At 48.2% G+C, this 143,659-nt stretch overlaps 2 protein-coding genes and 1 non-coding gene across 13 annotated transcripts; 1 reads left to right on the top strand and 2 right to left on the bottom strand.

Moving 5' to 3' along the window:
• Positions 1 to 34,445: 34,445 nt before the first annotated feature.
• LOC139017845 (galanin peptides-like) lies at positions 34,446 to 38,556 on the bottom strand. The gene is made up of 6 exons (XM_070426466.1): positions 38,403 to 38,556; positions 38,099 to 38,170; positions 37,547 to 37,601; positions 35,855 to 35,941; positions 35,492 to 35,572; positions 34,446 to 34,688 (listed from the first exon to the last, which is right to left on the bottom strand). The coding sequence occupies exons 2-6, from the start codon at positions 38,168 to 38,170 to the stop codon at positions 34,576 to 34,578; spliced, it is 408 nt and encodes a 135-aa protein (XP_070282567.1). The 5' UTR covers positions 38,403 to 38,556; the 3' UTR covers positions 34,446 to 34,575.
• A 22,896-nt stretch (positions 38,557 to 61,452) lies between these two features.
• Positions 61,453 to 140,230, bottom strand: PPP6R3 (protein phosphatase 6 regulatory subunit 3). 11 transcript variants are annotated; one of them, XM_070427690.1, is made up of 24 exons: positions 140,129 to 140,230; positions 124,858 to 125,090; positions 119,462 to 119,648; positions 115,816 to 115,953; positions 113,005 to 113,070; positions 110,694 to 110,806; positions 105,988 to 106,101; positions 104,157 to 104,286; positions 101,426 to 101,578; positions 99,263 to 99,412; positions 97,908 to 97,972; positions 96,675 to 96,790; positions 94,835 to 94,920; positions 87,476 to 87,562; positions 82,459 to 82,556; positions 80,604 to 80,658; positions 79,440 to 79,570; positions 75,414 to 75,535; positions 72,946 to 73,099; positions 71,347 to 71,453; positions 69,537 to 69,687; positions 66,576 to 66,593; positions 66,197 to 66,316; positions 61,453 to 62,951 (listed from the first exon to the last, which is right to left on the bottom strand). In XM_070427690.1, the coding sequence occupies exons 2-24, from the start codon at positions 125,082 to 125,084 to the stop codon at positions 62,900 to 62,902; spliced, it is 2,640 nt and encodes an 879-aa protein (XP_070283791.1). In that variant the 5' UTR covers positions 125,085 to 125,090; positions 140,129 to 140,230; the 3' UTR covers positions 61,453 to 62,899. The 11 variants fall into 11 exon arrangements, with proteins under 11 accessions (XP_070283791.1, XP_070283794.1, XP_070283796.1 ...); XM_070427693.1 differs by having other exon boundaries at positions 82,459 to 82,538; XM_070427695.1 differs by having other exon boundaries at positions 82,459 to 82,505.
• Positions 140,231 to 140,736: 506 nt separating this feature from the next.
• Positions 140,737 to 140,809, top strand: TRNAA-AGC (transfer RNA alanine (anticodon AGC)). Its single transcript has one exon. It is a non-coding gene; the product is annotated as a tRNA-Ala (tRNA).
• The last annotated feature ends 2,850 nt before the right edge of the window (positions 140,810 to 143,659 follow it).

The raw sequence follows: 143,659 nt of genomic DNA, 5'->3' as shown, positions 1-143,659 counted from the left end.
CTGAAGCCCACGGGGATTCCGAGGGCACATTTTCCCTGGGAGACAGCTGAGAGCGGGAGAGCAGAGTTTTCTGTGACTCATCACAGGAGTGATGGTGACACCCTGTCATGCCCTGTGCCCTAGTATGTAGGCCGTGTTGGGGAGTGGTGCCCCAGCCTCTGAGAACTGCTGGTTTCTGTGTGTGTGTGTGTGGGGGGGGGGGGGGGTCCTGCCATCGCTCTGAGCAGTCCCTCTTCTGAGAACACAAGTGCCCCGTGCACAGTGCATCTGGGCCAGCGCCACCCTCTCCTGTGGCCCAGGTTCGATAGGTGCCTCTTGCTGCCGCCGAGAGCCTGAGGACCCTCTGCTCTTGACTCACTTGGTCAAGGAGCCTCTCGGTCTGAAGAAGCAGAGATTCTCAGCTGAAAAGTTGGGCCCAGAACTCCCGGCCCCGGAGCCAGCATTCAGGTCTCACGTGGGGAGGACGCCCGGCCACCTGGTCGAGTGATGCACGCAGGTGGGCGTCAGCATTGTGTCCGAAAAGCCCAGCCCTTCCTGGAAGCAGGACTGCCGGGATCCAGTCCATCCTTGCTGCTTGACACAGTCGCTGCAGGAAAGAAACATCTGCACAGCATATGTTTCAAGGGACCTGGCATATATAGCATATTGTTCTTAATATGTTTGCTCCCTTTAGCGCCATGTGTTTTAACCAAGGTCACCTCTCCGAGAAAGGTTGTTTCCCCAGGTGGGGATCTTTCCCTGAGGTTAGGGAGGGGATACAACCCCTTAATTAAGTGTCAGGCGGGTAGTTAAGCTACATAATCTTTACTCCCTGGAATGGAGATAAGAAACGCCCTAACCTTTGTAATAGAAATTGACAGGATTAAAATCGGCTGGTATAAATACGGATGTAACAAGACAATAAACATCAGAACCTCATCAGTTCCTAACCAGAGCTCCGACCAGAACTTTGGCTGGAAATCCTGGCTATAGGTCCTGACTAGGCTGCTGATCAACTGAAGGCTGTCTTCGTGTCATTCCTTGGCCGACTCCGTCCACACCTTTGGGGACCCCTGGACCCGCTGGGATTGGACCCCAGCAACTGGCGCCCAACGTGGGGCATCTAGGTAAGTCCCCCCGTACTTGGGACGTACTTGGGATGGATAGGACTGCACCGTAGGGTGCTGCAGACCCCTCCTATAGAGGATAAGTAGGGTAAGCAGGTAGTTAGTACAAAACTTAGATTGACAAGATGGGTCACACTGAGTCTAAAGAAAAAAGACTCTGTATTAATCTTTTAATGCATCTGCTTGCTAGCAGAGGAGTTAAGGTTACTCCCAGTCAGATAGAAAGTTTTATAGAATATGCATGTCAATGGGTTCCTGAGGATGGAACTGTTAATTTAACAACTTGGACTAAAATAGGAGAGCAAGTTATGTATTATGATACCTCCCATCCGGAGGACCAGAAGGTCCCGGAAAATACCTTTTCCCTCTGGAATTCAATTCGTGGCATCTTGGCACCAGAGACAGAAATTATTGAAATTTCTCAAACTTTAAATAGTCCCTCGGATCCACCTAGAGAGGATACATCATTATTGTCTCCAGCTCAATCTAAGAGCAATTTAGCTATGCCTACTGATCGGAAGGAGAATAAATATCATAAACATGATCATTGTTCCTTTCCAGTCAGGAATGGGAGGCCCTCCCATTCAAAACAGGCTCCCTAAATTAGAAAGGAAGCCTAAACCAGGTCCTGCGGCTCCTAGGAGCTCCATGTCTAAATTTCAAAGGGCGATAAGAGAAGCTGAAGCTAATGGAGATCTTGAGTTCTCACTCTGCTTCCCAGTTGCATGAGAATGAGTTTGATGAGGACGAAAGCCCCACCTGGGAGGCTATACCTTACAAAATACTTAAAGAATTAAAATTGGTCTGCTCTGAATATGGACCTCTAGCTCCTTACACACTAACCTTGGTAGAAACCCTAGCCAATAAATGGATGACTCCTTATGATTGGTCACAGGTTTGTAAATCCTGTCTCTCAGGAGGCAATTACTTATTATGGAAAACTGAATATGACGATCTTGCTAAGAAAGCTGTAGCCACTAGCAAAAAATCCAGAGGAGGAGTAACCCTAGACATGATATTAGGAGAAGGTGATTTTAACACGGCTCAGGAGCAAATGTATATGCCCAAAGAGGCACTTATTAAAGTAAACAGTTGTGCAGTAAATGCCTGGAAATCCCTACCTTATACAGCAGGAAAAACAACCTCCCTTACAGAGATTAAACAGAAGTTCGAGGAACCATATCAGGATTTCCTTTCTCGCCTCATACAGGCAGTCAAGAGAGTAATCAATAATGAAGAGGCTGCCAATATCCTAATCAAACAACTGGCTTTTGAAAATGCTAATAATACCTGTCAGGCTTTATTAAGGCCGATTCGCAGAATGGGAACTATAAATGATTTTATAAAACAGTGTGCTGATGTAAGTCCAGCATTTATACAGGGTGTAGCTATAGCTGCAGCTCTCAAAGGGGAGACATACCCTCAATATGTACAGGGCATAGGACAAGCCAGCAATAATACAGGTAATAAAAGAAATATGAACTGCTACTCTTGTGGCTTATCTGGGCACTTTAGCAGAGAATGCCCAAATAGAAATAATAATACTCAAGCCAGATGGCAAGCTCCTCGACAGCCTGGAAATACATCAGGGAATAATATTAATCCTCCAAAAACCGTTTGTCCCCGATGTCAGAACGGATTCCATTGGGCAAAGGAATGTAGATCGAAATACCATAAAAATGGTCAGCCTTTAAATTCTACAAATCGCTCCCAAGGAGGTTATATGCCATCACCTCAATTGGGAAACTTGAGAAGGGGCCGGCCCCAGGCCCCTGCAATAATAGGGGCATCGACCCTCAACCCCTCTGCTGCAAATTTCAATCCGTCAGTGACCTCTTCAGAGCAACCCCAGGCAGTGCAGGATTGGACCTCCATTCAACCACCCACACAATACTAACCCCAGACTCGCCAGTAGCAGCCATTCCTACAGGAGTGTCTGGGCCGCTGCCTGAGGGAACTGTAGGATTAATATTAGGGCGGAGCTCCACCTCGTTACAGGGGATCTTAGTCATCCCAGGAGTTGTTGATGCAGACTACACAGGAGAAATACAGATTTTACTTTCCCCACCCACCACAACTATACAGATTCAGCCCAACCAGAGAATTGCCCAATTACTCCTGTTACCAATACATAAAATAGGGACAGCTGTTACCCAGGAAGCTAGAGGGGCCGGAGGCTTTGGATCTAGTGATGCAGCATTTTGGATACAAGAAATCCATGCTACTAGACCTACAAAAATTTTACAAATTCAGGGAAAACCAATTGAAGGTATATTGGATACAGGAGCAGATGTTTCCTGCATAGCAGGGAAGGATTGGCCCTCTTCATGGCCCACGCATACCACCTCCACTTCCCTAGTAGGACTAGGCAAGGCATCTAATGTAAAAAAGAGTTCTCAGATTTTAACTTGGGCTAATGAAGATCAACATTCAGGAACATTCTGTCCCTATGTAATTACGACTATCCCCTCTACATTATGGGGAAGAGATATCTTGTCTCAAATGGGAGTTCTATTATATAGCCCCAGTGATAGAGTAACATCACAGATGCTGCACATGGGATTTAATCCAGAAAAGGGATTAGGAAAAGAGAGTAATACCTCACACTCCTCGACAGGATTTATAATTGGGGCCATTGCCCATAGGACTGCTGATCCCATAGTCTGGAAATCATCACAACCAGTATGGGTCCAGCAATGGCCCTTAACATCTGAGAAAATAACAGCAGCCCGACAATTAATTGATCAGCAATTAGCAGAGGGACATATAGAGCCATCAAATAGTCCCTGGAACACACCCATATTTGTAATAAGAAAGAAATCAGGCAAGTGGAGTGAAAGGGCGAGGGCTAGGCCTTCCACCTTGCCCCAGGGTAAGTGCTCCATCTTACCTAGGCCACGTGCTTGGCAAGGAGCTTCTTCCCGGAAGTCTAAGCCTCTGCTAGCCACACCCAGGAACAAGATACCGACTTGTGCCTGGCCAATCGGCAGAGCACAGTCCTTTCTCCTCCCCTTCCTCCAACTCCCCCTATATAACCCGTCTCCACACAGAGTTATCTCTCTCTCTGCTTCCTGTCGCTGCGTCGGCAAGGTGGGGGAGCGGAGCTAGCTCGAATAAAGACTCTTATGCTTTTGCATCAGACTGGCTGGCTCCCTGATGTGGTTTCTTGGGGATCCTGAAATCTGGGCATAGCATTTGGGGGCTCGTCCGAGATCCCCAAAACCATTGAGGGACCCCCCCCAATCCGTAGAGTCTGACTGGCCGCGGTAAGTGTCTGTGTGTTGTGTATTCTGTTCTGTGTGATATATGTTATCTCTAAGGGACTTTTTCTGTATCTGGAGGAATGGCTTCTAGATGGTACTCACCGTCAAAACTCGGACTGGCTAAGGGTTCGAATCTGGCCTATCTTTTAAAAAAGGTAGAAGAGAAGCATTCCTAGGCAGTTTTCTACTGCCTCTGTTCAGGGACTTGTTCTGTATCTGTTCTGTGTGAGCTCACTTCTGAAATCTGTAATCGCCCGCAATGATCCAAGTGGACGCACAGGGGGATCAAGGGCGGGAGGAGTCGGGGGATGCCTCAACCCTCCATCTGGAGGGGTGTAGTTTTGCTTCCGCGGAGTCGGAAGGTCTGTAGGAACCCCCTCAATCTGAGAATCTGAGACGAGGCGGGTCGCTCCCGCCGGTTTGGCGTAAGGCCATCGTCTAGTTGCTTCCATGGAGTTGGAAGGCTGTTCTTTGGGGCCCTCTGTTTGTCTGTGTCTGTGTTTTTCTGTTTTCTGTGGACTTACTGGACGGATGTTATGGGACGGACTCAGACTGCTCCTTTGGGTATTGTGATTGATCATTTCAAGGAGATTGGGGGAGGCTGTAGAGCTCCCTCAGGAGTTGGGAAGTTGTTATTGTTTAAACTCTGAGTGAATGTCTGGTGAAAGTGTGTGAGTGTGGAGGGAGGGGGCCTGCCCTCTCCCCTCCTTTGTGTGGCTCCACGACTTCAGTCAGGTGGGCATCTGAGTGAGGATCTGTGAAAACAGGTCACCCCCTCCCCAAGTAAATGCGTCTGGGATTTCTGTGCACGTGTAGAGAGAAAAGCTGGCTTAAAACTAATGCGCGCACTGTCCGATTTTGGATAGAGTTTTGAGCTAGAGTCTCTTTGCAGATGTGCAGGATGGAGCCCAAGACTGATCATTTACCCAAAGAAAAAAACGGATGCTAGCTAGATTCTAGACTGATTGAGAAATGCTGAATATTTTGACTTGTCAGCTAAAAGTTTAAGGTTCGGATTGAATTGGGAAAATTTGTGTAATTCTGGTAACTAAATGCTTTTGCTTATTGATCCTGATTTGCAAAAAAAAAAGTGTAGACAGCCACCATTTTGGGCTGCATGACTTGGCAGCCGCCATGTCAGCCACATGACTTGCTGCTCCCCTGGGGCCCGCCATCTTGAAACAGCAAAGGCCCCTCCCTCTGATTTAGTCAAGGGTGGAGCTTTAAGGTGGAGTTTTATGGGGCAGGAAGTGTGCTTGCCTCACGGATTTATTTAATCTAATCTCTTAAATCTAGAAAACCCTGCTTTCCTTAAACTAAGGGCAATTAAAGGTTATATTTTCCCTCCCTAAACAAAAGTTAAATAGCTTATGTCAAAGTCTTAAAAGGGACTGATAGCAGTAATCCAATTTCATACTGGGCTTAGAGGGCACATTTTTCCTTTGCCTGGGAGGGACAGTATAGCTGTCCCAGGATCAGAGGGCTCCAGTTGACTTATCAACTCAGTGTTCTGGAGACCCAGGACTGTAATTTAGATAACATGCCTAAGTTTAACCCAGTTTACCCACGGGCTCTAGATAATATGTTAATCAAACTAGGTTATCTGTGGGTATTTTGTGCTGTAAATGTGGCATGTGCCTGTGTAAAAGTGTTTTTGTTTATTCCTGTTTTGTTTTGTTTTCTCCTGTGGTGATTCAAAGTTTTTAATGGGAAATGTTATCTGTCTTTATTGAAAATTGTTTAGCTAGTGAAATTTCTGTTTGTGTCTTAAAAAAAACAACAACCACAGGCTTGATTTCTTTGAGGCTGAGTGCTCTGACCGATAGCAAAGTACCCTGAGCGGCTGCTGGGATCTTTCCCTAAGGGTGCTTGCTCTCTGTCAGAGGTGGAATCGGCCCGCCTAACTAGTAAACATCTCTGTCTGTTTGTTTGCTGAGAACTTTGATTTGCTATGTGATATTCTGTGCTGGGTTGGGATTTTGAAATTCTGGGGTAGATTTAAAAGGTATTTGTGGATTTTCTAGTCTGATTGGGACATTTAAGGGTGGGGCTCACAGTTCCTCAGGGCAGAGATTTCATGGGCCCTCCCCCTGCCTGTGAAAGGAAAGCAACGGGCCCTAGAATCTGTACGAGACCAGCCCAACCCCAACTCCTCATCAGCACAGACCAGGAGATTGGGTCTACGACAGAAGGCACCGCCAGGAGACCCTCGAACCACGTTGGAAGGGTCCCTACACTGTGGTGCTGATGTCCCCCACCGCTCTCAAGGTAGACGGCGTAGCGACCTGGGTCCATCACACTCATGTCTGGTCAGCGGACCCATCCGTGATCCGGGAAGACTTCGTCACCAAATGGAGCGTCGATCGAGATCAACGCCACCCGCTCAAGCTCAAGCTACAGCGTGCTCGACCTGCCTGATGCTGGTAACATTGCTCGCGATCACTCCTGCTGCCGGGAGCCCCCACAATACTGTGTAATAGACTTAGATGATGCCTGCATCTTCATGGACATGGCTCCAAAGAGACAAGGACAATTTATAGGAAGATCAAGAATAGACTTTAGTAGGATTTGGCTGCCTGAAGCGGCCATGATGCCAATATTATGTTTCATTGTATTGATATGTTATATTGACCTTTGATTCTCTTGCAGGTTTGAATGTATGTTGACTGTCCTGGAAGGGGACTGTGTGGGGTGAACCCCAAGAGTAGAGGGTGTCTGGCTGCCAAGAGGGCAGGTGCCCAACTGGGCAAGGAAGGGTGCCCATCAGGTTTTGGTCTCTGTTGAGAGACAGTTGATGGTTGGCAGCCTGTATATTGTCTTGCAGGCCTGCGTAACCATGCCCATGTCAGGGGTAGTACAAACCTTAACTGTAGAAAGCTGGGAAAGGCCTGTTTGGAATAGAAGGTCTAAGGCATGGTTATGCATAGAAAGAAAGTTTAATGGCAACAGTTACTGTTTTGTTATAACTCCATGAAAAGGAATTGGCAAGGAAAAATCAGAAAATCTTAGAGCAGATCAGTATGTTTTTCTCCTTACATAATTCCTCTGAAATATTGGCAATGCTAAATAAGTCATGGCAATACATTTCTTTGCATAGATTCAATAAGACTGGTTCCTAATAGTGGTTTTATTAACGGAAAACTTTGACTAGAGTATCATGTTTTAAAGAGCCCTTTCTGAGCTCTAAAGACTTGAAGCCAGTAAAAATGCCACGAAGAAAGCCTGGTATCCTGCTTGGAAGCCCTGAAGATGGCTGGCGCTGGAGCGTCAGGCCCATGCCCTACCATCACTGGCGGTTGGTAAGAGTAAAAGGGGAGCAATAAGGATGCCTCTGCATCCCTGCGGAACCCCCACACACTCTGGGCCGCAACAAGTAGGAGGGCTACTGAGATGGGCTTAAAGCCTAGAGCGTGGGCTCAGGTGGAGTTGCTACAGGTGAGGGATTCACCTAACTCAGCAGATACTGCAGGCGGGCCTGATGGCAGCTGGGTGGCGTGGCTTCCTGGCCCTACGGGGCACATTAAGATTCAACCATGAGATTCCAGCAAAGGTAGTCAGTTACCATTCTTGTTGTGTTTATGCAAACATCAGGACAGTAGATAAATTAATCTTGATTTGGCTTTTTGATAGCCATGGAGGAATTTTAAGAAGAAAAATCCTATTTCAATAGAAGTTGTTAAAGCTAGAATGGTTTCTTTCCCTTCCACCAGACCATTTGTTAAGATATGCCCAGTACGGGCTTCTAGCGACGGTGGAATAGAAATGCAGTCCGTCTCATGATTGAGCCGGAAGTTCCAAGACAAAGGGGGGAATGAAAGGGCGAGGGCTAGGCCTTCCACCTTGCCCCAGGGTAAGGGCTAGGCCCTCCACCTTGCCCCAGGGTAAGGGCTACGCCCTCCACCTTGCCCCAGGGTAAGTGCTCCATCTTACCTAGGCCACGTGCTTGGCAAGGAGCTTCTTCCCGGAAGTCTAAGCCTCTGCTAGCCACACCCAGGAACAAGACACTGACTTGTGCCTGGCCAATCGGCAGAGCACAGTCCTTTCTCCTCCCCTTCCTCCAACTCCCCCTATATAACCCGTCTCCACACAGAGTTATCTCTCTCTCTGCTTCCTGTCGCTGCGTCGGCAAGGTGGGTGAGCCGAGCTAGCTCGAATAAAGACTCTTATGCTTTTGCATTGGACTGGCTGGCTCCCTGATGTGGTTTCTTGGGGATCCTGAAATCTGGGCATAACATGGAGACTTTTGCAAGATCTAAGAGCCATAAATGACACTATGGAAGATATGGGCTCCTCACAACCTGGATTGCCCTCCCCTGTGGCAATTCCACAGGAGTATTGTGTTGTTGTTATTGACTTACAGGATTGTTTTTTCACTATACCTCTTCACCCGGCTGATTGTCAAAGATTTGCATTCAGCATACCATCAGAAAACTTTAAACAGCCTTATCAGAGATATCAATGGAAGGTTCTCCCACAAGGGATGAAAAATAGTCCTACATTATGTCAAAAGTTTGTAGATCAGGCATTGCAAGTTATTTGAAAGAAATTTTCAGATCTATATCTTATTCATTATATGGATGATATTTTACTAGCTCATAAAGATCGGGCTACTTTACAGGAAATTCTTACTCAGACCGTCCTTGCTTTAGAAAATTATGGTCTAAAAATAGCCCCAGAAAAGATTCAGACTGAACCTTCTTTTTCCTACTTAGGCAGAATATTACATACCTCTACTATCACCCATCAGCCTTTACAATTAAGAAAAGATCATTTAAACACATTAAATGATTATCAGAAACTATTAGGTGATATCAACTGGGTCAGGTCATATCTAAAAATAACCACTCTTGACTTAAAACCTCTATTTGACATTTTAAAGGGAGATTCTAACCCTAAGTCTCCCCGACAATTAACTGTAGAAGGAGAAAAGGCTATAGCAAAAATAGAACAGGCCATCAATAAACAGCAACTACAGTATCTAGATTATTCCAAATCTTGGGCCTTAATTATTCTAGCCACTAAATATACTCCTACAGGATGTTTATGGCAGGAAGGACCATTAGAATGGATACATTTACCTGTCACTCCTAGGAAGATTGTACCATCCTATCCTTCCCTAGTGGCCACTCTCATTATCAAAGGTAGACGCCGCAGTATCGAACTCTTTGGAAGAGAAGTTACTGAGATAATAATACCTTATAAAAGAGAACAATTAGACACACTATTACAATTTGAAGAAGAGTGGCAAATAGCTATAGGTAACTTCCCAGGACAAATTTTACATCATTTGCCAAGATCACCTATATTGCAATTTCTCTCCCTACATCCGTTTATATTTCCTATTAAATGTTCAAAAGAGCCATTATCACCTCCTGCCTCCTTAGTATTCACAGATGGCTCCTCTAATGGTAAGGCAGTAACAATCATTGACTCAATAACCCATGTTCAACAAACCCTAGAGACGTCAGCCCAGAGAACGGAGCTTTTGGCAATCATTTATGCTTTTGAACAATTGCAACAGGTTCCCTTTAACTTGTACACTGACTCTCAATATATAGTTAAATTATTTCCTCATATTGAGACCGCCTCTCTCCCACAAGGAAGAACAGCCATTTTCTCTTTGTTAACTCAGCTACAAACTTACATTCATAAACGAGAAAAGGCTTTCTATATTGGACATATTAGAGCTCATTCCTGCCTACCAGGACCCTTAAGCGAAGGAAATTATCAGGCGGATCTACTAACTCGCCCAGTAGTTTGTACAGCTCTAGAAGAAGCCCGGCGGTCTCATGCCATTCACCATCAAAATGCTTCTGCTCTCCGTCTATATTATCACATATCTAGAGAAGCTGCTCGAAGTATTGTGCCTGACTGCGGCCATTGTCCTACTCATTTTCCTAGCCCTGCTACTGGAGTTAATCCTAGAGGACTTAGACCCTGTGACTTATGGCAGATGGATATTACTCATGTCCCATCTTTTGGCAAACTTTGCTATGTGCATGTTTGTATTGATACCTTTTCTCATGTTATCCTTGCTTCTGCACGTACAGGAGAAGCCTTTAAAGATGTAAGTCAACATTTATTCCAATGTTTTTCCTACCTAGGAATACCAAGGGCACTTAAAACAGACAATGGGCCTGCCTATACCTCTAGAGCTTTTAAAAACTTATGCTCTTCATTTGGCATCGCACATACTACAGGAATACCTTACAATCCTCAAGGCCAAGCAATAGTAGAAAGGGCTCACCAAACTTTAAAAACACAAATTAAAAAATTACAAGAAAATGAGTTTAAATATTCCTCTCCTCATGTTCTACAACATACTTTATTTGTAATTAATATACTAAATGTAGATTCTGAGGGAAATTCCCCAATGTACAGGCATTGGAACCCTGATCTAACTAAACCTAAAGTCCTCGTCAAATGGAGAGACTTGCTTACAGGAGCCTGGAAGGGACCTGATGTACTTTTAACCCGGGGGAGAGGATATGCTTGTATATTTCCACAGGACGCAGACTCACCTGTGTGGATTCCAGACCGTCTAGTCCGACCTTATGTCTCACCGCCCTCCATCTCCGCCTCAACCTAGCACACCTGACCAGTGCCCGTCTGCAGTAGATGTGCAGCCCTGAGCTGGAACCACCTGTCCATTGGAAGGATCACATGTGCCCCCTTTCTGTCTGTCCTTATGTTCCAGCTTTGCCCCACATCTCCTTTCCTTTTTCCTTTTTTTAAAATCTAACTACTTGTTTGCTGGTTCTTTGGCCTTTCTCCTTCTCTCCTGAACACAGCCTTTTCTAGAATCTCCCTACCCTACTGTTCCAGGAAAGGCACCTCCCTTTTATGCCGTGACTATGGATGTTTGGTATATGCCTCATACGTGGAGTTGTCTTGTGCCAAGAGCCTGACATCCTGGGCTGAGAAAGCCCTGTCCCGGACTCTCCTTTTTCCTGTATTGGCCCCTCTGACCCTTGTGTCAAGAGGGACCCTCTTCTTACAATCCAATTGCCCACAGCTGTTGCCTGAGTTCTCTGTTAATGCTGAGGTCACGGTGACTGGTACCATGGATATGTCTCTCGCCCAATGGAGTGAGCTGGGTTCTCTCTGGAGAAGAAACCTGGGTTCCCCAAGATATGTGATCAATGCCGGGACCCCGCCAGCAGGCGAGGGGATCCAAAGGCAGTTGCTGGGCATGGAGGCCAGAGGGACATAGACTACCAAGGAGACAGAACTGAACCTCACATTACCCTGCTTGGCCCCGGAGCTTGGCTGGTTAGTCAAAGACGGGTAAGATTCCTCAGGGAGGAACAACCTAAGACAGGCACAGTCACAGAGGGGCCAGTAGGAGAGAACTTGGGGTTCAACAGAGGTGGGGCACAGATCCTCACCCCCCCAATGGTGCAGGGGCTTGAACACTCGCCCCTTCTGAGGAAGGTCTCCTTCCCCCATGGCTGCTTCTCGCTTCCCATGTCCAGCCCAGATAGGGACCCAGATAACGAATAGAGACTTGGCCCAGCTCAGATCGGGAACAGAAAGAGACTTGGTCCAGCTGAGATCAGTACCTAGATAAGAGACCTGGCTGACAGCAGCTTCCCTTTCACTGCAACAGGACTTGTTTCTCATTTCTACCTTGGACTACAGGGAAAGGGGCAGCTGAAAGAAAGGGCTGGAGCAGGATGCTCCCTTCTTCCCTTTCTTCTTCCTCTTTTTTCTGAATGCTTCCATGCCTTGTAGTTCTTTTGCTTTCTTTTCTTTTTCTCTCTACTACCCTCCATCCTCCATAACAGCTGACCCAGAGAACACAGCTTGCTCCTCCTTGGACGCCGACGCCACCATCAAGCACGGCCCTGATGGACCCTTTGATGCAGCCCTTCAACTCGCTGACACGTCGGGAAGCCCGTCGCCAGTGATGCCACCCACTAGCCAGACCAACAAAGACAATCAAACCAACAACTTGAGGACAGCTGAAATCTCTTGACTGAAGAGGCCGGCAACCTCCTAAGGAACGGGGCTCCTTGTGCACTTCATCCACTATGTTTATAGCTATGCTTGTTGTCATTGCTTGCCAGTCTTCTTCCAAGTCTTAAACAGCCCAATCTGAGAGGTGGCCACTGATTTGCATGCGCTATCATTTAAAAAATAAAAAAGGGGGAATTTGCCAGGAGCCGGTCCATCCTTGCTGCTTGACACAGTCACTGCAGGAAAGAAACATCTGCACAGCATATGTTTCAAGGGACCTGGCATATATAGCATATTGTTCTTAATATGTTTGCTCCCTTTAGCGCCATGTGTTTTAACCAAGGTCACCTCTCCGAGAAAGGTTGTTTCCCCAGGTGGGGATCTTTCCCTGAGGTTAGGGAGGGGATACAACCCCTTAATTAAGTGTCAGGCGGGTAGTTAAGCTACATAATCTTTACTCCCTGGAATGGAGATAAGAAACGCCCTAACCTTTGTAATAGAAATTGACAGGATTAAAATCGGCTGGTATAAATACGGATGTAACAAGACAATAAACATCAGAACCTCATCAGTTCCTAACCAGAGCTCCGACCAGAACTTTGGCTGGAAATCCTGGCTATAGGTCCTGACTAGGCTGCTGATCAACTGAAGGCTGTCTTCGTGTCATTCCTTGGCCGACTCCGTCCACACCTTTGGGGACCCCTGGACCCTCTGGGATTGGACCCCAGCACAGGACCCTCCTGAGTGCAGGGCCCGGGGCGGCCCGGGAGCCCGCGAGGGTGCTGGCATGGACCAAGGGGCGTTGGCACGAAGACTAGAGAACAAGAACGTGCCCTCTGGCCACTTTCCCCACGTGTCCCATGGAAAATCACCAGCCATCTTCTCGGGTATCATGAATCCATTTAACAAAAACCACGCTGCCCCCAAGTTCCTAGGTCTCTCCCCAGGACCCCACGTGGGGACACACAGCGCTGCTTCTCCTTGGTCTGGGCGGGGAAGAGTTAGGCGGGTGCGGGAGGACCCAGACCGAGCCAGGCAGGAGCGGAGTTGCAGTGATTTCTGCCGCAGATGCGTCAGACCAGGAGGGCAGCGCACGTCACGTCGGGGCAGCGTCTGCCCCAGCACAGGCTGTGCTGGCACCGCGGCCACGCTCTAATGGGTCCGTGTGCTCAGCGACGACCCAGTGAGTGTCACTGTCACCCTGTCATCCTGAAGACAGGCCAGCGTGTGGCGGACAAAATGGGGCACCATTACAGTAATGGAACTAAGCAGAAAGCATAATTTCATCCTTGCGTCGTGAGCTGGCCCATCTTCCCTTAGAAGTCCTGTTCACCGCCATCAAGAAAACCAACCGGGTCTGCTGAGCAGGAAGAGCAAGGGTGCGGAGAAAGCCGGGCTGTGCCCGCACCGGAGCTCAGCCATGGGCTGGGGAGGCTGCCTCCTCACGCCCCACAATGGGGATCAAGCCTGCAACCCGGGCATGTGCCCCGACCGGGAGTCGAACCACGTGTGACCTCTGGGTTCATAGGTCAATGCTCAACCACTGAGCCATGCCAGCTGGGCTAACGTTGGCTTTTATTTGACCTTGCTGACAGGTGTGTGTCCTTGAGCCTCCCCTTCCATGACTTCTAGCTGCTGACCCCACCCCTACCCAGCCCCGCTCCAGTAACACAGTCCACGGAAATGTCCTGGCGTTGCTTGAACTCTTGGCGTGGGTTTGAGCATTCATTCCTCAGGGTGCGGGAGGCGCTGAAGACTTGCTTGCTTTGTCCAGAGAAGCAGCTGGGGCTGTTACTGGGGGTGCCGGCTGAGGAGGAGGGGGAGGCAGGCGGACAGGAGGGGTTAGTGGTTTGGTGAGGGGATCCCCTCCTCCCGTTAGGCAGTCTTTGGGGAGACCCCTCCGCCCCCTTCTTTGAACATCTTTCTGGTCGGAGACACGTCCAGCTGTAAATGGGGTCTTTGTAATGGACGGGCCTGGCAGCACCCACTGACATCAGGGTCTGGGTCCAGAAGGAGTTCCGTTGGAGGCTGGTGCAGGCCCTTCACGGGCTGCCTCCGGCCGGGCCCCAAGGCTGTTTTCATGGTTGCAGTTTGTAAACTTTGAGATAAGCCGTGAGCACAGTCTGTCCAGACCCGGAGCTTCCCCATCTCTTCCTCCCCAAGGCTGTTTTCATGGTTGCAGTTTGTAAACTTTGAGATAAGCCGTGAGTACAGTCTGTCCAGACCCGGAGCTTCCCCATCTCTTCCTCGTGTGGACGTAAGGGGCCACATGCTGACCTGACAAGCTCAGGAGAGGCCTGCATGGCAGTTCTGCAGACTCGGAGACCTAAAGTAACCACAAAGGATGGTCTGAAATTAAACTTTAACTAAAAGCAGTTATGGTGGGCAGTTATGTCCTAGGCCAGTATCTTCACTGACAAGGTCAACTTTGATCCTTACTGAGCCCATTTGCCTTTTTGCCTCTAAGATAACATACCCTTGAAATGTCTGGGTAACTTGTAACTTCCCTTTTTTCTGGAGCCCCTGGGGCACAACCAAATGTTCTGGGCGCCAGGACAGATACTACAAATTCCTTCATTATCATGTTAATTGATCCTGCACCCACCTAAGTATGTGTCCATCATTTTACTTTTTATCCTATCACAGAGGGTCCCCCCCCCCCCCCCCCCCCCCGCTTCGCTTAATCCCACCTCCTTAAATCTGTCACCAATGAATTTCATGTATAAATACAGATGTAACCCTGCCATTCTCCGGAGCACTATCTCAATTCATTGAGGTTCTGCTTCCCGGCATATGTCGACAGTTTGGCTCAAATAAACTCACAAAAATTCTTTACAGGTTTCAATGGTTTTTTTACGTTAACACTCCCCAAGGCTGTTTTCATGGTTGCAGTTTGTAAACTTTGAGATAAGCCGTGAGTACAGTCTGTCCAGACCCGGAGCTTCCCCATCTCTTCCTCGTGCCACGGCCGCCCTCGAACCACGGCCGCCCTCGCACCACGGTGGGGAGGCTGCCGGCACATCAGGTTCTCCTGGGAGGAGCTGAGTTGAGGCTGCTTGGCCTCTGTGCTTCGTGGGCTGGTTCAGGGCCAAGTGCTGCTGCCCCACCCCCACCCCCTGCCCACAGCGCCCACCTCAGGACAGGTGGCCGAACATGCCCTGCAGAGTGGCTGGCTCGGCCCTGAATGCTGTCACCTCACAGGGAGGTGGGTGAACCAAGCCCAGGTCCCCGGAAGGAGAGTCATCGGCTGTCCTGGGGCCATCAGGCCTCTCCCTGAGCCCACAGCCCCACCCCAACTGCCCCGCGCACACACACTCTGAAAACTCAACTCTCCCAGGAGGTTCTCGGTGAGTGGGGTGGGGGACCTGGCTCTGGATGGTCATCTAACGTGTCCTGGGTCTGGCTGAGCCCTCCTGGCCCCCCCATGTGGAGCCCCTTCCTCCCCCTGCTGCTCCCTCCCTCCCTGGCCCTGGGCTCCACCAGGAAGCCCCCACTTCCCAGCCTGCCCTCCCACCAGCCTCTAGCCCTGCCCCTCCCACCTCCATGCCAATATCCCCCCCCAGTGGTGAGTCCATTCAAACCAGCTTCCCAGGGGGCATTGCTGCTGGTCACAGGCTCTGCTGGGAGCCCCGGAATCCACCTGTGCCGGGTGACTCACCAGGTGGGTTTTCCTGGTGGCTGGGGCTGGAGGAGGGCAGAGCGATGGCCTGCGGCTGGGGTGCTGGGAGCTGGTGACTCAGCTGCAGGCCCTGGGCAGTCGCACCTGTTTCCTGGCCCTGAGTCAGGCCCACGGCAGCCCCCCCACCCCACCCCGGGGCCATGTGGGAGCCCATCTGGCTGACGGGATATGGATGCCGAGGGAGAGGGCAGGTGGCTGGGGATGGGGGTGGGGGCAAAAGGGAGGGCTGTTGTCGGAAGCGAGAGGGCGTTGTGCCTGGGGCCTGGGCTCTGCAGAAAGGCGCCTGCCTCTCAGGGCCCGATACTCAGAGGACTTGGGAGACAACGAGCATTCACAGCTCTTTAGTAGGAGAACCCACATACGAAAAGGTGCACAGTGCGTGCTGGGCCGGCTGCATGGCTGAATGTTGGGTCCTGCGTTTCTCTTTAGTGTCTGCTTCCTCCTCCCAGTTGTCTGAGCCTCCGTGTGGCTTCGGGCTCTGTAGCCACTGACCCCAGGCGCCGGCCTGAGTCAGCCGGCCAGAGCCTGTCAGGGTGACGGTGTCTGGCGTGTGGCCAGCTCGGTGTGGACGGAGTTGAGAGTCACTTAGAAGGCAGTGGGCACAGCAATGGCTATTGGTTCACATCCCTGAGAGCCGGCTGTCCTGTCGGGAAGAGCTCACACCCCGACCTGCTTCATCCACTCCTGTGTCCGCAGGTAGTTTGGGGAGAACAAAGGAAACCTATCGGAGGCTGGGAGAGGTGCCGGGTGGGCGGTGTGGCGGGATCTGTCAGCAGCCCTCCCTGGGCCTCCTGCCCGCACCGTGACTCCCCGCACCGTGCACTCCCCCCACCGTGCACTCCCCGCACCATGCACTCCCCGCACCGTGCACTCCCCGCACCGTGCACTCCCCCCACCGTGCACTCCCCCACCATGCACTCCCCCCACCATGCACTCCCCCCACCGTGCACTCCCCGCACCGTGCACTCCCCCCACCGTGCACTCCCCCCACCGTGCACTCCCCCCACCATGCATTCCCCCACCATGCACTCCCCCACCGTGCACTCCCCCCACCGTGCACTCCCCCACCATGCACTCCCCCCACCGTGCACTCCCCCCACCGTGCACTCCCCCCACCGTGCACTCCCCGCACCGTGCACTCCCGACTCCCCAACTTCCCAGGGTGGGATAGGCCTGCAGGGAGCGGGGGAGGGTGGTGGTGGAGGGGGACCTTGCCAGACCCCTCTCTCTTGAAGGCCCACTGCAGTCTTGGTATTGAGTTACCTTAAGTGCTTATTGTCAAAGCTGTAATATTTGAAAAAGCAAACCAGAACAGCGTAAAACAGAGTAAAATTCACCCATAATCATATCACTTTTTAAGTTTTTAAAATCAGAAATGCAAGCGCTGTACCCCTGCTTCTCGAGGAGCCTCTGCACGTGTGTTCTCCTCCCGGTATTCCCGTGCTCACTGTGGTCATACATGCAATTTAAAAACAAAGCAAAATGGGTGTTGCTGTGTGATGTCTAAGTCGTCGCTTCCATTTGCGCATCTCAGCGGCCTTTCTGGTGGAGGGCCGCCGCGTTCCTTCCCGCTATGGCCAGCACAACTCCACCGCCCGGCGCCTGACCCAGCGGACCTTCCCTCATCGGGACATGTGCCCAGTTCCCAGAGTCCTGGGATGGGAAGGCCTCCTCACGCAGACATCTTCCGGGCGCGGGTGAGATGGAGAGTGAGCCGTGAGGACAGCGGAACCGGGTGTGGCTGTTCCAGCTCCTTCCAACGACAGCCCCTGCAGAGCCCACGTGCCCTTAGCCCCAAAGCCTGGTCGGTGCCAGCAAACCTCCAAGCATTTGCTGGGCTGCTGTTAAAAAGTACCACAAGCCAGGCGGCTTAAACAGCAGACAAGCATCGCCTCGATTCTGGAATCTTCTGAGGGCTGAGGGGCGTCTGTTCTGCTGGCCCAGTCTGGGCATTTCTTGGACTCGCACACGTGTGGCCTCCTGTGTCCGGCTCCCTTCTTGGAGCAGAGAGAGTGTGGTCGAGAGTGTGAGAGCTGCACTCCCTTTTCAGGCCGAAGGACACTGTCTTTGACGAAGGACCATGTGTGCTTGTCCGTTCACCTGTGAGGACACTGCGGGTGTTCCCACCTTTGGCGGTTGTGATAATGCCGCCATGAACATTCGGGTGCACATTTTGTTTGAACACCCTTCGCAGGTCTTTGGGGTGTAGCCCTAGAAGTGCAGGTGCTGGGTCATACACTCATTCCACATGGAACTCTTTGCAGAACTTTATTTATTTATTTATTTATTTATTTATTTTGAAATGTTTTTTTTTTTTTAATAATTTTTATTTCTTAAAGTATTACAAAGAGTATTACATATGTCTCCTTTTTTCCCCCCTTGACATTCCCCCGGCCCCTACCCCCCGCCCCCCCCGCCCCGTGTCTTGTGTCCATTGGTTAATCTTATATGCATGCATATAAGTCCTTCAGTTGGTCTCTTAATCCCCCCCCAACCCTCCCCAGGCTTCCCACTGTAGTTTAACATTCTGTTCAATGTTGCTCTGCTTCTGTATCTACCCCTGTACATCAGTCCATACTGGTCCCCTTTATTTGTCCCAACCTCACTGGAGTAGTCTCAACCTCACCAGGGCCGTCTGAGCCTCACCAGGGCCGTTTCAACCTCACCGGGGCCGTCCCTACCTCACGGGGGCCGTTTCAACCTCACCGGGGTCGTCCCTACCTCACGGGGGCCGTTTCAACCTCACCGGGGTCGTCCCTACCACACCAGGGCCGTTTCAACCTGACCGGGGTTGTCCCTACCAGACCGGGGTCGTCCCTACCTCACGGGGGCCGTTTCAACCTCACCGGGGTCGTCCCTACCTCATGGGGGCCGTTTCAACCTCACCGGGGTCGTCCCTACCACACCAGGGCCGTTTCAACCTGACCGGGGTTGTCCCTACCACACCGGGGCCGTTTCGACCTGACCGGGGTTGTCCCTACCAGACCGGGGTCGTCCCTACCTCACGGGGGCTGTTTCAACCTCACCGGGGTCGTTCCTACCTCACGGGGGCCGTTTCAACCTCACCGGAGCCGTCCCGACTTCACCAGGGCCGATTCAACCTCACCGGGGTTGTCCCTACCACACCGGGGCTGTTTCAACCTGACCGGGGTTGTCCCTACTACACCGGGGCCGTTTCGACCTGACTGGGGTTGTCCCTACCTCACGGGGGCCGTTTCAACCTCACCGGGGTCGTCCCTACCACACCGGGGCCCAGAACTTTATTTAAATGTTTTATATTTCGTTCATCGTGGATGATGTGCATTTATTTTTTAAATATGTTTTTATTGATTTTTTGGAGCGACAGGAAGGGAGAGGGAGAGAGAGAGAGAAGCATCGATGAGAGAGAAGCATGAAAAGGCCAGTGTGGGCTCCGTGTGTTTTCACAGGAGACGCAGAGCTGCTGGGAGAGCAGACGCGATGCCAATTAAGAGGAAACCAGGTGGACAGGTCCTTCGCGGTAAGAGCTTGCTTCCTCCCGCCCCCCGCCTCCCCCAAGCCCATTGACAGCGGAACAAATCCCGCCCCCGGGGAAAAAATTAAATTCTCAAACCCTGTGATTGTATTTGAAGAGGCAGGATGACTTCCCCAAAGGAAGGATCTGCCAATTACCTCCGCCGGCCATCCTTCTCCCGCAGCACAGCTGTCCTGCACGCTGCCCAGACGAGGCCCGCCCCCGCGGCGTCACCAGGGAGACTGCGCCCGGTGGGGAGGGGGGTGCGGTGGAGGCTACTGCTGTGATTTTAGCAGAAACACACAGAAGCAGCTAGTGAAGTGGCCCAGGGTCTCCGGCCGCCGCGCTGGCCCCACCCGAGCCCAGCAAGTGCTTGTCCGGGAGTCCAGGCCCAGTCTCTCCCAGCCTCCCACGTCCAGTGTTTTGGGCTATTTATTGCAGGTAATAAACTGCCCCAAAACTTGGTGGTTTAGCCCAGGCAGTGTTGCTCAGTGGTTTGAGCACCGGCCCGAGCACCAAAGGGTCACAGGTTTGATTCCTGGTTAAGGGCAGGTACCTGGATTGTAGGTTCCATCCCAGCCCTGGCCAGGGTGCATGAGGGAGGCAACCAGCCGATATTTCTCTCTCCCCTTACTCCCTCCCTTCCACTCTCTCTAAAAAAAAAATCAATGGGAAAAATATCCTCAGGTTAGGATTAACCAAAACAAACAACATAGGATCTAGTGGTTAAACAACATGGATTTGCTCTTGGTTTTGCACGGTGGGAGGATTTGGCAGAGAGAGCTCATTTCTGGGGCCGGCCTGGCTCAGCCAGGGCAGGTGGGAACATTTCTGAGCTGTGGATGGCTTGCCATCCTAACAGGTGACAACTCCTACCAGCAAGCCGGTGTGCTGGGGGTGCCTGGTTGAAGCATCAGCCCTCCCAGCTTGAGTGGGGGGTTGGCCCTCAGGTGTGGTATAAACTGTGTGTAAGGGAAACGCCTTCATATAATCCCCAGGAGTTCTGAAATAACTGCATAAAATGCTGATTATCTGACACTCATTTAACTCGGCAACTTCTTCAAACTGGCACAATAGTAATGAGCGACATTCGAGTACATGATTATCCTGTAACGCCTTATGCATGACTAAAGAGACTGAATGGCGTAGCTTTCAGATTGTGCTTGCAGAAGGTAGACAAGAATTCTTCAAAACTGGGCATTTCTATGTGGACTGTATATGTAATTGCATTTCTCCAAATCTTGATTTAACCAGAATATTTCCGTACCAGATTCACTGCCCATAATTTAAATCCACATTAAACCCAGATGTCCTCTCCATGGACCTGCAGAGTCTGGGCAGAGAGAGAGAGAGATTGTGACCCTCTTCCATCCGACAGTCCCTTCATCCAGGGACAGGCAAGGCCTTCGGGACTCTGCCTTGTCTCACTGTGCAGAGCAGGGCGGGGCATGGTCCGCACGGAGACTTTCGGGCTCCGTTCCCTGTAGGTCAGAGCTGTCTCTGGTCCTCACACAGGCAGGGCGTTCTTTCCCACCCCCCCCCACCCCTTTTCTGGCCGTGGCAAGCCCCAGTGCCTGTAGATCCACAGAAGGACTTCCTTCTCATATAAGCCCCATTCCCTTGCCTAGTCCCCTTTGTGATGCTGTAAACATACTAAGTATCAGCGTAAAATAACTGTATCCTGACCTAAGTCTTACGGTAGCATCACTCAGAGGCTGCAGGTGGGTGATTCGGGAGACGAAGGCACGTCTCCTTCCACTGGGACCCACCAAGCCCTTGGTGTCTCAGGAATGGTTGTCACTGTGCCCTTGGGCCCAAGAAACACCTACCAGTTCTGCTCCTGAAGTAGTTTGGGCTAAATAGCCTGATCAGTATTTACATCCTAACAACTAAGAAACCAGTTGGAAAAGAAACACATAAATGGAAAGCACTTCACCTGGTGACCAGCAGATGTCGCTGTGCTTTCTTTGAAAATAAACTTTCCGGCGGCTTCCTGGTGAGTGTGCTGCTTACTCCAGGGTACCTCAGCCAGCAGTTTGGGAACCTGGGTATGCAACATTGTTTAGGATAGACTATCCCTGGAGCTCAAGCTAAGTAGCTTTATGGCAAAGAAAAAGGGTGTAATTAGTAAAAACTTACATTAACTTGAAAGTTTTTATAGGATAAAAAACAAAGAGGACGAAGATAAATTTAAATGACTTTGCACATGATAAATCCATGATACATTTTCATGTTTGAACGTTCTTCCGTGTGCATGTGGAAGGAAAACAATATATGCATCAATTAATTTGAATTGTCTTCCTTACAGATGTCCCTAAACCAGTGACTACTTTAGTAGGAAGATTTTTGCCAGTGCCAGCAAAATTAAATCTCATTACACAACAAGTGAGTCATGTTTTAACAAAAAAACAACAACTGTCTCTTGAAATTTTGATTGTCAAAGTTGGAATTTCTCGGGAAATATAATTATCCTCCCTTTAAAGATCCACAGTGAACCATTTACCAAGTGTTCAGCCCCGTGCCCACAGTGACAGGCCTGGGAGGGGTGGATCCGACCAAGATGCGGCTCTTTGTCCCCCAAAACAAAGCAACATAAGACACATGACTCTAAGCTCCTGCAGGAGACAGACAGCAAACGGACCTAAAAAGGGAGTCACACTGTGCGCCGGGACAGCAAAGGATGGGCACAGGGCATGGGGGTTCGTGGGAGGAAGGCGGGCCCGTTGGCTCCACTGAGAAGGTCTTGAAAGACAGAGGGAGGGAGCCAGGTGGTGCCTCATGGAGGCAGATTCCAGGCAGGGCCCAGCACGGACAGCAGGACAGCGGGGCTGGGGTGAGTGAGCGTGAGCGGGAGGAAGAGGCAGGTGATGGAAGGGCTGTGCCTTCACTGGGCTTAAAGGGGCCGGCCCAGAGGAGGGGCAAGGCCAGTGGTGACCGTGGCCCTAACAATCTCAGGCCGCGGGCATGGAGGTGGCGAGAAGCAGCAGCTCCTCAGGGTGCTTTGAAGGCTGCGCCAGTGTTTGTGAGAGGCTGGATGTGGGAACCGGAACCAGCGGAGCCCAGGATGCCAGGGTCTTCAGCCTGAACATGGGCCAGGGGGAGTGTCCTCGGAGCTGAGAGAGGGGAGTGGGGGCAGCCTGAGTGCCCCTGGGAATGTGGAGTTGTTGGGAGTCGACTCAGAGGGCGGAGTCGGCACACCTGGGATTGACAGCCACCAGACTAGAGATTTCTGAGTCTGGTTTAGAGTTAATATTTGTTGAGTAAATATTTCTCAAATGATACAATAGGCAGGAGGGAAGGGTTGCTAATGAGACATCAAATGTTCATGAGTCTAAGCCGTGGTCCTGTGAGCGCCGTGCACCTCCTCTCTCCCTCCTGGCCGCCCACACCACCCCCCACCCCCACCCCCACCCCTGCCTCGGCTCCAAAAGGCCGCCTCCTCCGAGCTCTCAAAGGAGAAATGCCCTTTAGACCACGCCTCCTCCCGGCTCTCCTTGGCTGTGATGATTCTTGTCCCCATTCTGGCTCCCCTGACTTCTTACCCTGTGGACCTCGGGCAATTCTCCTAGCAATGCATTTGCTGCCTCCCTCGAACCCCTGCTTCCCCTGCTCCTCAAGGTGTGCTTTGAGGACCCGCGCGTGGGCGTCCCCTGGAGCTGCTAGAAACTTGGCTCTCAGCCCCACCCAGAACCCGCATCCCAGCGAGGTGCCAGGGATGTGGGTTCCTGTCTCCACTCCTGGGTGCCAAACGCCGCTGAAGAAGGCTGTGGGTTCCAGCAAAGGTTGCCCTAGGTTTGCTGCCTGCGTGGCCCTTAGGAGACATTCCTTTTTCTCTGCGTTACTTTGGGCCTAAGCAGAGGGGGAAGAAACTGCCCCTGGTTTATGCAAAGAATGGCCTCAGCCCCGTGAGATGCTTTCTCCGAAAGAATCGCAGCTCTTTGGACGGCCGTGGGGACGGGTGTCTGGGACGGAGTCACTCGCGGGCACGCCCCTCCTGTAAACAGAGTCCCCGTGCCAGTGGGAGGCTTTGCACAGAGTGGACCAGGGTGGTTGCTCGGTGTCCTTGAGCCCCAACAGGCAGCAGAGACACACCATTTAAAAAGAGGCGAGAAGGCGGCGAGGAGGAGGATGGGTAGAACGGTGTTTTTCCCAGGCTGTACTGTGTAAGTAAAGCTTATTTTAAAATTTCAAGTTTTCAGTGGAGGGACAGGATAGGGCGTTTAGCTGTGACATAGACAATCTCAAAACCTAAATGTATCCAACCCCTTTCATTTCTTCAAGCTCTGAGAGGGAGAAAATTAGGTCAGCGATGTTGCTAGCTTTTCCTTTCCCTGTGAGCCGCGCTGCTGAGGAACAAAGAAAAATAAGCTGGAACCAGGACAGCCAAGGCCGTGGATAAAGCAGAGATTACGACATTGCTTTTGAATTCGTTAACGTTGACTATGAAATGCTCCTTTTGAATAGATGAAAAAGTAATGGTTGCTAATGAGACATCAAATGTCAAGATCGCTCATGTTACACTAAGGATATAATAATAATGGCCATTTTTAGTTTACAGAGATTGGTAATTGAATTTATTTCACAAAATGAAAAAGATGTCCAATACAGTTCTAGCCAGCGGCTGACCGCTGTGTGTGCTGCCTGCCAGCTGGTCGGTGGCCTGGCCCCAGGTCCCAGACCCCTCCCCTCGGTCCGCAGTCAGGGCCCCTGGCCTCGGCGCCCTGTGGCCAGGCTCCTGGCTGTGGCTGCCACCTGGGCTGGAGCCTTCGGGGCTGATGGCACGGTCCCGCTAACAGACCCAGACTTGTTGGGAGGGATTGCCAGGTAAAACCAGGAGAAGGGTTGTTTTCCTCTGTAGCTAGGGGCTGACTGGAAGGAACGTTTAAAACATCCACTAATTCAAAATATGCTGGCCTTGACTCTGCAGCTGGACCACGGAGCCCAGCCGGCCCCGGCCTCGGGGTCTGCTCTGCCCTCGGGACCGGCCCTCCCCGCACCGCCCCGGATAACGCTGGCTGGGTAAGGACCAACGCCATCAACAGTCACTCCTTCAAGAGTCTAAGAGGCTCTCTCGGGTGCACTGTCATTTTCCTCTAAGTGGAAGCGTTAGCTTTGCTGCAGCCTCACCAGCAATAAAAGAGCTCTTGGAAGGAGCAGCGTGCGACAGTGTCGTGTGCGTGGGGCTGGTGTCGCCGGGATGGCCCCACGCCGCCGGGCTGTTTCAGAGGCTCCGTCTGCTTCACATTGGTTCACGTGAGCTGTTGTATTTCTTTTTTCTTTTTTGCTGTCATCCACGTAAGCAATGGCGTGGCCGTCACTGACTGTGGCTGGTGGTCTTGGCGCACCTTCCACGAGGTCCCTCACGCTCTCCGGCAGCGCCGCCAGGCGGTCTCCGAGGAGACGTGGCTGCACTTCCTGCCTGGGACCTCGATGGCCATTTTCAAGTGGCGGCTGTAATTGTAACTCAGTAAACTCGCCCGGCTGGTTGCAGCTCTGTTCACATTCACGGAGCAGCGGGGGACGGGCAGCCCTTCCCTCGCAGGCAGCCTCTGTCCTGCCCCCAGGAGTGTGGGGCAGGCAGCCTAAGGCAGCGGGCGTGGGTCTGACGGAGGCAGCCCGGGCAGTGGGGGAGGGGCTCCCGCGGGGCTGCCCCGGGCACTGTTTCACCGGGTGGGCGTGGGCAGCGGGAGAGGCCGAGGGAACCCCCCTCCGTTCTGGAGGCTGCGTGGCCGTGAGGAGTGAGCACCGGCAGGGCGGTTGGTGATTTCTGTTCTCCGGCTTCCCCGGGGGGAGCTGCTGTTACTGTGCTGGCCCCTGGTCGTGGCCGGCACAGCCGGGTGGCCCTGCTGGCTGCCTGGCAGGGCGGGTTGTGCAGCCATGAGAGGGTCACGGGCCCGAAGACACTGGTTTCCCCTCCTCGTCCTCGGGAGCTTTGCTGTGTGCTTTGGCGCGGCCAGGACCCCAAGGGGACTGGGCTCCCACAGCCCCGGTCCGGTCCCTCCGGGTGCCGCGCTGCTGGAGGACGTGGGGACAGAGCCTGGTGAGGGATCCTCCCTGCAGCCCATTTCTCCCGGGCCCCTCCCCCTCTCCAGCCTCTACCAGGTTTTCTCACTCAGCACAGTCTCCTTTTTTTGAGGTCCTTATACAGGTCATAACCAATTTTCTGTTATAAATGATGTGCCAGGAACAACATGAGCTTTGTGTTCGCATTTTTTGCTGCGAATAATTACTTGATTTGCTGTCACTGCACGAACCCAGCCGGTGATCTGCATCGGAACGCCCGGTGCTGGGCCTGGGGTCCTGGAGGGCGGTCAGGGGCTGCTGCTCCGTTCTGGCCCGGCCCGGCCCCAGCTCGTACCTCTTAGGCTCTCCACTAGCTTCCTTGTTGATTTCCCCAAGACAAGGCCAGACGGGGTCCGAGTAGGGACGTGTGCGCGGGTCAGCGTGGGCCTGGCCCGCCAGCGAATGGGTGAATTCACTCCCAGTCGCCCTTCAGGCTGGGTGTGAAGTGCTCCCTTACCGACTAGCTGTCCGGCCACCGGTGTTGGCCCAACAATCCAGTCACCAGTATTGGTGTGAATTCTGACGCATCATTGCTGCTGTTATTTCTGGTAACGTAACGACGACTATAATAAGGAATATGAAGTTTCTGCTTTTCTGGAAACTTTAAAAATATGTTTGTATTGGTTCAGAGAGGAAGGGAGAGGGAGAGGGAGGGGGAGAGAGAGGAACCTCAGTGATGAGAGACGGTGAGGGGGTGTCCCGGGGAAGCGGGGCAGGGGCTCTGGAGCTGGAAGTGCCACAGCAGCTGGGAGCTGGCCCAGTGGACCAGCCACATGTCTCCAGAACACGCTGCTCCCAGGAGGGTCTCCGGTGCCGTGGCGGAGGGGCGGGGACAGCTGGTGGGAAGACGGCTCTTTATTCACTGACATGTCCACCCCAACCTGCTGTGTTCCCGGGACAGCAGCAGTGGGGCCAGGGGACGGTGGGCATCAGTGGACATTTCCAGGAAATGGTTTTGTCTCGGCCACGGCCAGTGACAGGCTGTGCGACTGTCCCCACAGGTACTGCGACTGCTTTGCCAGCGGGGACTTCTGCAACAACTGCAGCTGTGATGCCTGCTGCAGCCACTTACGCCACGGACTGGAGCGCTTCAAGGCCATTAAGGTAAGTGCCTCCCATTCAACGAAAGCATCTCGGAAGCACTGAAATGTCTCGCAGGCATAAAGCCACCGCCAGAGTCTGCATTTCAGTTTGGGGAAAGCCCGGGTATTGAAGAATGTACACCGAACGCGACAGGGAGGGAGCTTTGCCCTCCCCTGGGACGCCCCGGGGCTCGGAAGGTCCTGATTCAAGAACATGCACATGTCCACGTTGTCTCGACCTGAGAAACTCGGTCATACACGTAGCAGAGAGGCCCACGTTGGAGCAGCGTGCTCTGCAGACATGTGGCTGGTCCATTGTCCAGGGGAAATGGGGAGGAAGCTCTCAGCCATCACGAATGTCTCGATTGTGCTCCAGGACGTCCAGGTGACGGGGAGAACCTGGGCTCCCATCAAGGCCACCGCCCTGCAGGCCGCTTGCTAACGGCTACCTGCGGGAGCTTGCAGCGCCTCTTCTGTGGACACACAAGGTGCCCAGAGCAGGGAGGACAGTTAGGCTGGGGCCGGGGGCCTAGTTTGCACAGGACAGTGAGGCCATCACCGTGGACCGGAGATCACCATGCGCCATGGCTGGTCAGTTCCTTGTTCCTACAGTAATCTAACTCCCCTCTTGAATTAGAGATAAATTTGTTGAAATTGATGACACACATAACCCAGTATAGTAGCACTTTCTTTAGGGTAAAAGGTACTGTCTGCAGTGTACAACACTTTATTTAAAAAGTGGTGGCATTCCCATGCATTGCTGGTAGGAATAGAAACTGGTACCACCACTTGGGGAGTTGATTGGCACCAACTACTACAGCTAACCCTTGCATGTACTATCACCCCGCAGTCCTATCTTACTTCTAACACACAGCCAATAGACATGTCCACCACAGCCTTTACCAGAATGCCCTCAACAGCTTTACTCATAATAGCCGCAAACCGGACACGACCCGGGTGTCCATCTGTGGTAGGGCGATGAGCCTGTGCGGGCTGGCCGTCAGAGGGGCAGGAAGGAGGAGAGCTGTGTGCAGCTGCGGGAGGATCTCCTGGCGTGCGCTGCGGGAGGAAGCCAGGCGGAAAGGGTACACGCTGCATGATTCCACCTGCGTGAGGTTCCAGCAGAGGCAAAACGAAGCCCCAAAGTCCAAACAGGTTCCCCTGAGGGTGTCGATGGGCAGGCGTCATCGGGAGTCTCTGGGGCTGGGCCGTCTAACTTGACTGGTGGGGCACACGGGGCACAGCCTGCTCAGAGTCCTGACCTCGTCCCGCAGCACGGGGCCCAGGTCCCAGCTGCCAGCCTGCGGACGGGACTGCGCTGTGACTCGTGTCTGTTTAGGAAGAGCACCGAGTCACGTTGTTATTAAGAACATGTGCACATCTGTATGTCTAGAGGGAAGGTAGGTAGATGGATAAGACATGTGAACAAGCTGGATAAAAGGTAGCTGAGTTGCATGAGAACAGCAAGCCCAGCGGCCGAGACCCAGGCTCGGTGGGCCTTGGAGTCAATTCCATCACTTGCCGTCGCTATGCAACCTCCAGCACCCCAGTTTCTGGGTCTGTAAGACCAGGGCAGCAGTCGTGCACACGCCCCACCTGGCTGCATCGGTCCCGCAGGAAGATGCTGGAACACGGCGCGTGGGCAGTAGTGAGCCAACAGCAGAGCCCCGGGTCCCGCTGTCCTAGGAAAAGCAACAAGAAACCCTGGAGGAAACGCATCCACAGACACAGCCACTTCCTCAGCATCTTCACCAACCGTTCGTTTTCTACAGCAAAAACCTAGCAAACATATATGACGCTGAAGCCAGAGGGTGGGAGGGGCAAGCCTGAGAGACTGGCTGCGGAGACGGCAAGCGTGTGAGCGGAGTGAATGGACCGGCGGTGCATTTCTCACTGACGACGGAGCGGTCACTGTGGCTCCTCCAGGGAACAGCGAGAGCAAGTGACAGGCAAAGCTGACCTGGGGCTGGGAGGGAACCCCCAACCCACATACATGACCTTGACAGGGAATCAAACCCACGACCCTTCGGTGCATGGGCTGACGCTCCAAGCACTAAGCACATCGGCCAGGGCTGTGAGCTTCATTTTTAAAAAGTTGTCATAGAAGCTCAGATGCAAGAAAGGCCTCATGATTCTGGAGATAGGCGCTGAAAGGTCCGGCAAGCAGACCTAGCCGCCCATCCCCCCACCTTTACCCCCCCTCCTTTACCCCCGTGCAGATCCTGAAAATACAGTCAAAACTGGTGCAGAGATGGCGAATCCTAACAGTGAGCGCAGCCCCAGGTGCTGTGGCGTCTCTCTGCTCCTCACTGCGCCCTGCTGGCTGTCGGGTGACGCTGTGTCAGCCACGTGCCTCTGCCCAGCCACGGCCACGTGAGGTGCAGGGGACCTGTAGTCCCTGGCATTATAGAGGAACTAGAAATCCCGAGAAACCTCCGAACAAAACACCCAGAGGTGCAGAATAAAGCACACCAGGCACCTTTGAGCCGGAAGGAACAGAGGGAAATGGCAGGGGTTGGGCAGAGAGGACGCTAGAAACCCCAATGTCCCAGGGCCAGCTTGCGGGCCGTGCCCAGGGCCGGCACAAACAAGGGCTTGGGCCCAGGCTTGCTGGACATAGCTGGTACCCCCTTGCTGCCCCCTGGGTACAACACTGCCATGAAACAAGGAATAAAGTCCACCCACTGGGAGGCAGGTAGGCCTGCCCAGAACACCGAGCACAGGCCAGCCGGCAGGTTCAGACTCCTCCACCCCCTTATCTTCTGCCGCAGTGGGAGCCCGAGGTGCCCTCAACTGCGGGCCAAGGTGAACCCGAGCTGGGATTGTGTAACCAGCTACACAGCTGCATTCAAAATCAGCGTTAGCGCCCCCTGGGGACTCCACCCACACTCGCCCAGCCTCCCAAAGCCCCTCCCCACCCCCTTGTCAGCCCCCCACTGTGTCCCCTCTACAGCGGCACCTGGGCACGTGCCCCTCGCGCTCCTCACATCACCGCCACGGGCTCCTCTCACTCCTGCTCTTTTGGTCTGAACATTGCTGGTTCCGTGTACACCATAAAGCTATTGGAGGTCCAAACAGAATTTGTTCTTCTGGGTGATTGTAGGACAATTCTCTATTTCCAGGCCAAAATCATGTGCTCCTCTATCTGCAAATGCATTGGCTGCAAACGTTATGAAGAAAGCCCCGAACAAAAAACGCTCATGGCCGTGCCAAACTCCGCGGAAGCTGGCAGTTTTGAAGGCAGCCATTACGTGTCAGGACTCCCCAAATTCAGGGAGGAGAGGTAGGTGCTCGGAACTGACCTCCTGGTTGGGAACGGGGCTCATGCACACACTGGAAGGTGCGGGCCTGCCTGCAGGGCGGGCGCCAAGGGCTGGACGAGGTGCCGTCCCCCTTCCAGACTCACCCTGGACCCACACTGTCCCCAGAGGCCCCGCTGCTTTGTCCTGTTTGTCCTCCGAGCAGGAGCCACCAGCAGGCCACTGGCCTCAGGCTGCAGGGTGTGGCTTCCAGACAGCAAACCTCTGAGCCGCTCACTGTCACCGTCACCGTCACCGTCACCGGCACCGTGTGGTGGTAGCGCAGAGATGCTCGGGACACAGGCTGGTCCTCCCCAGCAGGATGAGCCCGTGCAGCTGGGTATTTTCCCATCCGTTAGCCTGCGGCCATGCGGTGGTCCTCGTAGCTCAAAGATTGAGTAATAACTTTATATTGGACCAGATTTATCCATTTAAAAACCGTCTCTGCGTTCACATGTCATTAATGTTGAACAGCCACGTTCATGCTTCTTTGCTTAGAGACGTCAGAGGTGGCCTCACTGTGGCCTGCAGAGGGCTGTGCTGTGTTGGTGGACGCTGACCAGGCGTGGCCCAGTCCTCTGGGAAACTGCAGGGACAGTGTGGCCGCCTCCCCCGGGACCGCGTGTCGATGGAGTGTGACGACGACTCCGAGCTGTGGACTATGGTCTCAAAGTGATAGCTCTGCCCTGGGCAGCCCTGTCCTCTCACCTCCAACTCAGTTCTTCCGTTACCTTGGTGGAGAGGTGTTTTTTTAAGTGTGTTACTTTATTAATGTATTTTTATTGATTTCATAGAGAGGAAGGGAGAGGGAGAGAGAATAATTGATTGACTGCCTCCTGCACGCCCCCACTGGGGATTGAACCCACAACCCGACTATGTGCCCTTGACCGGAATCAAACCTGGGGCCCTTCAGTCCGAAGGCCAAGGCTCATCCACTGAGCCAAACTGGCTAGGGCTGTGAGAGGTTTTAACCAGTCCCAGCACCTGTCTCTATTTTCATAACCCAACACTTTTTAATAGAGTTTTCCTAAAATGTTCGGTGTGAGCGGCCTTGAGCTGAGCCATGCTGTCCCGATCTCCTGGGGACATGGCTGCCCCTGCAGGACTCAGCACAGCGTCTTGCAGGTCCTTGTTCAGGGCCCATTGGGCAGTCAGAGCAAGCGCACCCCAGGGGTGACAGACGAGGGAGTCCTCAGAGCCCCTGGGGTTCCCCAGCCCCAGGAGCACCTGTGGGGGAGCGGGCACCCAGGAGGGCGGCGCAGCCCTGCACGGCACTGGGACCCAGGCTGCTTGTCCGCAGGGACTGGTCGTGTCTGAGGTTCCTGCTGCTGCTCCTGCCCAGCCACGGGCTTGACCGGAGCCCAGGCCTCTGGGTTTGTGAGGATCTAATTTTGAGAAACGTAGAATCGACCACGAGAAGGATGTCAAGAAGCTGACACATTTACCTTCCTCCGTATCTCCTTCTAAAAGCAATCCTGATGCTATTCTAGTGAACAGCTTCCATATCAGGAAGACAGCATTTGGTTTTGCCAGTGAGTCTCTGAAATGCATGACAAGCCTGTCCCCTGGAACACGCCGGCCTTGAAGAGCAGCCGGGCCTGTGACCATGGCCTTGACTGGTGTGTCCCTGCAGGCGGTCCTCGTGCATCTCCTGGGAGGTGGTGGAAGCCGCGTGCGCCTGTCTGCTGGCTCAGGGCGAGGAGGCGGAGAAGGGGCGCTGCTCGGAGGGCCTGGCCCAGCAGATGGTCCTGGAGGAGTTCGGGAGGTGCCTGTCCCAGATTCTCCACATCGAGTTTAAGTCCAAAGGGTTGAAGATGGAGTAGAGGAGAAGGCGGGAGGAGAGAGGAGCCGCGGGTCTGCGCTCGGGGTTCCGGGGACCCAGGGAGGAGAGGCTGCTTTAAGGAACACAAGGCCAGTCTGTGTCCACAGCTGCACCATCGAGGTGGGCGCTCCCTCTGCGCCAGGGGACACAGGAGGCTGAGTCTGGGAGGGTTTGGCATCCACAGCCCCTGTTTGAGGAGGGGCGTGACTGACGACATGGCGGGGCCAGGAGGGAGCGTGGGTTCCCGTGAGCCTGGGGACCTCTGCACCCACACCCAGTGCTGGTGGGTGGACACGGGGCGGGAGAGGGAAGAGTCACCCTATTGACCTCATCCCCTCGGGGAGTCTCCTCTGGAGGCTTCTCTGCATAAAAGCCATCAGATTTCCCAGATTCTTAGAAATAACATCTCCGCTGGGCTGCTGAGATGCAGCCTGAGATCTCTAGAGAGCCCTGAACACCCAAGGAACGACTGCAGGCGTGTCCCAGGGCCCAGGGCTTATCAGCCCGGCTGACGCCCGGACACCGAGAGGCAGCGGGCACACAGGCCGCGCTTCCATCCGTAGCATCTTGAGTTGTGGGACGGAAATGTATCTAGTTTCTTAGGTGTTTCTATTTGATTGTGGAAAAGCTCTATTGTCCAATAACTTCTCCATGATTACTGTTAAGCTATTGTTGTTGGTAGAGTATGGTTAAACTGACTAGTTTGCAGAAAGTAGCAGGTAATATTAGCTGTTAAGTTGACTCCTTTGGTTCTATTGTGAAAGCAAAGAATAAAAATTCAGCTGTCTCCTGTGGCTGTAATTAGCTTGGTGACTGAAAATACACTTCGTCATGTTTCTGTGTGGGTGGTACTGGCCCCGCAGACAACCTTCGGAAGCTCATTGCAGGCACAGCAGGGCGGGCAATGTGGCTGGGGCCTCTGGCACATTGGGGAGCAGGAGCTGGAGCAGGCCAGCACAGCGATATTTGGAACAGCCTCCTTCTGATACTTCATTTCTCTGTTTCAACCCCCTTGTCTCCCACCCGGATCCAGACTCTGAGGCGAAAGCCCGAGGTAGAGGCAGAGCTGTGAGTTCTCGGGAGCAGAGCTGGGGCAGAGCGGGGACACTGCGGCCAAGGGTCACCTGCCCCCCCACACCCTCGGGCGGAAGGGGGCCGCAGTGGGGCTCTGTGACTCCTCCTGGGGCTGCCTTCCTTCTCAGCAGGGCAAATGGCAGTATCTGCCGGCCACACAGGTAGTTTTAAAATTTCTAGTCACCACATTTTAAAAAAGTGAAAAGGAACAGGTGAAATTCGATTTAATAATCTTTTTTTAAAACATATTTTTATTGATTTCAAAAAGGAAGGGAGAGGAGAGATAGAAACATAAATGATGAGAGAGAATCATGGATCCGCTGCCTCCTGCACGCCCCACACTGGGGATCGAGCCTGCAACCCTGGCATGTGACCTGACCGGGAATCGAACCGTGACCTCCTGGTTCATAGGTCAATGCTCAACCACTGAGCCACACCAGCCAGGCCAATTTAATGATTTTATTTAACCCAATATATCCAAAACACTATCATTCCTATATGTAACCAAAGTAAAAGTGGTTGTTCCGTTTCACGTTCTTCGTGTACCAATCCTAACATTCAGTGAGTGTTTCGCACTCACCACCATCTTAGTCCACACCAGGCCCAGGGCAAGTGCCAGGAGTCTGAGGGTCAGGTGTGGAGGGGAGGGAACAGGTCCCCAGCCCATTCTGACCTGCAGAGCCCAGAGGCAGCCAGGATCCAGCACAGCAGGGGAGCCCACCTGCACCCTGGGGTGGGGACCAGCGCTGCAGCCAGGTGTGCTGAGCTGAAGCCTAAAAGCCAGGGACAGGCCACTGGAAGCCGTGACCCCTGTGGGTTGCTCAAGGGGGAGGGTTTAGCAAGTCAGCACAGCTTTTAGGAAAGTCAGTGTGAGAAGTACAGCCACATGCAGGTGCGTATAGTCATGTGATGCAGCCAGAGACTTGTTCCCAAGGCCAAGAGGCCCCGCGTCGTCACGTGACCTAAGAGAAGGCTCTCCCCCATCCCCACCCCCTCGCAGCATTCCTCTGGGTCTTCAGGTGTGACTGCCTCCCCCTCGGGATGCACCATCACCACCGGTCCTCAGAGCTTCTGCCAGGGGCTGGCTTTCCCGCACCCAGACAGGGCACACATCTCCTCAGCTAGGAAGCACTTGAAGTTTTTGGGACAATCACCTTTCTAACTGGACCACACGAATTTTAATTCCCTGCCCTGTGGGTCCCCAGCTCACTCCCGGCTCCGCCCCCTGCTGGCCCCAGGATGGCAAGGGCGTCTGTTCCTTCATAATTGTGTCTTGTTCCCGATGTGCACCGATCTAATGCACGTGATTACAATCCAGCGGTATCTTTTTTATCTTTTTAAATCCTCACCGAGGATATGTTTTTTATTGATTTTTTTTAGAGACAGGAAGGGAGAGAGAGAGACATTGATTGGTTGCCTCCCGTAGGCACCCTGACCAGGGACTGAACCTGAAACCTGGGTGTGTGCCCTGACTGGGACTTGAACCCGCCGCCTTTTGGTGTACAGGACGACACTCCAACCACTGGGCCACCCGAACAGGGCTCCAGCTTGTCGTAAAGCACTCTGGTGGTGGTGACAGACAGGCACAAGGAAGGAAGACACGGAAACACTTGCTGGTTTTTATTTTGCCACGAGAATAATTACCAAAGGGGAAATCTTAAATTATAACAACACAGCTTCAAAGGAGAGGAGGGGCTGGCTGACTCGGGGAGTTGGCACAAGCTGACCCATCGTCTCAGAATCTGACCTCCTGGGACGGGAGGGCCTTGCCCGGCTCCCTCTGGGCTGACTGCTCTGTGTCTTCCCAGGACGCCGCCGAGGGGAGCATGGGCACCAGGGCCCCGGCCTCTGCAAAGAGACGACGCTGGGTGATGAGCCCCTGCTGTCCGCACGGAGGACATCACAGCCCCAGCTCGCCTTACAGGGTCCAGACAGAACAGAATCAGCCTGGACTCTCAAACTCACACAAAATCGTGACGTGTGAAACTTGACAACCAGCTGTCTCTTGTGAGCATCACAGCGTCCATCTCCCCGGCCCCCGCCCCCACCTGCACGGTTAACTCTCAGAGCGCAGGCCTCCCGCGGGGCGGCTGGACCTGTGAGCTTATCTGGCAAAGGCCAGACCCTCACTGTTGAATGAATGACAAGCATGAAGCACAGACAGCAAAGCCAGGGTTGAAATGGGCAGGGGGAGCCTCATCGTCGGCAGCGTCTGCAGGAGGTCCAGAGCCGAGGGCCATGCATTTAAACGCAGCCTGCCCCAAACCCAAAGGAAAGCCCACATCTGACGGATGGGCCCCTGTTCAGTTGCAGTGCTGACGAGACCTGGTCTCAGACGCCTGTGAGGAGCCGGGCAGTGGGGCACTGTGGCCGGACAGGGACGTCAATAGTGCACGGAGAGAACGGAACCCTGAGGCGCTCTCTCTCTCTCTCTCTCTCTCTCTGGGAACAGTAGGTCTGATGACCCTTTCCAGGGACGGTGTGGGACTGGCAGCAAGCCCAGCCCTGCTTTAGCTAGTTCCAGTTCCCGGGCTGTACCTCCAACTAGCAGGCGTGGGGATCGGTCGCTGCAGAAGTCTAGAGAACCCTTTCCGTTTTAAGTGCCCAGGGTTCTAGGAGGTGGAAATGTAAATCGGCCACATTTCACTGACCTTTGAGATGCAAGAAAGTCAGAAACTCCATTATCTTGCGCACATCATCATCGCTCCAGGGCAGCGGCCCGTCAGAGTCACCTAGAAACCAAAAGGATCGACATTTACTACTTACACAGGTGCTCCGGGCACCCCGAGGTCATGAACCCCAGCATCTCTGTCACCCATCTCGGGGACCCCTCTCCTGGAGGCCCCAAGTCCGGAGGACTCTCTGCTGTCCCTGTGCCGCCCAGCATCTTACTCCCACTGTCGTTTCTGTTGCTAGCAGTGGACAGATGTGGCCAGGCCCAGCTCGGACCACTGCCCTGTGTGCCCAGAGGTGGACAGTGGAGGGCCTCGGAGCCCTGGGACCCGTCCCCTCACCTGCCCTCGCGCCGTCTTCAGGCTGCAGGTCCCGCTTGCCAGCAAGGCCGTGCTTGTCATGGAATGACCTGTGTTTGTCAACAGCATCTGTTTGCAGAGCAGAGCAGACAGCCCCTGAGTGTCGTTACTGTACCCTCCCCTCCCCCCCCCCCAAAGGACCTGACTACCACGGCAGCCCAGTGTGGGAACCACAGGAGGGAGGACAGCGTGTACCCGGGGCCCAGTCCATCACCAGGTGCTGGGACTCCACAGGACCAGGGCCCAGAGCCCACAGGCCTGGCGCAGCGGGGAGCACAAGGCTCCCAGGGGTGCTGGCAGGCGACCGGGGCTCAGGGCCTATGTTTCTGAAAACAAGGGAGGTACCGAAATATTTCTATTTTTCAAAGACCACTCTGGCAACTGTGTGGGAGATGGATCGGAGCCAGGGAGAGAGGGGGGAGGGGCGGCGGGGAGAGAGACAGACAGACAGACAGACAGACATGCTTGGGGTGGGGTAGGTTGGGTGACTGTGTGTGCATTGGGTGGTGTGCTTCTTGAGAGCTCCCTTAGGAAACTATTGGAAGAAAGCATGAGGGCTCTATACCAAGTGGCCTGGGATGAGGAGAGGGGGCTGGATTTGGGGCGACTTAGGAGATAAAGGAGAAGAGGGGACGAGGGCGAGGACGGCTCAGGGTTTCTGGCTGCTGGGCCTGGTGGGCTGTGTCATCCACAAGCCGGATGAATGAAAATTAACTCATTTTCCCAGGACAGAGCTCCTGGCACGAGATTGAGAAAGGCAGTAAGTGAGCTGATCCAGCGGACGGCTGGGTGCCCGCTGCAAACGCGTTCTTCCGGTGCTGTTTCTACATGGGCGGTGGAGGTCATGCGGGCGGTAGAGGTCAAGGGCAAACCATTAGGCTGTAAGGACTTCCCACAAAGAGTTGTCTGCATGCCAGCTCCTGGGGGTCCAACTCAACAGAGACTTAAAACTTCACAGTGGAAAAGGGTGTTTCCCAACTCAGGGTGAAAAGTCTCCTTGACATGCTGTCAACATTCCAAAGTGACATTTTTGCTAACGGTTCCTCCTGTTTCGGGGGCCAGGAGCACCCAGAGACGAGGTGCTCTCCGAGGGAGAGAGCTCAGGGGTGCGAAGGGTGCAGGGTCCTGCCTGGCCCACCTAGTGTTTGCCATCAGTGCCGGGCTCTCAAGGACCCCCGGGCGATGGATAAACCGTCTGAGCAGGAGAAAGTATGTACTTAAACTCCAGGATTAAGGACTAAGACAGCTCCCGGGCAGTTTAAACGGGTGGAGGCAGCCCTGAGGAATGTGGGCAAAAGGGAGAAGGCAGGAGACGGGGTGCCAAGGGCCACAGGGGGGTCAGGATTCAAGGCAGAGTCAGGCACCTCGAGGCTGGGGGAGGGCAGGTGGGGTCAGGGCAGGGACTGAGTGACTGAGTCCCTCTAGGCCCTACGGGAGGGGAGTGGGGGGTGTGGCTTCAGGGAGGGCGATGTGCCACCTAGAGACGTGGCAAGTGCCATTAACCTAAGGGGACCCCATCCTCCAAGCCTCAGGAAGTGCCCCTGCGCTTCATCTAACACTGGACCAGCCTCAGGTCAGAGTGACGCCCAGCAGCTCAGAAACGGCAGGATTCACACTCATGGCTGCCGCAGCGGCAGGTGCAGCGTCTGCCGGTTCAGGTTCTCGGTCACTTACTTGGACCCAGAAGGTAGCCAGCGCTGTTCAGGGTCCAGCCCCTCTTCTCCTTCACCTGAGACGGGAGAAAGGGGCCGATGGCCAGACCTGCCTGGCCCAGCAGCCTGCGTGGGGCCGCATGGCGGGAGGCTGGACTCCCCACCACGGGCCCAGTCACATAATGAGCCGGCGCAGACCGTTCGGGGAAGAGGCCCAGCTCTCCAGGCAGAACATCGGTCGGATCACACGCACTTGCGAAAGGCCGGACATGGCAGGGCCCGTGCGCGCATCGGACAAGCCAGAGACCAGCCCCATCCGCACCGCTCGCTTCTCGGTGAGCCCGGACCGGCTCCAGTGTGACCGACCCTCTGCGGGAGAAGCTGCGGCTCGGCGTCCAGTCCCCGCTCACTGGCTCCCAGCAGGCTGTCCTCGCACCGCACACACCGGGGAGGAGCGATGGCGGGAGGACCCAAGGGGGGAGCGTCCCCGCCGGCCCCCCGCCCCCCACCCCCGCTCCCGGCACCAGCGCCCACACTCCGCCCCCTCTGCCCGGAGGGGTGACGGCGCACTTACCGGGGACCCGAGGGTGGCCGACAGGGCGGCGAGGAGCAGCGCGGCGAGCAGGAGGGCGCCGCCTCTGGGCATCTGCAAGGGAAGGGGCGGCGGGAGCCGCGCACGTCGGGGCGGAGCTCGGACCCCGACCCGGCCGGACGGAGGGTGAAGGGGACCGAGGACCCAGCGGTTTGCACCCCCGGACAAGGGACAAGGGACGGGGCAGAGGCGCCGCGCCCCTCGGTGCATCCACCGGCCGGCGGGCGCTCGCAGCGGAACTCGGGGAGAGGGGCGCCTCCCCCGGGGCCTCCGACGCACGCGGTACCTTGAGCAGCGGCGGGTCCCGGGGGGTCAGTTTCCGGCGGGGTGTCTGCTGGTCTGGGCGTCCGGTAGGGTCGGGTCGGGTCGGGTCGGGCCGGGGCGCTCACCGCATGGCACGGCCCGGGATGCGAAGGAGGAGCGTGCGGCGACTGGGTTCCCCCGACGTGTCTGTGCCCAGAGCTGCCGCTGCCCCGCTATTTATGCGGCTGGTCCCGAGCCACGTCACGGAGCTCGGGTCCCGCCCCCTCCCCGAATCCCGAGGGGGCGGGAGAGACCGCAACTCGGCTCCTTAGGGGGCTCCACGCTTCGCGGCAGGGCGCGCAGTGGTCTGCATGGGGTGGGGGGGGGGGCGCAGTGGTCTGACTGGGGGAGGAGTGAGGGGACGCGGAGAGACCCCATCACCGTGAATGGAGAGCCCGAGCAGCTCCCACAAACACCCGGGTCCTTGCTGTGAGGGAGAGCCCCACCCCTACCCGGGATCCTGGTCCTGGGGAGAGCGAAGCCCCCTCCCAGCACAGCGCCCCCTACGGGAACGCCGCTGAGCTCCAGACACCCCGGGACCACCCCTCAGTCCCAGCAGGACAGCCCGGGGCACCCTGTCTGCTGACTGGCACCCAGCTCTTCCCCTCTGGGTGCCGGTACTTTGCTAAAAGGGGGCACATCGGCCAGGGCTGTTGGGCTGTGGGCCCCAGGAGTCCATTCCCATCCGGAGCTGTGGGTGCCCCCCACTTCCCATGGGCACTGCTGGCTTAGGGCGGGCCCCTGCCAATGTTCTCCTGCTGACTCCCGGGCTCAGGACACAGCTGCTTTGAGCGGGATCAGGTAGTGGTCAAGCCCTTGGGGACCTGGGGGGCCTGGAGGGGACACCAGCCCAGGCTCCCAGAGGTGGCGGGTGGGCAGGGCACGTGGGCAGGGCAGTAGCAAGAGGCTGTGGCAGGTGGCACAGGAATCGGGCAGGAATGGGCCCTCCTCTCCTTGCTCCAGGAATACCTCCTGAGCTCGGGCCAGGCCCAGTGGGTTCCTCCCTGGCTCACAGACACCGGGCACACGGGCACCTCCAGACTTCTAACGAGGGATGAGGCTGGCAGGCAAAAATTTGCCTGAGCCCCTCCTCCCTGGCCATGGAAGTCAGCAGTGGCGCGCAGAGGCAGCCCCTGCCGGTAGGTGGTGCCGCCGGCCTCCAGCCAGTCACTGGGAGGCGCAGCCCTCGCCCCACCCGCCCAGCTGAATGTCGGATTGACCGATGTCACCGGGGCCTGGAGTGAGCAGGATCCAGGACAAATGGCAGTAACAGTGATGCTAGCCTCCTTCTAGCCTACATCTCAGTTTTATGAACCTTTTGTGCAGACAGCTCCAGGGGAGAGCCATTTTCCTCTGCACGATGACAAAGGACCTGGGCGCTTGAGGACTTGGGTCAAGGCCAGCAGGTGGACAGGAGGCAGCAGGGTCCTCGCCTGGGTGCCAAGCGCTGCCCTGGTTTGCTGGAGGGCGAAGAGGGTGCTGGCAGGGAGAAGAGGCTTGGAGAGGGGTCTCGGGAACAGACTCCCGGCTGTGATGGGGTGACAGGGTTGTTCTCAAGGTCACGGTCTGACTCCCATTACTCCTATTTCTGGCAGCTGGGGTGGGAGGACAGCAAGGGGCAGGGGGCCTGACCAGGACGCACAAACTGGTTTCTGAAGTCCACGGGGATTCCGAGGGCACATTTTCCCTGGGAGACAGCTGAGAGCGGGAGAGCAGAGTTTTCTGTGACTCATCACAGGAGTGATGGTGACACCCTGTCATGCCCTGTGCCTTGTATGTAGGCCGTGTTGGGGAGTGGTGCCCCGGCCTCTGAGAACTGCTGGTTTCTGTGTGTGTGGGGGGGGTGGGGGGGGGGGGTCCTGCCATCGCTCTGAGCACTCCCTCTTCTTCTGAGAACACAAGTGCCCCGTGCACGGTGCATCTGGGCCAGCGCCACCCTCTCCTGTGGCCCAGGTTAGATAGGTGCCTCTTGCCGCTGCCGAGAGCCTGAGGACCCTCTGATCTTGACTCACTTGGTCAAGGAGCCTCTCGGTCTGAAGAAGCAGAGATTCTCAGCTGAAAAGTTGGGCCCAGAACGCCCGGCCCCGGAGCCAGCATTCAGGTCTCACGTGGGGAGGACGCCCGGCCACCTGGTCGAGTGATGCACGCAGGTGGGCGTCAGCATTGTGTCCGAAAAGCCCAGCCCTTTCTGGAAGCAGGACCCTCCTGAGTGCAGGGCCCGGGGTGGCCCGGGAGCCGGCGAGGGTGCTGGCATGGACCGAGGGGCGTTGGCACGCAGACTAGAGAACAAGAACGTGCCCTCTGGCTACTTTCCCCACGTGTCCCATGGAAAATCACCAGCCATCTTCTCGGGTATCATGAATCCATTTAACAAAAACCACACTGCCCCCAAGTTCCTAGGTCTCTCCCCAGGACCCCACGTGGGGACACACAGCAGCTGCTTCTCCTTGGTCTGGGCGGGGAAGAGTTAGGCGGGTGCGGGAGGACCCAGACCGAGCCAGGCAGGAGCGGAGGCGCAGTGATTTCCGCCGCAGATGCGTCAGACCAGGAGGGCAGCGCACGTCACGTCGGGGCAGCGTCTGCCCCGGCACAGGCTGTGCTGGCACCGCGGCCACACTCTAATGGGTCCGTGTGCTCAGCGACGACCCAGTGAGTGTCACTGTCAACCTGTCATCCTGAAGACAGGCCAGCGTGTGGCGGACAAAATGGGGCACCATTACAGTAATGGAACTAAGCAGAAAGCATAATTTCATCCTTGCGTCGTGAGCTGGCCCATCTTCCCTTAGAAGTCCTGTTCACCGCCATCAAGAAAACCAACCGGGTCTGCCGAGCAGGCAGAGCAAGGGTGCGGAGAAACCCGGGCTGTGCCCGCACCGGAGCTCAGCCATGGGCTGGGGAGGCTGCCTCCTCACGCCCCACAATGGGGATCAAGCCTGCAACCCGGGCATGTGCCCCGACCGGGAGTCAAACCACGTGTGACCTCTGGGTTCATAGGTCAATGCTCAACCACTGAGCCATGCCAGCTGGGCTAACGTTGGCTTTTATTTGACCTTGCTGACATGTGTGTGTCCTTGAACCTCCCCTTCCATGACTTCTAGCTGCTAACCCCACCCCTACCCAGCCCCACTCCAGTAACACAGTCCGCGGAAATGTCCTGGCGTTGCTTGAACTCTTGGCGTGGGTTTGAGCATTCACTCCTCAGGGTGCGGGAGGCGCGTGAAGACTTGCTTGCTTTGTCCAGAGAAGCAGCTGGGGCTGTTACTGGGGGTGCCGGCTGAGGAGGAGGGGGAGGCAGGCGGACAGGAGGGGTTAGTGGTTTGGTGAGGGGATCCCCTCCTCCCGTTAGGCAGTCTTTGGGGAGACCCCTCCGCCCACTTCTTTGAACATCTTTCTGGTCAGAGACACGTCCAGCTGTAAATGGGGTCTTTGTAATGGACGGGCCTGGCAGCACCCACTGACATCAGGGTCTGGGTCCAGAAGGAGTTCCGTTGGAGGCTGGTGCAGGCCCTTCGCAGGCTGCCTCCGGCCGGGCCCCAAGGCTGTTTTCATGGTTGCAGTTTGTAAACTTTGAGATAAGCCGTGAGCACAGTCTGTCCAGACCCGGAGCTTCCCCATCTCTTCCTCACACCACGGCCGCCCTCGCACCACGGCCACCCTCGCACCACGGCCAGCCTCGCACCACGGCCACCCTCGAACCACGGCCTCCCTCACACCACGGCCGCCCTCGCACCACGGCCACCCTCGCACCACGGCCACCCTTGCACCACGGCCACCCTCGCACCACGGCCTCCCTCGCACCACGGCCACCCTCGCACCACGGCCACCCTCGCACCACGGCCTCCCTCGCACCACGGCCGCCCTCGCACCACGGCCTCCCTCACACCACGGCCGCCCTTGCACCACGGCCGCCCTCGCACCACGGCCGCCCTCGCACCACGGCCTCCCTCGAACCACGGCCGCCCTCGCACCACGGCCGCCCTCGCACCACGGCCGACCTCCCACCACGGCCGCCCTGCCGGCACATCAGGTTCTCCTGGGAGGAGCTGAGTTGAGGCTGCTTGGCCTCTGTGCTTCGTGGGCCGGTTCAGGGCCAAGTGCTGCTGCCCCACCCCCACCCCCTGCCCACAGCGCCCACCTCAGGACAGGTGGCCGAACGTGCCCTGCAGAGTGGCTGGCTCGGCCCTGAATGCTGTCACCTCACAGGGAGGTGGGTGAACCAAGCCCAGGTCCCCGGAAGGAGAGTCATCGGCTGTCCTGGGGCCATCAGGCCTCTCCTTGAGCCCACAGCCCCACACCAACTGCCCCGCGCGCACACACTCTGAAAACTCAACTCTCCCAGGAGGTTCTCGGTGAGTGGGGTGGGGGACCTGGCTCTGGATGGTCATCTAATGTGTCCTGGGTCTGGCTGAACCCTCCTGGCCCCCCCATGTGGAGCCCCTTCCTCTCCCTGCTGCTCCCTCCCTCCCCGGCCCTGGGCTCCACCAGGAAGCCCCCACTTCCCAGCCTGCCCTCCCACCAGCCTCTAGCCCTGCCCCTCCCACCTCCATGCCAATATCCCCCCCCAGTGGTGAGTCCATTCAAACCAGCTTCCCAGGGGGCATTGCTGCTGGTCACAGGCTCTGCTGGGAGCCCGGGAATCCACCTGTGCCGGGTGACTCACCAGGTGGGTTTTCCTGGTGGCTGGGGCTGGAGGAGGGCAGAGCGATGCCCTGCGGCTGGGGTGCTGGGAGCTGGTGACTCAGCTGCAGGCCCTGGGCAGTCGCACCTGTTTCCTGGCCCTGAGTCAGGCCCACGGCAGCCCCCCCCCCCCCCCCCCGGGGCCATGTGGGAGCCCATCTGGCTAACGGGATGTGGATGCCGAGGGAGAGGGCAGGTGGCTGGGGGTGGGGGGGGCCAAAGGGAGGGCTGTTGTCGGAAGCGAGGGGGCGTTGTGCCTGGGGCCTGGGCTCTGCAGAAAGGCGCCCGCCTCTCAGGGCCGGATACTCAGAGGACTTCGGAGACAACGAGCATTCACAGCTCTTTAGTAGGAGAACCCACATACGAAAAGGTGCACAGTGAGTGCTGGGCCGGCTGCATGGCTGAATGTTGGGTCCTGCGTTTCTCTTTAGTGACTGCTTCCTCCTCCCAGTTGTCTGAGCCTCCATGTGGCTTCGGGCTCTGTAGCCACTGACCCCGGGCGCCGGCCTGAGTCAGCCGGCCAGAGCCTGTCAGGGTGACGGTGTCTGGCGTGTGGCCAGCTCGGTGTGGACGGAGTTGAGAGTCACTTAGAAGGGAGTGGGCACAGCAATGGCTATTGGTTCACATCCCTGAGAGCCGGCTGTCCTGTCGGGAAAAGCTCACACCCCCACCTGCTTCATCCACTCCTGTGTCCGCAGGTAGTTTGGGGAGAACAAAGGAAACCTAGGGGAGGCTGGGAGAGGTGCCGGTGGGCGGGGTGGTGGGATCTGTCAGCAGCCCTCCCTGGGCCTCCTGCCCTCACCGTGCTGTGCACTCCCCCCCCCCCCCCCCCCCCCCGCCCCCGTGCACTCCGGACTTCCCAACTTCCCAGGGTGGGATAGGCCTGCAGGGAGCGGGGGAGGAGGGCCTTGCCAGACCCCTCTCTCTTGAAGGCCCACTGCAGTCTCCGTATTGAGTTACCTTAAGTGCTTATTGTCAAAGCTGTAATATTTGAAAAAGCAAACCAGAACAGCGTGAAACAGAGTAAAATTCACCCATAATCATATCACTTTTTAAGTTTTTAAAATCAGAAATGCAAGCGCTGTACCCCTGCTTCTCGAGGAGCCTCTGCCCCGGGCACGTGTGTTCTCCTCCCGGTATTCCCGTGCTCACTGCGGTCATACATGCAATTTAAAAACAAAGCAAAATGGGTGTTGCTGTGTGATGTCTAACTCGTTGCTTCCATTTGCGCATCTCAGCGGCCTTTCTGGTGGAGGGCCGCCGCGTTCCTTCCCGCTATGGCCAGCACAACTCCACCGCCCGGCGCCTGACCCAGCGGACCTTCCCTCATCGGGACAGGCGCCCGGTTCCCAGGGTCCTGGGATGGGAAGGCCTCCTCACGCAGACATCTTCCGGGCGCGGGTGAGATGGAGAGTGAGCCGTGAGGACAGCGGAACCGGGTGTGGCTGTTCCAGCTCCTTCCAACAACGACAGCCCCTGCAGAGCCCACGTGCCCTTAGCCCCAAACCCTGGTCGGTGCCAGCAAACCTCTAAGCCTTTGCTGGGCTGCTGTTAAAAAGCACCACAAGCCAGGCGGCTTAAACAGCAGACAAGCATCGCCTCGATTCTGGAATCTTCTGAGGGCTGAGGGGCATCTGTTCTGCTGGCCCAGTCTGGGCATTTCTTGGACTCGCACACGTGTGGCCTCCTGTGTCCGGCTCCCTTCTTGGAGCAGAGAGAGTGTGGTCGAGAGTGTGAGAGCTGCATTCCCTTTTCAGGCCGAAGGACACTGTCTTTGACGAAGGACCATGTGTGCTTGTCCGTTCACCTGTGAGGACACTGCGGGTGTTCCCACCTTTGGCGGTTGTTATAATGCCGCCATGAACATTCGGGTGCACATTTTGTTTGAACACCCTTCGCAGGTCTTTGGGGTGTATCCCTAGAAGTGCAGGTGCTGGGTCATACACTCATTCCACATGGAACTCTTTGCAGAACTTTATTTAAATGTTTTATATTTCGTTCATCGTGGATGATGTACATTTATTTTTTAAATATGTTTTTATTGATTTTTTGGAGCGACAGGAAGGGAGAGGGAGAGAGAGAGAGAAGCATCGATGAGAGAGAAGCATGAAAAGGCCAGTGTGGGCTCCGTGTGTTTTCACAGGAGACGCAGAGCTGCTGGGAGAGCAGACGCGATGCCAATTAAGAGGAAACCAGGTGGACAGGTCCTTCGCGGTAAGAGCTTCCTCCCGCCCCCCGCCTCCCCCAAGCCCATTGACAGCGGAACAAATCCCGCCCCCGGGGAAAAAATTAAATTCTCAAACCCTGTGATTGTATTTGAAGAGGCAGGATGACTTCCCCAAGGAAGGATCTGCCAATTACCTCCGCCGGCCATCCTTCTCCCGCAGCACAGCTGTCCTGCACGCTGCCCAGACAAGGCCCGCCCCCGCGGCGTCACCAGGGAGACTGCGCCCGGTGGGGAGGGGGCTGCGGTGGAGGCTACTGCTGTGATTTTAGCAGAAACACACAGAAGCAGCTAGTGAAGTGGCCCAGGGTCTCCGGCCGCCGCGCTGGCCCCGCCCGAGCCCAGCAAGTGCTTGTCCGGGAGTCTAGGCCCAGTCTCTCCCAGCCTCCCGCGTCCAGTGTTTTGGGCTCTTTATTGCAGGTAATAAACTGCCCCAAAACTTGGTGGTTTAGCCCAGGCAGTGTTGCTCAGTGGTTTGAGCACCGGCCCGAGCACCAAAGGGTCGCAGGTTTGATTCCTGGTTAAGGGCAGGTACCTGGATTATAGGTTCCATCCCAGCCCTGGTCAGGGTGCATGAGGGAGGCAACCAGTCGATAGTTCTCTCTCCTCTTACTCCCTCCCTTCCACTCTCTCTAAAAAAAACATCAATGGGAAAAATATCCTCAGGTTAGGATTAACCAAAACAAACAACATAGGATCTAGTGGTTAAACAACATGGATTTGGTCTTGGTTTTGCACGGTGGGAGGATTTGGCAGAGAGAGCTCATTTCTGGGGCCGGCCTGGCTCAGCCAGGGCAGGTGACTCGTGGGCGGGGCCTTCCTCCTCCTCCAAGTGGCTACTGGGCTTCCCCTCAGTATGGGGCTGAGTTCCAGAAGGGAGGGGAGGCCACACCTCTGCCCGGTTCTATTGGCCGAAGCAGTTTCAGGTTCCATCCAGATGCAAGGGGCGTGGCAGGAGACCCCGCCGCTCCAAGGGCACGTGTGGAAGTATTTGTGGTGATTTTTAATGCACCACATCTGTTACGACCGAACTCAAGGGCTCGCTGCTTGGGCGCTCTGTGCAAGAGCCATGGACGGGCAGTTGTGCTTACTTGCAGCAAGTAAAGAAGACGGGGTTGCATCCCAACTGCCTCCAGAGGGAGGGTGGCCATGGCTTATGGGCACCGTTGGGTCAGGGACATGTTGGTTGCAGCTGACTTCCTACGGGCTCAGCCTGTTTACAGCTACTGCTAACCACCGTGCTGCGTTCTAACCTTAGCGAGCACAGCATTTGGTAGGCATGGCCAGACCCTGAGACTCTTGTCCGACCGAACATCCAGTCTTGCTGCTCCTCCCTGCCCAGACCCCACTCTGTGGCAGCCGCTTTGAGTGTTCCAAAGAGTAGGCTGGTGTGGCTCAGTGGATTGAGCGTCACCCCATGCGCCAAGAGCTGCTGGTTCGATTCCTGGTCAGGGCATATGCCCGGGTTTTGGGCTCAATCCCCAGTGGGGCGGCATGCAGGAGGCAGTATCATCCATGTTTCTATCTTCTATCCCCCTCTAAAAAGCCAATAAAAACATATTTAAAAAAACAAAACGGGAAGACCATTAAAAAGCAAGAGTGGGTCCAACCACAGCGCTTTCTTACCAGGAAACCCGGAAGCCCCATCACTGCCCGAGGACTGGTGTTCAAACGATGTTGGCAGGCATCCGAGGCTGGCCATCCCTCCGGCTGCCCCAGCTTTCGCTCCCCAAACACTTGGTCTACCCACCAGGAGAGACTGATGGAGTTTGGGATATCTGTGCTCAGTTGGCTATTTCCAGTTTCGAGCCATGAAAAGCCAGTGATTAGTTTGCATAATGAAGAGAGTCGCCGGTGACCTTCAGATAACTCAGTCTGACCTGGAGTCTCTGACTGTGAGGAGGGAGAACAGAGCATTTGCTTTCTCCTTTTGAAACAGTTCAGCCATGAAAATGAGGTTGCTTTATACTATAAACTCGCAGTGGTTCTCAACCTTCCTAATGGCGCGACCCTTTCATACAGCTCCTCATGTCGTGGTCACGCCCAACCATAAAATTGTTTTCGTTGCTACTTCATAACTGTAATGTTGCTACTGTTAGGAATCGTCATGTAAATATCTGATATGCAGGGTGTACTTTCATTGTTCTCTACCCACAGGTTGTGAATCGCTGCTTTATAGCCTGTTATCCAAGAAGGTGTTTCAAAAGTATCTTAAAACGTTCCCTCTCCAAGAAGCAGTATATAGCAGTAAAGTTGCATTTTCACCAAGGATGACATGTCCAGAGAAAAGTGCTTAGAAACAGAAGGAATGGCCATGAGACAGCGACACTGGTCACCTCCAAGGAGGTGTGTGTGTGGCGGGGGGGTGGGCGGGGGGGAGGCAGGAGGAGAACAGGAGGGGCAGGAGGGCAGGAGGGCTGGAGGGGGTGGAGGCCCTGAGGAAGCCAGCCCTCCTGGGCGGCTCAGTCCCGAGGGAAGCGACTGAGCGGTGAGGCAGATGAAAGCGCTGTCGCTGTGCCAGGCCCGGGGCGCCCACCCTGCGCTCAGGTGCAGCTGCTGAGTCCCATTAGCAGCAGCTTCTTTGCTCTGTGTCTGAACTACAATAATCTGGCTCCTTTGGTCACTTTGGTTTGATCTCGCTTTCCCAGCCCGGGGGGGGGGGGGGGGGGGGGGTGCCTGAGAGAGTCCATTACAGGAGCTTTCATCTGAGGGTCTTTGTGAGTCAGAGGCCCCGGTGGGCCCGCTGAGCAGGGAGGGGCTGAGGAGACAGGGGGTGGGCAGATGCCGGCAGGCCAGGCTCAGGGCACGCGTGGGCAGCTGGGCCGGGGAGGTGGCTCCCTGGGGTGGGGGGCGTTTCCATGGGCGGGGGCTGCCTTCCGAGCCCCCGAGGAAGCGTGCATGCTGACCTTCCAATGTGGCAAATGTTTCATCCATTGCAGCGTGTTGCCAATGTGTGGCCGGCAGCACGACTCACCGCAGCCCGAAGGGAGAAGCGCCGGTGATGGACGCGGGATTGACGCACCGGCCCTGACTGCACATGGAACACATCCAGCCTTAGGGAGCGAGGGCATCCCACCTGCTGCGCCATGAACCCGCGGGCACGGCGCCGAGTGACAGGAACCGGGGCACAGGACAGACACGGCATGACCCACTTCTGCGAGGGCTCTGGTCATCACACCCACAGAGACAACATGCACCAGCGTTCCCAGGGGCTGGGGGAGGAGCAGGGCGGGGAGTGAGGGTTTGATGGGGACCGAGTTTCGGTTTGGGAAGATAGAATGTTCTGGAGATGATGGTGGGGATGGTCTTACAACAATGTGAATTCGGTTAATGCCACTGAATTGTGCCCTTAAAGATGCAGACAATGGTACATGTTATATGTTTTACCACAATTTTTTAAAAGTGAAAAAATCAGCCAGAAAGAATAATTATCCTCAACATCGTGTAATTATCTACAATTTCCGGGCTCTATTGTGTTCCCCAGAGAGAGGGGTGCGGTGGCGGGGGGAGGGCAGCGTGAGGCCCGGGAGCGGGAGGCGGTGTGAATAATCCACAGCCTCGCGGGGCGGCGGGGCCTCTTAATGCCCCGAGTGCTTTCTGATGATTACATAACTCCGCGCCTGTCAGAATCACGAGGGCGGCGTGACCCTCTGATGGCATTATCCCGACTCCTGCCACCTCATCTCCAGGGCGCTGTGATGGAGGGTTCTCAGAGGAACACTGTGGTGTCGATTGAAATTCCGGCCAGTGCTCCTGGCTTTGCTTCTCACCCGTAACCCATCTGCATGTGGGACTGTCCCCACGCAGACCAGCCCACAGCACGGGGTGTGGTCTTTATTTTCTTGGGGGGGCTATTCCTGGAGTTGGGTTGGTGCCATTTCCCCAGGATTCCTCTCCCTGGGGGTTGGGAGACCCTGTGGAGTTGTGGGCACGCAGGTGTCAGCATTGGGGCGAGTGCTCCCCAAACCAGGCCAAGCACAGAATCCTTTCCCTCCTGTCCCCTCGCCCCTTCTGCTTGGGCACTTGTCCATCAGCCACTGTCTGCAGCCCCAGAGCAGGGAGCTGAGTGAGTGTAGCAGGTGCCGTGGCGTGGAGACCAGAGCCCCTGTGCACCTGTCCCAGCCTCCGGGTGCTCGCGCTCGCTGCTGACCCCTTCCTGCACCGTTGCCATTGGGCCCTGCCCAGCTCAGAGACAAAGGAGGCTCCCCTCCTTCTGCACAGCCCAGTAACGACTGAACGTCCAACTTCTTCCCCAGGACGGGATAACCTGTGAGGCCTCGCACACCCGAGGTCCCGTGGGGCCAGGCCGAGGCTCGCATGGCTCCTCCTGCCCTCACCTCACAGGTTTCTCCTGAGGTCACTCCACTTCCACAAGCATCTGCCTCAGGCTCTGCTGGAGGTCACAGCCGAGGGTTTGGACTTATTCCGACCTGGGCTGGAGTTCTGCATCTTATAAGCTGTGTGAGCATCCACCAGCCCAGTGAGCCCCTGTCTTCCCACTTCATTAGCGTCGGCCGGCGCCGGGCAGCCTTTTTGTGCCATGAGGTTCCCCACCCCAATCAGGAGTTATGGGACAAGTCTGGGTACGTTGGGTCAGACCTCCTCCCTCAGAATCTGGGATTGTGGCCCCGCTGGTGTGGCTCAGTGGTTGAGCATCAACCCATGAACCAAGAGGTCTCAGATCAATTCTCGGTCAGGGCTCACGCCCAGGTTGCGGGTTCATCCCCAGTGGGGGACATGCAGGAGGCAGTTGATCAATGATTCTCTCTCATCACTGATGTTTCTCTTTCTCTCTCCCTCTCCCTTCCTCCCTGAAATCAATAAAAAAAATATTTTTACAAAAACAAAACAAAACAAGAATTTGGGATTGTGGCTAAACCTGAAAGCCGCCTGCTAGGAACCGCACCACCTCCAGCCCTCAGGAGGCTGGGCGGGGAGAGCAGAAATGGAGCCGCAGGGCCAGTGACTCCTCTGCCAGCGGCTGCCTGAGGCCCAGCTGCTCTCTTGTCCTTGAGGTTCCAGAAATTCATCTTGAGTAGATCCTCCTTTTTAGCTTAAGTTACCTCAGGTCACTTCAAGTCGATTTGTTACAACCCAAGACTCGGAGTAACTTGGAGCTGAAATCATTCACCTCCTTTACAATGCGGAAACCGGGGCTCAGAGGAGTGGAGGTCACCCAGCCGGAAAGGCCGAGCCGGGATCTGAAGCAGGTCCGTGGGCCCAGAGACTCCCCAGCCTGGGGAGTGCTGGCTTTGAACTCACCGGCCCCCACCCCAGGCCTCTCTAGCCCCCGGTCCTTGGGGCCTGCCTTCCACAGGATGCCCTGGGAGCCCTGCCCTCCTCCCCCCTCCCACTGGCCCTGAGTCATGGCTCTAACCGGGCAGCCGGGCTGCGGGGAGCCTGCTGAGAAAGGGAGGCTCAGGGGACCTGGCTCCATCTGGGAACAGCGCGCTCATGTGGACGAGAGTTCCCAGAACCCACAACGACGTCAGACCTTCCTCTCACAGCATGAGCCTCCCAGTGTGGAGCCCCCCCGCACACACACATGCCCCCCTCCGGTCCAGCTTCTAGACTGTTCTAGCCAGGAGGGCCCTGGGAGGCTGCTGGATGTTGGGTGACGGCAGGGAAGCTATGGCCGGGCCTAGCGCTGGCCTGGGACACAGAGATCCCGTGGAGCCCTGGACGGGGTCTCTGGACTTGGGGTCCAACCTGCACCCCCTTCCACCACGATATGCAGATCAGATGTCCTTGTCAGCTGGAGGAAGAGTCCAGCCAGCCGCAGAGTGAGCGTGCTGGTGTGGTACGGGGTGTGTGTGTGTGTGTGTGTGTGTGTGAGCAAGCATGTCCACCGTGCGTCTCTGGGTGGGACCTGAGCCTGGGTCGTGGCCCTCACCCTGCCTGGAATGACCTCCGCTGCTTCTGGGTGGGACAGACCCTTTCTGTCCCCAGGCCCTGCCTGGATCGCTGCTCCCTGCCCTCCGGCTCCTGAGCAGAGACCTGCCCAGCGAGGGGCAGGGCGGAGTCCCCTGCGCTCCACCTGAGCGGGGACTTGGGGCTGAGCGCTCTGTTCCTTTGCCACCCTGCCCGAATCCTGTCCTCGTGCTCACGACTCCCTCTCCACCCCTCTCCGCTGCCGCAGCGCACCCTCTGGAGAACATATGGACTCAGTTTGCCAAATCGAATTTGACTTATTGGGTTATTTTTGCCCTTTTAAAAAAGCATCACCATGCCTGGTAGGTTTCCTAATTGAATAACATATAGCAAATGAATTTTTATGTTTTAAAAAAAGCTAATCCCCTGAAAACGTCACGAAGCGGGGGCGCTCCTGCCTGCCTTCCGACTGTGGGGTGAGAATCGCCCCCACACCCCCTCCCCCGCCCCACCGGCCACAGGGGTCATTTAGAGCAAGAAGGAACCATCTGGCTACAGACAGCGCTGTTTCCGGGCAGGACAGGCCCCTGGCCCCCACCAAGGCTGGACTCCCCCGGGCGCTTCCCCTCCCCTTGTGACAGTCACCCAGCCAGCAAGGGGGGAGGCCCAGCTGCCAGCTCCCACCTAGTGCCCACCTGAGCCTCAGCTGTAGAGCGGGGCGTGGGTAACAGATTAGGAAGGACAGGCGGCCATGCCCCACGATCCGCCCAGCGGCCCGCCATCGGGTGTGGCAGCCGGGCTCTGGGACAGAAACAGGGACACTGGCCACCTGGGGGCCCGAGCAGCCAGGTGGGATGCCAGGGCGGTCCTCGCTCAGGCACCTGGCCCTCTGGGCTCTGCGTCCTCTGCTGCTCCCTGTGTGGTCTCAGCCGCCCGCACCGCTGAACCCAGACAAGCAGGGCTCCCACCCCGCAGGGTGTCGAGGAGAAGACGAGCTACTTTACGTCAAACTCTGAGACAGGACGGAAGAGGTGCTCCAGGGGCACTTGTCGCTCCCCAGCGTCCCCTCCACGGCAGGCACCGTGTCCCCACGTGGGACAGCCCAAGGCGTTGTAACTGTCGTCCTCGGTGTCACTGACTCGGCCGGATCACATCACAGACATCTTATCTCGTAGCAAGTTAATTTTTTTATTTTTTATTTTGTTGTTAATCCTTACCTGAGGGTATTTTTCCATTGATTTTTAACATTTTTTAAAAATACATTTTTATTGATTTCAGAGAGGAAGGAAGAGGGAGAGAGAGAGAGAAACATTGATGATGAGAGAATCACTGATCGGCTGCCTCGTGCATGCCCCCCACTGAGGATCCAGCCCGCAACCCAGGCATGTGCCCAGACTGGGAATCCAACCATGACCTCCCGGTTCATAGGTCAATGCTCAACCACTGAGCCACGCCAGCCGGGCTCCATTGATTTTTAGAGAGAGTGGAAGGGAGGGGGAGAGACACAGAGAGAGAAATATCAATATGAGAGAGACATCGATTGGTTGCCTCTTGCACACCTGGCCCTGGTCCAGGATCGAGGCTGCAATTAAGGTACCTGTCCTTGACCAGAATCAAACTCGGGGCCCCTTCAGTCCTCGGGTGAATGCTCTATCCATTGAGCCAAACTGGCTAGGGCTCTCGTGACAAGTTTAAAAGGCGCAGCCCCGGCTCTGCACCTGGCAGAGTTGGGGTCACCCCCTGCCTGCACCCCTGAACCTGGACTGTCTCCAGGCCTGGCCCCTCAGCCGCTATGGCAGGTTCTCCGCTGCAGGGATTCTGTCCCTGGCACACATGGCGATGTCTGAGACAGTTTTGGTTGTCACAACTGGGGGAACAGTTAAGGGGGCAGCTAGTGGGTGGAGGCCGAGATGCTGCAGACGTTCCTCGGGGCACAGGACACCCCAGGAATTGCCCCAGGAGTTCCAGGTATTGCAGGTCTGGATGCAGGTGAGGAGTCTGTGGTCTAGAGGCGAGTGATGAGGACAAAGCTGCACTGAGCTGGTGTCCACGGCTTCAAACACAATCCGAATTGTCTTCTAAAACAGCGGTTCTCAACCTTGGCTGCACATTAGAATCACCTGGGAGTTTTTTTAAAATCCTGATTTCTGGGCCTCATCCTCAGGAAATTCTGTTTCTTTGTTACTATTGTTGTGGCCCCACCCCATAACAAAGAAACAGAATTTCCGGAGGATGGGGCCCAGAAATCAGAATTTTAAAAAGACTCCCAGGTGATTCTAATGTGCAGCCAAGGTTGAGGACCACTGTTCTAAAAGATGGCTTTCCAGGGCTCCTCTGCCCACAGAACCGTATGGACGCCTGGCCCCTGAGCCTGGCTCAGGCAGTCCTCAGCCCCTCGCAGGGCTCCTCCCACCTGGCCCTCCTGTGGCACCAGCCTTCGCCCATTCTGTTCCTCCCCTGCTGCGCCCTTCCAGCAGCCTGTGGTGGCCTGATGCCAGGTCCACCATTTCCCCAGGGTTTTGGTCTGGGGCTTAAACTACAGGCGTTTGCTTCTCACAGTCCTGGAGGCCGGAGGTCCAGGGTCAGGGTGCTGGGGGGGTTTCATTCTGAGCCTCCTCTCTTGGCGGCAGGCGGCCGCCTGTGTGCCCCGTGACCCGTCTGCACCCCAGGAAGGAGCTAGAGCTCGCTCACTGGTGTCTTCTCCTATGAGGGCACCAACATGGTGGGGCGCCCGCATGACCTCATCTAGACCTAATCGTCTCCCACAGGCTGCACCTCCAAATGCCACCACATTGCAGGGGGACACACACCAGTCAGCGCACAGCTCACAGCCATGGCTTTACCCTCCCTGACCGTGTCATCCTCTGTCCCCAGAAACTCTGCAGGCCAGACCTGTGTGTGTCACCCCCTCCCCAGGGATCTCCTAAAGGGCAGTGCCCCCACCATGTCAGGGCTCCATACATCTTGTCAGGGTCGCCTGGGGCCTGTCTCCAGGGGAGCAGTGGTCTGGTGACGCCCCCCGCCCCCCCATCCCCCCCCCCCCCCCCCCGCCGCCCCGGGACAGCTGGGGGTCTGCAGCCCAGCCCAGGGTCACCGCAGGCCCAGCAGCGGCCCCTCCCCTGCAGGGAGAGGAGCGAGGGCCCCACAGGCACCAGACACTCCCCCACTCTCATGCCTGGAGAGGAGACTCTGCGTCCCTTTTCATCACAAGGGAAAGAACCGAGGGCAGCACATAATGGCCTAATTTATGCTGAAATTATCGGCAATTTGGGCCATTGAAGCTGGTGGACCCATGGCTGTGTCCTGAGCACAGGACAGAGGCGGCCTCTGGGGAGTGGCTGTTTCTGTGGTTATATTTTGGGGTGTTTTTTTAAACGTGTCCATGGCTGAGACATGAGCCCCTTCGGTGGCTGGGAACCTGAACCCCTCCACGTCCTTCTAGAAGCTGGGGTGCTGACGACAGGCTGCCACGTGGGGCCAGGGCCACGCAGGGGCCAGACGCTGACCGATCCCGAGAAGGGCCCTGTGGGCGAGTCTCCACTTCGTTTGCATTTTTATCCCTTTACTTGGCGCTCCTTGATAACTCCAATATTCGAAAATGTTAAGGCAGATGGAGATTTATATTTGAATCTGCTCTGGCGTCCGCTAACAAGATTCGAGTTTCATTTGAAGCTATTGAAAGCACATCTCAGGGATATTTGCTGGAATTAAGAACTTGAGCTGAGAACATTCTGGAGAACTGACACCCCCCCCCCCCCCCCCCCCCCCCCGAGAGTGAGGGCCAGCTCACGGCTGACGGCAGAGCTCACCCTGGGCCTCTGCTGTGAGTTCACACCCAGGGGCTCAGGGCAGCCCCTCCCCAGGCTTCACCTGACCTCGCTCAGGACAGTCTTCTATCCCCAGTGAGGCCCAAAGGATAGCATCTGTCCTAGAAGCGAAATCAAGGTCGGCAAATGTTTCCTGTAAGGCCAGATAGTGACTACTTCCGGCGTAGTGGGCCTTCTGGTCTCCGTCACAGCGGCTCAGCCCGCACGTTGAGTGACGGCGATGGCTGTGGACCAATAAAACTTTATGCAAACAGGCGTTGGCCAGGTTTGGCCCACGGGCCCTAGTGCCCCGATGCTCAGCTGTAAAATAATCCCACCAAGTGCACTCGGCTCGTTGGCAGGACTTGAACCTTCCTTCTTGGGGGACACAGGTCAATCCACTACTTCTGGGTGCTGCTGACGTGCCAATGGGCTGCCTCCCAGGCGCCCCTCCCTGGCCTGTCACAGAGTGACCTAGAGGGTGTTATGAGTGACGTGTAAGTCAGACAGAGAAAGACAAGTACCATAGAATGTCACTTACATATGGAATCCACAGAACAAAATACAAACAGAACAGACTCACAGACACAGCGGACATTCTGATGGTTGCCCGAGGGGAGGGGGTGAGGAAAGGGGTTCAATAGGCAAAGGGGATTAAAGTACAAACTTCCAGGTATAAAATAAGTCACAGGGATGTAATGTAGTGAGTAGGGAACATAGTGGATAATCTATAATAAAAGCTAATAAGCTAATTAGACCGGACAGCAGAATGACCTTCTGGGCCGGGCTGGAGGCATGGGCCAGCACCGTGGCCTGGCCGTCTCCTGAGCCGGAGCTGAGGAAGCCCAGCTCTGGAGGCTCGTTGACAGCGCCCCCATAATGGGCTTACTGTCTGGCTGAACTCTAAGGCCGCTAATTTTGCCTCTCACTCAGATTTCTGGGGGGAAAAACAAGCATATAATGGCCCAAGTTCACTTAAGCCAAGAAAATAAAATAGTAGAAAAATAACAGTAACAATTACTGTGCAACTTTCATCACCTTAATTTCTTATCCTCTCGCTTATAGTCTATCCCCCATTTTCCTGAATTTCCAACAATGCAGGAGGTTACGGTTAATTTCCAGAAAGCATAACCCTTTTGGAAATGCACCCCTCTCCACAAATGAGCAGCTGCTTGTGGTAATTAATGCCGTCCGGTGCTCCGACTGCCGTGCTAATGAGGCTAATTGACGACAGCGGTATTAACCATGATTAGTCATAACGTCTAATAGTCACGGTGCCTATAATTCCCCGCAGGAAGGGCTTACAGGATTCCAGGCTCTGTCTGCTTTCAGGACCTGCACCCTTGGCTGTGCATTTTTCTCTAAAGAATTGGATCCCCTTTACCCGGCCTTAAATAGCCAGGTTGTTTCCAAAGGTGGAGGAGAGGGCTGCAACAGAACATTTCATGTTGGCTAGTTTTTAAAAGAATAGATGCTCCTCTGGCTAGTTTGGCTCAGTGATTAGAGTGTCATTCTGCAGACTGAAGGGTTCTGGATTTGATTCTGGTCAAGGGCATGTAGTTGGGGTTGCAGGCTCGATCCCTGGCCTGGTCTGGGAGCGTGCATGAGGCAGCCAATCAATGTATCTCTCTCACATCAATGTTTCTCTCATCCTCCCCTTCCCTCTACTCTCTCTAAAAATCAATGGGAAAATATCCTTGGGTGAGGATTAACCACAAAAAAAAAAAGAGAAAAGAATAGACTCTAGCTCTAGAAAAAGAATAGACTCTAGCACATTCTAGGGTTTGGCGTTTATCCATATGGACACTTAATTTTTTTTAAATTTTTAAATATATTTTTTATTGATTTCAGAGAGGAAGGGAGAGAAAGAGATAGGAACACCAATAATGACAAAGAATTGTTGATTGACTGCCTCCTGCATGCTTCACATGGGGATTAAGCCTGTAATCCGTGCATGTGCCCTTGACCAGAATCAAACCTGGGACCTTTCAGTCTGCAGGCCGATGCTCTATCCATTGAGCCAAACTGGCTAGAGCCAGACACTTTCTAGTATCATGGTCCAATCAGGTGCTCAGAGCTCAGAGGCAGGGCTCACTCAAGAAATAATATAGGGCATTAGGAAACACAATTCAGGCTGTCCATGTCCCCCAGGCTGCAGCTCCTTTTGCTCAAATACATGTTTTTTAATGTCTAAAATTAATTTAGGTTTACTTCACCTGGCTAGTGTCTGGCGGAGCCAGGATTCCACCCTAAATCTGACTCCTCCAGCTCTTTTTAAAAAAACCTTTCCTTTCTTTTTTCTTCTTTTTTTGTGCCCTGGCCAAGAATCAAACCAGTGACCTCTTGGTTCCTGGCTTGACACTCAACAACTGAGTCACACCCGGAAGGGCAAACGTATTTTTATTGATTTCAGGGAGGGAGAGGGAGAGAAACATCAATGATGAGAATCATTGATCGGCTGCCTCCTGCACACCCTCTACTGGGGATCGAGCCTGCAACCAGGCATGTACCCCAACCGGAATCCAACCATGAGCTCCTGGTTCATAGGTTGAAGCTCAACCACTGAGCCACACCAGCCGGCTCCTCCAGTTTTTTTTTAAAAATATATTTTATTTTATTTTTTTACAGAGAGGAAGGGAGGGGGATAGAGTTAGAAACATCGATGAGAGAGAAACATCAATCAGCCGCTTCTTGCACACCCCCTACTAGGGATGTGCCCGCAACCATGGTACATGCCCTTGACTGGATTCGAACCTGGGACCCTTCAGTCCAAAGGTCCATGCTCTATCCACTGAGCCAAACCAGTTAGGGTGGCTCCTCCAGCTCTTAACAAAAGTTCAAGGAGAGAGTGTTGCAGAAGACCAGAGAAAAACCAAGCCATGCTTAGAGAAGGGAGTTACATTTTTTAAATTAAATTCTGTGCAGGCCCACAGAAAAATGTGTCTTTCAAATTCTGGGCCCCCAACATGGAGGAAATTCTCTATTTATACTTTTTCTAGTCCTTTGTCTCCCAAATTTGGAATGAGACTTCCGGGCCTTCTGAGAAAGAAGGCCTGCGTGCTGGGAAGGGGCCATGAGACCGTATCTCAAGGCCTGGCCTGGTGTCAGCACTGACAACTGTCTGGGGCGTAGTTTACGGCCTCTCTGGAATGGGAGTAGTCTTATTTGCCTTATTATTTAAGCAAGCATTTACAGAAGCCAAATAGCAGGGTTAAAATTTCAAACAGCAGTTATTATAGAAGATGGATGCTTCAAGAGAAATGAGGAGGAAATGGGTTTTGAGTTGTGTTTTTCTAAGGCTAATAGGTGCTGGAGAAGAAAGGATGAGAAGTAAACAAGGGAAGGAGAAAACAAAACTACAGGAATGTCAGGTGGGGAAAGATGAAGCAGCTCCCTGAGCCAGCCAGCGTGGCTCAATGGTTGAGCATCAACCTATGAACCAGGAGGTCACGTTTCGACTCCCGGTCACGCCTGGCTTGCGGGCTTGATCCCCAGTGTGGAATGTGCAGGGCTGCCAATCAACGATTCTCTCTCATCATTGATGTTTCTTTCCCTCTTTCTTCCTCTCTAAAATTAAAATTAAAAAAAAGAAGCTCCCTGAGTTCTGAGGCCAGTTTTAAAAATCAAGGTCAAAAGAAGGAACTATGTAATACTTTCAACAATAAAGATTAAAAGAAAAAACATATACATATATAAAAAATAAAAGCCGCCGAAGCCGGTTTGGCTCAGTGGATGGAGCGTCGGCCTGCGGACTGAGGGGTCCCGGGTTCGGTTCCGGTCAAGGGCATGTACCTGGGTTGCGGGCACATCCCCAGTGGGGGATGTGCAGGAGGCGGCTGATCGGTGTTTCTCTCTCATCGATGTTTCTGACTCTCTGTCTCTCTCCCTTCCTCTCTGTGGAGAATCAATAAAATATATTTTAAAAAAAAGAAAAAAAAAAACAAGGTCAGAGGAAGAGGCATTTATGCAAGGCCCCGCCCCTCTACCTTCCAGCCAGCAGCCCCTTCCCCCAGGGGAAGGCCGACTTCCTCCTCACAGGGTAGCTGCTTCTCGTAGAGACCATCCCAAAACTGCCCAGCCAATCGCAGCCTCGGCCTCCCCTTTGTCTTGCTCTTGAGCACTAGTTCCTGGTGCGCTGGAAGCTGGGCGCCAGGCCGAGTCTCTGCATCTGGATGTGGTGGATGGGAGCCACACTGATTAATTTGTGCAGTTATTTAGTTAATGTTCAAGAAAAAAATAATTTTTATTAAAATGTTCTATTATTTTATACTAGAGGCCTGGTGCACAAAAATTTGTGCACTCGGGGGGGAGGGGGGATCCCTCAGCCCGGCCTGTGCCCTCTGGCAGTCTGGGACCCCTCGGGAGATAACGACCTGTTGGCTTAGGCCTGCTCCCGGGTGGCAGAGGGCACGTCCAATCCCTAGGTGCAGCCCCTGGTCGGGCTCAGAGCAGGGCTGATTGGGGAGTTGGGGCACCACCCTCTGTCATGCACAGAGCAGGGCGGATTGGGAGGTTGCGATGCCACCCTCAGTCACGTTCAGGGTAGGGCCGATTGGGGGGTTGGGGCACCGCCCCCTGTCACACTCAAGGCAGGGTTGATGGGGAGGTTGCGGCGCCACCCCCTGTCACGCACAGAGCAGGGCCCATCAGGGGGGTTGGGGCTCCATACCCTGTCACGCACAGAGCAGGGCCAATCAGGGGGTTGGGGCGCTGCCCCCTGTCATGCACAGAGCAGGGCCCATCAGGGGGTTGGGGAGCTCCCCCCTGTCATGCACAGAGCAGGGCCCATCAGGGGGTTGAGGAGCTCCCCCCTGTCACTCACAGAGTAGGGCCGATAGGGGAGTTAGGGCACCGCCCCCTGTCACACACAGAGCAGGGTGGATCAGGGGGTTGGGGCGCCGCCCTCTATCACCTGCAGAGCAGGGCCGATCAGGGGGTTGGGGTGCCGCTACTGTCACACTCAGGGCAGGGCCGATGGGGAGGTTATGGCTCTACCCTGTCACCCACAGAGCAGGGCCGATCAGGGGGTTGGGACGCCGCACCCTGTCACACACAGAGCCGCAGGGTGATCAGGGGGTTTGGGTGCTGCCCCCTGTCACACTGATCCGGTGCCAGGAGGCCTCGAGGCTCCGCTGATCCCGGTGCTGGGAGGCATATTACCCTTTTACTATATAGGAGAGAGGCCTGGGGGCCAGCTGGTTTGCCCTGAAGGGTGTCCTGGATCAGGGTGGGGGTCCCCACTGAGGTGCCTGGCCAGCCTGGGTGAGGGGATGATGGCTGTTTGCAGCTGGTCACACACCCTTCAGGGTGGGGGTCCCACTGGGGTGCCTGGCCAGTCTGGGTGAGGGGCTAAGGGCTGCTTTCAGGCTCGTGGTTGTTGACTGAAGCTCCCAACCGCTCCTTTTTTTTCTCTTTTTTTAATTTTATTCTGGGCCAGCTTTAGCTCTGGCTCTAGCTCTGAGGCTTCCGCTGGTTTGTTTGCATTCTATAATTGAAACAATGTATAACTCCAGCTCTGAGATCCCAGGGTTTTGTTTAGCTTCTATATTTGTTACAAAGTTTCTTAGAGTTGCAGCTCAGAGGCCCACAGCGCAGGCAGGGAACGTTGGAGTCCTCCTTCACTGCAGCAAGCAAGCCTCATGTTCGCTTCCAGCTGCCTGGCTGCCGGTCACCATCTTGGCTGACAGTTAATTTGCATACACTCACTGATTAGCCAATGAAAAGGGTAGCGGTCGTACGCTAATTACCTTGTTTCTCTTTTATTAGTGTAGATAACAATTACTCATTTATTTCAGCCCTTTGTATTCAGCATGTCTCTGTTGAAATAAACCTACGTTTCTATGAAAACTGAAGCTTTTGTTTTTTTGCGGCCCACATAAATTTACACCTTGTTTATTTGGCCGTTAGCCTTTGAGTTTGACATGCTTGGCCAACTGGCTCTGTTCTGGCCACCTTCGTGCCCTTCCTTGCACATAAGACAAGCAACACCAAACAGAGCCCCAAAGAAAACTCTGACGCGCTTTCATCAGCATGAGGAGGGGGGTATACAACACTGTTACCTTGGGTGGGACAAAGATGCCAACCAAATCCAAACCATATGGGACAGTATGTGCCACCCTGAAGCCAAGCCCTGGTGTTGCCGGCAAAGCTCTCCACCAGGTAAGCTAAGAGCGCATCCATCCTCCGGGAGTCCCCGAAGTCCTGTGCCACATTAAGTCAGCAACCTTGAGACAAGCTGAAGAAGCCCCGATCCAGAGGGGAACACACGAGACAGTCTCTTGGAAGAGGAGCCACAACAGAGGTTCCCGAGGAGGGAGGAGACGCACAAAGGCTGAGGGCACACGCAGCCTGCCCCAGGCACACCACTGACCCCACTGTCCCTTCGTGCCAGGTCTGCTACTCGCAGAAGCCTCTACATCACTCACAATGGGAAAGTGAACGAAAGAGAAGGCATCAGATGTTTGATTCTTTTATTTCCATATGCAATGTAATGTTTAGGCACGTTGCTTAGGAGGCTATTTCTAAAAAAATTGTTGGCCATTTCTCAGAATATCCTTTTGGTTTTAAATACTGGTCAGGAAAAACAAACAATGTAAAAATAGGTGAATAATTTTCTATTACAGAAATGAAAAACTGATTTGCATCTAAAATCGCAAGAGGTGAAGTCATTTAACCCTTTCACCAGACGGTACGCAATATACAACATATTGCTTCAGCTGTTTGAAGGCTGTGATGTATTTTTATATTGACATAGAAAATTATAAATTACATTGAATTAGTATCCATAATCACTATATATATATACATAGACCAGCTCTAAAAAATATAGACTGGTTGAGAATTTACGAGTGAAAACCTCACAGGGCACAGGAAACAATTAACATGCTGAGGTGCCACAGTCTGATTTCTAGGTTTAAACACTAGCCAGTAAAATGAACGCGCTCTAATTCCATTAGCAGCACGAGCATTTTTCAACGGACTTGCCTAATATGATCTTGGTATGTTAAATACGCAGACTGCTCAGAAATGTTCATTGGTGATGCCTGTTAACAAGGGAAATTTTGGTGAATGGGTTAAAAGGCAGATGAACTACCAAAACTAAACAAAAAACAAAAACAAAAAACAAAGGAACCAAACCACAAGCCATGTACACTCCAAAAATTCTAGTGTTTCACCTGCAGGAATAATCATTTCAAGCAAACAAGACTTTAACAGAACATATGGCTTTACAATAACATCAATTCATCAACTAAGTTGTAGTAATAAATACTCATCTCTACCAATAGACTTACATTTTTGATCCGTTTTAAACAATACAGAAAAAACAGTTACCAATCAAAAACAGGTTATAAAAAGAACACCAAGTATTTCTTATTCAAAATCACTTTTGTGAGTTAAGAACAACCAAAATAACACTCAGAGGGCATTCCAATCCCACTACTTACTCCTTGCGACCTGGAAGAAAATGAATTCAGAATTTTGTACAAGGTGAAAAATGTATGAAAACTGCCTAATACTTTGGTCACACTAATAATTGTCAAATAGTTATGTTTCAAATACAATAGCTCTGTGTTCACTTTTATAAAACTATTCTTACAGCCATTTTAACTATAGTATTACTACTATTATTACATGGGTGGCAAGATCTTATTTCACAGGCTACCCATTATTTAGAACAATACAATATAAACATACGCAAAAATTCTTGGTATTTGTCAATATGCAATATTTGTACACGTCCCAATTTCTCTGTACAATGTCTTAGCATCTCGAGTAGAAAGGTTGCTGGTCCTGATCCCCTGCAGAGGGAGGCAGCAGGGGCGCGTGGCGGCCCAACTGAAGCCCCGGAGCCCTGAATGGTGGCGGCCTGCAGTCCTCAGTCCGCAGCAGGGAGGTCACTCATCATACAGGGCCGTTCACGGATGTGTCGCCTGGTACGCTTGGCTGGTCAGTCCTACACAGTAAGACAGATATCAGAGGCATTAGGCAGAATGTGAGACGGAAAGTTAGCTTCGTTTAGCTCTCCAGGGCGGAGGTGTATTTTAATATAGTTTGTGCCAGGCCTACCACTAAGCCTGGCACTCAGTAGTTGTGTATGAAATGCTTCATAAATGAATTTATCTAAAGCTCCAGAAACTCTAACTGAAGAGCAGTTAAGCTCCATCTAAGCTCGGTTACCCAGCACCGGCCAGGGCAGCAGGCTCCCGGAGAGCCCCGCTCAGCGCTAGGAGCACAGGCGCAGGCCAGGTCCGCGGTTTGAACTGCTGCTCCCAGAGCCTTCGGGGCCATTTGCTCATCCCTCCTTCACTGCAGTCTCTCATCTCTTCCATGTACTGAAATCCACATAAAATTTCACTTGAAAAACAGGATTCTGTTACTGAGGAAAAAAGGAAAAGCTTGTCAACAGGACCAACTGTTGCAAACAAAGGTATGCACTGCAGCACCCTGGCCAGGGCACATACACGAGGCAACCAATGAATGCATGACTAAGTGGAACAGCAAATTCCTGTTTCTTCCTCTCAAATCAACAGGAACAGGTGTGCACTGTAACACATGTTCCCACAAAGCCAAGGTGAGGAGACCGTGGGGAGGGAAGAGGTGGCACTGCCTGGACAAAGTGCTGACAGAATCAGAACGTCTGCCTGCCTTCCTGCCAGAACGACAACCTGGACATGTCAGATGCTCCGGATGGCGTTACCAAATCTTACGGAGTTGGGCAAGAGGATGCTTGGAGGCCAAACTGGGAAGCACACAGCACTTCTGAACTAGCACGGACATTCACAAACGGGATGCTTTCGAAGCCTGCTAGTAACAGAGCCAAGAAGGCAGCTGCACACTACTTATATTTGCTGATGTCTCACTATATCAGAAATAGGAACCTAGAGTTCTGGAAACAGACATAGCCGGGCACATACCCCTCTCCGCCTTCACCACTTACAAGCTGTATGACCATAGTTAATTTCTTACCCTGTAAGAGCGGGACAATGATCCCCAGCCAGGCGTTCCTGAGTATACAATGTGTGCAAAGTGCTTAGCATGCTGGCGGGCACAGGTCTCGGACATGCTTGGTGAACAGTAGTGAAAAATAAAATTCTGTGGTGCTGCAAATCTTTGCGAGCAATAGGGCACGTTCATCAATGTTTGGCTGTGACAGGAGCCACGGTGGGGAAGTCCCAAATGGCTCTTATCTTCAGCACTGCCATTTGCTTTAAGAACACGAACGTCACCTTCTCAGAGACCTTGCCCGCCAGCCTACCTAAAATGGGACGCCTGTTCCTTTGCCCAGTTGTTTATTCTTATCGCCTTTTCTGTGCTTCCTTATATTGTCTGTCTGTTCTGCTCTGCTTTCTCCTCGGGCTTGGACCAACAGCTGCCACACTGAGCCACTGACTGAAGGGAGGACAAAAGGACAAATGCCCATATGGACAGTGATGCTAGCTTCTCCACTGGTTCGCTCCCCATTTCCTCCACCACCTCTGCCTTGCAGATTTGAGGCGAGGCTCTTCATACCAGAGGATTCTCCGAAGGGAGGAGCAAGTGGGTTTCTTGAAGCGAACAATTCTGCACTCAGAGAGCCAAGGAAACGCACCCACAGCCTTCTGTGCCTCTCTCTCATGTCAGAGAGGCCAAAGCCAGACTCCTGAAGCAACTATCCAATTGGGACAGACGTGGATTATTCTGCCTTCTAGAGAGATCTCAAAATCAAGAGAATTATAACTAGACACCAGGGAGATGACAAATGATTAGGAATCAGACCTACAAAGGGCCTTTATCAAAAACATATTGAAAACCCAGGCAAAAAGTGACTTGTTCTCACCCTTAGCAGCACAGCTGGGGCCAGATCCTCCAAAGCTGGAGTGTCACCTGCCTCTTCCTCCCAAAGCCTTCACTAGAGCCAACATGCCCAAATAGTTCTCGTAATTAGTTGGTTTTACAAGCAAAAAATATACATTTTAAAAATCACATTCATTCTGGCTAGAATTTCCATGAGAGAAACAAAGGCAGTTTCTGTGAGTCTGACGTGCTTGCTGTAGAGATTTGCTGACCAGTGGACGGAGAGTGCCCCCTGCTGGCCCCACTGGCTATGTTACCCCTAAAATCATTAGACAATTGCCGAGGCTGCCGAGGGAGAAAGCACTTCTGTGAAATGACTTTAAAAGTTATTTTATCCCTTAGGGAAGGATTATTCAGACTTAGAAGTATCTAATCAAAAGTGCTGAGAAAAGTCCCAGTGGACCCAGGACCAGGCCCCATCCTGGTGGGAGCTCTGGGGTGTGTGTCTAGGCTGCCCCCGATCAGCCTGTGAGGCCATGTGGTGGCAGCGGGACTCTGGCCTAAGCAAAAGGTGACCAGGAAGAAAATCTGGTAGTGGGATTTTCACACTTGAGATAAAGTATTTTATAAAAATCAAACCACACATGGACTCATCAGGGGGTGGAGAGTATTTAGCTCCACAGATGAAGGGTCTCCAGGGAAGTTCTCTGCGTGTGTCACATGGGCATGTCCACAGGAGAACAGGCACCAGGAGCCTCTAGTGCTGGCGGCTGCATGACTCCACAGGGCCCATGAGAACCTGGCTGCCATGGCCAAGGGAACCCAATCCTGGAGGGCTCAATCGGTCTCAACTTAGCATTTTGTTTATCATCAAAAAAAACCAAACAAACACAAACAAGGGGGGAGGGATGCCAGCATGAGAGACCCTTCCACTTATGGTAATTTTTTTATTGATTTTTTTACAAAGCGGAAGGGAGAGGGATAGAGAGTTAAAAACATCGATGAGAGAGAAACATCAATAAGCTGCCTCTCCCATAACCCCCAATGCCTGCAACCAAGGTACATGCCCTTGACCGGAATCATCCCAGGACCCCCCAGACTGCAGACCGACGCTCTATCCACTGAGCAAAACCGGTTAGGGCCATTTACGGTAATTTCTTAAAGAGCCAGCGATGTTACTGAATCTCCAAAAACGGTTAGCTTCCGACTTCTGCTGTAAGGAGATACTATTTCTAAGTTCTGAGCTCAATCACCCTGATCCCATAAGGACTGAGAAAACTACTGTGCTGAGTTAAGTCACTGAATGTTCGAGGACAATTCTAATGATTCCCCCTGCCCTCCTGTGCCAACTTTCCTCCCAGTGCCCAGGAGCCAACAGCCAAAGCCAGAGCAGGGACTGGGCAGACCGAGAAAGCGGGTGGTTACCTCTGCTCAGGACTACTGCTGGGGGGTCGAGGGGCTGCAGACTTCGCCTCAGCCGGCTCAGGGCTCTCCTCCACATGTTTGCAAGCAGCATCTTGAGAGGTAGACAGTTTTCCTTCCTCGCTGCGGTAAAGAGGATGAGAGGCAGCATTAGAGCCCGCAGAGCCAGCGCCGAGTGGAGGAGGAGGGATCATGCAATGGCTCTGGAGTCATGACTGCCATGGAGTCACAAGCCCTGGGCTGAGCATGCTCAGGTGAGGGACACAGGGGCACAGACAGTGACTGGGAAACCACAGGAGGAGAGGATCACGCAGGAGGGATCTGAGAGGGACGATGTGATGCAGCTGGCGTTGATAAAGAACGGCCCCTGTGGCTTACATACCGGTAGGATTTCAACACTCTGACGCCAAGTGTGCAAAACAGAAAAGAAATGTACAAGAGTTTCAGAACACTCCTATAATGAGGGGTGGGGCTAATATGTCCACGACTGCACATAAGCAAATCTGCAGACTCGGTGAAGGTGTCAAATGAACCTGTTTGAAGGAATGAGTCTTTAGTTAAGCATTTTGCTTTTGGGTTGAGCCCACCATTCAAACCATCAGTAGGACAGACCCCCGTCAGTTTGCTGGCTGAGGTCACGGGAGCAGGTACCAGGGTGCCTGTCCTTCTCGAGTTGTCCTCCGACCACGAGTGAGAAGTACAAACACCCTCAAGGAAGAGAGCCAAGAACTGTGGCCAGAAGAGGCAGAAATAGGCTGGAGGGATCAGAGGGCATGGGGAACATGAAAGGGTTATTTTTCCCCTCAGATGGCTCTTGGTGAAGAAACACAAGTAGCAAATGCTTTCAACTGTTTGTGGGCTAAAATTTCAGACGTTTGCCTATTCTGTCTGGATTTCTATTTTGACACAATCAAGATGCCCCTAAACTGAAATAAAGGGAAATTGGAGGTTCCCTTTGAAAAGCCTAATTTTAGGATGATTTCTGGGGTGGCTTTCAGATGGGTAGGTCAAGTGATGAGGAAAATGACCTGAAGTCTACAGATTTGTTGACAATCTGAGTTGCCTCTTAATTACTCCTCTTCATCCCCACTCCCACTCCCACTCCCTGATCAGCAAAGCAGCTACCCTGAGTTGTCACACAGTTGTCCGTTGGGAAATGATGGAGTATTAATAAATAATACTAGCATGTACTCTTTCATGTGCTCATAACTACAAACCTCCTTTTGCCCCTCCTGCATTCCATTCCTGTAAAATGCAGTCAATGCAGATGTGCACTGAGTCACACCACCGGCACTGAATCTGCACCCGGGGTACCATCTGTGAGGAGCACACCCTGGAAGGTCCATCTGCCCTGCTGACAGTGCCCCCCAAGGCGTGCACCTCTGGTTCTACCTGCTTCTCGCAGCAACCAGTGCTGAACTGTCCTCCACCTCCATGTCTCTGTGTACAACAGGGCCCGGCATTTCCCAGCAGTGGAAAGGCGGTCACCCTTCCATCTACAAGGAAGCCCAGGCTGCATCCCACAAGCAGGACAACGGCTGCTGTAGCCCAGCGCCCACCAGCACTCAGCCCTGTCCACACATTCCTGCTAGGCTCTGAGAGGTGTCAGATGGCGGCTGCTTTTTGAGCGTCTTTTCTTAAATTTTTAAGCCCTTTTAGATGTCCTTGTTTATAAACTGCCTACTGATACCTTTTGTCCCTTTTCTGGTTTGGGTTTTCTATCTTTTCCTTACTGGTTTATAGGAATGAAACAGAAAATGCTAGTTTCTGGTTGATTTAGATACTGTAACCTTTACCCCCCTCGATTTGCCATCTGCCTCTTAATTAGTCTACAGTACTTTACCAGCCAGAAATTCTTTAAAAAAAAAAAAAATTTTTTATTGATTTCAGAGAGGAAGGGAGAGGGAGAGAAACATCAATGATGAGAGAGAATCACTGATTGGCTGTCTCTTGCACGCCCCCTATTGGGGACCGAGCACACAACCTGGGCATGTGCCCTTGATGGGAACTGAACCCGGGACCCTACAGTCCGCAGGCTAACGCTCTATCCACCGAACCAAACTGGCTAGGGCAAGCCAGAAATTCTTAACATTGATGCAGTCTAAGTCTATTCTTTGCATTATAGTTTATACTTCTGAACGTTTTTGTTTTGTTTTAAAAAAAGAAGTCTTATTCTGCTGCAGGCCAGAAAGATGCACTGAATTTTATCCTAACAACCATGAGACTTTGGCCACATCACTTAACTCCAATCTCATTTTTCTCCCCTGAAGAGTGGGAGGACACCCCCTCTCATTGAACTTCTCAGGTTCTTGAGGGAAATCAATGAATGGTTAAAGCACCACATGTGGGTGCATGTCTCCCACACTGAGCTTCAACCCACCAGGAACTAACTGCCTTTGAATGGAGGGCAGGAAGGCTCGGATTTCATGGTCTCTCCCCCCACCCCTGCCTCCCACTAAGCCATCCCTGTGGCTACTGGGCTCTCTCCCGCATCACATTGGCCTCTCACCTATTTGTGTGCTAACATCAGTTTTAATTGCTGTGACTTTGCAGGGCAAGTCTCTTTTATTTCATCTTCCTTATGGTTCTCTAAGCAATTTGGCAACCTTTATTATTCCACAGATTTTTCAGAGTATGTTTATCAAGTGCTTTTTAAAAATACAACTGAAATTTTTACAATGTCACAATATTCTCACATTCCTGAGATATATCCTTGGTCAGGACTTAAAACATCGCTGGATTTGGTGTGCTAGCTTTTAAGTTTTACGCATATGTGCCCACACATTGGCCTGCAATTCATTTTCCTCTCATGCTGTTTTGTAGTGGCCTCATGATGAGTTGGGAAGCACCCTCTCTTGTGAGGTGAAATGCTCTGTACAATATGGAGACCAAAGTTCTAAGCACTGATTTAAGTGCATTCTGCAAGTTTATGGAAGTTTTTTCATACTTTTTCAAAGCTATCACTTTGCTACTGAATTCTAAAGACTGCATGATGTCTGGAGAAAGTGATCAGTATGACACTGAACCTTTGTGATGGGCTGTATCCAAGTCAATTCCCCTGTAACTAGATTCACCAATTTCTTATACTCGGGTACTGTGAATCTGCTAGACTGAAACTACAGTCTTCTAAATGCTACCAGGCAACGGTGGGGCACTTGGGGACCCAAACTTTTCATCTCTTCATTAAGATTTAGAGTTTGTTTAACAGAGACATTGGAAAGATGTCAGGCTAATGTCTGAACCCACATTTGAACCAAATTAAAGACATTAATACTTAAGGTTTCTCCCCATCATCCTCCCAACAACATGGAGCTAGCTGCCGTACGATCTCGCCCCTGGTTACCTTTTGAAGACGGCAGTTTCTGTCTTGGCATCTACAGTGAGGCTGAGCGTTTCCTTCATGCTGCCATTCATCACTGTCTCAGTTACCTTGTCTGCACTTTCTGCATCCTCCTCTCCATCAGAGCTGGCTTCCATGGCCACACTACCTGTCACTGAAAAAACACACAGCTGATGGTCATCCACACCACAACCAAACAAGAACTGTCACCCCTCTTCTGTGCAGACCCATCCACCCAATGTGACATTCTCCTGCTTCAAGAGTGAGATGGTTTGCCCGTTGTTGCCTTGGACAATTCTTGATGGGCACAGGCTTCTTAGCAATGCCCAATGGAGACGTTTGCTGCAGCACAGGACCAGTAAGTACCCTGTCTTAAGAGCTCACACACCCAGCTTTCCCCAGCAGACCCTGCTGTTCCTAACGTTCTTCACAGTACGGGGCAGGAGGCAGCGACAAAGTCTAACCCCCCGCTTCCATCCACAGTACACACAGGGTATCCACTGCCCTGTCCTCACTCACCTTTTTCTTCAGTTACCCTACTTGGGTCCTATCCTTTTTTCCCAAGTTACTTACTTGTGGTTCCTGGTAGATGATTTATTTCTTACATCATAGGGAGCCATCTGGTCTAGTGCTTATAAGCCCGGGTCTGAAGTCAGATTTCCCGAACTGAAAAGCCACTTGCCAGCTGCATAAGCCTTGGGCAAGGCATCTAACAAGTACCTGAATTTTCTGAACCAGAAAATAGGGATAACTAATCTCACCCACAGAATTGTTGAGATAAAGTGAGCTCATCTATACAAAATGTTTAATAGAATGACAAATAAAAGCAGTATTAGTACTGGTTTTATTACTTTTCCCTGCCCCTTGGTTCATGTGCCCTCTACTGCATCCTCCTTTCTCTAAGAACTTACTTGTTTTTCTAATATTTATTTGATTTATTTAATCTTTATTGTTGAGAGTATTATATATGTCCCCCTTTTTCCTCCATCCAGCTCCTGCCTCACAGGACTTACTTCTTTGTTCCCTCCACATACCACCAATTTTCCCTCACATCCATTCACTAACCGCCTCCCTTTCCCCCACCTCCCAAAGTCCTGTTCTTCAGGTTGAAAACAGTTCAGGGCCCATGCAAGAAACAATGTGTGTATTTTGAGTAACAAGAAAACTCACTGGATCCCTTTGACCATTTTGTCTGTTCATATGGTGAAAAGAAAATAGGCCCACAGCCTGAACCACACCGGATACACACACATGCTCCAGCAAAGTACCCAAGGGGCAAAAGAACAGGGTACAGGCTGGGCTTGGATCGCATGTTAACTCTGGTTCTTTTTCCCCGGGTACTAGAGGCTACGACCTGCTTCCTTTCTGCACATTGATGGGACTGAGTGACTGACAGCTCAACATGCTGTGGTTCTGGAGTGAGCACCCAATTTCTTTTCTCAGTTTCCCAGTGAACATGAGACCTACCATCTCATTTTCCTGGCTACTTTGAGCTCTTGAGCCCAAGAACAGAGAGTCAAGTCTGGCTTTACTATAAACCTGCTATGGGATAGTTACCTTTTCAAATCTAGAACACTAAGCATACATTAACCCTTTTCGGTCCAACCTCGAGGCTGACTCGACAGACCAGGCGCTAGGAGCAGGTCCAACGTCGAGCAGTAAGAACATTAAAAAGTTCAACATTCAATCCTGTCAATTAATTTGGACCAGACTGTTTGAATTCCAAAAATAACATTGGACCGCAAAGGGTTAAGGCTTGAACAGCCACGAAATGACGGCCCACGGGATGTGCACCCAGGCTCTCTGCACCCACCTTCTGGCTGCACGGCCAGCGCAGCGACACTGGGAGTCAGAGGGTCCATTGGTTCAGCGCTGGTTTCCATTTCCACTGGAGAATTACTCCTTAAAGACTCTTTTGTACTTTTAGAAAAGAGAAAATTCACGTTAGCAGTGGGTAATAGCCTTCTGTTACCATTATTCACAAAAAATCCTTTGAAAATCAGTTCCGCCTGCTGGGAAGGCACCAGCAGTTGGTTACAGACTCCAGGGATACAAGGATCTACGCATAGGCAGCAAGTATCTGCACACTCAGCAAGGCAGTAACGCAGGAACTTCTCCCAGGTCCCAGAGGCCCCAGCTTCTACCTCACCACAATCACCAGCTCCCAGGGCCGGGACAGCAATGGTGCACGCTGCACAGCAGCACCTGCATCTCCGTGTCTGTTCTACAGAAACCCTGACTTAAGTAGAGGCTAACTGCCCGGAGCGCCCCCCCCTTAGGATACTGAATGAGAAAATTCGAGCTGTGCACAAGGGGAAGGGAAGTGAGGCGCTTCAACAGTATCTATCACCCAGTGAGAAAGACACAGAGAAAAGCAGGAGGTGGAAACGTGACTGTTCTGGACTGGAGTGAGGTTGGTAAAATAATTCATAATTTGGAGACATTTTCCACCAATTTTACTTTATCACTGAATAGTAGCTTACTTACTACCAATTACTCAGAGTTGCTATAAAGCAACATGGGTTTCTTTCAATTGTCTAAGATGGTAGCTGCTCACTCACCTTTTCAGTAGACAAAATAAAACAATGTTCTGCAAATCAAACTAAGCCTAACAAAACATGAATTCCATGTAAATACTCAAATGCTGACAATATTATTCAGGAAAATTACGAAATAACAGGTTGCTGTCATCGAGAATACAAATAACCCCAGCTGGTGTGTGGCTCAGTGGTTGAGCATCGATCCATGCACCAAGAGGTCACTGGTTCGATTCCCAGTCAGTACATGCCTGGGTTTTAGGCTTGATCACCAGTAGGGGATGTGGAAGAGGCAGACAATCAATGTTTCTCTCCCTCTTCCCTTCCTCTCTCTAAAATATCAATTAAAAAACATATGTATATATATTTTAAAGAGAAAATACAAATAAGACTACTCCCCTTAATTTATAGCACTAGCTGAGCTACAAGTGAGATACAAGTCCATGCTATCACTAAATTCGAGTCACATTTTGCATTGTTCTATCATGTTCCACAGAGAAGGGCCTCTCAGTTCCTTGGCTTCCCCCCATTCCTCTCCTCAGTCCTGTCCCGACAGCTCAGTGGGGCCAGAGCAGGCCTGGGAGATGCCATCTTCATCAGCACCCTGTCCACTCGCTACCTGGGGCCAGGTCTTCCCAAGCTGCTGGTGCAGGATCTACTCCCTCCCTTCTTTCCCCAGCTTGCTCTGGTGAAAGGAAGGAGGGTGGTAACTGTTGTTCTGGCAACTCAGAGCTATGGCAGTATCTCCTCGTGTTGATTTTTAGTCTTGTTTAAGTCACCATATCCAACTGGAATGGTGTGTGGTGCCTACGGCAAAGCACATCATCCCACAGTTCTCGTATGGGAAGGTGTGGAGAGCTGGTACCCATGCTCACCTCAGGGAAGATGTGAACTCTGAGAAAGAGGCCCAGCCTGTCTCTTTAGCTGGCATCGGCTCCTCTGTGCTCCAGACGTCAGAGCCCACAGAGTCTAAGGGAGCACCATGGGTTGTCTCCATGGGGACATCAAAGTTGGCTGACCAGTTGGGTGCTAAAGAGAGGAGGAATTTCATTTTGAGAACACTTCAGTAGTTTAATATAACACAAGATATTTTACACAAACAGATTGGCAATGATTAAAAAAAGATGGGAGATGTGGGGGAAGGCATCCCCTTTCCCCACAGTCACTGGGTAGGAGGGTAGGGCACCACCACCTGGTGGGCAGTGGCACAGCATCCACCTGCCTACAAACTGCAGTGCCTTCTGAGCCTTAGCAATTCCCACTGAGATTTTTCCCAGTAGAAATATCAAAGATGCAAAGCTACACAAGAATATGCTAATCTAACGGCTTAGTTTTCACAAGTGTACCAAGGTCATAGTAACATTGTTAGGAAGATGAGTGAAGGAAGCTACTCCCTGTAAAATCTTTGTAACTTTTCTGTAAATCTTAAATTATTCCAAAATAGAAGTTTATTAAAAATAAAGAATATTTTGGCTATTCATTCAACTGCAGTAAGTTGGAAACAACCTTAATGCTTCCTAATCCACATCCGGTCCCATGTCTCACTGCTAAGGGACTAAGGGCCCCACTGCAGTCTCCTGGAGTTAGTCTCCTAGAGTTAGCACGGACACCAAGCAATGTATTTGGTCCCTCCCCTGTCATCCTCATCTCAGAAATGGTTTCTTCTGTATGCTAATGAGCTGACTGGTGGCTGGATGCCAAGGGAAGTCACTTTGTAGGAGGGAGAAGGGGCTGGGAGTTGAGTTAATCATGAATGGCCATGATTTAATCAGTTACTTCATGGAGCCCCTATAAAAACCCACGCTGCAGGGTCAGAGCTTCTGGGGTGGCCCATGACAAATTCCGCAGGGACAGAAGCTCCTGTGCTCAGGACCCTTTCAGATTGCTACTCATCTCTTCACCTGGCTATTCCTTTGTATACTTTACAATAGTCTTTGTGATAAATTGGTAGTAGTACGTCAAGTGCTCTTCTGAGTTCTGTGAGCTATAATGGAACCCAAAGAGGTCACAGGAACTCCCGATTTATAGCTGGTTGGTTGGAAGTACAAAGGGCCCGTGTCTCACTGTGACTGGCATCTGAACTGGGAGAAGGCTGCAGAAGCGAGCCTTCCCCTGGGAGATCCACCCCAATTCCAGAGACAGTATCCGAACTGAACTGGAGGACACCCAGCTGGGGCTGGAGATGTGGTCCGTGTGGAAAAGCCCACCAGCTGGTGTCAGAAGTGAAGCTTGAGAACACAGAGAGGAGCTTTATTTACTTTTAAGTCCTGCAGACACAGGCTGATTTCAGAGGTGGGTGGGGATGGCGGGATCTGTATGGGCATCTGATTCCTATCTGCGGTGCCTGTCACCATGCCACCTGCCTGCCAACTTTGGATCTGACCTGCAGGGCTGTTTAAATGCCACCTCCTCAGAGATGTGCCCCTTCAGATGACATGAGGCTGTTACTTGAGTTCAATGCACACCATGCTTTCCCTTCCCAGTGCTTATGCTGAATCCCCAATCCTCTCAGCTGGTGTGGAACCTCTGTTCTCTCTCAGGGCTATTTCCTAGCACACGGGGGACCTCTAGGCTGTAGGGAGGCATGCTCGGCTAGGAATCTGCCAGCTGTTAGGAAGATTATCCTAGAGGCACGAGACTGGGAAGCACCCATGTACAACAGGAATGTTCCAGTTCTAAAGACCTTACTGTGACTTTGGGCAAGTTACTTAACTTCCCCAAGCCTGCGTTTCCCCACCCGTTTAATTCCGATAGGGACTATCCACTTACTGAGGTTCAGCTGAGGATTCAGTGAGGGCCTGAAGGTCGTAGGCATTGAATTAGGGTCTGTTCCATGCTTCCTGCCCTTAAGTCTGGGTGAGTGTGGCAGGGCTGCACTGATACCAAGAAGGGACGATACCTGAATGCTTGGAAATCTCACCTGAAACTCTTAGAAGTTAACTAATTTTAATAAGCCAGCTAACACAAGTCTTTTTAGCAAGTAGCAGGAAATAAATAAGGGAGTTTTAAGGTTTCAAGATCACAAATAAACTGAAAAACCCCATTTAAAACTGTTTAAGCTTTAAGGTGTTTCGTCTGGCTCAGTGCATTCATGATTCTACAAATGACAACACCGGCTCATCTTTCCACAGCTGTGGCCTCTCCTCTTCAGCACAAGCACCCAGAGGACACAGTGTGCCATGGCCCCTCTGCAGACTCACACAGGTGTTTCCACACCAAGGGAAGCAGCAGTGCCACCATCAGAAGTGTGACCTGCTTCTTCCTGCAGGATCAAATGACATGTGTCTCAAGGACTATTTCAACACAGATCAACACATGTGCTCGGAAGAAAAAGGTGACTCACGCTCACTGAGGTCCACCTCCATCTTGTCCTCTGTGTTGGCACTACTGGAATCAAACAAGTCTTGTTTTGCCCCGTCTTCTTCTTCAGAGTCTGTGCTTTCCTCACTGTCTGTACTCCCCGAGCTAAGAAAAAAAGGGGCCAAAAGGACTTAATGCCGCATATCAGCCACCAGAAAATTCTACAGGTCATTCGACAACAGAAAACCACATTGCACTTATCAGGAGCTCATCTGTCTGACATCACTTCATTAAGACTCTGCTCTGTAATTGTGCTGCCTTATCCTTGGCTTAAAGATGTGGAGCACAACCTAGCAGCAGCCTCCGACAGGTGTGCAGAGGTACCTTGTGTCTGTCAACCCGACTTTTCCTACTGACCAAGGGTGCTGAGCTCCTCTTTCCTGCTGCTTTGCCACCCACATACCTTCTTTTCTGAAGTTTTTGCTTGTCTTCAGTGCATTTGAAAACTGGGTTACTGTCTTCTTTCTCGTGATAGTTCTGAGTGCTTCAGAGCCTCTCCTACAAATTCTTTTTTCAGACATGCGACTGCAGTGTTTTCCTCCTAGTGTATACTTTGTCCTTTTTTTAAAAAATATATTTTATTGATTTTTCAGAGAGGAAGGGAGAGGGATAGAGAGTTAGAAACATCGACGAGAAAGAAACATCGATCAGTTGCCTCCTGCACGCCCCCTACTGGGGATGTGTCCGCAACCAAGGTACATGCCCCTGACCAGAATTGAACCCGGGACCCTTCAGTCTACAGGCCGACGCTCTATCCACTGAGCCAAACCAGTTAGGGCTACTTTGTCCTTTCATTCTCTTAGTAGTGTCCTTTGAAGAGTAGAAGTGTTTAGTTTTGATAAATTTAAACTCACTAAACATTTTCTTTCATGTATAGTGTTTTTAGTGTTGTATCTTAGAGATCTTTGCCTAACCCAAGGTCACGAAGGTTTTCTAGTATACGCTTTATAGTTGTACACTTAGGGCAATGGCCCATTTTGAGCTCTGAAGTATGCATTGAGCTGTTCTTTTGCATACACAGCATGGTTTGTTCCAAAGCCCACCCTTTCTCCACTGAACCGCCATAGCACCTCCATCAAAACCAGTTGTCTATGTATCTACTTATGGGCTCCATTCTGTCTCTCAGTCCAGTTCTCGTCTCAGTTACTTGAGACCAGGTTGTGTTGGTCTCCAATTTCGTCCTGTATGAAAGCTGTTTTGGCTATTCCAGATCCTTTGTATTTTCACGTGAGTTTAAGAATCAACTTGTCAGCAGCTACCAAAAAACTTGTTACAATTTTGTTTGGGATTGCACTGAATCGAGACCATTTTGGGGAAAACTGAACTCTTAACTATGTTGAGTCTTCTAATTCATAAACATTTATCATTGATCAAGTCTTGGTTTCTTTCAGCTGTTTTATAATTCTCAGTGTACAGGTCTTACACATCATTTGCCAGGCTTATCCCTATGCATTTAATACTTTGCTGTTATTCTGAATAGTATTGTGTAGCTATTTTGATTCTAATTGTTTGTTGCAATGTGCTGAAATACTATTTTATGGACTTTGTACTGTGCAATCTTGCTAAAGCCACTTAAGTGTCCGAGTCGTCTTTCTGTAGATTCCAGTAAATTTTCTGCATTGACAGTCATGCTGTCTGTGGATATATTTTTACTTTTTCCTTTCTAACCTAGGTGCCTTTTCTTTTTTCCTGACTTACTGCAGCGGATAGAACCTCCAGCACAATATTGAAAAGCAGTGGTGAGAACAAATATACATCTCTTATTCCTGATCTTAAAGGGAAGTCCTCTGGTCTTTTACCATTTAGAATGCCCTGACCGGTTTGGCTCAGTGGATAGAGCGTCGGTCTACGGACTGAAGGGTCCCAGGTTCGATTCTGGTCAAGGGCATGTACCTTGGTTGCGGGCGCATCCCCAGTAGGGGGTGTGCAGGAGGCAGCTGATGGATGTTTCTCTCTCATCGATGTTTCTAACTCTCTATCCCTCTCCCTTCCTCTCTGTAAAAAAATCAGTAAAATATATTTTTAAAAAATGATGCTAACTGCAGGTTCACTGTAGAAGATTTTAATCAGGTTGAAGAAATTCCCTTCTATCTCCAGTTTGCTGAGAATTCTTAGGAATTCTCATGATGGATTCAGCCACATGCTTATTGACTGAATTTCAAATGTTAAACCAAACCAACTCAGTATTCCTGGAATAAACCCTGCTTGGCCCTAATATATTATTGTCACATTTATTTACTAAAGTTTTAAAAAGGACTTTTTGGCTTTAGCCAGTGTGGCTCAATTGGTTGGAGCATCATCCCAGACACTGGAAAGTCGTGGGTTCAATTCCTGGTCAGGGCACATACCTAGGTTGTGGGTTTGTTCCCAGTCAGGGTGCTTACAAAAGGCAAGTTGATATTTCTTTCTCACATCAATGTCTCTCTCTCTCTCTCTTCCATCCTCTCTAAAATCAATAAACATATCCTTGGGTAAAGATTAAAGAATATCTCATAGAGATAGGTACTATACCCTCCCTGTCAAATTTCTGGAAGTTCGTGTATAGAACTGGTATAATTTCTCCCTGAAATGTTTAGGAGAATTCACCAGAAAGGTCTTTAATAGATACAGGACTCATCTGATTATCTTTTTTGCTCAAGCTTTGGTAGTTTGTATCTTTCAAAGATTATCTTAGTTGTCAGAGTTACTGGCATAGAGCTATTCATAAGATTCTCTTATTATCCTTTTAGTTAGTATCTGTGGAGTCTGTAATGATGTCACGTCTCTCACTCCTGATATCAGTAATTTGTAACTTCTTTTTCTTGATCGTTCTATCTAGAGGTATATCAATTTAATTAATCTTACAACTTTTGATAACAATTTTTCTCTACTGTTTTTCTGTTTGATGAGATCATTGATTTAAGATGCTTCTTTTTTTAAAGAATAACCAGTTAGGACTAAAATGATCCCTTCAAATGTTGTGTAGCTGCACCCTCCAAATTCTGATATTCTGTTTTTATTTTCTTTCAACTCAAAATACGGTGTAATTTTCCTTTTGATTTCTTCTTTAACTCATTACGAGTTATTTAGTTTCCACACTTCTGGAGATTTTCTAGAGACCTTTCTGTATCTTTCTAATTTAAGTGCACTGGCGTCAGAGAACATGCTCTGTATGACTTGAAACCTTGGAATTTACTGAAACTTGCTTTATGGCCCAGGTACAGTCTCTCTGAATAACTCTTTCATGTGCACTTGAAGAGAATTCTGTCCTGCTGTTGGCTGGAGTGCTTCACGAATGTCCAGAAGACCAGACTTGTTGGTAGGACTGTTTTCTGCCTATTGTCTTATCAATATCTATGGATTTGTCTGCTTCTCCATGCAGTTTGATCAGTGTTTCTCCATGTACTTTGAAACTGTTATTAGGTACACCAACATTCAGCTGTTGTTCACTTAACTGTAAAGATTCTGACAATGAATACTCAGATAACAAGAACTCCCTGTGTACAGAAGCAAATCTATTTAGGTTCCTATGATATAGTGACTTAAACATTTGGGGGAGAAAAAATACTGAACTAATTCTGGTGGGTATCAATTGACATGAGTCTGTCTCCCCAAGTTAGATTAGCTTTTAGAAACAACTTCTCGATCCTTGGGGAAACGCTCAGTCTGTGTAAGGAACAATACACAACCCAGCTGCTGCTGCTATTACTGGTGAGGAACAGTTCTTCAATCACTCTGTGACCACATTCCCAGGCATCATTTCCCAGTCGGGAGAGGCTATGTCACAACTTTTCACGAACTACACATAAGCACACCCAGCATTTTCAAGCAGGTCACCTTGACTCGTCCATTCTCCTATCACCCTACAGATGGGAGTACTAGCACCAGCTCACAGCAGTTATCCAGGGTATTTCTGATCATGACAAAAGCTTTGGTTTCTAGGTCAGATATACATGCTTGGAGAGGATACGTTAACAATCTTTGCTTTACGCACTGGATATTATTGCTAATGGAACAGACTCTGCTTTACCTGGACCGTCTTTGGGATTCTGGTGTAAATGCAATGTGCTTCTCCTCCCAGATGTCTTCCTCATCAGAGCCGCCATCATCAAACTGCTGGATTCTTTCCTTACAACATGCTTCAAACAGGGCAATGTTTCCCTAAATAAAAATGAGGAGGAAAAGAACAAAATTTAAAGCTCAAATCTCCCAAAGTGAACAATGTAAATTGCATTCTTCTATTTCCTTTAAAAAACAGTGCTGCTCACATACACCAAAATAAAATGCAAATATCTAATGTCAGCCTCTGTGGAAGTAATGACAAAAAGTTCCCCACTAAGACTGGATTCAAAACCAGCATACAAGCCAGGACTGTCCTTGTGGACTCACGTTCATCTAGTAAAACACCCCGCCCGCCTGCGATGCAGTCTCAGGTCTGTCGGAACACAAAAAGCAACCTGTATTTCCTCAGCTTTTCCAGTCCAGCTAAGCAGTGATGGGCACCAACTGGAGTCAGCACTTTCTACCTTATCACATCAGCCAATAAACCAGTGGTCTCTCATACTGATCAACCTAAAATTCAAGAATGTGTCACCTAGTCGGTTTGGCTCAGTGGATAGAGCATCAGCCCTCAGACTGAAGGGTCCCAGATTCAATTCCGGTGAAAGGCACATTACTCAGATGCAGGCTCAATCCTGTTCGGGAGGCAATCAATCGACGTGTCTCTTTCACATCAATGTTTCTCTCTCTATGTCTCCCACCCCCCCCCCCCCTTCCACTCTCTCTAAAAAGCCAATGGAAAAATATCCTCAGGTGAGGATTAACAACAACAAAGACTGTCCATTCAAGCGACACTAATCCACTAGATCAGTTGATGTGGGTGACATGATGTTTCAGAACTGCTTGGGGCTAAGAGGCTGGTGCTGATTTGGCCCAAGTTCTGCTGACATACAGCAGAAAAAGGCAGCAGGCTAGCATCGAACTGCATTCTTAGAAGCTAAAGGTCTACACTGCAATCACAAGTGACCTGGTTTTATTAGCCATGCTGCCCCTTAGCCACAGGGCCAGGCAGGCCATGTGAGTGGGTGAAAAAGCACCAATCTAAGATGAAGCTTGCTGGCCCAGAGCCCCTGATGTACACAGCACCCAAATGCAGCCTGACTCACCCAGTTCCCACTTCTAAGTTAATACTTACACTTTCATTTGTATTGAGGGTGAAGTTGATGTCTGACACCCGATCAAAAGAAACACTGTAAACAAAATGTAAGTGTAGAAATAGTTAATTACCTAGACTCACAGAAACAGTATTCATAAAATTTTCCAAATTGAAAATATTTACACTATCATTAAAATCTGCATACATTAAAAGAACACATACCCTTCTTGCATTAAATGATACCCCTCCTTTGGAATTAAGGGATTTACATAAAATGGGAAGGCTGGCCAGCTGGTGTGGCTCAGCAGCTGAGTGGTGACCCAGGAACTAAGAGGTTGCCAGTAAGATTCCCAGTCAGGGCACATGCCCAGATTTCGGGCTCAATCCCCAGTGGGGGCCGTGCAGGAGGCAGCCAATCGATGACGTCCTCTCTCATTGATGTTTCTATCTTTCTGTCCCTCTCCCTTCCTCTCTCTCTAAAAATCAACAAAAAAATATTTTAAAAAGAGAGAATTTTTTTTTTAAATGGGAAGGCTGAAATAGAAGCCTTTTGAGAAACAATAAACACACCCTCAAAGACATCCTATAAAAGATTTTTAACATCCATGGACAACTATGGCTCCATAACCAGGAAAAGGTTACTCACAAAGAAATAAGTCAAAACATAAAAAGCACACAAAAGTTCTCCAGGTACAGCCAAATTCATGTATGAAAGACACAGATGTCCCTGAAATCTTAGGCCTGAATACGGCATTAGGAAGAAAGCAAGGAGTAAAAAATTCAGAGCCTGGTAACATAATTTTTTAACAGGTGGGGCTATCTTATCATCTTAAAAGATCTATTCTAATCAACCATTATTTTATTTTAAGTCCCCCAATACCAATTTTAAAGAGAGTATGGAATCCTAATGAGTGCAGACAGGCATGTGCAGAGATGCTGTGTGGGGAGCCTGCAGGTTCCAGTGTGTGCACCCCTAGGGGTCAGACATGAATGCTCCCTTTGGATTTCTCAGGGCTACTGACAGCTTTCCACCCCTGCGGCTGACAGTGGAGCCTGAAGCGCAGGGTGCCAACGTGGCCGGTTGAATGGCAGTTACAGTGAGTTGGAATGTCTTTTAGCTTCTCCCATGCCTAAACCGTAGCTGTGATGGACAACAGTCTCCACTGGCTGTAGCTCCACAAACTTGCGAGGAACCACAACAATCTGGTGTTCCTGAGCGTCGCCAGGGAGTCTCCTGTGAGAACAGCCATCCAACATTCAAAACTTTGCTTTCAATGAGCCGTGCTACCCGTCTCTGAGGCGCTTTATTCCCCCAGGGAAGATGCTAGACCGGTCTGTTTCCATTTCCGAGGGTCACCCACACAGCTTCTATCTGTTGGTTTTCTACAGCACCAGCAATGCCCCCTGCCGTGCTCCTCTTACCCTGACTGCACAATGAGTGGTCTGGCTGCCTGGCTCTTGCAAAAAACCCAACTCTGCCTTATGGTGAGTACCCTAGAGAAGGGAGCACGGGGTGGCGCTGCTCCTGCACCCTCACTGTGTGCTGTAAGGGAAGGTGCTGCTCAGGCCTGGGAAGTAACACAGGGGTTTCCTGCTTTAGTTCTGCCACCTAACTCTAATGACTGAAGAGCAGCAGAATGAATTACGTTTTAGTAAAAATAAACTTCTGTGAAATAGGTCAAGCCTAAAGGCAATCCCTCTTAGTGGGAGACTATCTAATTCCTCCCTGTCCTTTGGGTGCTGCAGGGCCTGACAGGTTAGAACTAATCTGGAAGGGTAAGTTCTTCCTGACTCATGGGTGCAGACAAGTTCCAAGAATCCAGGAAAATCATAAAATGTCTCACAAAGAGCAAGAGCATACGAAACAATTATGGAAGCAGGAAAATATACTCACTTGCCAATGTCATCTTGATCTGCAAACTTCTCATCGTTGAAGCCAAACTGGTCAATAAAATTGGACGTCATTTGTTGCATCTGATAATCAGAAAAGGCCTGGCAACCCCAGGACCAGTGACAGTGATATAATGATTCTAATGACATTCTACAGACTACTTGCCCACTGTGTTTCAGAAACCACCTTATTTATCTAGCCGTAGGGCTTGAAAAGTTGGTGTGTTTTCTAAGAAAAATTTCAAATAATTTCAGACATAATTTACCCAAGAGGAAATGTTTGGAATTTGGTCCACAAGTCATTCTATTGCATATGTCACTGTAAAAAATGTTAAGGGACCACTCTGTCTCCTACTGCAAATTATCTTGAGAGAGGATTGGGTTGTCTAGTTGAAAGAGATGATTCAAGTGACATGTGACAGTCTGAAATTATAAGGTGTACTGGCTACCTCTGGACACCACCAACCTTCTCATTAAGATCCAACAAGTGACCACCTACCCTCCCTCCCTGCGTCCCCTGCCCCATCCCACTACAACCACACAGCATTAGAGAACATCCACGACCCTACAAACACAATGTTCATTTAAAAAAGAAAAACATTAAAGTTTTAGAGGTTGGAACGAGTATAAAATTAACTTCTATTCTACCTACCTTAGAGAGAGGACAGAAAATTCTAGTACTAATTGGAAACCACTCTGAAAAGTCTACAACGCTGTTTCCTACACCACTACTAGAGAGCCCAGCTCACGTGGGTTTTCTTAGGTGGAAAATGGGAGAATGTTAAAATGAACTCCACAAAAATGTTGATATTCTAATTTAAAAGAACAAGCAAGGCCAGGGCAAGTGAAACAGGGAGTGTGTTCTATGCTATGGATCAGGAGTAAAGAATTTATGAATATAAGCAAGTACCACTCCTCACTCTACCCCAACAATAAATATGGAGACGAAAAACAATGTGTGTGATGCCCGTGGACAGGTAAGAGCACTCTTTCCTGCAGGTGAGTCCCACACAAGGGGCATGAACAGTAGGTGGTGGCTGAACTACAGGCATCATTCCTGAGGCCACTTGCTGGGAGGGAGGCTGTAGCCGAGTCAGTCCTCTCTGAGCAGAGATCGTGGATTCCATCCTGCAAATTGCTGCAGACATGCCCTGCCCTTCCTTCCTGGTCATTTATTCTGGGAGCAGGGAATTATGGCATGAATAATCCAAATTGTGGGTAATTAAAAAATAAACCTTATATTTGGCTTTGGAAGGCCTTTTAGGTCTGAAAAAAACTTTATCTACTTTCCTGCAACCTAAAACCTCACCTTTTGCTTTAACTCCAGATACCCACCGCCTTCTCTGTTCGTTCTCACACTGTCAGGCGGTCCCTTCTTGCCCAGACATGACACTCTATGAGCACATGGGGCACAGGGCCAGCCTTGCAGGCAGCTACTAGGAAGGCACACCAAGGCTGGCTTGTGGGAATCTGGGACCGAGTCTTGAATACGTTATTGGAAAATATGATGTGTAGCATGGCAATTCATTAAATCAAAAAGGAATAAACCAGCTGTCTTTTACAAGTTAAAATAATGCTTGGTAACTTCAAAGACGTGCCAGAGAATGAGTCGTCTTTCTGAGGGAGCAAGTAGCATAGCTCAGGCTCTGAGTTTACAGGAAATCTGGTCACACAGGGAAAAGGTCCTTCTCAATTACTGTGTTCGACTGTTTTTTTCCTTTATTTATTTATGTATATATGTATGTATGTATGTATGTATGTACGTACGTCTGGAGATCCTATTGTAAGTCTTTTGGGTGTAAAAGGGAAGAAATATTACCAATAGTATTCCTTTAAATGCTTCCTGATGTTTTAGCTGCTTCATAAACAGAATGCAAATTCTGAATGTATTATAAATGTGTATGTCAATGCCTACATTTATGTACATACAATCGTCCCTCAGTATCCATAGATTGGTCCTTGGACCTCCTTGGATACCAAAACCCGAGGATGTTCAAGTCCCTTACATAACTGTGTAGAGTATTTGCATGTAAAACATGCACATCCTCCTGCACACCTTAATTCACCTGTAGGTTACTTATACCTAACACAATGTAAATGCTGTATAAATAGTTGTTATACTGTATTGTTAGTTCTCATTAATGCTAAGTCTATTATAGCTTCTACATAGATATAAACTAGTGAAGAACTTCAGGTTTCAAACCTGATTTTCCCTAATAACGAAAGCATCAAGGCTTACTAAACCCATGTAAGTGAAGATGTTACTGTATTCTATTTAAAGCTACATAAAAAGTGCTTTGAACTCTGAGAATCCAAATCTGGAAAGCACCACATGGCTGTCTAGCTATTAAAATCTTTTAATTATTAAAAAACAAAAGAACCATATTTCCCAGAACTAACATCCTGGCCAAAGTCAGGGATGTACAAGTCACTGAGAAGTGAGCCCAAAGCTTCATTAAGCAAATCTCTTTGGTGGAGCCACCTGGGAAACAGACACCAGGCCACTTGTGTGACCTGCCTGCCTGCCTCTTGACAAACCTGTCTGGAATGAGGAGCAGGAGCAGGCTAGAGGGAGACCTCCTCACCCTCCCCATCAGTTAGGCAGAATTACAAGGAGAAAAAGTCAAACACCAGCAGTGAGGAAACCACAGGAGGCGGCAAACAATGCCCTGAGCCAAACGTGGCCGCACGGGGGACATGCTCAGGTTGTCCAATGACCTCCCTAAGCTCTCTACCCTCGGGACTTGACCAACATGAGACCTCACTTCAAATGTGAACGAGAACTTGAAGTTCTTATTCATATGAAAAAGAGCTCTGCACTAAAGTAACCTAGACTCATATTCTCAAATGAAAAAGAAAAAATGCTTTAGAGCCCATTTCTTATTTTTAAAATGATCCATGATTGGTTTAAACATGCAAAACAAGTGCCTGTCAGTCAGGAAAGAACAGTTACTCTCCTACTTTCAGAGGGTTACACAAAGTGAACAAAATCCATAGGAATAAGCTGGTGAGAGCTGTTACTCAGGCAGTTTTGTGACTGAGTTACTTCCTGTGCACATCAACAGTCTGTCAAACCACAAAGAAGCCAGAAACTTACCCAGAGCAATTATAACCCTGGAACCAAGTTTCCTGAGAAATAAGGGATCCAGTTCCAGACCCCTACACCCAACCACTCCTTGATTAAATCAGTGGCCCAAAGCCCCAAGTTTATTAGCTTATGTATCAAAAGAAATTTCAAGTTATTTAACAGGTACAAAATCACCGTGGTAATTTACATTCTCCACCACCATGCTTCACTGTGGGGAGGAGCATGTGTAGCATGGGGTTCACACTAGGTTAAGCGGACACTTCAGTACTCTGCCGGTGCTCCAGTGGAGGGGAAGGCTGACATCAAAGTGCTTCCTGGGGTAGCACCAGAGAACTCGGGTCAAGAAAGGATTGTTTGCAGGCATGAGGGCTCACAGCAAGCCAGGAGGGCACCCTGGGGGGCAAGTGCTGCGGATCCGCAAGCCAACTGGGACAGTGGCAGTGAGGGACTGCTGCCATCCATAGGAAGGCCCTGCTGTTCAATAGCATCCCCTAGAGGATGGCTGCTCCCTGTTCCTAACCTTGGGAGGCTGGCTTCAAATTCAAGAGCAGCAGTGCCAAGAATCAAAAGAGAGCCCTGGTTGGTGTGGTTTGGTTGGGCATCATCCTATGCACAGAAAGGTCTCCGGTTCAACATCCCTGGTTGGGGTATGTTTAGAAAGCACCGATTGATGATGTGTCTCTCTCCTTCTTCCCCTTTCCCTTCCTCTCTAACAATCAATAAAAACATATTAAAAAAGAAGAAAATCTGCCCTAACCAGTTTGGCTCAGTGGACAGAGTGTCAGCCTGTGGACTGAAAGGTCCCAGGTTTGATTCCGGTCAAGGGCATGTACCTTGGTTGCGGGCACATCCACAGTGGGAGGTGTGCAGGAGGCAGCTCATCGATGTTTCTAACTCTCTATCCCTCTCCCTTCCTCTCTGTAAAAAATCAATAAAATATATTTTTTTTAAAAAGAAGAAAATCAAAAGAGAGTCCAGCCAACTGTGGAAATGCCACTCCAGACCTATCCTGAAAATGTGAATGTTAAACTGCCTTATTATCAAAATCAAGCGATTGCTTAGCTCAGCTTACACTGGAAGGTGACAGCCTACTTGGATGCCAAAGACGGGCCAGTATAACCATTAGATGCTTCATCCTGGCCCTGATAAACAATGAGGCTTACAGATTGAGGGAAAAGAAGCTAAGCAACACTCGGTGCCGGGTGGGAAGGTGACCACGTTAATTCTGTTGTCACACCAAAGGAACTGATATGTGAAAATCTGGTCAACTTCTGCATATGAAGAGCTGATGACTTTTGAAAGGGCTTCTATTTTTAGCTCCCAAACTTGATACCCAGGTGAAATAATTTGTCACCTTCCCAAAAACCACCAATGGATGATAAGTCAGTACATTTATTTTTACAACCTGTTTTCTCCCTCACAACAATTATAAGCAGCTGATAAATGGAGATAAGTTTGGGGGCAGTTGCTTCAACTAGAATTAAATTTAGAAGTTACTATAATAGACATTAAATATATTAGAAACATATAAGCTATTTGGTTCAGGGATATTTGTGACATTAATAGGGTCTTATTCCTATGATTTTTACCCCAAGTTCTCTACTACTGGAATCCTTAAGCAACAAATTAACTACTGTAAAGGTCTACATAGCAAGCATGTCTGAGATGTTTACTAAACTATTCAGTTCATTCAAATCTCTTGAAAACTTACCCAAATCATCATTGTTATCAAGCATGAAACATTTCCTGGAAATATCAATACAAACCTTCCTCTCACATATCCAACACTTCCTATTTAAATGCTTTTGCTAATTAATAAGTAACCCTAAATTACATCCTGACACATAATCTGTCTCTAAAACCGATTCATAAATGGCAACTGGACTAAGCATTTAAAATAAAAACAAAAAGCAAAGCTTTAGGCATCACTCACTTGCTGCAAAGAAGAATCCTGTGAGAAACCCGTTTCTTTAAAGTCAATTTCATCATCACTGGATGAATGAATATGGCAGGTTGTAACCTATATGCATAAAAATGTAAAAGACTATTTAACAGAGAAAAGTTTTGGACATTTGCATCATCATTTTTATGGAAAAATTACAACAGCAAGAACAAAACTAAGTAACAGTTAAGTTGTAAAACCCACCCGATATTCATGGGTGCACTTCACTCAACCAGATGGTTTGGCTTCCTGCCCTCTGCCGCCCACTTGTGGTGATTTCACTCATTGCTAGCATCACCAGAAAACAGGTAAGAGATGAGTTAATGAGTTACTCCCTTCAAGTGATTTTATCTCCTATAAAATGTTTACAAAGGGAAGGCAGAAGGAATGGCTCAGATGAAATATAAAAATAATTTATATGTGCCAAGCCTGAGAGCTAAAACTGCAATTCCCAGGAATTACTAATCAGCCACTAAAAGGTCAGGTTTAAATATTATGATTACACTTTAAATTCTTGCATTTCCTGCCCACTCTAAGCACTTGAGTTAATAGTCCTCCGCTTGTAAAAAGACCCCAAATTTTCCACCCCTTAAAAAAGTACCGCCCCTGCGATTAGAACTTATAACCAATTCATTAATTAAGCAAAAACACAAACATGAACTCTGCTCACCAATTCATGGTGATTTTTATTAATTTACAAATGTCACATAATAGTAGAGGGAAATGTATTAACAATTAGGAATGAAGAAATACAAATGACTACTAGTACTAATAGCAATAACTGCTGCATAGGAAGTAACGAACATAAATAATCTGTACACCCTAAAAACCAGCACAAGGGTCACTTACACATTTCCTGAGTTACTCTTCCTAACTTTCTGTACAAGTGTGTTGGGCAGAGACCACTGTCATCAGGGGAGGACACTAGAGGCCATTACCTACCAGCCCTCGAAGCTGTGCTGAATACTGTGGAGTTACAGAACCTGCCGATCTGATTTTTGAGGTTTCAACACTGGTTCAAGCTCAAAGTAGAATCTAAATAGATCTATATGTGGTTGGGCTTGTGAAATTCTGACTAAATTACAGCCTGAAAATTAACCTTTCTCTATGGCTGACCATCTGTGGTAAAGATACTAAGCCCAAGTGAATAACCCAGCATTTTCAGTTCATTTCCTTTCTATGCCCCCTAAGGTCTAGAGGACACATTCACACCTAATTTTGAATCTGGTCTGATAAAATCAGAGACAGACTTTGTGATCCATGAAGGAAACCTGCTTATGTCAATCCTACTGTAGTAAGTTAATGGGGAAAGATGTGGGGAGGATGGGATATGCCAGGAGTGCCCATTCAGAATGCAGAGGAGGTGGCAGAATACTGCTTGGTCATGGCAGGTGGCTTTTCCTGGGGCCATTGCTATCAAGAGTGAGTCAAGTGGTTCCACTGCAATAGATGTAGAGGAGCTTTGGGCTACTTGGCTGGCAGGCTAGTGTCTGAGTCATATTATGCCATTGTGTGTTTTACACCATGGGGGGTACAGAATTAAAGGCAATTCACAGAGCAAGCAAGGTGAACTCAATAAGAGAGAACCAAAAAAGAGATGGCTACTCCTGTCTAAGTTTAAAAAGGATACAACATATGCTCATGCAGACTTTTACTTTTTGCTACAAAGTAACATGTTTAGCTCATTAATGAGAAAGAAACTAGCTTTTGTTGAGCAACTAATGTGCGCCAGACATCAAAGCAATTCTGGGAGGGAACTAAAACAGTATTTTTCTCCAAAAAGAAACTACTGTTTTAGAAATTTATTATTAATACTAACAAAATGCATGTACATACACCTTTGTTATTGAAAGATGTGGGGATTCTGCCCTAGGATAAAGCATTGGCCTGCAGACTAAAGGGTCCTGAGTTCAACTCTGGTCAAGGGCATATGCCTGGATGCGCCCCAGTAGGGGGCGTGCAGGAGGAAGCCAATCAGTGATTCTCATCACTGATGTTTCTATCTATCTCTCCCTCTCCCTTCCTCTGTGAAATCAATAAAAATATATTTTAAAAAAAGAGATGTGGGGATTCTGATTTAATACTTTGTGGTAAAAAGACAATTTAATTTACCCACAGGGGAATACTTGCTAATTGGAATCCCAACAGTTCATTATACAGATGTATCCACTACGAGTCCTGATCTAAACTTCTAAACACAGCCTTTTGAGGCATTCCATTTCAGTAAATGCCACCTTCATTCTTCTCCTTCAGTTAACATTTCAAGTCATTTTGTTTTTTCTGTCCCATGCACATCTATCCACTCTGCTGTCAAATATAATCTAGCCCTTGCTCAGGTGCTTGCAGTGTTGTCCAGTACACCAAAAGGTGGCAGGTTCAATTCTCGGTCAGGGCACCTACCTGGGTTGTGGAATCAATCCCCAGGCAGGGCAGGTACAGGAGGCAACCCATTGATGTTTCTCTCCCCCCCCCTACTTCCTCTCTTTCTAAAAATCAATTAATACATATGTGTAAAAACCTAGAATCCATCACCTCTCATTAAATCTTTTTAAATTAAATTTACTGGGGGTGACATTGGTTAATAAGATTATATAAGTTTCAAGTGTAGATTTCTGATACATGATCTGTATATACTGCATTGTGTGCCCACCACCCAAAGTCAATCATCAAATCTTTATTACCTTCCTAGTGTGAGATAATGCTGTCATGCAGCTAACTAGTCTCCCTGCATGCCCAATACAGTCTAGTCTCAATCCAGCAGCCATAATAATCTTTTAAAATATACATCACTTGCTAGTTCCTAAGCTCATGGCTCTTCATCATACTAAGATTGCAACCTGAGGGGCTTGCTGTGGACTAGAAGCTGCACAAGATCTGACCTCAGACCTCACGTCCCATTCTCTCCCTCCCTTGCTTGATCAAGGACACCATGGCAGGCTCTGCACACAGGAACCGCCCCAATCTCAGTCCTTTGCACTCACCCTTCCTCCCTCACTGCCATCAAGGCTCTAGAAAAGTTCCCTTCTCAATGTAGTTTTCCTAGACCACCTCATTTAAAATTGCACTCCTCCCTGGGAGTTTATCCATCTACTTATCCCTCCAAGGATTTTTGCCAATCTGATCTAGTACAGCGACCTTGTGTCTGGCACATAGCAGCCATTCAAATATTTATTGAATTAATGAGTACTAGTAAACCACTAAATGAGAACACAGAATCGTGACTTTTTAAAAAGTAACAAGTATATACAATCACTTTTGCCAGGCCAGATGTATTCTAAGCACTTTCATGATGCTGCAGTGAAAATAGCTTTTAAGATGTTACTATCTTTCATAAAAAAACATTTTAGTTTTACCAACTGCTGTTACAGGAAAAAACAAATGTTTCCTTTCATCTTTGCTGATTAGGCTGCTAAGGAAAATCACAAGCATGACTTGACTGTTAACCTCTGACCGGGAGCAGGTTAGAAACACCAGCTCTCAGAGGTTCCCCAGAACCTGATGGATCTCCAGGCAATTCCTATGTGCACATTTGTGTGGGGCTTTTTTGTTTGTTTTTATTAATTCTTATCTGAGAATATTTTTCCCATTGATTTTTAGAGAGAGTGGAAGTGAGGGGAGGACAGAGAGAAACATCAATGTGAGAGAGACACATCGATTGGTTTCCTCATGCATACGCCCTGACTGGGGTTGGGGATCGAACCTGCAATCCAGGTACATGCTCCTGAACTGGCAATCAAACTTGAGACTCTTCAGTGCACAGGCCGGCGCTCTAAACACTGAGACACTGACCAGGGCCATGGCACATTTGCATTATTGTCCACAAAAGACCTCCATAAACGATCTCATCAGTGCTGAGAAAGAAGCACCAAGACTTTTCATTCTCTTCCTTGAGAATGAAACCCAATTTTCCAAAGTAAGCAGAAAAACATTTCCTACGTCATCTAAACTTACTCTACCTGAATCCATACCAATATCTACAGTTTGGGGGCTTAGTCAAAACACAAAGGTCTCTGGATGTAATTAAAACACCGAATTTCATTCATAGTAAACTCCCAAAATAAAAGCATAAGCAACATATGCGTCTGCTGATAGGGTCAAAAGACTCAAGCACTCCAGAGCTCTCAGAGGGTGTAAGGAAATTGCTGCCCTAGCAGTGACAGGAGCTTGGGGCTGGTACAGCCCATCCTACATAACCAGCAAGTCCTCAATCTCACAGCCAGTAGGACGGACAGTTAAGTATTTGGTGTGTAAATGAACAAATCCTTGCGGGGACTAGGAAAATACTAACAGGCCAGGGCAACACAACAATATAGCAACTCAAGCATTTGGTTCTTGAGTCACAGGTTGACTCAAATTCTGTGAATAACCTGACATGATTTCCAGAGAGGTAGGTACCTGAGCCATCCTAAAACCAACAAAATCGTGGCAGTGCAACTAATCTATCTATTTAGGGAGGAGCCAAGGAGAAAGCCATCTATTACCTAGTGCAGTGGTTCTCAATCTTCCTAATGCTGCGACCCTTTAATACAGTTCCTCATGTTGTGGTGACCCCCAATTTCATTGTTACAAATTGAACATAATTAAAGCATAGTGATTAATTACAAAACAATATGTAATTATATATGTGTTTTCCGATGGTCTTAGGCGGCCCCTGTGAAAGGGTCATTCGACCCCCAGGTTGAGAACCACTGACCTAACGGCTGATTTGACTGATAATGTACCTGAGACAATGAGAAGGGAAATGCTTTCACCTGGACCTTGCACTACAGCACAAAAAGTGTGCCGCCCCAATGCCCCGCCTCCGGGCCACGTGGAGCAGCCACTGGGCCCCGCCCCGAGGAAATCCTGGCATAAGCCTTTCGAAGCAGTTGCTGGCCCCGCCCCCGCTGTGCATGCTGCCATCTTGTGACAGCATTACGGCATGAGGGTTAATTTGCACATTACCTCTTTATTATATAGGATTCACAACAGCATATCTTCCCTGGAACATGGTTCCCAACCCCATTGGATTAGAGTCTGAAACATTCCGGGTGGAGAAATGAAGAGTTTGGAGGCTGCAGGTAAAGTCTCCTTGGTGGCCTAGGACAGTGGTCGGCAAACCGCAGCTCGAGAGCCACATGTGGCTCTTTGGCCCAGTGGCATGGGCCATGAAGTTTCAATCACACTGTACGTGCACTCCCACACATGGTATTTTGTGGAAGAGCCACACTCAAGGGGCCAGTGTGCCGACCACTGGCCTAGGATGACTGTATAGGCATCTTTTAAAACCTGGAACATCTGTTACATCTGTATCCCTAAAAACCCTACAGGAAGAACTCAAGACTAAACGGAGGTGGTGTTTTAGTGCTGGGTATGTGGGACCAAGAAACTGAAGAGGTCCTGAGAGAGCAACCTGTAATTCTCAACAGAAAATAAAGTATATAGAGGGCTAACTCACCTGGGATGTGAGCAAGGTGAACCGAGCTCCAAATCTGACCACTTTTGCTTTAATAAGCCACTGCTCCTTACTTCACTGCACTGCCGTCTAAGTATGGTGGCAAAAAGTGTAACAGGCAAAGGAGACCTGAGCTCCAATTAGAGTGGCAGGTGGAGCCTGTGGGGATTTTCCTTCAACACAGGTGCCCCGTCTAGATGTGCTGGACCCCGAAGGCTGCACATCAGTTTGCAAGGCCTGCATGTGGATATACCTAACAACATTTGCACGGTCACGCATCAGATTACTGACAACATCATGCAAAGTTATGGAGTGTTATCTGAACTGCAATGAAGTCCTTTATACAGAACTGTTCACAAGAGAAATCTGCTTGAATTACCAAAGATAAAGAAGTTTTTTAAAAAAATTCCTTATAACAAGTTTAACTGGACTTTTTTTTTTTTTACTTCCACCTATGAAGTCAATCTAAGGAAAATTTTAAAAAAAGTCTCTTAAAGAAAATGAGAATATCCCTAGATATTATTCCCAAATATTCCTTTTTAAATAGAAATAAGACAAAAATCCTCTTAAAGGCGACCACCTTGCCTGCAAGGAATCAAACATGGGGCCTCTAAAATGAAATGGCTTCACTTAACAGTATCAGAGAACCATTCCCCCTACAATAAACCCTGATTGTCCAGAATTTTAACCAATTTGATGGAGGGGGCAGGGCAATCTACAATGGGTACTGCATTCACAAAAAATTACTTAACCCTTCCTTGATGACTCAGGGCAGCCAAAGTGAATGTGTTTCTTTGTTGGGCTATAATACACTCAGACACTAGGGGCCGTAAGACCCATTTTAATTAAATGGCCCTACACAGCTCCCTTTTTATTGTTATTTCTTAACTTCATAATTCCTCCAACTCCTAATACCAACGGGTTCTATCATATGCCCACCTTAACAAGACATTAGCCCACCAATCTGTCAAGAGTCTGGAAAAGATAACCAAATCTGTTAGACAATCTCCAGTGGAGGAGGCAACAGGCCCTTCGCGGTGTGACTCGGGATGACCTGGTGACCATCTGTAGCTGCCTCAGCGTTTTCGTTTCTCTCCTGTTTCTAAATTCCATTTTGAACAGAGAAGGCTGCCAGAGACTTGACTAATAATTGACGAGTTACTGTTTATTAGAAATTCAAGACTGTGGCTGCTGGATTTGGATTTCAATTATAAAATTCAATGCCTGGCATACCCACTTCCACGTGGAGTCAAGGCCACCACCCCAATCATTGGCTGCCACGTGCTTAGGGAAGGAAATACTTTCCCACATCTTAAAAGTAAAGGCAATACTCACCTTAAAACTCAATGTGTTAAAAAAAAAATGCATTCCAAAGTCCAATATAATTTTAAAAAATATTATCAATGCCATTATTCCCTGGCTAAAAGTACCAATCTGTTAAGGCTTTAAACTGGGGTTTCAAAGGCATCTACAGATTATCTACCACTGAGAATGATCTAAAACAAGGGTCAACTAAACTTAGTAACATGCGGAAACATCCAAAGGAATAGTTAGGGTTCTGACCACCAAGGGTTACCTTTACCTGAGGCAGAAGGCAACACACCCAACGGAGTGGCAGGCAACTGTGGCTGAGGCGCTCAGGGAGCAGAGCACTAGGGGAAGGGAAACCTCCTCTGGTGTGAGAAGGGGCGTCGGTGGCTTCCTTGTGCCCCTCTGTCATCCCAGGCAGGAATTAGGAGCTGACTAGGCAAATTAGCAAATACAATGCGAACACTGACCTGTCTTTTGGTAAAGAAACAAACTTATCTTTGACACACTATTACCGGGACAAATGGAAGATCTTTCACGTCTTTCTGAATAAACAAGCAAAGGCTAAGTGCCCTGAAACCATAGAAATTTAACCTTGTAAAACCTACTAGATCTACCGTGTTCCTCTTGTTAGTTTCTCCTAAGGAGCTTGTGCAGAAGGTCTCCCATCGCTCCCTGAGGTCGTCTGGAAGATCTTGAGAGGGAAAGGAGGAGAAAAGTGTCATTACCATAGTGACCCACGCAGGCAAATAAACTCACCAGGTAACACAGGAGGCCCACCAAGCAGTTCCCAAAGGTGAACTCAGAGGAACCTGAGGGCTTTCAGGATCAGAACCCCCACTCCCCAAAAGTCTATGTTTGATGTCAAAAGCCCTTAGCAGCTGTAATTATAACACTTTTTAAAAATCTTTTGGTTAAAAACAAACTGGAAAATGTGAGTGTTTCCAATACACTCTTTTGAGAAAGGCAACAGGTCTCTAAGGTGGAGGAATGCCATCTTTCTTCACTGTCACATAAGTTTAGGAAATGCCGCCAATGTCAGCTCCTGCACATTTTCTTGAGGTACTCTGACATTTGACCAAAGAATGTTCCATGGAACCCAGTATGGCTTTTCAAACTGATCAAAAATAATGTTTCCTAAATGTTTGTGCCATAGGCCAACACATGGATCAGATGCAATAGGGAAATTCTACGTTCCAAAGAATTTTAAAAGAAAAGGATACATAATGCCTTTTCTGAGAAAATGAAACCACAGCTGTAATCTTGGAGGCCTTACTAGACTACAGCTGTCATCTGAAAATTCTGCTTTAAATATATTTTTTTATTGATTTTTTACAGAGAAGAAAGAAAAGGGATAGAGAGTTAGAAACATCGATGAGAGAGAAACATCGATCAGCTGCCTCCTGCACACTCCCCACTGAGGATATGCCCGCAACTAAGTTACATGCCCTTGACTGGAATCGAACCCGGGACCCTTGAGTCCGCATGCTCTATCCACTGAGCCAAACCGGTCAGGGCTGACAATTCTGCTATAAACACACAACTGCATGCACCAGGCACACAGCGCTGGCATGCAGCCACCATACAAGAGACCAATCTAAAAAACCATCTCATACACACACGGCCGCTTCTCTTTGGTAAGAACAGAAAGATAACCTGTGATGACCTGGCTTATACCTCTCTCAAGAAGCAAAATTCCAAGTGGGCAAGCCCCAATTTTTCCATCACAGGGCAACAGCTATTCTTTGAATGCACATTCGATAGATAATAGCCTCTTGAACACGTAAACATTCTTAAAAGATAAACGAAGAAGGGACTGGAAAATGATTTTCATCATTACCCTGAAAGAACTCTGTCTGCAAAGGTGAGGATTTTTTACAGAATAAGTCCCAGGGCTAGTGATTCTGTTGGTACACAGAGCTCCCTCGTTTTAGAGGCGGCAGACCGGGCCAGGGTCTGGGTGCCAGTGTAAAAGGCACCCACACAATTTCTTCCAAGTAACCTTGGGCTGACTAAATTTCAATGTTAGTACAGAAGGAGTTCTTGTGTTAGTGATGGAGATGTGGACAAATGCTGAGAAATGTTTTAACACCCCAGTTAAAGGACTCAATCCATAGACTACACAGTTGGTCTTCAGAAGGAAAGAGAAAGGAAGAGTAATTATAGCTCAAGGAACAGGTCACCGAGCAGTGTTCTTTGAGATGGAAAGTGGGTAACTCTAGTGTGCTGAGCTCGGCCAAGCCTGCAATACCTGCTAAAAGAATGCAGAAATAAGACAAGTAAAGAACAACTATTCAGAACATTCTCAAGAAACTCATTCAAGTCTCCAGATAATTGTTAAAGAAACTCCACAGAGAACTATTACAAATGACAGAGTATTTCCATTTTATCTTTAAATCCTTTCTCTGACCCTACAAAAATGTGATGAGAACTCCAGAAAGCACTTACCTTTGATAAGCTGCTGCACCAATACGCTATTAGGGCCCTTATCAGTGCTGTGCACGATGCAGTTAGCTATCCTCGTCAGGTGTCCCATGTAGCCATGCCGTCGTCCTCCCTGGGCCCTGATAGCAAAGGACAGACATTCAGATTCCTGACAGGACGGAGCGATGAAACAGAAAAGCAGGGTGCCAGAATATTACCAGGCTTGGGGGTGAGGATGGAGGTGGGGTGGCAGAAACTCTACTCATAGATTATACTATAGCCTCACTCAATGGGACAAGGTTTATTCAAATATGCCAACCAACTAACCAACAAACCATTAATCCTCAATAACATATTAGTTTTAAAAAACCAACAAAACCCAAACATTCATTGATGCTTCATGTTTCTGTGACTTTCCTTTTTATCTTTTTTGTGAAACTATTTTTCAGACTTTAAATAGATCGTAGGGAACTGCTTCATTTAGTTAAAGGTCATCAAATTTTAATCAATTAATAAAGATAATCACCTACCAATAGTATTTCTCAAGTTAAAATATTAGCTGATTTGAAGATTTGGCCAAGAGGTTATCAACTCATGTCTGGCCCACATATCACCTGGAATACAGGCAAATCATCCCTGTCCCTTTCCCCATTTAGGGTCTAACCTTCCCAACTATATCCATCTTTCCATTTAGACCAACGCCTATTACAAACACCACCAGTAGGAAAAAATAAATCTGTGTAACAAACTACTTACATGCATCAACTAAGACTCGAGTAATCTTGCCAATCAGCTAATGGAAATTTCCTGACAAGAAAGTAGGCAATTCCTCCCTCTAGTTCCATGAAGTGACATTTCTGCACAGTGAGAACATGGGGTGCGCAGAAACAGAGTGCTAGGTCCAACCGTCACTGAGTAGGACTGGACTTTACAACTCTTCCTTCAACTCCACATTATTCTCAGAAAAACAGCCATTCAAAAAGGACCAGGAAGTCTCAAAAGCAGCACAGAGGTGGGTAGTTCTCCCAACCCCTGATTTCCCCTCAAGAGGGAGAATGACAGAGGGATCAAAAAATAAATTATTAAAAAAATACCTGTTACAATGAAATACCCTGGCCGTCCAAGGAGAAGCATTTGTAACTATAAAGTGCCATATACCATATACCATGTAATCACTTTCACTGCTCTCTGTCCAAGGTAAGGGAGGACATTTTCTTCAAACAGAAAATCAAACTGAATTCCTATCAATTTACTTACTGTTTCTTCTCGTTCATTTCCCAGGCATCAAGTATTCGTTCTATTAACTGACATTTTTGAAAAAGCTGAATGAAAAGGAATATTCCAGTTAATCTTTATATAAATGTCAAAGTGTCAAAATTTTAAAGTGAGCTAGAACACTAACTGAATAGAATAGTGATATGTGTAGCCCAGCAAGCTACTAGTAAATATAGCTGTAAATTATTGGCTAAATCAAATGCAGTGTGGTGATAAGTGTATCCGAGGCTCTCAGAACACTACAGGGATTCCAGACAGGACCCACGCCTTTAACTGTGCATCTACTGGGAAAGGACAGTATTTCAAGTAATGCTACCAAGGAGCTATTGATCTATAGCAAAGCTAGGTTTTATTAACCATGGAAATTTGGCCCAGAAATACAGAGCCTGACTAAAATTAAAATGGAATAAAGAAGATTGTAAGTCAGAATTCACAGTAATACTTGTACTTTCTTTTTTAATCCTCACCTGAGGATATGGCTTTACTGATTTTAGAGGACAGGAAAGGGAGAAAGAAACACAGATTTGAGAGAGAAACACTGATCAGTTGCCTCCCACATGCACCCCAACTGGAGATTGAACACGAAACCTAAGTATGTACCCTGACCAGGAATTGAAACCACAACCCTTCAGTGCATGGGACGATACTCCAACCAACTAAGACACTGGCCAGGGCAATCCTATCTAATATAGAGGGGATATGCTAATTGACCATCACAAAGATGGTGGCACCCACAGCCAATAAGGAGGGAATATGCTAATTGACTGCACCACCCTCAAAGATGGCGGCAACCACAGCAGAAGGGGAGGGCAATTAGGGGCGACCAGGCCAGCAGGGGAGGGCAGTTGGGGGGACCAGGCCAGCAGGGGAGGGCAGTTGGGGGGGGACTGGGCTGGCAGGGGAGGGCAATTTGGGGCAACCAGGCTGGCAGGGGAGGGCAGTTGGGGGCGACTGGGCTAGCAGGGGAGGGCAGTTGGGGGCGATTGGGCCAGCAGGGGAGCAGTTAGGCATCAATCAGGCTGGCAGGGGAGTGGTTAGTGGGTGATCAGGCTGGCAGGCAGAAGTGGTTAGGGGCGATTAGGTAGGCAGGCAGGAAGGCAGGTGAGTGGTTGGGAGCCAGCAGTCCTGGCAGTCGGACATCCTCCGAGGGGTCCCAGATTGAAGAAGGTGCAGGCTGGGCTGAGGGACACCCCCGGCCCCCGGCCAATGCACGAATTTCATTCACCGGGCCTCTAGTATACTTATATTTTTTAAATGTGAGCTATAATTCATTTCACACTTAAGTGGAAAAACTCTATGACCAGGAGTAGCAGAAAAAAGCAATCAAGTAAGCTTACGTGTTTCAATAACAAATTGTCACCAGTGGATTCCTGATCAGTAATGGTGCTATTTTCTGTGTTCTCAAAGGGACTTGCAAGTATCAGTGCAACACAAATTTCCACTTGTGTATGTAAAAAGTTATTCCATGTATATTTGAAGAACATGTCCTATAAAAAAAACAATTCTTTCTTTTATTCAGTTACCTCAATATTTAAGTCACTGCTTTAAAATACTGACCAAATAATAATTTAATAAAGTAAAAATGATGTGTTCTTAGTCCAATAGGACCACTAAAAGAATACAAGTTTATTTGAAACAGCACTTTATAGACTAAATAACAGGATATTTGCTCTTTCAACATGCCAAAGTTTTCATGAAATCATGTAGACACCAACAATAAACAGATGAAGAAAAGGTAATAGTTTCTCAAAGAGAAAGGGAGTATCCTCTTATGTTTTCAAGACAACTAATGCTGAGATTAAGTTCAATAAATAATTTTGAAAGAAATATATATATATCTTAAAGCCTAATAAGCAAAGTGTCCCCTCGGGAGTTCGACCGACCCTGAGTTTGATTGCTCACTATGACAATGTGCTGACCACCAGGGGGCAGCGCAGAACAAAGAAAGGCCCTGGCTGGCAGTCAGGAGCCTACTGGGGAGCCTACCCAGGCATGAATTTCATGCATTGGGCCTCTATTTATAATAATTTCCTTTTGATTTAACAAATATTTACTGAAGGCTTTTTGTGCAAGGTGCAGTGCTAGGAGCAACAAGGCAGAGAGAAACACATAGGCCCCAATCTTGAGGTGCTCACACCTTAACAAAGAATAACCACTCGAGCATTTGAAACAGCCCTGTCAGCAAATGGGAGCAAAACAAGGGATTTCCAAATTACCTGAAAAGGTAACATATCACAAAAAGAAAAGACAATCCCTAAAAGCACAAAACACATAGTTATGTATTTAGAATATTATTGAGTCTGGTTAGCTAATCTCAAATGAAAAAGAAATGATGACCCACTTAAGAGTTTTATCAAATTTATTATCTAAAGATTAGCAATAGTAAGATTAAACTAGTAAGATTAAAGACTAGTAATTGATGACTTCAAGGAGACTCAGAGACAGGAGTAGAAAGGTATATTCCTCGAGTTTTACATTCTAACCAGAGTAGGGCAAATACTTTGTCTCCCGGGGCAACAATTATGCTACCAAACAAACTATTATCTTTTCACATTCACATTTCACCTTTATCCAAACTGTTCCTGTTCTCTATGCCCTACAACTGACATGTCATTTAACCAAAGCTGAACTTAAAGTGTCTCAGTGACGCCAGCAAGCGCATGGTATGAAAACCGCATGGGTTTGCAATTGGATGTGAATTCAAATCTGGCTCCACCATGGACAGCATGAGTGCATCCCTTTTCTGGGAATGATCTAACAACAGACTCTCTCTCACAGTGTTTGATGTTCAAGATCACATGAGCACAAAGTAAGTGCACATTCTAATGTGCACATGCTAATGTGATCGAACACCCACATATCCTCCTGTGAAACAACCCTAAACTCCCCAAATGAACAGTGTGATAGTACCTTGTGAAACCTGCTAAGTGTTAACCTCATACCTTCTGGATGGTGGGGCAGACACAGCAAGCAGGGGCACCAGAGCGGGACCTATGGATTCTAAGCACAAACTCTGAAACTGGGGAGGAGCTCATTCCTGGGATCTTCCTTTCCCTCTTTCACTGACAAGCAGACACACAGCTGTTTCAAGGGAAATTCTGGACTCAAATCTGGTGTCTCAGATATGATAAACAGATATGTCTCCGTGGAAAGAAGATAAACACTTGCCCCTTTGCTAACAATGTTATAACCAGCAGTTATTCACTGTTCATACAATCTCCTGAAGAGGGTGACTAACCACGGCGGAACTTCTTGGCAAAATCTGTCTTCATCATTTCTGAAAGTCTCTAATACAGCTTTCTTTACATAAATAACTACTGACAAATTTAAAGCATTCAAATTTGATGATTAACACAAGGCAAAAAAAATTCTAAGATCATTTACACGCAAGACCGAGAATAGTCATTGATATGGATTGTAAATTTGTGAGGTTGTACCTTGAGTTATATGGCCATAAAATACCAAGGGCAAATGAAAACATCTCTCCAGGGAAGTCTTACCAATATGACCCCAATACTGTTCAGCTCCATAAGGTCCCCATTGATACTGCTGGTGTTTGTTTGAAGCAGGCTGGATATCAACCGAATCACATTCAACCGGGTGTTGCCGACAGGAGGGTCCAGCACACCCCATGTCGTCTTCATCACACTTTTCTGAGGAAGAAAAAGTTTCCAATTAAAAGGCTTCCCAATACAATCCACTTAGGTAAACAAACAGAAAGGGACAGGGTATGTGCTAACGATGAAACACCAGGTCAACTAACCCTGTAAACAATTTAGCCTGAATTCTACATCTGAAGGAAAATTTCTATCTTCAGGATATAATGAAGTAACCAAGAGAAAACCATCAAGCAACTTCCCTGGACTATTTTATAAGAAATGAAGTGTCCCATTTTAACATTCTAACTGCCACAGAAAGCAAGCAGAAAGCTATGTGGGTCCCTAAAAACCAGTGCAATATGCCAAACCTGACCAGAAACCAAGAGAAGTTACAAGTGGTCTTGGAACACAGCCCTCTGCCTTCGCCAAATCTGCCATAAAGATGCACACTCAGAAGCTGCCTCTGGACCACAACCTTGAAACATAACCTCAAACCTGCTCTTGTCCATAAAAGGGAGTTCCTACCATGTGAAGTCACAACAGACAGGCACAGAACCTTTCAGAATCTCAAGTTCAGCTGTGTGGTGTCCTTTCTCAGTGTCCCCGTCCCTGTCAGCACCCTCACCCCTTTCTGCTCCCCCGAGGCTTCAGGGGACTGTGAGGCTCACAGTTTTACTCGATGTACGACAGCTCTAATCATCAGATATTTTAAAAAGCTTCATGGATCTACTCACACACCACACCAGACAGTAAAATCAGGACACACTGAACACACTCACTCCTCCAAATGAGACAATACCTCCCTTTGGATTGGAGCCAAGAAGAATACGAGTGTGAGACTCCACATTAGATGCTGCCCTCGATGTCCTTCTGCAAGGAAGATGGGGAGGTCGTCTAAGTTAACTGGTCAGGGCCTTTCCTCATGCCCCCTCTTCTCTCTCATCCTTCTTCCTCTTCCGACTTCCACTTGTGATGTTCTCTCCTCTCCTCCTAAGTAAATCCTTTTTCTCCCTTACCCTCCCTCTTCTTCTGCCTAGGTCTGGCATGAGATGCCACTGACCGTTAAATATTCAATACCAACACTGGCACTTTTCCTGAGGGAACGCCAAGCACTCTGGACGGCATCCCATGCAGGCTGAATGCAGGGAAGACAGCACAGAGGAGGCAGGACCACACTTGATCACTGCAGCATCAGCCATCTGAAGAGATCATCCAGAAGCTGAACTACTCTTCCTTGGTAATGGACATAAATTATCCTGGGTTCCCACTCCACAAAATGGCTAAATAAACAGAAAACATTTCATTTTGAAGGAGGAAACTAGCATACTAAACCTAAATCCCCAGTAACTCATGCAGTAGATACCACCAAGGTTCTAGCTACAATGTCTAGAACACTGAATCCAGTGGCACAGGGCTGAAGGGAAAGGAACACATAAGAGCTGATGCTGGCAGAACTCTCCATAACTGAGTCTTCCACCCTCCAGATGCCAGAGGGAGAGCCTCCTACCCTAATCTACGCCTGTGCACCATTGTGCAGGCAGGGGCTGGAGCGATAAAACCACTGGGGACTGGGGACCGTGGACTCATTCTGCAGGTCTTCATTGCCTGTTCTCAGTGCTCTCTCTCATGGCCTGCCCGAGTAAACAGTCATTTTCACATCAGCACACACATGCTCCCTGCAGAAAATCTTGGGCTCCAAGTCACATTCAATTGACAGCTTCTTAACTAAGCATCTGTCCATTAGCTCCACTGCTCCAACACTGAATAAGACAACTCCACTTCTAAGATCAGTTCCTGAAAGATTTATTTTACCTCAAAAATGTGAAAATAACATGCTGTGAGAAGAAGAGTGTTCATTTTATGGGCATATAAGTAACCAGAGTTTATAAAAAGAATAAAAGTTTCCTAAGCAAGTAAAATATTTTTAATTTTAATTATACACATTTGTTAATTTAGACATTATCCTATATAATAAAAGGCTAATATGCAAATCAAGAATGGCAGAATGACCGGTTGTTATGATGCACACTGACCACCAGGGGGCAGATGCTCAATGCAGGAGCTGCCCCCTGGTGGGTCAGTACGCTCCCACAGGGGGAGTGCAGCATAGCCAGAAGGCGGACTCATGGCTGGTGAGCGCAGCAGCAGTGGCAGGAGCCTTCTCCCACCTCCACAGCCATTGGACATCCCCTGAGGATGCATGCCGGGCTGAGGGACACCCCCCACCCCCGTGCATGAATTTCATGCACCGGGCCTCTAGTCTATATATATAAAAGCCTAATATACAAGTGTCCCCTACGGAGTTAGACCGACCAGGAGTTTGATCACTCACTATGACATGCACTGACTACCAGGGGACAGCATAGAACGAAGGAAGGCCCCAGCTGGCAGCCAGCAGCTACTAGGGACCCTACCCATGCATGAATTTCATGCACTGGGCCTCTACTATAGAGATAAAAGCCAATTAGAAACTAGCTCAAAAGCAATAAAGACAACTGACAGTGTACGTGTAACATATTTTGTGCATGCTGGTCACAGCCAGTTCTATTACTCAGAAGGTTCATATTCTTTCTAGCAACTGTTTAAATCAAACTGTTAAGCTGGCCAGCCATGTTTAAGATAGCTGTCCTACCTTGGGTGGCTCAAGTAGGAGTTCATGAAAAGATCCAAGCCTTCCTCGGATGGCTTCTAAAACACTTTTGTTGACCGAACAAGCTGAATGACTCATGCCTGGTGGACAGATCTCTATATGGCCTTCAAATCTTAAAATAAAGCAAGTTAATTATACTTATTACAATTTCAGAACAAATCAAGGTGCTCCATATCAGCATGTAGACATATACACAACAACTATATAAAAATGTAGTAATTCAACAGGGACCAGCAGACACAACCTGAAATCCAGAGGCCCAGAGAATTGGATGGGAAATTGTATGTGATTTCTTCCTATTCACTTGAACCACCAATCATCTTGTACCTGTTAAACTACTAGCAGTTCTCTAGCCAGAAAATATGGAAAGCAGGCCTCTGACCCTTGAAGTACAGAGCATACCACACTGCCAATCATCTTGTACCTGTTAAACTACTAGCAGTTCTCTAGCCAGAAAATATGGAAAGCAGGCCTCTGACCCTTGAAGTACAGAGCATACCACACTGCCTACCATTTGGGATGTTAATAACAGGCCTGCATTTATTCTAGTTTTTCTTGGCTAATCAACATTGTCTCCTATTTAAAAGGCTTAAATTACCCCTCTCCCAAAAGCTCAATCTATACTCATTATAACCCACTCCTACAAAAAGAGTTATGAATGCAATGAGACTCCCAAATCCCAATGGGCAGGACAGAGCCCAAGAGGGGAAAAAGGACATCAGGAAGGTGGGCCTAAAACTGCAGGGATGCCGTTCAAATGAAAAGTCCTATCTGGAAATGGTGTCAACTGAACATCAGTGCAAACCAGTGGTTAAAAATGTCATTGCTGGAGTTGTGCCCAAGTCCTGGCTCTTCTCTTCCCAGTTATTTGTTCAAATGTGGAAAGTGGGCTCACTCAACGTCTCTCCTAAGACTGCCGTGAGGATCATGCTAATGCAGACACAGAACTGAACACTGCCTGGAACACAGCTAAACTTCTAGAGTGATTATTATGACGATTACGTGAAAATATTCCACATGTGGAAATGATTTCTAACTGTAAGAGCTACATGGGACAGCATTCAGAAACTCAATTATTGGAAAGGGAGGAAGGGAAATAGATTACAGTGCTTTTGGATGTGTAGGGAGGTTTAATAATTTATGTGGCCAAATATAGTTTTTTTCATTATAATTTCTGTCTAAAGAGATATGCTTAAAAGTTCTTCACAATTCCATAATTCTTTTGAGTGTTTGCATACTTTTCCTCTAGTGTTTTTAATTTAATTTGATTAGAATTCTTTTTTATGTAAAATAGGTATGGACATATATTCCCCCAAGTGGTGAGTCACTTCCTAAGCCATATTTATAGAACAACCACCTTTCCTGCTTACGTGAAAAACAAACAAAAAAAACCCATAAACTTAATCAAGCATATAAATTTTGGTGTCACAAATACTAGTAACACGCTGCCCTATATTACATCAATGATGCATTGTAATATGCAGGAGACAACTTATCTCAATCACTGGTCTTGCTCAAATCTTAAAATAAATTCCTTGGCTAGTCTAATATTTTCGTAAGTACTACAGAACCCAAATGTCCAGAACCCAAATACTGCCAATAGAGTGTTCACCAAATGATATTTTTCAACTGCATCCCTATGTATTGCATTCACATAAGACTTACTTATAGTTTATACAGCAGAAAAAGATTTAGCACCTGAAATTCAAGGGCATGATATTGTAGCTTATAACCAACAACTCAACTCTTAGCTTTTAAAAAATCTAAAAGCAAAACTAACTGGCATTTTGTAAGATATAAAAGAAAAGCTTACGTTGGTCGTCGTGTCTCAAGTAATGTCAGCAGTATCTGTATTGCACTGACTATAGCTGATTCATTTTTATCCTTGTGGAATATATTTGATAGAAGCTGCTCTATAATTTCTTGCCTAGGGAAACAAATCAATAGTCAAGTGTTAATTGTAACATCATTCACCAACAACAACTTCAGAGAAAATATTATACAAGAATTCACTGTCACTTGTACATGTTTGTTTCACTTAACAGTATTTTCTTTTAATACATTTATTAAAGTAGGCAAGTGATCCTGCTTATAATAAATGTAACTCTCCATATATATATTGCTCTCCTCCTTCCCTCTGCAAAATCATCTGGGCCCTGCTTCCTTTTGCCAATCTTGTTGAGAGCCAACAAATATTTCAAGACTAGACGTCACCTCCCACTCAGACCAGAGTGGTGGTGGCGGTGGTGGTGATGGCGGCGGCAGCGGCTGGGGGTGGGGTGGGATAGTAAGACCTAGAACCCTTTACTCCTGCAAAAAAGGGAAAATTTTAAAAAAGGCTAATTAGAAGCCACAAAGGCATTCATGTATAATTAACATCTAAAACAGGTAAAAGAGAACATCAATTATTGCCTTTTACTCTACAATTAAAATTTCATAAATCAAAATAAAGTGGTAGCAATGAAATGTGTCTGACTGAACTATTGCCCAAAAAGAATTTTCTGCAGGCTCTTCCTATTACAGCTCTCCTGTACACAGGCAAGGTCACAATTAAAATGTAAGGTAACCTGCTAGGAAAATTTACAATGATTTTCTCAAGGAAAACCTCCATTTTTTAGGATCTCAGTAATTTTCAGAATCCATGTAGATTAAGGAAGGAACCTCCCTGACATACAGCTTGGGCTGCCCCGCGGCTCACTCTAGTCATCCCAAGGCACAGTTGTGCTCACTGTATCCTAACTCCAGGTCCCTTGCCAGCCTAGGGCAGCAAGGAGAGAATCTCTTTTTACTTGGGGGAAGCAAATAAAACTGGTATCTAAACTAACGTCAGAGGATTCCCCTGCAGGAAGTAGCTTTCAGGTACTCCCACACCTGCACTAAAATCACTCAAGACCTCTACTTAAAACAGTACTCTAACAGTCACTCAGCACGGCAGTCTACAGGGTAAATGTGAGTTTAGGCCTGGGACTGTGCTCTGGAAGACAGTGGTTGGTTTGTTTTTTTACAGAAAAGATGTATATTCTTCAAACAGCAACCTCAGGGGTACTGAAGGAAGAGGTGTACCGACACAGTGTCAGACTACAGATGCCCACCTTACTTATCAGGCAGCACTGTCACACTTTCATCAACACTGTGCCTGAACAGAGCGGCTAACAAAGAGGCCCTCACTATTTCATGGCTGCACCAAATTCGAACTCTACCATATCCAAAAGGCATTCTACTAATGGACAAAAAGGATATACTAACCTGCAAACACTTGATGGTCAAGATGTAACATAGTAGCTGAGCCATATTCTGAGTCTTATCTAAACATACAAATATCACTGAATACAGATTTCAAAATCATAAACCAAGGGACTGAGCTTACCAAATAGGATAAAAGGAATGTCTTCATATTTTATAAGGTGTTTATTTACACCTGAGAGAAAATATATTCAGTTTTACATTAAAAACAAACACACTGTAGTTCCTGGATGAGCATCAGGGGAACTAATGGTATGAGCTGTCTGGTGCATGAAGCATCCAGGGTCTTTCTCCATGTCTTTGAGACAATGGCTCACTTCTGTTTTGTTTTTTATACGGGCAGGCAGAGGAAAGACTTCTATACAACTACTGGTTGAACAGGAATCAACCCCAACTCATTCCAAGTTCACTAGTATTAAGAATTAAGAGCTACACAGTCCAACCCTCTCTAACACAACTATCTTTCAAGGAATTTTTGAACTTGAATATTTTCCAGGTTCACTAAATTGAATACATTCACTTAAGCCCAGATTGCTTCCCAAGCTAATATGCATTATCTAACACTTCAACCCACTTTTTTAGAGACCTTTTGGTACCCCTACCCATCTTTATTATTCTCTTTAACTTTAGCTCATTTAAAACTTTCCCTTTAATGCTAACTTATATTCATACATATGGTGTGTGCACTACACACACACACACACACACACCACACACACACACACACACCACACAGTGCTACCCAACATATGAGTTGTTTGGCATAATAATATAAAGATTATGTAATCTGTTTACTACGTATTGTCAGTAGATGGCCTAATATTATACTATATTTCTACATAATTTATCAAATATTTTAAAAAAACCATTATGATTAATAAGCTTACTAGGCTCACAGAAAGAAGCCTTTTGTCACTGTGTATTTTTCTCAATCAACAGATACTAAAAGAACAACATAATGTGGGAGCATGTCTGATATTTAAAGGGGTTGGTTCTCATTCTCAAGAAGAGTGTAGGAAGCAGAGGAAGGGTCCCTGCTGCTAAGTGCAGGGAAGGTTTAACTCAGTGACATATTGGGGCCCCTGACTCAGCAGATCCATGTATTTGAAGAAACCTACTCCAACTAATGTTTAATGGTATTATTTCTGAGCATGTACCTATCAGCATCAAAAGATAGTTGCCTGATCCAGAACTAAAGACACAGCCTGAAATATAACAGCTGGTCCACAGAGGCTCCAGTGGCTAGATCCCCCATTGGTTCAAGCAGAGTTGTGTGAACAGAGGAATGCAGCAGCATTAAAGAACTCAGTGATTACTAGTGATCAGTCTGACATTCAGAGTGAACTTGTGATGTCCAAGACAGGAGCCATTCACCACACGTGGTCACTGAACACTCAAAATGTAACTAGTCTAAATTGTTCTGTCTTAAGTGTAAAACATGCTAGATTTCCAAAACTTTATATAATGAAAAGACTATATTATATATATATATATATGAGAGAAGACTATAGTATACAATTGTCCCTAAGTATCCAAGGATTCCAGGATCTTGAGGATACCAAAACCCAAGGACAATCAAGTCCCTTATATAAAATTGTGTAGAGTATTTGCATATAACCTACATACATCCTCCCGTATACTTTCCATCTCCAGATTATTTATAATACCTAATACAATGTGAATGCTACGTAAATCGTTGTTTCACTATATTGTTTAGGGAATAATGACAAGGAAAACAAATCTACACATTTAGTAAATAGGACACATCAGCAACACTGTAACTTTCTTCCCCCCTAATAGTTTTGATCCATGGTGGTTGACCTGCAGGGAATCTGCAGATATGGAAGACTAACTGTAGGCTCAGTAACAGTTTTTTAAAATGAGCATATGTTGAAATATTATTTTTAACCTATTAAATACATTTAAATTAATTTCACACCTTTTTTTTACTTTAATGTGATTAACAGAAATTTTTAAATTACATGCGGCTTTTATTATGTTTCTCTTGGACAGTGCTGTCATGAACCATATGAAATAGTTGCTATTCAATATTTTTTAATCTACTCAAATGGCAATTTTATATGATTCAAAGAATATTGCAATTATTAGTATCTGAACATGACATGTCTTACATGTTATAAAAGGGGTGCATATGCCATAATGCCAAGAACTACTGAAATGGGGCAGGTAAAATGACACTTTACTCAAAAGCGAGTAATCTCTTTAAGTATTGCTACTTGAGAGAACTAGTCAACTCCTCCCATTCTATCACACACTCTGGGAATTACAACTTTACTTCTCAGAAGACAGTGTTTAAAACAAGATACCTTGCCTCGAATTTGTTCCTTGCTTGGGTCAAACTTGCCAAGTAAATAATACATACACATGTCTATTTTAATAAAAGGCCTTCCAAGGTGTTAAGCCAAAAGATGCAAATGAGCCTCACTATACAGGAGGACTGAAACAGGACTGACAAAGTCACTAAAAAGAAGGAGAGTAGCAGTAAGTTGAAACAAGACAGTCTTTCATACTTAACAATGCTAACTTTCTAATTAATCATCTAACTGGGGAAATGTCTGTTTTTTCTTTATTAAAATACCTTCAGCTGCAAGAATGCAGGTCAAACATATGCCCATATTTAATGGTAAAGACTCTTTCTGAAAATGTGTGAATCTAGAAAAACCTAGTACATGCAGGGTGGCCACTCACAAATTTCAAAACAGCACACTATCCCCAAGCTGTTTTCAGAAACCTAAACATGACATGGCTGTTCATTTAAGAATTTTCTAAAAAGGGCAGAAGCCAGGACAAAGAAATGAAAAATACACGACATGTATCCCCTTCAAATCAGGTGTGATAAGGTTGCCCTTAGTCAGCTATAAAAGTAGAGTAAAACCTAAAAAGGGCTTCTGATAAAATTATTCGCTAAAATAAGTCAATTTAGTGCATTCATAAGAAATTCTCCATCAAAACTCATAGAGGCCGTGAGTACAGTTATGATGTGGCTACGCCATCTTATGATGTCTTTAAAGAATTCTAGTTTGAACTTTGAAAAGTTCAGTCTACATATAAATGTCATTTATTCACATTCTTACCCTCCGTGTCTCTACTGGGAATTACCAGTGGCTGGGATCAGACAAGCACTTTTCCTACCTTCTCACCCACCCAAAACAGTATCTTCCATGGACGTGATTCCCAACACTTACCAATCTCATAATGGCAACACATCAGATAGCATCAATATGAACAAAGGACAAAAACTGGGTTTAAACATACTTTTCTAGAGTGGCAAGCAGAGGATCTGGCTCTGGGCTGTTCTGAATTTGTAACATCTGGTCTCTGCTCAGGCGAACAATTTCACAAAGTGACTGTGATGCATTTGAATGCCGCTAAAGGAAAGAAGTACAATTTTAACTATAAAACATGTCAAAAGTCAAATTTATAAAAGTTAGGAAGGAAACTGCTTAAGACATGACACAAATTAACACTGGCCATAAGCTGCAGTGAGTAAAAAGTCAAGCTCAAAATAAATAACATATGGAAAAAGCATGAATTTTTAATTCTGCCAAGCTAATGAGCTTGACTTAACAATATTGCACAGTACATACTACTATTTGTGGGGAGAGGTGATAGAATTTAATACTTAAAAAAAAAAATCCCCAAAACATATACTTTTATCAGCATTAAAAAAAAGCAAATACAGCTTTAAGGACTATACCAATGGGTAAGAAATATCACACTTTTCCCAAGTGTACAGTGTATTTACCTTACAGGAAAACACTAAAATCTCAGTGCCCAAACACAGAGCATCACCTGCAGCACAGGTAGAACAATGATACTCCAGCATAGATGACACACACACACCGGGATATCAAAATCCACTGTTTGGAATCAGGAGCCTAATATTTCCTTACAAATATAAATTGGTCAGTACAATTTTAGCATGTAATTTATCATTTAATACAGAAATATCAATAGGACTGTCCCAAAGGGTGAAATTAACTTTCTTGCAAGTCAAGTAGGGAAGGTGCTGATGCCCTAAACCAGGGGTGGGCAAACTTTTTGACTCGAGGGCCACAATGGGTTCTTAAACTGGACCGGAGGGCCGGAACAAAAGCATGGATGGAGTGTTTGTGTGAACTAATATAAATTCAAAGTAAACATCATTACATAAAAGGGTACGGTCTATTTTTTTTTTTTAGTTTTATTCATTTCAAGCGGGCCGGATCCGGCCCGCGGGCCGTAGTTTGCCCACCGCTGCCCTAAACACTTTGTCCTTCGGAAAAAACTTGCTGCAGAACAGGGCTTCTCCTTTGATTTCACCTGGGCCTGCAGAGCGGTGTAACATCCTGTTGACCAGCAAGTTCTTCTGCTCAAGAACCTGAACCTAGTGAGGAGCAAGTCTGGTCCACAGCCACAAGCTCCCTGTGAAGGGGTAGGCCGTGCTCCTGCCATCACTTTCCATATACCCATCGCATGGAACCACCTACCTCCCAAGCCACAGGAGGGAAGATGACCTCCCTTAGACTTAAGGCTTCTTCTAAGCAGGGTCCTCACACTTGGGCACCTGACTCACCTGAATGTGTCCTCAATGTCAACAGTAACAACACTACACTGTCCCAAAAAGAATGATGGAGAATCAACAACCCCTTTAATAGTTAGTTCTTTTCTTCTTCTTTTTATAAATTGCCTATTTAGATAAACTCCAGGTATGAAGTTTTGAAATGGACCAGAGTGAAGGGGAGGGGCTAAATTCATCTTAATGGAAAACAGGCCTTCATGAGAACACACCCGTTGGTGACACACCTCCTCCATTAGCACTCTGTCTAACCAGCAGCCTAAGGGTACAAGGAGGTGCCCCTGTGCCTCATGATATATCCTGGATCTTCTTGAAACCAACTCCTTCATAGAGATGAAGTTGAACAGCATAGAACTGTCATGTCTATAGGTAGAAATGGCTGAATGCTGAAAAATTCAACACTGCTGAAGGTGGCAAGAGTAGCAGCAGAGAAGCATAGTGTTAGCCTCCTCCACACAGCCATACCAGCTGATCCCCGAGACCCCATCCTGACAGGCGGCCCCTCAGCAGAGCTCAATCTTCAAACTGCAAAGCGGTGTCAATCCTAATGCCAAGTCCATCTTCAGCACCCAGGACCAAGCCAAACCTGCTCCGGGCCAAGAAGGACAAGCACCAAGACCCTGTCACTCTAGGGATTCAACAGAGTCAACAGTGACCCAGGCCCTGGCACAAATGCAGATGTAGCCATATCATTTGGAGCATGGACAGAGGTCTGTAACAAAGGCAAGTAGTTTCAGCATGAGACCTGGGCTCTGGAAAGGAGAATGGCTACAACCAGACCTTGCTGCTTTCCACACTTTTGGAAATTTTCTGGGAATCAGCAAAAAATATTAAATATAGTATTTTCAAAGCCTTTAGTGTTTAGAAAATTGGCAACTTTAAGAATGCTAGGTTATCACTGTTCTACCTGCCCTCTATTTCACATTTCAGGCAATTATGCTCTATGCCCGAATAAACATGGTTCTTTTTTAAAAAAAAATCAGTTTACAGTCAGACAAGGAAACTTACATCTTCTTCTTGCGATGGATGAACTATTTCCACAAGCCTCTGGATAATTTTCTCCTCATTTAACCACTGTAAAACACATTGTAGAAGTGATCATAGCAATGAGTGGCTCTTGTTCAAGCCCCAATGAAGGTTAACATACTTGGAAATATCCATCACATTTTAAGTAGAATGTTACAGGTTTCTCTGGACTTTGAACACTACAGGAAATTAAAAGTCCCCCAAGGAAAACGCCAGTGAATATATCATTTTAACAGTAGCCAACAGTACCAAGTATGCCCCAACTTACAATGCCCACATAACGAAAATTCTACACATCAGCTTCCTAGCCATGGGCTAATTCACTGAGTACGAATAGGGTCTGAACTTTGGTTACTGGAAGTTGGGGGATGGAATTCATACATTTTCTATAAAAGAGTATTCACATTAGGAGAGCTTCAGAAAGATTGAGAAAAGCAATATTTATTATTAGGCCTCTGGCTTAAAACACATGAACTTTTAGATTCAGAAACCAAAACAACCACAGGAAACATGGGGGAGAGAGGGGAGCAAAGGTGAGGGCAGCACTACGGAAGCAGTTTATCTACCCTGTCACATGTTAGCAAAGAGCTATTATCATGGCTAGGACAGTCTCTTCTTCAGCCACACATGAAATACTGCTGTGAATGAAAACATGAGGAGATGAAAATAAGGAAGAATAAGTAAAAACTCAGTTTGTGTAATACCAGTTCCTCAAGGAACAGAAACACAATAAATGAGATGCTCAATACCTAGAAAGGCCCCCCCACCCCCGCCGCCCCCGAAAAAAAGGTTAAAGGAGACAGGGGGATAGCTAAATTTACTAAAGGTAGAGAGAGAAACCCTAATAGTGTCCATACTGTCCCCGGCTTCTTAAGGAGACATGCCAAAGGAAATGCGAACAATAGCTAATGGGGGGAACAAAGGTAAAGGCCCAACTTCACAGTTTAAAGTCTGTTTTACGGTGTGCACAGGAATCACCCTCCCAGGGTCGTGTTCAGTGCAGATCTGACTCAGCAGGGCAGGGCAAGATCTGCGTTTCTGGGTTTCTAACAAGCTCTCAGGTGATGTTTGGGACCACACCATGAGTAACAATGGTGTCCCCTAAAACAGTGGATGGTAATGCCTGTACAAGGGGGATGGGGTGGAGGGTTCTGACCATCACTCATCAGTCCTCCACCCTACTCCCTACATTTCACGCCCACTTTTTAACTGATCCCCCATAGTGGGCCCCCAAATAAAGTTAAGTCATTTATGAGTTTTCAGCTACTTATGCGTTTATTAACTACCTATCACTGTATCCCTCTAATTCAGTGGTTCTCAACCTTCCTAATGCCACGACCCTTTAATACAGTTCCTCATGTTGTGGTGACCCCCCCCCCCACCATAAAATTATTTTCGTTGCTACTTCATAACTGTAATTTTGCTACTGTTATGAATCATAATGTAAATATCTGATATGCAGGATGTATTTTCATTGTTACAAATTGAACATAATTAAAGAATAGTGATTAATCACAAAAACAATATGTAATTATATATGTGTTTTCCAATGGTCTTAGGTGACCCCTGTGAAAGGGTCGTTCGACCCCCAAAGGGTCGCCACCCACAGGCTGGCGATCCACAAGTTGAGAACCACTGCTCTAATTCCTTTTAAAAGACCATACCGAAAATTTACCCCTGTAACAATCCAAATTGTTACATTTGGACCTTCCCCCTTGTCCTCAACAGTCTTCCCTGGAATCCTCAACCTTTTTCTCATACACAAAAACATACCTAAAAGGAACCAGTGTTCCAATTCAGGGCCCTTCCATGGGCAGGGCCCAAGACATTCCCTAGGTCCACCAACTGGTTTCCTCACAATGAGCCCGGTTCGCCGTACACCTCTACCTGTTCTACCTTCCAGCCCCACGCCCATGCCCAGGTCCTCCCACTCACACAAACACCCCACTTCTGCAGAGCATCCCTTTCCTGGAGTACCACCTGACAAACCCCCGTCTCTCCTTCTTTAATTAAAATTAGCATTCCCAATAAAACTCATTTCCAGGGAAAGAAGTAAGTTCTAAGATTCGAGGTTGAGTATTAGAGATGGCATTAACTAGGGAGTGGTTCTGGAAGAAGGCAAGGAGGAGAACGAGAGGGAGAGACAGAAGATAAGAAGGCAAAGACAAGGGTCTCTAGGAAACTTCAAGTTACTCACACCTCCCTCTTCCCACCCAAATCCTGCTCAAGAGGCACATGTACCCTAAAATAACCATCTCCCCAAATTTTTAAATATGTGCCCTTTTGGAAATAAGCTCCATTCTCCTTATCCCATGCTCTTAGAAAGTTACTTCTGAAGCCTCATTCCCTGGAAATACAGACACCTCTCCTTTCGACTCGTAGAGATAACTCTGTGATGTGTCCATCTTCTCAAGAAAGAAGCCTCAAAGCATTGCAGATGAGATGCAGCTCATAACCGTCATACTTCTGCTTTCACTACCTGGCCAGCTTTGAGACAAATCCTCAGCCCATTCTACCTTCTTAACCCACTGACAAACAAGCCAGCAAAGGAAATAGAAGCCCCCAAAGGAAGCATCCCAGAAACCTAGGGGTGTGCACATCTGAAACCTTAATCCTGCAAAATCTGAATCTCTTCCTAGCTCGGAACAACCTTCTGCCCACCCTGTCCCCTACCCTCTAGTTTCCCAGATAATCTTCTACCAACCCGTGGAATCCCACCCCAGCAGACAGCAGCCTGTGGGTTCATGCGCGCCTCTCCTCACCCCGATTAAGGACAGTCATAATTCTACTCACATTCAGCACATCTTGCCTGGGCTGTGGAGGCTCGATGCATGTCAGGAGCCTGAGCAACAAATCCATGATAGCTGAAGTTCCTATGTGCTTTATAATAAGGTCTACAAAATCACGTTTCTTCTTTAAGAAATCCACAATCTAGAGGAGAACAAACCAAAACTGAAAGACATGTAACCTGAGAACTAGAAACTTTAGAATGCTGCCAGTCCTGCCCCCACCAAAACCCTATCACCACTGTGAGCGGAGGAACAGCAAATGTTGAATTCATAACAAGATGTCAAGTTGGGAAGCCTGCTAATCATTATGCTATTCAAAAACCCCTAGGGGGAAAAACTCCCAAAATTATCACATATTCCCTAATACAAATACACCGTCACAGAATCTTTTATTTCTGTTCACTTTCATTAATTATTAATTAAGAGAAAGAGGATATACCATTTCAGTTTATAAACATAAAGCAAGTTCATTATTAGACTGTGCACTAAATTGCGGATACATATTTAAAATCCTAATTATACTCTAGCCAGTGAGAGAGAAAAATTCAAAACATTAAGATTTCTCTATCAGTCAAAGTGACTAACTCACCTGCTATAGAAACATCACGTGGATTTTATTTTAGCAATTCACCTGATCAGATTCACACAAGGAGAGTGACTGTGGCAGAGGCTGACAGTATACCGAGACCATGACGACAGAAATAAAGTTACATCCCTGCCACCTGGGTCTTTTCTGTACAGGAAGAAGAAGGAGACTGTTTTGTCCCATACTCCCTTGTGTACTTCTGGTTTCTGTCTGTGTGCAGGAATCATCTATTCACAAGTCCTAGAAGCAGCAGCCCAGCATGGCAGCTGCTCTAACATAGTCTCACTGAAATCTCTCAAAAGCCCCAGAGGTGGGGTTGCTTAACTCATGTTGCAGAAACCAAGGCTCAAGTGGCTGTCCTGAAATTTAAACTTAGATTTATATGTCCCCAAAGCCATGATCCTGCTATTATCCCACATGAAGAAATCTAACAGACAACTAAACCTGCTTCACACTCAGAACCAGGTAGAAGTGCAGGACTGACAATCCCATGTGGCTTCTTCAAACAATGATGTTAAATGTTGTAATAAACCTTCGAGTCATCATACACACTGAATCCACTCACAATTGAGTCACACAATAGTATTAAAACCACAGTTAAGGAGAGAGGAGGAAAAAGCACTAGATCTGGAACTCAAAGGCAGAGCCAGGACAGCAAGATGTCCTATCCAGAGGATGACACTGCTGATGTACTAAGTCATCCAACAATGAAGGTGCTCTACAACTTGACTTTATGCTCCACGAGCTAATAAATGTCTGTATCAATTAAGCCAGGTTGAATCAGATTTTTTCTCTCATTATTTAACAGCTGCATATATCCTTACTAATTCATCATGTGATGGGAAACCTTTATTTACACTCATAATTCCCAAAAGGTTAGAGAGGTGCCGGTTTGACCCTTTTCCTGGAGCTGAACAACCAAGGGCTATAGAATCCACTTGTTTTCATTCAAGGAGTCCTGAACCAAGATGCACAATGAGCAGCAATGACTAGGCCAGTGACGGCGAACCTATGACACGGGTGTCAGAGGTGACACGCGAACTCATTTTTTTTGGTTGATTTTTCTTTGTTAAATGGCACTTAAATATATAAAATAAATATCAAAAATATAAGTCTTTGTTTTACTATGGTTGCAAATATCAAAAAATTTATATATGTGATACGGCACCAGAGTTAAGTTAGGGTTTTTTCAAAATGCTGACACGCCGAGCTCAAACGGTTCGCCATCACTGGGCTAGGTCCTTTTCTCAGCATTTAACTGGCAGGTACCATCATCTTTACACAGATACTATGTCTGACCTTGAAGACCAACACAAATACTCAGAAAGCTTCAAGTGCATTCTCACTCATGTCACTGAAAACCAGGACCTGTTTCAGTAGTCACTACAACCATCTAGAACTGACTAGTAATTTAGGCTGTGGGGTGACTTGAACTTTCCTGTAACAGTCAACAGTCCTATTATTTCTCATCGGAAGGCAGAAGACAGAAAGACAATCTATCAGAGCAATCATGATTTGGGGAAGATTCTCGAAGAAAAGGTAATCCTACTCAGTTAAGATATGAAGGAATAACCTCCTCGCTAAAATAAAACATATATCCCCTTTACCCTGGCATAGGATAGACACACTAGGCCTAAAATAGTTCCAGTCCCTCTATGTGTGCAGATAGGAAGGCGGATCCTGGAGCCTGCTTTCCCCCATGAAGGATGCCAGGCCCGACTGGTTTGACTATCTACAAACCCTGTCATCACACCTCTGCTCGCTGCACTCTCGCAGCGCTGACAGTTTGTACTTGGGCATCTTGAGGCTCGATGCTCCTTGGCTGCCTGTTTCTCTAAGTGGATTGTAATCAATGGTCAGCAGACCCTTTTCACACCAATACTGCTTAGAGCAGTGATTCTCAAACTGGAGCATGCATCAGCCATCTGGAACAGCGGTCGCCAACTAGTGGTCCATGACCGCTGATCTGGAAGACTTGTTAAAATCCCAGATTGCTGAGCCCAACCCCCATAGAACCTGAGTCAGTAGGTCTGGAGTAGGGCTCAAGAACTTGCATTTCTAACCAAGTCTCAACAGATACTCATGCTGCAGGTCCTGGGACCACACTTTTGAGAACCACTATATATACAACCGATAGTTAGAAAATAAATTTCCCAAGGACATATGAATTATTTAAAAAGCAAACAAAGTGGGGTAGGAGGAGGACAAGAAGAAAAAGGAGGAGGGCCCTAACCGGTTTGGCTCAGTGGATAGAGTGTCGGCCTGCGAACTGAAGGGTACCGGGTTCGATTCCGGTCAAGGGCATGTACCTTGGTTGCGGGCACATCCCCAGTGGGGGCTGTGCAGGAGGCAGCTGATCGGTGTTTCTCTCTCATCGATGTTTCTAACTCTCTGTCCCTCTCCCTTCCTCTCTGTGAAAAATCAATAAAATATATTTTAAAAAAAAAAAGGAGGAGGAGGAGGAGAGGGGTGGGGATGTTCCTGCCATAACAGTAAGGCATGAATTTCTGCCAATCACTACAGCAGAGCTACATAATAGGCACATGACAGTCTATACCCAGATGTCTCAAGCGAAACTTTTTTTTTAGTAGAATCAAAATAGAAACAATCACCATTTGTATAAACCAATAATCAATTACATTTATAAAAAAGCTTTTTTATTTAAGCTTCATTTGTAATTATCAAGGGGAAAAAACAATTGTTACTTTACCACAGTCGCTAGGACTCCACTCACACACTCAACTGCTCAGTATACACCGTCATGCCATCTTCACAAACAGATACTAGCGTTCTCATGCTTCTAACTACTTGTCAAAAGAGAAAACCACAGTCTACTAAAAAACCGAGATGTGAGGCACTTGGAAAAGAATGTAAAGTTAGAACATATTAATGTGCAAATCAATGTTAAGCCACCAAACATTTAGAATGCTTAAGGTGTAAAATATATTCTTTTATAAAAGCTGGACTTAGAGCACACTCAGAACACTGAAGCAACAAAATTACTGGGGATCATCTCAGAGTGATGATCAGCCCTAATACTTACCTTTTGGAAAACAATATTTACCTGTTCTGGTTTTCTGCTGATAAGAATACTTAGCACCTTGCTGAAGAAACTGGCAAGTAGTGGGTTCAAGGGGGAATCGTTTAGGAGGAAGCTATATAATTTCATTAGCAAGGATTCATCTTCTCCCAGTCTATCATTCATCTGGGAAACATCAGAAGTGAGCAACTCACAAGATATATTTGGATACCTAGAAGAAGAGGATACTTATATCATCATCTATATTAACAGTTTAATTGCATAAAGTAACACACAAATCAGATAGGCTTCCTAAAATTGTGGGGGGAAAATTATCTTGTGAGAATGACAAAATCATTTCAATTTCTGTTCAGCCTCTAGATTAAAGTGAGTTTGCTATGTCTAAAATACTGTTCCTAAACCAAGCTTTAATAGGAATACATTTCCCCCAACAATACTAGAACACAGCTAGAACTCAGGAGCCAAAAGAGGGGGCGGGGGTATGGTGCAGGGGCCTGGCCTTCTCAGATGAGGCAAGATGTGACAGGTAAAAAGCCTTGGGCTGCAGCCATCAGTAGCTACTCTGGCACAGCTTATAGGACAACCATGAGGGACACTGGTTTCCAGGAAACTGCACACAGCACCTTGTAAGTACTCAAGACACATTTAGGTCCCTAGAGTGGCCACTCTAATTTCATATGGCTTGCAAATGGTACTAGAAAGTTGTTTTGGGGGCTTCTCAAATGTTCAATCTATATTACATCTTAAGAGAATAAATACTCAATATATTAGAGAACAGGGCATCTGCCTGAGTGAGCCAGATGGGAAGCTGTATATAAAAACCCCACTCTCGCCCTAGCCAATCTGGCTCAGTGGACAGCGCATAGGCCTGTGGACTGAGAGGTCCCAGGTTTGATTCCAGTCAAGGGCACATGCTCGGGTTGTAGGCGTGATCCCCAGTTGGAGGTATGCAGGAGGCAGTCAATCAATGATTTTCTCATCATGGATGTTTCTCTCTCTCTCTCTCTCTCTCTCTCTCTCTCCCCCCCTCCTCTCTGAAATCAATAAAAATATATATTTTTTAAAACAACAACAAAAATACGCACTCTCCACACCACCCTTCCAAGGTCTCTGGGGATCAATCCACCATCAAGTTTCAATGCTGTGGAACACAGACCTCTTCTACAGACCCCACAGCACCAGAAGTACCCATACCCCTCAAGCTAGCTTGTCTTTGAGCACCAAAGGACTCTCTACCTCTCCCCCCCCCCCGCCCCCCCCGCCCCCCCCCCCCCCGCCGCCGCCTCTCTCTGAAAAACAGGCAGTAGATCCATTTCCTGCACTCAGTTTCTGACCACAATTTCTCATGCTTTCAGTAGCATTGGAGACTGCAAGGCCTGTGTAGACCACACTCTCCCAACCCACAGTTTACTTCTCTGTTCTTTATTCCTCCCTGTCAAGCAGCCAGGATCCAGAACCATCTAGTCATCAGGAATAGGAGACTCAAATGCTGACCAGGACAGGGAAGTGACAGAACAGCCAGAGGCAGCTGTATGACAAAAGAGAGGTGAGGACTGGGTGCTGGAATACACAAGCAAGTGGCTGCCTGTTTTGAGGCCCCTGGCTGGAGAGGCCACTGGCATCAGACCAGAAAGCTGCAGCACCTGAGGGGGTCTGGCATGAGGTCAGAAGACTGAGCAATAGGAAAATGTCCCCAAATGAACCTTTGCAGGGGAAAAAAAAAAAAAAAACCTGCAAAGACAATGGAACTGGCAGGTGTGTGGGCACAAAAATCACAATATCAAACAGCCTCTTCTGGAGGCTTGTGGCTCAATCAAATTAAAGCCTTCCTCACTTTAAGAAACATGTTGGCATATAGATGCCATAACATGAAGTCGCCATTATGCTGGGAGAGTGGAGGCAGGATTATCCAGTGATTACAGGTGTGATTTCTAGAGTCACATCATCGAGGTTAGGAATCTGTCTCCACCACTTATAATCTATATCATGGGCAAGATACTTAGCTTCTCTGGGCCTCAGTTTCCAAGTCTGTAATATTAAGACAACAGTCCTTACGCCACTGAGGAGAATAATACATACAAAATACTGAGAAGAAAGGCTTAGAGTAAATGAGTGTTAGCTGTTTTTATTCCTTCTTATTTCCTACTTTACAGAAGTGCTGAAATGCTGCTATAGGGCTTGGGGAGCACACTGCCTCAACTGCCGCAATTTGAAAGTTGCTGGCAAATAAAGGATTGGTAAAAGGCAGTAGACCTCAACCCCAGTTGCAAACCAAATGTGTAGGGACACTCTCTGAATTCTGACACAGAGGTCATCTTCTTAATTTTGCATCCATTTCCCACAGGTAACTTGAAGTGTGACCTAGCTTAAAAAGAGCACATGTGGGGCCTAGACACTACAGACAAGGCTCAAAGTTCTGGTTCTGGACAGGCTAGAGCTACACTCTCCCTCCCTCAACATTAAAAAAGTTTCAAAAACACCCAAAGTGGTTGAGCAATGACCCATGAACCAGGAGGTCACGGTTCAATTCCCAGTTTGGGCCACATGCTGGGGTTTGGGGCTCTGTCCCTAATAGGGGGCGTGCCGGAGGCAGACGAGCAATGATTCTCTCTCATCACTGATGTTTCTCTCTCTCTCCCCCTCACCCTCTCTCAGAAATCAATAAAAACAAAACAATAAACCCTCTACCTCATCCCTGGGCAAGGCCTCTGGCTCCTACCCCACACATACTCTGACTTAGATTCCTTCCTTGGCACTGAGAACACAAAAGCAATCAGAAGAGAACGCTGGCTGACTGTACCCTGACCTGGGAGCCAGCCTTGCTCCTGAAGCTGCTGGTCACTTGTCCTCTTGATCCCATCCCCACCCACCCACTCAAGCACAGCACATCACTCAATCTCCAATCCTCCTCAATCTACACTACACCATCATTTCCCTCTGAACTGCACCATTCTCACCAGCATATAAACAGACCATTATTTCTCCCATCTAGGGTAAAAGCCAACGCCACCCTCTCCTGACCCACATCTGCCTGTAGCTCCCACTTTCTCCCTCTGCTCCCTTTCTAGGAAACTACCTGAAAGAGCTGTCTCAGGTTTGTCTCCAATTCTTCCTCAAAGGCATCCCGGGCCCGTGGCTCCATGATGCAAACACCAACAGTCACCTGGCCAGTAGGCAGCAGCCCTGTCTCACTGTCCCGTCCCTTCTTCCCACAGCCCGTCTTCCCTCAGCTCTCAGGGTAGCAGCCCCTCCTGGTCTTCCTCTTGCCTCTAGAAGTCCGGTCCCTCTGTGGGAACTTTGACCCAACCAACAGCATTTTAGTTTTTGGATTTAGACTTCTACTAAGGGCCTATTTGAAAAGTTCTGTTAGTTCAAATTTATGCTAAATTATTTAAAATGAGGTATCTGTCATTAGAATCAAAAAGGTTAGTATAGAATGACAATCCTTTAATACGTTGTATATGATCACCAAACTAAGTTAGGACAGTGATGAGTTTATAACTAATATATAGTTATAAACTTCACAAAATACAGCAATCACTCCATCATCCAGAAACTACAAAACACCAGTCTCAATGTCCTTAGATGACTATTATCAACCCTAACTCTGAAAAGCTTTCAGATCCCACTGGAAAATCCCCTCTATACTAATCCTGTTGTCTGAGTCATCCAGCTGTATGTAACATACACAGCTGATGGCACTGCCTAGGCCAGAAGCATAGCAGAGAACAGCTCTGCCCAGGTTATGCTCTCTTGAAATGGTGCCACCCAGAAGGCTGTGTCCAGGGAAGGCACACCTCCTTTCGCAACTTCAAATGTAGCACAAAAAAACCCCACCAGAAAAATGTAAACAAATAAAAAACCCCACCAAAATGCTGACATGGCATAACAAAAGCCACACTACTTTTTGGTAAAATAAGCACTTTCCATAGGCGTGCCTACACTTCCCCAGTTAAAGAGGTATTAGCTTCATTCAGTATAGGAAGAGTCAGAATCCAGAAGGGCAAGTCCCCTGCTCAAGTTCTCAGAGCTTGTTAAGAGGGGAGGGCCACACCTCTCCTAGGAGGATCTGATACAAAGCCCACACCATAGTGTCTCCTACCAGCGTAAGCCCCAAACAAGCAGCACCCCACATGTGGCAGGAATTCCAAAGTATCACAGTGGCTATCTCTTGAGGGATGGGAATACACTAGTATTTCTGACACCAAATTTCTTTCCTTTTCTTTTTTCAGACACTGATCTCTGAGTGGAGGCTGTCATTGAATGCTAGTTGTCAATCTTCATGGCTGACAGAGAACATGACTAAAAACAATAATAATTATTATTTCCCTGACAGCAAAATTCTCACCACAAATGAAAAGATATCTAAAAAGAAAGGACAAAAGAGAACCAACTAAAAAATATAATTCTTCTGCCCTGGCCAGGTGGCTCAGTTGGCTAGAGTGTTGTCTCATACACCAAAAGGTTGCAGGTTCGATTCCCGGTCAGGGCACACATCTAGGTTTCTGGTTCAATGCCTGGTCATGGTGTGTACAGGAGGCAATCAATTGATGTTTCTCTCTCACATTGATGTTCCCCTCTTGCTTTCTCTAAAAAAATATATATATATGTATATATTACCCGCCCCTTGGGGTGGAGGATAAAAATAAATAAACCACCATAATTCTTCCTAGTCCATGAAGTTTATTTAGCGCATAATCAATAATTTTTCGTTCCTGAATCTGTACTATTTTCCTGGGGGAAAGGTGGGAGGTGAGCCAAATGTTTCAATGGTTGGAGATGGAAAAATAACTAACTGAAACCCCAATACTTCAAATACATATGGAATATCCAGAGTTTCCAGGGGTCCGAATACAAAGTTTCATCGAGATAGTGATAAAGGGTCCCACTGTACTAACACGCTCCTTGTAAGCAGGTGAAACTAGTGAGTAGGTAAGTCCGCTGTAGTTATTCAAGGTGTTACATGCTTAAATTTAGTGACACTAATATTCATCAAGACACGCACCCTTACTTTCAGGTAACAAAAGGTCGGAATTTATTTTATCAGCAAGGTTCTTCAGAACCCGAGCTCCAGCTTAGATTCATTGTGTGATCTTGGATGATCACGTAACCTCTATCTTCCTATTTTCAAAGAAGAGAAAATACTTACTTAGGTGGCCTTACTATTTTAAGAAACTTCATCACTACTTATAGAACACGTTGCCCTTCTGAGTGAAATATAGAACACTTGTTTTTAAAATCCCATCATTTCACTGGACTTAGTTCTAGAACAGATTAGGTGCTCTGCTGATTCTGTCACTCTTGACCATCTAAACTGTAAATGGTCTGCAGCAGCTGTAGGACATCGCTGGACAATGAGACTGAATATTCTACCCCCCTTCACTTCAGTCCCACCCTAAAGAGAATATTGAATTTCTTACTTGTATCTGATCTTTTCATCCATGTCTTGAGGTGGTTCTTCTATAATGAACGAGACTAATTCTTCGAGACATTCTGCTTTTAACAGAAACTCTATAAGTTTGCGGTTCTGAGCTTTACATTCCTGTAAAACATCTTCCTCATCCATTAACTCCTTCAGTGTTACATCTTCTCTTTCTAGAAGTGTGTCTATGTGGGATGATGAGTGAAGATCAAATTTCCAAAACATGCTGGTCTAGATAAAATGCAGAGAGTATTTCAAATAAAATTTCAATTTCACATTAATTTTTCCTTTCAGTTCAGTTTTACAGTCTAAAACGTCATAATAAAGTTTCACATTGGACCTATATTTCCTAAATAAGCAGGATTTTTTCCTTCTCAGAAAGAAGTTTTTGATAACAGAAATCTGATTTGAAGTGCTGAAACAATGCTAAATCTTGGGATTTTTAACCTGCAGAATCATCCTATCCACACTTTAAGAATTACTACTGGAAAAGGAAGTAAACCCTTTCTTAAGGGTGAAGAACACATTCTTACACAGAACAAATATCTTCAGCAATAATGACAAGTACTGAGACCTAAGTATCTACTACTCCTCAGAATACTAAAGAATTAAATACATCAATAACCACCGCCAACCAGCACTGTTAACCATTTAACAGCACTTTCCCAGCTGAAACTTTGGAAGTCATAAAATGGCAAAATCTTTGCAATTATTAATAAAGAAACTAAAAACCTGGAACCTAATTCTTGAGGAACAAGAGAAAACAGTTCTCAGTTACTAGGAAAAACACTTGACAAACTTAAAACAATGACTCCACAAGGCCACATCTACACTGTTCTCCGCCGCCTCCTCAAAAGGACACATATGTACTACTATCTGTAATACTTTAAATAATAAAATTTTAAAAAAAGAACTTTGTTTTCTTTGAGTTATAGAGTTCAAGAGGTCCTTATTAGTTACAACTGAAACACAGAGCTATCATAATTAGACAATCTCAAAGGCCAATTTTGACCAAAAGATGACAAAAGTTCTGATTAGGGTTAAGACCATTCAAAAGTCATTCCTATCTGTCACAGGTGCTCACTGCAGAATTCCTGAACCAGGGTTTGGTAAGATACATACTATAAAGTCACCTGCATTTCCATTTACCAGTATATAGAAAATTTAACTTAAAAAATTTATTTACAATAGAAAAAAAACCCCACCTATAACATACCTAAAGAATAAATCTAACAAAAGATGTGCAAGACTTATAAGAGAAACCATAAAACTTTTTAAAAGACAACTACCTATGAATCAAAAATATATTTTCTCTTCTACCTGTGTAGCATGAAGGCTAGAAGATTAGAACACTGAGATCCTTTTTTGTCCTTTTATTCCATGCTTTCAAATAACCACTTTTTAAAGATTCCATAAATATAGTAAAGACAATTCACAAACTGAAGAGATTATTTGTCACAAAGATAAATAAGAGTATTAAACAGAATGTTAATTCCTACAATAAGAAAAATCAAACTCAATAAAATAAAATAAAATAAAATAAAATAAAATAAAATAAAATAAAATAAAAAAGACAAACAGGCATTTCACAAAAGTGGAAATCCAAGAAGCCAAAAGATACTTCACTTCACTAGTAACCAGAGAAAAGAACATTAAAACCATGCAAAAACAAATTAACAAAATGGGTAACGTTTTTAAATACTTTCCTCTAAAGATATACAAAAGGCCAATAATCACATGAAAAGGTGCTCAATAGCATTATCATTAGGGGAAGGCAAATCAAAACCACATGAGATACCACAGGTCACACTTGTAAAATGGCTACAATTTTTTTTTTTAATGGAAAACAGTAAATGTTAGCAAAAACATGGAGAAACTGGAACCCTGATGTAGTGCTGATATGCTATAGCCACTTTGTAAATCAATTAGGTAGTTCTTCAAAATCCAAACATAGTAACCACATTACCCAATAATTCCACTCCTAAGTATACAAGAGAAATAAAAACATATGTTCACCCAAAAACTTGTACACGAATGCTCATAGTAGTAGTATTAATAACAGTAAAAAAGTGGAAACAACCCAAATGTTTATCAACTAATGAATGGATAAATAACATGCGGTACAGCCATACAATGGAGTATCATTCAGCAATGAAAAGCAATTAAGTACTGATAATGACACACACTACAACATGGATGAACCTTGAAAACATTTTGCTAAGTGAAAGGAGGCAAAGACCACATATTGTATGATTCCATGTATATATGTAGTATGATTCCATTCATTCAAAATGTCTACAATAGGCAAATCTATAGTAAGAGTAAGTTTATTAATAGTTGTCTAAGGATTAGACAGAAATGAAGAAAACTACTATTGGGTACAAGGTTTCTTTTTGGGTGATGAAAATGTTCTAAAATTAGATTGTGATGAGGATTACACAATTCTGTGGACACTGTATACTAAATTTTTAGTACATGGGTGAACTCTATGGTATGTGAATTATATCAATAAAGCTGTTATTTTTTTTAAAACGACATGTAAGTTCACATTCAACAAAATGGCAAATAAAGAAAGTCTGACAACACCAAGGGTTAGCAAGGATGTAGAACAACAGTGCTGGTAGGAAGGTAAACTGGACAGCCATTTTGGAAAACAATTTGCACCAGCTACTAAAGTTGAAGATGTACAGTTCCCACTACCCTTCAAGGTCTATACCCTAAAGAAATGTTTTGCACTTGTTCATAATATCATTGTTTCTTTGCTGGGAACAATCCTACCTTCCAATGATAGGGCAAAATAAAATGAGATGTATTCAGTCTAAAACAGGACACAGAAGTGAACAGGAATGAACTACAGCTACATGCATCACTGTTGACAACCATCACTACCGACATGCCCTCACTTCCTCCCTTCTGAGGTTCGACTTCATGCCCCACCAGTAGACTCACTTCCTTGACCTGTTCTGGCATTGCCACTTCTGCTGGGGAACGAGGTGGGGGCAAAAACTCCAGCACAACCCAGCACTGTCTACTCTGCCTCTGCTAAAAAGAACACAATTGCTGTTCCCTTCAGATCACTCCCCTCAGCTAAGCCATTCCATGTTGCTAATCCACTCACATTCTTATCATACTTAACCGCAGACTATTCCATACCTTCTCCCCTCTCCCCACATCTCACTAGCCCAGTGATGGCGAACCTTTTGAGCTCGGAGTGTCAGCATTTTGAAAAACCCTAACTTAACTCTGGTGCCATGTCACATATAGAAATTTTTTGATATTTGCAACCATAGTAAAACAAAGATGTATATTTTTGATATTTATTTTATATATTTAAATGCCATTTAGCAAAGAAAAATCAACAAAAAAAATGAGTGCGCGTGTCATAGGTTCGCCATCACTGCACTAGCTTGTACTCACCCTCATTTTCACTTGACAATGCCTTCCTATTTCACTGGGAAGACAGGAGAAAATGTCCACCTGATCCCACTATCCCAACTCTGTCTCCCTCTTCTCAAGAGCCTGTGGACTCTCCACTCAGCCCATCCTCTGTGACCTTCCCAAAAGCAAGGCCCCAGCAAGTGCCCCCTCTCCCACTTCATCAAGTTGGTCACTCTGTACAGAATCATTTCTCATCAACATGACAAAAATGCTGTAACTTCTCCCATCTCAACAAAACCTTCTCAGAGTCCCAAATCTCATTGCAGCGTCCTGGCACCTGCTAAAAAGCTTTCTCTATTTGAGGTCCTCTTCTCTCAGTTCTTCATGAACCCTCCTTCCCAGGTTTTTCCTGCACCACCCTCTAGAAACTGCTCTTGTCAAGGTCATCAATGTTCTGTGCTGCCAAAGCCTCCAAACAAGCCTTGACCCTCCTTCGACTTGACCTTACAGCTATAGCCTTGAGCACAGGTCTCACTGCTGCCTCCATGACCATATTCTCCTTGGCTTCATAGATGCACTGCTTACATGGGCTCACATGGTTCACCTCTACCACAAGCCCTGCTTCCCTTGCTGACTCAGCCCTCATTCCTCAGTGCTTCACTCAATCTCAGGACTTTTAAGTGTCTCATATTTCTATCTTCAGCCCCAATCTTTCCCCTCAACTTCAAAAGTTTTAATCCTACATGTCTCCAGCAGGCTCTAAAAGTTTCAAACTTAACACATCCCCATCTCAACTCATCTTTCTTCCACAACCTGTGCCTTCCTCAGTCTTCCCTTTCTTCATAAATGGCAACTCCCACAGGGGCAAAAATCCCCAGTATCATCATCCTTCACTCCCTCTCAGAAAATCACATTGTCACTACTTTCAAGATGCACCCAGAATCCAACTGCTTGCTTCTCACTGACACCTGTGTTTCCTGTCAGTCCCAGCTGCCATTATTTTGCAGCAGCACAAGACAGCTATTCTTTTAAAAATATGTATTTTTTTTATTGATTTCAGAGAGGAAGGGCCTCTAGAGGGAGAGAGAGATAGCAACATCAATGATGAGAGAGAATCACTGAGGGGCTGCCTCCTGCACACCCCACACTGGGGATCAAGCCTACAACCCGGGCATATGCCGATTGGGAACCGAACTATGACCTCCTCGTTCACAAGCCAATGCTCAACCACTGAGGCACACTGGCTGGGCAAGACAGCTATTCTTAACACTGCTTTAGGGGGACCTTTTAAAAATATAAATCAAATCACACAGCTGCTCAAAACACCATTATTGCCCATCTCCTTCAGAGAAAAAGACAAAATACTAGCAAAAGCCTGTGTGATGGGCTCCCACTCCACCTTAATGCCCTAAGACCTTATCTTCCACCACTGTCCCTTGGGCTCTCCCGCCAGCCAGGCTGGCCTCTTCCTACTGTCCCTCCCTCCCGCCCTCTGAGAACCTCAGGCACACTAGGCTCTCCTCCCACCCCACCCACACCCATAGCCACAAGGCTCTCTCCCTGACCTCCTGTTAAAAGGTTCCCTTTCTCAGGGAGGCCCACTCTGATCACCATATTTCAACCTGCAAACAGCCCTCACTTACCCACCTACCCACTCCCCTGCTTTTTTTCTCCCTGATGATCACATGATTGTTACATCTAACTTTTCTGTGAATTATTTTTTTCTTTTATTTTTAAATTGATTTCAGAGAGGAAGGGAGAATAGAACTCACTACTTTTTGATGTATGGGACTATGATTCAACTGAACCACACCCCACTGGCCAGGGCTGTGAAGTGTCTTTCCCCCATTAAAATGTAAACTCTGTGAAGACAGATACTTTTTTCTGCTTTCCTCACTGCTAATATACCCAGCATGAGAACATGAGTCTTAATGCCTAAGACATGGTAAGTACACATCCTATATAATAAAAGGGTAATATGCAAATCGACCAAATGGCAGAACGACCAGTCACTATGATGCACACTGACCACCAAGGGCAGGCACTCAATGCAGGAGCTGTCCCCTGATGCGTCAGTGCACTTCCACAGGGGAGTGCTGCTCAGCCAGAACCCCAGAAGCTGGGCTCACAGCTGGCGAACGCAGCGGGAACCTCTCCTGCCTCCGTGGCAGCGCTAAGGATGGCAATGCTAAGGATGTCGGACTGAGGGCTCCTGGACTATGAGAGGGCACAGGCCAGGCTGAAGGACCCCCCCCTCTCTCCCCAGTGCACGAATCTTGTGCACCTGGCCTCTAGTATTTGAATAAATGAACCTCAAAAACAATAAGGGGGTACAATTCATTAAAGACATACAAAAATTAAGTTACATAAGGATACATTCACAGATGGCAACACCTTAAAGTAAAGCATGAAAATGATACATGCAGGGGAGTGCTTGCCTTGGGGAGGTCAGAAGAGGGAAGAAGTGGTCTGGTGCGGACATACAGGGAGCCAAAGATGTGGAAACATCGTATTTCTTAAGCTGGTTAGTGGGTACACAATTATTATTTTAGCATTTAATATCTGTACACATGCTGATATTATTCTTTGAACATATGGTTTTATTAAGAAGACAGCCACCTTCATTTGTTTACATGTTGTCTATGGCTGCTTTCACACACTGTGGGGTTGAGTAGTTATATAAACAATATAGCCCCCAGAGCCTTCCAATTTTACTAACTGGCCCTTTACAGAAGAGTTGTCTGGTAATAATGTGAAATTTGTAAAGAAGTTAAGTACAAAATTAAAAAAACCAATCATCTGTTAAAACGCACTGATGCTTCAAAGCAGATGTGATTTTTCTTCAAGAGCACAGTATTCTGAGAAAATATGGTTTAATGTGGGAGGCTTCAAAGCAGAGTTACCTTTATAATGGCAGAGAGAGTTCAATAACATAATCTAAATTTAAAAAATAACACATCTGCATACAAACACTAACTCCATAACCTCCCCTGACCCAATACCATCACCCTCTATTTCCCCAGAACTGGTTAGACCTCAGAGGTCCTCTATGATCCCATTTCACTTCTTCAGGGCATTCACTTCACCTTATATTAGAGTCATTTCTGCAGTTACTTCTATTATTATTAGGAAGATTGGTGACAGTAATAAAATTAATACAAATATTACTCTTGAGCTAGGCATTTAATATTCACTAATATTTTCTCATAGCTGGAAAACTGTGGGAGCCAGAACTCAAAACCAGCTATTTTAGACCCTGAGTACTCTTGACCTCCATAACATACTCTGAACTGGGGACAGAAAACAGGTACTAATTTGTGAAAACTCCCTTAGCTTAACACCTTTCGTACCACTCACGAGCTTTTTCGTGTTTCGAGCGCCATCTGTTAAGGACCGCTTACGAGTTTTCTCGTTTTTCACGCGCCATCTGTTAGGGACCTCAGATGTCAACACACTGTCTTGTCCACATTGAATCAAGTGCTCTCATTGGTGGAAACCGTGTAGGTCAATCTACGAAAAACTATATAATTGCATGAACCCATAAAGCATTGCAATTACATTGTATTTTGGTCATTCAAATAGTCTTCGTCTTCAAGTTCCTGGCGCTTTTAGAAATGCCCTCTCTCAGAAAAAGGAAGGAAACCAACGAAACTGACACACTTCCTTTCGTGTTGTTCCATTCTAAGGAAAACGATGAAATGGACAAAAAAAGTAGTGCTGTACCTTATAAACTGTGGACTTTTCAATTCATTTAGAGTGTACAACGTCCTCAATCCACAAGCAAAAATGAAGTATAAACAGTTTCTGCTATCGATGGCGAGAGACTGGATAACGGATGACAATAATGAAGGTTCTCCGGAACCAGAGACAAATCTGTCCAGCCCTTCCCCTGGGGGTGCAAGGAGAGCACCTCGTAAAGATCCACCCAAAAGGTTGTCAGGTGATATGAAGCAGCATGAACCTACGTGTATTTCAGCGAGTGGAAAGAAAAAATTTCCTACGAGAGCCTGCAGAGTTTGTACTGCCCATGGAAAAAGGAGCGAATCTAGATACTTATGTAAATTTTGTTTGGTCCCTCTTCATAGAGGAAAATGTTTTACGCAGTACCATACGTTAAAAAAGTACTAGGAACTTATAATTGTTTTCATTGTTTTTGTAAATAAAAATGTTATAATTATTGAAAAACAACACCTAAAGTGCATTATGATCTGTAGTTATGATGATTTAAATAACGTGCAGTTTGCCCAAAAACGTGCGGCCCCTGGCGTATGTCTTAGAGATTTCTATGCGGTACGAAATGTGTTAAAATACTATACCTATGATGGATGTTTATTACCCTGGACAGTTGTTGGATCCAATGTAATAAAGCAAGGACAAGAGATCCACAGTGGAAAGGGAGGGGTGGGGCTCATTCAAAGAGTGTTATTTAATCACAAGGGGCAGGGGGGTCTCGTGAACTCACAGCCAACAGAGGCAGATGAGACCTACCCATGGTCCAGAGACAAGAGAACCCCTGTGTATCTTTGTCAACAACAAAAAACCAGGAGACACTACCCCCCGAATCCACTACAATGACAAAAACTGGCATGTACTACCACCAAAAGGAAATAATTCATTTTAACCCTTTGTTCTTAACTCTCAGTGAGATCCACCTGTGATATCACTCTTGAAACAAATGACACTTGGAATTGTAGTCTAGTAGAGTCAGCAAAACCCTAAGGAATCACATGTCCCTTCTCCAACCTGGCCTAAATTTTTCTCTAAGATAATTAATAATCTCTAAGTTATGTTCTAGCTCCAAAACCATGATTCTCATGAAAGGAAGCCCCAAACACCCAACTGAGTCAATACTTGTCAATGTTCCTGCCCTATCTGGGATGGAAAGCCCAGATTTGCCCTGGCCAGTGTGACTCAGTTTGTTGGCTGTTAGGCGTTGTCCCGTACACTAAAAGGTTGCTGGTTTGATTCCCAGTCAGGGCACCAAAACAAAAAATAAATTAAATTTTTTAAAAAAAGGCCAGATTTCATCCAGGTCCAACCAATGTCTATTAACTACTAGGCCACCATGCAACGTGCCTCGTGGAGAGTGTAACACAGCTGCTTTGCTTACCCTGATTAGGGTTTCAGAGTGCCACACGCTATCAAGCAAACTCTGCTTTCTCTTCTTGTCAAAGTGTCTCTCTAACACCATCATTGTTGTTCAGATATGCATCCACGTACAGAGCACTAAAGAATCCAACTAGCAATCTGCACAGCTTTCTCCAAGTCTGCTGACTCAACATTCAATCATACTCTTACTTCTGCACTATTAATTTTTATTTTTTCTGCAGCCTTTTTAGTTCTGCTCTCTAATGTACCAAAAAACAATCTTTCACTCCACTTTCCTTTAGGGCAGCAGATTTCATAGCGGTTAACCTCTGGGGCACACAAACCATCCAAAATCAGTGTATACTCCACTATAAGAAATTCTGGAACTAATAGTATCCTAGTTTTCTCCAGAGTTGTTAAATAGAAAATCAGAACCTCCTTTTATCAGTAAAAAGATGTTTGTAACTTATCAAACTATTTATATAAATTCATAGACTCTGTAGTCTTCACTAATACGTACTTATGAAACCGGTCAACACTAGCCAGCAGTATGTTTCAAGTCATAAACCGCCTCTACTCAGAGTAAACTCAGTTCTTTGCCAAGTCTGTGACATAAAAATGTCCCAGTTAAAGTAGGAAGCCTTCAAGTTCTGCCAAGATCCTTTTTACTTGCTTCTTTACCATCCAGCCAATTTACCTGGTATCCAGATGTCAGTTCATCGTCATCCAAAAACTAAAATAAATCGGGTATTAGTGCAACTAGTAACTTATATCTCCCCTTCTCCCAGGAAAGAAAAGTAAAGGGGGAGGGAGAGCAAGAAAAGGGGTTCTCATGAGAACTAAACCTAAGCCGAAGTCAAAAGGCCACAAAAACAAATCTCCAGTCAACCTCGATCCAGACTACGGCAAAAAAAAAACCCATTCCCACTGGAAGCACCATCAATTTCAAGGATACGCAAGATGTTTAGCATCAACCTACATCAAGCTCTGATCAGTATGGAGCGTCACTGTTTCAAGTTTGACTGACAACCAATATCTATGGAGCAAAAGATATTATAAATCAACTAGAGGCCCGGTGCGGAAGGTTGGACGGATGGATGGCCCTGCCCCCTGGTTGAAGTCCTGATAGAACACCCTTTCGGGAGGACAATTTGCATATTAGCATTTTATTATATAGGATAATATCTGTCATAAAACAGCTTCACCAGCATGGGAAGAATGGCATTGCTTTTTGCTGGGGTCCAACCCCAGCGGGTCCAGGGGTCCCCAAAGGTGTGGACGGAGTCGGCGAAGAAGGAATGACACAGAGACAGCATTTAGTTGATCAGCACAGCAAGGTTCTCCCGCCAGATTCTGTAGGTTCTCCAGCCAGGTTCAGTCACCAGGTTCTAGTCAGGTTCTCTTGCCATGTTCTATCTAGGTTCTCCAGGCAAGTTCTGGTCAGGATCTCCAGCGAAGTTCTGGTTAGGTTCTCCAGAGAAGTTCTGTAGCCAGGTTCTGTCCAGGATCTTTTGCCATGTTCTCTCCCTAGGTTCTGTGTCCAGGTTCTGTCCCTAGGTTCTGTGTCTAGGTTCTGTCTAGGATCTCCAGCCAAGTCCTGTCTCTAGGTTCTGTGTCTTGTTGTCTTGTTACATCTGTATTTATACCAGTTGATTTTAATCCTATCAACTTCTATTCCAAAGGTTAGGGTGTTTCTTATCTCCATTCCAGGGAGTAACGATTATGTAGCTTAAGCATGATTAACTACCCACCTGGCACTTAGTTAAGGGGTTTTATCTCCTCCCTAACTTCAGGGAAAAATCCCTACCTGGGGAAACAACCTTTCTTGGAGAGGTGACCTTGGTTAAAACACATAGCACCAAGAAGGTGAGCAAACATATTAAGAACAGTATGCCATATATGCCAGGTCCCTTGAAACAGCAAGGATGGACCGGCTCCCGGCAGCTTTTTAAGACACACCAAACCAAGGACGCAAGTCAACATAACAATTCAATACACAGGAGAAACAAAGGTGTAACTCCTTTATTCTCTGGCAAAAGACTTCTGGCAATCTCAACCACCTTACTAGCAAATATCAGCTCTTTCCTCTGAGGCCTTGAGGGCCTACAAGAGACTACTTATTCCACATACTCGTACAATTTAACAAGCTTTTGTTATCTGGTCTCCCAGCCAAAACTGTACCTCTTTTCATTCCTGTCTCACCCAAGTCCTTAAGCCCCTGTTCATGAGTGAATCCCTAATACAGTTCCTGGCAGAGTAAGGACTCAATATATTTGCTGATCAAATAAATGAAGATCAGAAGAAGTAGATGACCATAAGTCAAATTTCAGGATGTAAAGATTAGAAAGTGCCTGCATGATCTTTTTTGTATGTCTAGACATTAACAACATTAAGTTGCTGAAAATTTGTATAGCTTTTACTAGTACACTACATTCTTCATTCAATAAACTAGATATCCTAAATTTTAAGTGTGTAAGAATTTCTGCCCTTCTCCCTACTACTGCACCTCATATTTCTCAGGAGGTAAAACACCTGTGTCAGAGTGTCCAGGCCCTGAGGACCCCTCTTTACCAGCTGTCAAGGTCACTGTGTGAAAGGTTAAACACAGAGTATGCCTCTCTCTTGCCCTCAAGGGGAAGAATTGGCAAACTGATACAGGGCCAACTCTCTGGGAATAAAAAAAGATAGATGAAGCTGGCATCTAAAAACAGAACTGACAGATGACAAGCAAGATGAGGGCAAAAGATATAAAACTCAAAAACCACAGTTTAAGATTATTTAGCATAGGAGCAAACAACCCTAAATACCTGAAAGAGCTGCTAAGATCAGCACAATACGGTAATTTTTGTTTAACCCTCATCAAGGGAAACATCGATGAGAGAGATACAGAGAGAATTCGAATTTGAAACCTTTTGGTATATGGGACAACATTCCAACCAACTGAGCCACCAAGCCAGGGCACAATATGGTAATTATTTTCATGGGAAGAAACATTTCTAAATTACCTTATAAAATCAATTCATTAAAATTTTCATTTAAAGTTCAGTTTTCAGGCACCTGAAAATAATGTATGTATACCATCTCTCTCATTACTAAGCAACCTCCAAGGTAGAACCTACATACAACAGACACCGTACAAATCACCTGAAGAAGTAGCCCCTAACATTTTTGGTGTAGCACAGTGTTTCCAAAACCTAGCTGCACTTCAGTATAACCTGGGGAGCTTTTAAAAATATATACTATCGCCGAACCGGTTTGGCTCAGTGGATAGAGCGTCAGCCTGCGGACTGAGAGGTCTTGGGTTCGATTCCGGTCAAGGGCATGTACCTTGGTTGCGGGCACATCCCCAGCGGGGGGCGTGCAGGAGGCAGCTGATCGATGTTTCTCTATCATCGATGTTTCTAACTCTCTATCCCTCTCCCTTCTTCTCTGTAAAAAATCAATAAAATACATTTTAAAAATATATATATACTATCAATCCCTCCACAAATTTCCAGAGATGGGATCCATCATCCATCATCATAAAAAGTATCCCAAATGATTCTTTTTTTTTTTAAATATATTTTTATTGATTTTTTACAGAGAGAAAGGGAGAGAGATAGAGAGTCAGAAACATCGATGAGAGAAAAACATCAACCAGCTGCCTCTTGCACACCTCCCACTGGGGATGTGCCCGCAACCAAGGTACATGCCCTTGACCGGGATCGAACCTGGGACCCTTCAGTCCACAGACCGACGCTCTATCCGCTGAGCCAAACCGGTCTTGGCTATCCCAAATGATTCTAAAGGAGGCCAGGCTAGCATTTACCTAGAGCAGGGTTTCTCAACCTTGGCACTATTGATTCTGGAGCTAGATAATTTCTGTTAAGTGTGTGTGTGTGTGTGGGGGGGGGGGGGGGTAAGAAATGCTGCCCTGATTTCTACTCTCTAGAAGCCAATAGCACATTACCCATTTCCCACAGTAAAAATATCTCCAGCCCGGCCGGCATGGCTCAGTGGTTGAGCGTGGATGAATCAGGAGGTAATTGTTTGATTCCCAGTCAGGGCACATGCCTGCTTTGTGGCCCAGTGGGGGGGGGGGGGGGGGGGGCAAGAAGCAGACAATCAATGATTCTCTTTCATCACTGATGTTTCTATCTCCCTCTTCCTTCCTCTCTGAAATCAATAAAAATATATTTAAAATATATATATTTTGCCAAATGTTTCTTTGGGGCAAAATTGTCCCCCTGTTGAGAAGCACTGATCTAGAATAAATAAAAAATCAATCATATGAGGTGCTCTTAAGAAAAAAAATAAGAAGAAAGCTACTTAAAGCCAGGAGGCCAGGTCTATTTTTTCAGCCCATGTCACCCAAGAAAAGTAGCTAGCACTACTCAGCCCACCCTGGGGCTCAGATCTTGACTTATGAGGAGGACCAAACCACAGCTTCTTGTGCTTTTTATGAAATAAACTCAATGCTGAGTTTTAGTTGAGCAGACTGTTAGAAGACTTTCACTGTCACTACCATTCACTCTTATTAACAGTAATACAATCATTATAAAATTTTAGAGCAATATATACTCAGGCTGCCTCTCAAAGATCCAAACTATAAAACTGAAAGATACACAAGTTTATCACAGGAACAAACTAAATACCACAAATACTGTTTTAAGGAAGAGCTGCTGGTTTATCTTTAAAAACATTGTATTTGTACCAAATTGATACAAAAACTTAAAGAAGCTAAGCAAACTTCACGCTGTCTTACTTTTCTTACTATTCATGTTACATCCAGCTATGGTCTGACTTTCAAATTCTCAAATAGTTAACTGAAGCTAGCAAGTTTTTTTGTTTGTTTTGCTACATAAAAGCTAGTTTTCTAATCCCAAACAATCTTCTTCCTGTTCTTGGGTAAGTTACACCAGACAGATGCTCATCTCTACCTAAGACTGAGTCTATCAAAATAACACTTTCTCAGTGCAAGCCAGGTCCCAAGCAAGTAATGCCAAGGGTGAGTGGGCATGGTTTCCAGTACCAAGAGCACGGACAGGAACTAAAGGACTAGTATGTGTGACCGAATGGATGGCATTTTGTTAGACACTCTGGATTCCCTCAGACACAATGAAATGCATCCATCCAGGGCAAGTTATTTCCCAAACTATCTTCACTGAAGTAGATCTCAATACACAGCAACCACACTGAGAGATCCTGGAGTTAATGACTTGGGTGCCCGTCACTTAGATGTAGCATCCGAAAGTCAGAGGAGAAGAATCCAACTTGAGCTCCTGATGGGCTTTTCTTTATGTAACCACCTCCTACACAAAACGCTCTGCGGCACCACCACTAATCATTACTCCTGGAAACGTGTATTTCATTCAATGAATTTAAAATTGAAAAAAAAAAAACCTCCACTTCATTTTCTCAGTCCAGCTGACTCGGAAATACGCAGAGCTTTCTAAAGACATTCACCAAGAGGCAGGGCTTAAACACTCATTTGGCTTCCTAAGAATACCTAAACATTTAAAAGTAAAGTTTAAATGAATAATAGCCACTAAGGACTAAGCTGCCTCTACATTCGAGGCACCTCTCCTCGCTGCTTTCCATGCACGAACTCATTTACTCCCAACAAACTTATCCGGCAGACACTATTATTACCCCCACATTACAGAGGAAGCAGAGAGGTTGAGCAACGTGCCCAAGGTCACAAAGCTGCCAAGTGGTGACACGGAGATTTGAACCCAGGCTGTCTAAGCCCCGAGTGAAGAAAGCTCCAACCTCACCGCCGCTCAGGAGACGCCCTCGTGGCTGGAAGCCTGGAGTCCCCTTCCCACTCGCTGCCTACCTGCACCATGACCTTGAGGTCGAAATCCAAGTAAAATTCACCCAGTGGGACAACATCCACGTTATCGAGATCGCCGCGAGGATGAAAGGAAACACCACCCAAGTGCCCCTCCCATGAAAGCAAAACATCAACAAAGCTCCGTGGGACCCGCAGACAGAAAACTTGAAGTACCGGGAAAATCACAGGAAGCTTGGAGGCTGAAACCTCAGGACACAGACACACACAACCGAGGACTCGTTCCGGGCACCTACAACCTCAAGTCCCAGCTGCGATCGGAGCAAGCCGGGTCGAGGGAGGAAGCCCTCCAAGTTCACAGCGCACGGGCTCCTTTGAGGAGGAGGGACCTCCAGCCGCAGGGAGGACCACCCCCGAGCTCCGGTGCGCCAGGGAGGCATTCGCGAGCAGGTCTGCGCTCGAGTCACAGCACCCGAGTGAAGAGATCGCCCGGGAGGCCATTTAAATGCTCCGAGCTAGTGCTCGCCTTGTGCGAAGCGTCTGCGGCCAGTGCACAGGGACCCACAGAACTTGTTTTCCGGGGAACGGGGGCCAACAATGGTCTTCGCGAGTCTGCGGCGAGTTGCTCCACAACTTGACACGCTCGGGGGCCCGCACGCGGGGCGGTGCTCGAGCAGATAGGCCGGAGCGGAGCGGGGCCCGGCCGGGTTAGAGGTGCGTCCGGTCCACCCCGCCGCCCGCCGTCGCCGCCGCGCAAGGCCGGCGCAAAGTTCGCCGCCGGGCCAGCGTCCCACCCCGCGGCGGGCAAGCGGGCGGCTGACAGGCGCAGGCGGGGACGGTCAGGGGAGCCCTCTCAGCGCCGCGCCTCCCCGGCCGCCGGCGAATTCCGGGGGGGAGGGGAGGGGGGCCAGGACGCTCCCTCCCCGCGCCACCGAGGCCGGGCGGAGGGACCCCGCCGCCGTCCGGGCGCCGCGCACCCCGAGCACCCCGAGCCGCCACCCGCTCCTCCGCCCTCCTCCCCCTTCACTACCTGGAGGTGCCCGCGACCCGCCGCTAGTTGCGCTCAGGCGGGAAACGCGCTCACCGACACCATCAGCGAAGCGCCCAAAATGGCGGACGTATCAAGCAGGCCTTGAGTTCCCCCTTCCCACCCTCCGGCCGCCTCGAGGCCAATTGCGATCCAGACCCTGCCTCCAGCTCCACCTCATTGGCCTTCCTCTCCCGCCCCCTGCAGTCTATTGGAGCGCCCAGCGTGCCCCGTTGCACTCACTCCAATTGGCTTTCAGGACCCGTCAGTCAAGCGCGAGAGGTGCATTTTTTTCCCATGGACTTGACGGATCCGGAATCTCTAGGACCCCCGGCGTCTGGAGAAACAAATCAGAAACCAAGAGAAACCCAGCTGGGACCCCTTACGCCGTAGCAACAGTAGGGCCTCCCCTAGATGGACGTGTCGGCCCACCAATCCGATAGCCAATGCTTTTTAAAACTCAATTGAGCCAAACCAATCGTGGTCGTGGAGCTAGGAACTGCAAGAGAACCAATGGGGTAGCGAGATGAGCGGGCGGGTCGGAGGTTCTGGAGGAAACCGGTGATGACGTGAGCCACAATGTGTACCCACCGCGGAAGTCACAGACAGCTGGGGAATTAGCTCAAATGGTAGAGCGCTCGCTTAGCATGCGAGAGGTAGCGGGATCGATGCCCGCATTCTCCACACTTGAATTTTATAAAGCAAACGGGATTCACTAGCACGTCATGCTCTCTTCGAGAGAAAAAAGTGGCTGCCCCAGGAGCGGGGTCCAGTTCCCTTAACCGTTTGGTGAAGAGAAATGTGCGAACTAGGGAGTCCCTTTTGTCTCACGGAAGGATTTACCCACGACCTTCCTCCGAAAGCCGGGCCACCCAGGAGCAGCCCACCTTGTGCACTTACTAATAATAACCTGCCTTATTCCTAAAAGCACGACAAGAGGGCGACTTTTGTCGGCCGGGCTGAGAAAGGCAGGCGGCAAGGTTAGCGCCGTGAAACCGAGCTCAGTGAACGCAGCATCACGCCCACGCGTGTGCGCGCAGTGCCGGGGAGGCCAGGGCTGCGGGTGCTCTGCGTGCGTGGGCAGCCCGCTAGTGCGCGCCTGCTCTGCCCAGCGCGTGGGGGGCCTGGCTCACGCGCAGTGGGGGCCGTCAGGCACCACCCAGGTAAACCGGGGCGTGGTATGTGAAACAGGCCGCAGAGGAGTGGGGATCCTCCCTGAGCAGGTGGCATTGCCACTCATGGGCAGGGAGGACTGGGCCGCAGGGAGAGAGCCCAGAGACCCCAGGGTGAGACTTTGGAGCGCCGGAGAGGCAGGTGTGGCTGGACTGTGGTGGGAGAGGGGCATGGCCCGGGGAGATGGCAGGGATGATGGGTGGTGCAGGACCTTGAGGACTAGAGGAGGAACTTGTGTTTATGCTCAGAGGGAGGGCCGGCAGGAGCTGGGTAGGGGAGGACGTGTTCGGGAGTGGGCCATCCTTTAGAAAGGACGGTGTGGAGCCGGAGTAGCACAGGACCAGAGGGGCAAGCTCAGGGCAGGACCCAGGAGCATGCGGGCAGGCTACCGGGAACAGCAGGACAGGGCTGGGACCTGCCCTCCTGGACACCTGGGGCGGCCCAGCTACCCACCGGTTTCGTTACTCATTCATCATCCAAGGACTTACCGGTACCTGCTTCCGGCTCCTCCATCCCAGACTCTGAGGGGCGTCACCGGGCTTTGTGCACTATAATTAAATGAAATAATGCAGTGCTTCGGGCAACGTCAGTGGGTCCCAAAAATCTCCAATTATTATAACTCCTAACCCAGCAAGTTCAACCTTTTTTATTCCATGGCACACATAAACGAATTACTAAAATTCTGCAGCACACACAAAAATATTTTTTTTTTTTGCCAATTTGACACCAAAAAAGGTATAATTTTGATTCATTCACACCAGATGGCTATTTTGTTGGCTGTCATATTTTTTATTTGACAATCTAAGGGAAAAGAGGTCAGTGCCCCTGACTAAATAGTCAGGTATTGCATGTTTTAAAAATCCTAACATAATCCAAAGGGTTGAAATCAGGAGAACTTCCTGAAGGAGGAGACATTTGAGCTCAGCCAATCATCAAGAGCCAGGGGGCTTTAAGGAGGAGAGTGACTTTGAAACTCTGCATTGGTCTTACCATTGTAGAATTTTTAGATTTCACAGATTACTACCTTCCCCTTTTTCTCTCTAATCTTTTTGTGATTTAATTTTTAATGTTAAAATTTTCAACCCATCTAGACTTTTTAAAAATTAATATAATTTCACACACACTCAACAATAGAAAGGAACATATAACGAACGCCCATGTGCCCATCACTCAATTATTACTCCTTAATTTTGGGAACAGACATAGAACTGCCTGATTTTAATTCTATCAAGTAACGATTTTTAAAAATATCATTTATTATTATCATGATTTCATAAAAGGAAGGACATTTGTACACACACACACACTCAAGAAAGATTAACTCGGGATAAAGAAAAGGTTTTTTAATTGAATAAGCTCCTCTTGAGGACAAAGACATCCCACATCGGCTTTCCTTTTGTTATGTTACCAGGGCTCAGTCCTGATCTGAGGGCTGGAGTGGGGCCACCCCGGGGAAAGCCATGCTCTGGGGGGGCTTGGGCTGGTGCTGGGTCAGGTCAAGACCTGTTGTGACTGGAGAGAAGGGGCCAGATAGGGAGTTCTATTGGGGTGTGAAGGGTAGACCCATTTTAACTTGGAAATTTAACTCTTCTGCTTCTCTTTTCTCCCCCACATTCAGATTCAATCTGGGAGGGGGGAGGTATTTCCTTTTCCATCATAGGAATGTTGGTAGCTCAAGTGTCAGTAGAAAGGGGAACTGCTGGGGTTGCTAACCATTAGGCCCACCAGTGAGCTGATGGGGAAAGTAGAGAGAAGTGGGCATTTGGGTGGAGAGAGACGTAGAGGGGTGGGAATCTGGGTGAGGACCTCCAGAGAGGAGGCAGCAAAGGTGGGACCAATAAGGGGGTCCCAGTGCTGTGAAGAACCAGCTGAGTGGTTCTCGAGAAGGTGCCCCAGGGTGGCCAAGTGGGACCCAAACCCTTCCCAACCATCCAGGTCTGTCTGGGACAGAACATTCCACATTACCCACATCCTGGTTCCCCACGTCCTGCCTGGCAGTGGACATGCCCAAGATCTGGCCACGTGGATTCTGTCCGGCTGTCCAGGGCAGCCATGGCCCCCAGGGGGCTGCTGGACACGGACAGGGAGGAGCTCCCACACCCATCCTGGAACAGGATGTCATAGGTGTCACCGCAGATGTTGGAGGGAAGGCACAAGTCCTTTTGGCCAGGTTGAGTAGCACTCACTAGTCAATTAGTAACATTTATTGGATAAAGGAAGGATTGGCCCTAGCTGGTTTGGCTCAGTGGACAGATTGTCAGCCCAACCACGGACCCTTGTCCATGGTTCAATTCCAGCCAAGGGCATGTACCTTGCTGGTTCCCGTGGTCAGGGTGTGTGCAGGAGGCAACCAATCAATGT

Source organism: Myotis yumanensis, unplaced genomic scaffold (genome assembly GCF_028538775.1).
Source record: "Myotis yumanensis isolate MYYU_CA2020_CCGP unplaced genomic scaffold, mMyoYum1.0.hap1 SCAF_10, whole genome shotgun sequence".
Lineage (NCBI taxonomy): Eukaryota > Metazoa > Chordata > Mammalia > Chiroptera > Vespertilionidae > Myotis > Myotis yumanensis.
The sequence above is the reverse complement of the archived record's forward strand: the minus strand, read 5'-3'. Positions and strand labels throughout refer to the sequence as shown.

What these genes read in the sequence shown, in the direction of transcription:
- LOC139017845 (XM_070426466.1), bottom strand. Translation starts at nt 38,170, where the DNA reads ATGCCCAGAGGCGGCGCCCTCCTGCTCGCCGCGCTGCTCCTCGCCGCC. An exon ending in CGGCCACCCTCGGGTCCCCG is followed by an intron (nt 37,602 to 38,098) that starts GTAAGTGCGCCG and finishes CTCCCGTCTCAG; the next exon opens with GTGAAGGAGAAGAGGGGCTG. An exon ending in TGAAGACGGCGCGAGGGCAG is followed by an intron (nt 35,573 to 35,854) that starts GTGAGGGGACGG and finishes TTTGGTTTCTAG; the next exon opens with GTGACTCTGACGGGCCGCTG.
- PPP6R3 (XM_070427690.1), bottom strand. Translation starts at nt 125,084, where the DNA reads ATGTTTTGGAAATTTGATCTTCACTCATCATCCCACATAGACACACTT. An exon ending in ACAATTTGTTATTGAAACAC is followed by an intron (nt 97,973 to 99,262) that starts GTAAGCTTACTT and finishes CTTTTCATTCAG; the next exon opens with CTTTTTCAAAAATGTCAGTT. An exon ending in AGCAGTAGTCCTGAGCAGAG is followed by an intron (nt 62,952 to 66,196) that starts GTAACCACCCGC and finishes CTTACTGTGTAG; the next exon opens with GACTGACCAGCCAAGCGTAC.